We start from the raw sequence: 144179 nt of genomic DNA, 5'->3' as shown, positions 1-144179 counted from the left end.
CGGAGGATTCCAGACCTTTCACCTGGAGCAGAACCAGCCTTCCCTACTTGGGAGTCCATATTTGCCCGGCGGAGGAATCCTGGCCGCCGAACTGGCAAGAGCTGGATGCCAAGATCATCGTGTGGAACTTAAATTGTTCAGATTTTTAAAAATCATGCCTTCTCTGTAACAACTTGTGAGAATGTTATCAGTTGCAGACCTTCAAGGGAGCCTGTCTGCTTCAGATTAGGCCACATTCTGCTTTTTTGGCTTTCACCAGAGGGTGAACAAGACCAGATTTTTTCCATAACAAATACCAAAGGCGAGATATGTGGATATGCTATGCAAATGAAGGATTAGCAGAAGTCAATTTGTCATCGACTGAGGAAGGCTGAAAAGCCAGGATTTAATTGGCAAATGTGTATATCAATGAAACAGGTGAAAAATCTCTTGTTCCTGATTTGCTGTAATTGACTATAATTGAGTTGTTTATCTGTAATGACAGAACTACTGCAGCTATTTCGATGGAGGGAGGGGAGTTGTCCTTGTGCACAAGTAATTAAAGACCTTGCATTGGATGCATGGTGTCCAGCGCTGCTTGTATTAAGACTTAGTGTGCCTAAGGTTGTTGGTATCCAAGGATCTCTGCTCGCCTGAGACGCTGGACAGGACTGCTCTGAGTGCTGTCTTATAGGGTGCAAGTTCTTGTCATAAACCAATTGACTGCCTCCATATTTTGGTGACTTTGAGCCCTCCCCCTGACTTTGTCACAAACATCCAGAGAACGCTCGTGAAGTTCTTCTGGGACAAAAGACTGCACTGGGTCGCTGCTGAGATTCTGAGTTTCCTGCTTAGGGAGGGCGGTCAGGTGCTGGTGTGCCTTCCACTTTCAAAGCTGCAGTGATACCTCTGCATTCAGCCATCTCCTCGATGGTGTGCCCTGGCAACATATTTCTTCCATCAGGTCACAGTCTAGATTATAACAGTTGTGGTACTGTTAGATCTTAGGCTGGTGTTTGTAAACCTGAGGGCTCTCTGTAACCCCTTGCAGGTGTTGCCTGTCTTTTACCAGGATCTGATCAACATCTGGCGTGCGGTAACCTGCACCACATCTTTCTTCCGTCTGATGTCTTCAGGGAGCTACTGCTCAGGAATCTGCTCCTGCACCAATACCAATTCAGGTGGCTGGCAGAGGGATGGGCTGTGGCTGCCAGGGTGACCAGGATTGGGGATGTGCAGGGTAGTGGAGCAGTGGACTGGATGGCTCCCCAGAAGTTGGCATATTGCACGGCGGTGATGTCCAACTCACGGCCGATGCCACCCACGACTTTAGAATGGTTAGGATTGGCCTTAATTTGTGGTGTCGAGCATGCCCAGGTATGCAGGGAACTCCTGTCTGAATGCAGAACTGCAGTTCTGAGAACCAAAACTAGCATTTACTCAGCAATAACATGCCCACTGATGCTCAGTCTGAGTTCCACCAGGGTCACTCAGCTCTGACCTCATTACAGCCTTGGTTCAAACATAGAAACATAGAAGATAGGAGCAGGAGGAGGCCATTCAGCCCTTTGAGCCTGCTCCGCCTTCATCACGATCATGGCCTAATCCTGCTTTCTCCACACAACCTTTGATCCTGTTCGCCCCAAGTGCTATATCCAGCTGCCTCTTGAATACATTTAATGTTTTGGCATCAACTACTTCCTGTGGTAATGAATTCAACAGACTCACCACTCTTTGGGTGAAGAAATGTCTCCTCATAGAATCCCTACACTATAGAAGGAGGCTATTCGGCCCATCGAGTCTGTACTGATCACGATCCCACCCAGGCTCTATTTCGGTAATGCCACACATTTACCCTGCTAATCCCCCTAACACTAGGGTCAATTTAGCATAGCCAATCCACTTAACCCACACATCTTTGGACTGTGGGAGGAAACCGGAGCACCCGGAGGAAACGCACGCAGACACGGGGAGAAACGTGCAAAATCCACACAGACAGTGACCTGAGGCTGGAATTGAACCTGGGACCCTGGCGCTGTGAGGCAGCAGTGCTAACCACTTTGCCACCGTGCCGCCTGGTGTCATCTCTGTCCTAAATGTATCCTCAGACCGTGACTCCTGGTTCTGGACATCCCCACCATCGTGAACATCCTTCCTGCATCTACCCTGTCATGGACATATGAGCTCAACTCCAGAGGTGAAATGAGAGTGAGTGCCCTTGATATTAAGGCAGCACTTGACCGAGTGTGGCATCAAGGAGCCCCAGCAAAACTGGAGTCATCTAGTCCAGGATGTCATCCATTATTCCCAGAAGGCTAGTTTGTATTGACCAGGATATGGCGATCAACAGGGTGAACGATGAATATTTATGCAGAACTCTGCAGGTATTCAGGTTCCCGATGCATTTTGTCACTTTGAGAGAGCAGCGCATACACAAACTTTCTCAGATCACAAGGGAATAAGTTGCGGTACAGTTAGATCTTAGGCAGTATGCACAACTCTAAATGTAAAGTTATTTAAATCTGTGGCTAATTCCCACTGAAAGAACGTGTAAAGCAGAAACGGAACCTTGTAACAGCCTCTTTTCACTTCTATTTTTAAATCTGCACAAAAGCTCGTGATGCAATAAGTCGTTTGAAAGGAAAAGACTGAAGCAGTGCAAAACCGATTACAGCACCTTCATCAGAACATATTTCGTCCACCGTTAAATGGTGAGCAAGGTGTTTGAACAACAGCATTTCACAAGCTAGACAGTGTTTTTTTAAATTTCTTTCACAGAATGTGCGTATCACTGGCTAGGCCAACATTTATTGATGTGTGATGTTGTGTGGTAACTTTGCAAGCACAGAGGGCCCGATTTTAGCATCCTGTTGCGCCTGCTTTTGGACGCAAAACTTGCTAAAGTTGGGCGTGAGGCGAATAGCACAATCCCCGTCTGTCTCCTTGCCGGTTCCCAGTTTACCAAGGTCCGAAAATGGCTGTGATCGGGACCGCGCCCGAAGCGGGCACAACGGCCAGTTAAATGCACTTACATGCATTTAAAATGACTTAATCAACTGCACGTCCAACTTTACTGGCACTTCCCCTTTCACCACCGCGTTCGGCAATCAAGAATTGGCGTGAAACAGACATGCTCCATAGAAGTCTGATTCAGGTGCTTCAGTTAGTGAGGAGGTAGAAGACTAGCGTCCTACGGCTCTCTGCCTGTGATCAGTGGAGGGAAAGGGGGGTCTGCTGCCACTCTGCCTGAGATCAGTGGAGAAGAAGGAAGTGTCCGCTGCCACTCTGCCTGAGATCTGTGGGGCTCAGGGGGGAGGGGCCAGTCTGGTTGGCAGGGAAATGGGGTGATAAGGGGTCAGTAATGTTGTGGGGATGGGGAAATGTCTGTGGGGGCCAATCGGGAAGCATTATCCGGCCCGGGAGGAATGTGGCAGGGGAGCAGCATTTTATCTTTCTATTCTGCGCATGCGGAGTTAGAGATGCCGATCAGAGCTGCAGGATTTCGGGCATGTTAAGCCCCGCCCACAGCCTTGTGCAACGCGATTCGGAATCGCTGATATTTTTGCAGGCAGAGTGCGTATGGAGGCACCTGAGAACAGGTCTAAAAGTCGGATCTGAAACACTCCCAGTTTCAAGTCCACGCAGCACTTTGAATCAAAATGGCAAAATAGAGCCCAGAGAGTCCAGCTGGAAGTGGGCAAAGGAGTTGACGCTTTGCAGCAGGTGTACACTAGACAAAGCTTCTCTGAACAAACATCAAACACTGACTCCCAGGCCAGAATTTTACCACCCTGCCCACCACGAAATCGGAGCGGGCGAGGGACGAACAACGGAAATGTCCATTAACATCGGGCAGGATTTTACGGTTTCGGGATCAGCGAGCCTGTAAAATCCCGCCCCTAAAGTTCAAAGTGCAGCCCTTTGCATCCAATGATTTTATGAGACACTCTTCACAACTGGGTAGAGTGCTCTTTCGAAGGGTTGGTGCAGAGTCAATGGGCCGAATGGCTTCCTTCCACTCTGTAGGGATTCTATGAATTTTATGGACTCATTGCCATCTCCTCAATGTGCTACCGTCCGTTTTGTCCCTGAACCACCCACATACTTTCCATTCTTTCACTGTTCCAGTTTCACTGGCCCTGTCCTTAAAAGCTGTTTATCTGGAAACACTTTCCGGCTCTGATGAGCCGCTGTGGACCTGAACCTCTCTCCACAGAGATGATGTCTGACTTGCTGAGTGTTTCTACCACTTTCTGATGCCATTTCAGATTTACAGCCTCCACAGTATTTTGCCCTGTTTACTTTTTATTTGAAGACAGTGTATTGATTCCCCAACCACAAGAAATAAACCTTTTACCACTTAAACATTCCCACATTTCAGAGAGAGTAAATTGCAATTTAATTTAAATCGGTTTAATTTAATTTAACAATTTCATTGGTTGCCCTCAGACTGTTTCTACTTAACTTCCAGAACTCGTTAATGACAAAGTAGTAATACAGGGCATCCAGGACGCAGTTTACATTTGCTAAGCACAGGCATACTTGCAGAAAGTTACGTAGAGGCACCACATAACTGCTCAGTACCCTGCAATTCCGGGCTGAAAAGTACAGGAGGATCCCCACGTGGTACGGGGTGAAGCAAACAAGAAAGGTTAACAAGTTGGAAAGAACGATTTTGACGGATTTGTTGCTGTCTTTTTTCTCAGCGCTCAGGGTGCCACTTCTCTGCAGAGTCCGGATGATCTGGGCAGTGCAGAAGATCATGATGAGGGCGGTGACGAGAAATACACTTTGGAGGGCTGCCACGGTTGTCAGTTTCCAAACAGAAGAAGAATGATTGTAGAAACAGTTCTGCGAGCTCTTCTTCGAATAAATGTAGATGCAGCAAGACCAGATAATGATCCAAACCACGACGCAGCCGATCACCGTTTTCTTTGGGGACCTGAAGGTTCTGGCCAGGAAGGGATGTTTTATGGCGATGTAACGATCCACGCTGATCAAAGTTATGATCAGGATGCTTGTATACATGTTCACATAGTACAGAGATTCCAAAAGGTTACAGAATCCCGGCCCCAAAGGCCACTGTTCAGTCTGGTAGGCATAGGTTTTGAATGGCAGGGAGAAAAGCAACAAGATGTCTGAAATGATCAGGTTACTCGTGTAGATGGCAGAAACTGTCCACTTTTTAAATTTTAAGCACAGGCTCCACAATGCAGCCACGTTGAGGACCAATCCTAAAACAAACGTGATAAGGCTAACTATTACCTGAAATTGCTTCACAGAATCATTCAATGCAATTGTGTTGGCTTCTGTACAATTCGTTGCTGAAACAAACAGAATGTGAGTTGTTATCAAGTTAGAATCTTCATAGAATGTATTCATGATAGCTTCCTTGAACAGTATGTAATGGAACCTTATCAGTAAAGGAATTAAGGGTTATGGTGAGGGGGCGGGTAAGTGGAGCTGAGTCCACAAAAAGATTAGCCATGATCTTATTGAATGGCAGAGCAGGCTCGAGGGGCCAGATGGCCTACTCCTGCTCCCAGTTCTTATGTTTAACCGAGGAGGGAGCAACCTATCCTAGATCTGGTCCTGTGTAATGACAGTAAGAAGTCTCACAACACCAGGTTAAAGTCCAACAGGTTTATTTGCTACCAAATAAACCTGTTGGACTTTAACCTGGTGTTGTGAGACTTCTTATTGTGCTTACCCCAGTCCAACGCCGGCATCTCCACATCCTGTGTAATGAGACAGGAATAATTAATGACCTTACAGTTAGGGATCCTTTCGGAAGGAGCGATCACAGTCTGGTTGAATTTAAAATACAAATGGAGCGTGAGAAGGTAAATCCAATACCAGTGCCTTGTGCTTAAACAAAGGTAACCACAATGGGATGAGGGAGGAGTTGGCTGAGGTAGACTGGGAGCAAAAACTTTATGGTGGGACAACTGAGGGGCAGTGGAGGACTTTCAAAGTGATTTTTCACAGTGCTCAGCAGAAGTATATACAGTGATAAGGAAGGACTGCAGAAAAAGAGATAATCAGCCATGGATATCTAAGGAAATTAAGGAAGATATCAAATTGAAAGAAAATGCATACAAAGTGGCAAAGATTAGTGGGAAACTAGAGGATTGGGAAATCTTTAAAGGTAAACAGAAAGCCACAAAAAAAGCTATAAAGAAAAGTAAGATGGAATATGAGAGTAAACTAGCTAAGAATATAAAAACAGATAGCAAAAGTTTCTACAAATATATAAAAAGAAAAAGAGTGGCTAAAGTAAACATTGGTTCTTTAGAGGATGAGAAGCAGGACGTAATAAATGGAAATTAGGAAATGGCTGAGGCATTGACCAGGTATTTTATGTCAGTCTTCACAGTGGAAGACACAAATAACATGCCAAAAATTGATGACAAGGAGGCTATGGCTTTTAAGAGCATCAGCCCACTGAAAGCAAAGCTGTAAGACTTGTGAGTCCAGCAGGGAGTAAACCTCTGACCCTCCCACTTCACCATCTGTCTGAATTAACATATTTCAGTCCCGAATGTGATTAACAGAAGTAATAACAGCAAAATCCAATCCCTGTATTCACTTATGAGCTCGCTGGTGTCTCAGCAGATTGGACAACTGAGTGAATCTCTTCCCACATCCAGAAACTATCATTATCACTAAAGAAGTAGTGTTGGGCAAGCTAATGGGGCTGAAGGTAGACAAGTCTCCTGGCCCTGATAGAATGCATCCCAGGGTATTAAAAGAGATGGCCGGGGAAATAGCAAATGCACTAGTGGTAATTTACTAAAATTTGCTGGGCTCTGGGGTGGTTCCCGCAAATTGGAAAACAGCAAATATGACGCCACTGTTTAAAAAAAAGTTGGCCAAAAGGTGGGTAACTATTGGCTGGTTAGCTTAACTTCTGTAGTAGGGAAAATGCTTGAAACTATCATCAAGAAAGAAATAGGGAGACATCTGGATATAAATTGTCCCATTGGAAAGACGCAGCATGGGTTCATGAAGGGCAGGTCATGTTTGATTAATTTGATGGAATTCTTTGAGTACATTACATACGGGTGGAGAATGGAGGACCTGTGGATGTGGTGTATCTGGATTTCAAGAAGGCATTTGGCAAGGTGCCGCACTAAAGGATGCTGCATAAGATAAAGGTGCATGGTGTTACGGGTAATATATTAACATGGATAGAGGATTGGTTAACTAACAGAAAGCACTGGGGGGTGGGGGGGTAACTCGGTGTTTTGCGGGTTGGCAATCAGTGATTAGTGGTGAACCTCAGGGATCAGTGCTGGTGACCGCAATTGTTTATGATTTACATAGATGATTTGGAGTTGAGCATCAAGTGTAGTATGTCAAAGTTCGCAGATGACACTAAGATGGGTGGCAGAGGACGCTGAAAGTCTGCAAAGGATATAGATAGTCTAAATGAGTGGGCAAGGGTCTGACAGATGGAATACAATGTTGGTAAATATGAGGTCATCCATTTTGGTAGGAATAACAGCAAAATGGACTATTATTTAAATGGTAAAAAATTGCAGCATGCTGCTTTGCAGAGGGACTTGGCTGTCCTTGTGCATGAATCAAAAAAGTTGGTTTGCAGGTGCAGCAGGTAATTAAGAAGGCAAATGGAATTTTGTCCTTCATTGCCAGAGGGATGGAGTTTAAAAACAGCGAGGTTATGTTGCAGCTGTATAAGGTGCTGGTGAGGCCACACCTGGAGTATTGTGTACAGTTTTACATCCTTACTTGAGAAAGGATATACTGGCACTGGAGGGGGTGCAGAGGAGATTCACTGGGTTGATTCCAGAGTTGAGGGGGCTGTCTTACGGGGAGAGACTGAGTAGACTGGGGCTAAACTCATTGGAATTCAGAAGAATGAGGGGCGATCTTATGGAAACATATAAGATTATGAAGGGAATAGGTAAGATAGAAGCAGGGAAGTTGTTTCCACTGGCAGGTGAAACTAGAACTAGGGGGCATGGCCTCAAAATAAGGGGGAGCAGATTTAGGACTGAGTTGAGGAGGAACTTCTTCACACAAAGGGTTGTGAATCTGTGGAATTCCCTGCAAAGTGAAGCAGTTGAGGCTATCTCATTGAATGTTTTTAAGGCAAGGATAGATAATTTTTTGAACAATAAAGGGATTAAGGGTTATGGTGAGTGGGTGGGTAAGTGGAGCTGAGTCCACGATAAGATCAGCCATAAATATTGAATGGCGGAGCAGGCTCGATGGGCCAGATGGCCCACTCCTGCTCCCAGTTCTTATGGTTTTTTTTAAGAAACTTCCTAATCTTACTAATTAGAAATCATTACTTTTTATATTTTACTGAAGATGATTAAATGTCCTCATGCTTCAACATAAGCCCAGCTCATTCGATTTGTTTGAATATATTTAACATGTTATTATAAATTATGAGCAAATTTCATGCAAGTTGATGCAATGATACACAGTCGAGTTAGGAAAACATTGCTGAAAAAGACTTACCTCTCAACAGGCTCTGATTCATTGCTGCTGTCTGGTTCAGAGCTGACGTGATGTCTGCACATTTCACCAGCGTGTGCGTGCGAAATGCAAACTGAGATAAGCTTCCCCTTTCAACTTCCTGACATCACGACTGAAATTAGCAAGAATCAGAGCTGTTTTCATTGGCTTACATTTACACAAAACTGCAAATCACTCAGCAGACCGTTTGATCTGCTGTTGTTCAAACTGTCAAGGGCCCCAATCAGTTTCGCCTAAATTAACATTCAGTAAGTTCGGTTTTAAGTTGCCACATTCAGTGTTATTTCGGTTTAGCGCCACACATTTAATTGGTCCCATACGGATATTTAGAGCACGATTTTACTACCTGTCAAATTACCTGGGTAATTGGATGAGAATTTAAGCACAAAGACAGCTGGCGGGATTCTCTGGTCTCATCCATGGCGAGACCCATTGTGAGTGAGAGCGGAAAATTTGGCATTCCAGCCAAAACGCCATTCAATCTTAGCGGCGCTGGAAAATCCCAGCTGCCAACGAGGACAGAGAATTTTGGCTCACGTTTGTAATATTTCTTCAAGATAAGTCGTACATAAGATTCTTTAGACACACAATTGAAACAGTGAAGAAGTTGAGGCTACCTCATTGAATGTTTTTAAGGCAAGGATAGATAAATTTTTGAACAGTAAAGGAATGAAGGGTTATGGTGAGCGTGCGGGTAAGGAGCTGAGTCCACGAAAAGATCAGCCATGATCTTATTGAATGGCGGAGCAGGCCAGATGGCCTACACCTGCTCCTAGTTCTTATGTTCTTATGTTCATCCTTCTAAACTCTATTGAGTACAGACCCAGAGTCCTCAAATGTTCCTCATATGTCAAGTATTTCATTCTCACCATCTGCAAAGTACAAGTCAGGAGTGTGATGGAATACTCTACACTTGACTAGATCAGAGCAGCTCCAAAAACACTCAAGAATTTCAACACAGTCTTGGAGAAAGCAGCCTACTTAGTTAGAACTCCCTCCACCATCTTAAAACATTTATTCCCTCCAACACCAATGTCTAGCAGCAGTGAATGTGCCAGCCACAAGATGCACTGCAGTAACTTACCAAGGCTCCTTCAACAGCACTTTCCATCCGCCCCCCCCCCCCCCCCACCCCATCTCCTCTTCTCTCTCCACCTCACCCCCCTCCCCCCACCACTCAATGAACTCCACCACCTAGAAGAACAAGGGCAGCAGATACATGGGAACACTACCACATGCAAGTTCCCCCTCAAGGTTACACACCGTCCTGACTTGGAAATCTATGGTTATTGCTTCACTGGTCCAAAATCCTAGAACTTCCTTCCTAACAGCATCATGGGAACTGAAAATGAAAACGAAGCTAGTTCAAATCAGTAAGCAAAAAAAATAGAATAGCTCATATTTAGATTCAGTTCAATTATTTCTCTATCCACTTCCTCATACACACAACTACTCTATATAGGGGGGGGGGAAAAATAGCAGAACTCCAGACTTACATATTTCAAACTCTAATTTAAGATTCATTTCAGGTGTTGTTTTCACAGTGTTCAGTACCATTTGTGACTTCTTATACTGAAGCAGTCAGTGTCCATATGCAGCAAGACCTGGACAACATTTGGGCTTGGGTTGATGAGTGACAAGAAATATTCATGCACACAAAGTGCTGGAGAATGACCATTTCTAACCCAGATGGACTGCAGCAGTTCAAGACGGTGGTCATCACCACTTTCTCAAGGGCAAATAGGAATGAGAAAAATGTTTGCCTCGCCAGTGAAAGTCAACTCCCATGAAAAGTAAAGGAAGCACTCATATCCAGACACCACTTAATAATAAAAGGACAATTTAACCATAAATTCACTAAATTTGTTTAAAAATCCAATTGTAAAAATCTCAATGCTGATTTTAAGCAAGACTTATTCTCAAAAGTCTACAGTAAACACCCAGTCATTTAATCAAACACCTTCATAACTTCATTATAAATACATCGCAAGGGGAAGTGATGGTTTAGTTGTATTATCGCTAGACAATGAATCCAGAAACTCAGCTAATGTTTTGGGGACCCGGGTTTGAATCCCGCCATGGCAGCTGGTGGAATTTGACTTCAATAAAAAAAATCTGGAATTAAGAATCTACTAATGACCATGAAGCCATTGTCGATTGTTGGAAAAACCCGTCTGGTTCACTAATGTTAGGAAGGGAATTTGCCATCCATACCTGATCTGGCCTACATTTGACTCCAGAGCCACGGCAATGTGGTTGACTCTCAACTGCCCTCTGAACAAGGGCAACTAGGGATGGGCAATAAATGCTGGCCAGCCAGCAATGCCCGTATGCCAAAAATTAATTAAAGAGATGTTCTCTTGTCCCCACGAGAACTGACACTGAATGGTCTCCTAGATCTTTTGCCACTATGGCCCTTCCGCAGTGCTTCTTTTTGTATTGTTGCGCTTTCTTGTGTCTCAAAAGGTTTACCATAGGGATGACATCCAAATTGTGGTCAATTATATTATAAATCCTGCACAGCACCTGTTAGAACCTCAAGACATAGCAAATCAGCTGAGAGGGTAGATAGAGATATATTTTAATATATAATATAATATTTAACTTTAATATATCTCATCTGAAAGATAATATTCCAGATGGCACTGCACTCGAGCATTTGTCCAGACTTTGTGCACAGAGTGGGATTTCAATCAAAAGCGAGGTTGTGATCACTGAGTCACAGCTGACAGTGAAATAGCTCTAATATGGTACAATGTTCAGGAGAAAATTGTGAAGGGTCTTCTTATAAAACAGACAGACGTCAGACAAATAACAAACCATACCGGAACCAGATGGTATCAGAGAGGAATCTTCACCCAAGGCAAATTAACTTTGGTCTGGAGTTGTGCAAGCTATAAACCAGTTGTGTGAGAAGCGATTATGTTCTTTCTGATTGGAACTGTTGAGGTTCCATATTAAATTAAAATGCAGAAAATTAGAAAGATTATTAAGAAGAGTTTGGTGATTTTTATTGAACGTTGGTGATGTCAACAGGTAGTGGTTCTGACTTCAAGCTCTGCTGAATGTGCTCAGTGGCACAGACATAAGAACATAAGATCATAAGAACTCGGAGCAGCAATAGGCCATCTGGCCCCTCGAGCTTGCTCCGCCATTCAATAAGATCATGGCTGATCTTTTCGTGGACTCAGTTCCACTTACCCGCCCGCTCACCATAATCCTTAATTCCTTTGCTGATCAAAAATCTGTATATCTTTGCCTTAAAAACATTCAATGAGGTAGCCTCAACTGCTTCACTGGGCAGGGAATTCCACAGATTCACAACCCTTTGGATGAAGAAATTCCTCCTCAATTCAGTCCTAAATCTGCTTCCCGTTATTTTGAGGTTATGCCCCCTAGTTCTGGTTTCACCCGCCAGTGGAAACAACCTCCTTGCTTCTATCTTATCTGTTCTCTTCGTAATTTTATATGTTTCTATAAGATCCCCCTCATTCTTCAAATTCCAATGAATATAGCCCCAGTCTACTCATAAGCCAACCCTCTCAACTCCAGAATCAACCTAGTGAATCTCCTCTGCATTCCCTCCAGTGCCAGTATATCCTTTCTCAAGTAAGGAGACCAAAACTGTACACAGTACTCCAGGTGTGGCCTCACCAGCACCCTATACAGCTGCAACATAACAAAGAACAAAGAACAAAGAACAGTACAGCACAGGAAACAGGCCCTTCGGCCCTCCAAGCCTGTGCCGCTCCTTGGTCCAACTAGACCAATCGTTTGTATCCCTCCATTCCCAGGCTGCTCATGTGACTATCCAGGTAAGTCTTAAACGATATCACAAATAGCAGAGGTCCCAGTACAGAGCCCTGCGGAACACCACTGGTCACAGACCTCCAGCCGGAAAAAGACCCTTCGACCACTACCCTCTGTCTCCTATGGCCAAGTAAGAAGTTTAACAACACCAGGTTAAAGTCCAACAGGTTTATTTGGTAGCAAAGCCACACAAGCTTTCGGAGCTCTTAGCCCCTTCTTCAGGTGAGTGGGAATTCTGTTCACAAACAGAGCTTATAAAGACACAGACTCAATTTACATGAATAATGGTTGGAATGCGAATACTTACAACTAATCAAGTCTTTAAGAAACGAAACAATGTGAGTGGAGAGAGCATCAAGACAGGCTAAAAAGATGTGTATTGTCTCCAGACAAGACAGCCAGTGAAACTCTGCAGGTCCACGCAACTGTGGGAGTTACAAATAGTGTGACATGAACCCAATATCCCGGTTGAGGCCGTCCTCGTGTGTGCGGAACTTGGCTATCAGTTTCTGCTCAGCGACTCTGCGCTGTCGTGTGTCGCGAAGGCCGCCTTGGAGAACGCTTACCCGAATATCAGAGGCCGAATGCCCGTGACCGCTGAAGTGCTCCCCAACAGGAAGAGAACAGTCTTGCCTGGTGATTGTCGAGCGGTGTTCATTCATCCGTTGTCACAGCGTCTGCATAGATTCCCCAATGTACCATGCCTCGGGACATCCTTTCTTGCAACGTATCAGGTAGACAACGTTGGCCGAATTGCAAGAGTATGTACCGTGTACCTGGTGGATGGTGTTCTCACGTGAGATGATGGCATCTGTGTCGATGATCCGGCACGTCTTGCAGAGGTTGCTGTGGCAGGGTTGTGTGGTGTCATGGTCACTGTTCTCCTGAAGGCTGGGTAGTTTGCTGCGGACAATGGTCTGTTTGAGGTTGTGCGGTTGTTTGAAGGCAAGAAGTGGGGGTGTGGGGATGGCCTTGGCGAGATGTTCGTCTTCATCAATGACACGTTGAAGGCTCCGGGGGAGATGCCGTAGCTTTTCCGCTCCGGGGAAGTACTGGACAACGAAGGGTACTCTGTCTACTGTGTCCCGTGTTTGTCTTCTGAGGAGGTCGGTGCGGTTTTTCGCTGTGGCGCGTTGGAACTGTTGATCAATGAGTCTAGCGCCATATCCTGTTCTTATGAGGGCATCTTTCAGCGTCTGGAGGTGTCTGTTGCGATCCTCCTCATCCGAGCAGATCCTGTGTATACGGAGGGCTTCTCCGTAGGGGATGGCTTCTTTAACGTGTTAAGGGTGGAAGCTGGAGAAGTGGAGCATCGTGAGGTTATCCGTGGGCTTGCGGTACAGTGAGGTGCTGAGGTGACCGTCCTTAATGGAGATGCGTGTGTCCAAGAATGCAACCGATTCCGGAGAGTAGTCTATGGTGAGCCTGATGGTGGGATGGAACTTGTTGATGTCATCATAGAGTTGTTTCAGTGATTGTTCACCATGAGTCCAAAGGAAGAAAATGTCATCGATGTATCTAGTGTATAGCATCGGTTGAAGGTCCCGTGCGGTGAAGAAGTCTTGTTCGAACCTGTGCATGAAGATGTTGGCATATTGAGGTGCGAATTTGGTCCCCATGGCTGTTCCGTGTGTCTGGATGAAGAACTGGTTGTTGAAGGTGAAGATATTGTGGTCCAGGATGAAGCGGATGAGATGTAAAATTGCATCTGGAAACTGGCAGTTGTTGGCGCTGAGCACTGAGGCCGTTGCAGCAATGCCATCGTCCTGGGGGATGCTGGTGTAGAGTGCCGAGACATCCATTGTGACGAGGAGCGCTCCTGGTTCAACTGCTCCATGTGTGCCGAGTTTCTGTAGGAAGTCTGTCGTGTCGCGAGTCGGTATTCACGAAGGAGAGGGGCGTGTTAACCAGGAGTGTCTCGGAGGGAGGTGTTGACCCGTTAGAGAAAATCTCCATTACAAGAGAGGAAGTGTTAGGTTTTTTAGGGAACATTATGGCCAAGCCAGTTCTCCACCCATCTAGCCACTTCTCCTTGTATCCCATGAGCCTTAACCTTCTTAACCAACCTGCCATGTGGGACTTTGTCAAATGCCTTACTGAAATCCATATAGATGACATCCACGGCCCTTCCTTCATCAACCGTTTTTGTCACTTCCTCAAAAAACTCCACCAAATTTGTAAGGCACGACCTCCCTCTTACAAAACCATGCTGTCTGTCACTCATGAGATTGTTTCGTTCTAAATGCACATATATCCTGTCTCTAAGAATCCTCTCCAACAACTTCCCTACCACGGACGTCAAGCTCACTGACCTATAATTTCCTGGGTTATCCCTGCTACCCTTCTTAAACAACGGGACCACATTCGCTATCCTCCAATCCTCAGGGACCTCACCCGTGTCCAAAGAAGCGACAAAGATTTCCGTCAGAGGCCCAGCAATTTCATCTCTCGTCTCCCTGAGCAGTCGAGGATAGATGCCATCAGGCCCTGGGGCTTTGTCAGTTTTAATGTTCCCTAAAAAACCTAACACTTCCTCTCTTGTAATGGAGATTTTCTCTAACGGGTCAACACCTCCCTCCGAGACACTCCCGGTTAACACGCCCCTCTCCTTCGTGAATACCGATGCAAAGTATTCATTTAGGATCTCCCCTATTCCCTTGGGTTCTAAGCATAATTCCCCTCCTTTGTCCCTGAGAGGTCCGATTTTCTCTCTGACAACTCTTTTGTTCCTAACGTATGAATAGAATGCCTTAGGATTCTCCTTAATCCTGCCTGCCAAGAACATCTCGTGAGCTCTTTTTGCCCTTCTAACTCCCCGTTTGAGTTCTTTCCTACTCTCTCTGTATTCCTCCAGAGCTCCATCTGTTTTCAGTTGCCTGGACTTAACGTACGCCTCCCTTTTCATTTTAATCAGATCCTCAATTTCCCTGGTTATCTATGGCTCTCGAATCCTACCTTTCCTATCTTTCCTTTTTACAGGCACATGCCTATCCTGCAGCCTTATCAATAGTTCCTTAAAAGACTCCCACATGCCAGACGCGGACTTACCCTTGAACATCCTCTCCCAATCAACATCCACCAATTCCTGCCTAATCCGGCTATAGTCAGCCTTCCCCCAATTTAGCACCCTGCCCGTAGGACAGCACTCATCCTTGTCCATTACTATCCTAAAGTTAACAGAGTTGTGGTCACTATTTGCCACATGTTCCCCTACCGAAACTTTGACGACCTGACCGGGCTCATTTCCCAGAACTAGGTCCAGTATAGCCCCCTCTCTAGTCGGGCTATCTACATACTGTTCCAAAGAACCTTCCAGTACGCATTTTACAAATTCCTCCCCGTCCGGACCCCCAGCTCTAAGCACTTTCCAGTCTGTGCCAGGGAAATTAAAGTCCCCCACGACAACAACCCTATGTTTTCTGCACCTATCCAGAATCTCCTGACATATCCTTTCCTCCACTTCCCGTGGGCTGTTGGGTGGTCTGTAGTACAGACCACCCAACAGCCTCGCTGTTTTTAAACTCCATCCCCCTAGCAATGAAGGACAAAATTCCATTTGCCTTCTTAATTACCTGCTGCACTTGCAAACCAACTTTTTTGTGATTCAAGTGGAGATCTGCATGCATGGAGTGGATGGAGTCAGATATCCATTCCATATGACGAAGGAGCAGCGCTCCGAAAGCTAATGGCATTTGCTACCAAATAAACCTGTTGGACTTTAACCTGGTGTTGTTAAAACTCTTACTGTATTCTATGAAATGAGACAGTTCTGTATCCATCTTATCAGCTCACCATGGATCCCATGTGAATTCACCTTCAGTATCAGCCTGCCATGAGGGACCTTGTCAAAGGCCTTACTAAAGTCCATGTATACAACATCCACTGCCCTGCCCTCATCAATCATCTTTGTCACTTCCTCAAAAAACTCAATCAAGTTTGTGCGACACCACCTCCCCTGCACAAAGCTATGCTGCCTATCGCTAATAAGTCCTTACGTTTCCAATGTGAGTAAATCCTGCCCGAGAATCCTCACCAATAATTTCTTTACCACTGATGTAAGGCTCACCGGCCTGTAATATCCCGGATTATCTCTGTTGCCCTTCTTGAACAAAGGGTCTGTGACATTATCTGTAAGGTACGATTCTGTGAGTATGATATGTCAGGCTGTTGCTTGATTAGCCTGTGAGACAGCTCTCCCAAATTTGGCACAAGCCCCCAGATGTGCACTTAGGAGGACTTTACAGGGTTGACAGGCCTGAGTTTACCATTATGTTTCTGGTGTCTATATATATACTGGTCAATCCATCTGGTTTCACACCTTTTTGTAGGTTTTGTAGTGAATGGTTTGATCTAACAGACTGGCTAGCTAGGCCATTTCAGGGGGTAGTTAACAATCAAGCGTGTTGCTGTGGATCTGCAGTCACATGTAGGCCAGATGGGTAAGGACGGCAGGTTCCTTTCCCTAAAGCGGATCAGTGAACCAGGCAGGTTTTTACAACGATAGTTTCCAAGGCCACTTTTATTGAGTCAAGCTTCTTTAAAAAGCCTGATTTATAAACTGAATTTAAATTCCACCTCCTGCTGTGGTGAGATTTGAACACATGGCCTCATTATCTTGGACCGCTGGATTACTCGTCCAATGACATTACTACTGTGCCACCACATCCCCAAATGCGACAGAGCTATCATAGTTGACCGCCCGAGGTTCGTACGACTCTGCCCGAGGCCAACAGAGAATGCCGAGCCTCGCCCGCCCCCGTAATCAGGGCGGGCATGCCGGTAAAATTCCGGTCAAAGCTGAGAGCTGCTGCTGTGAGGTTTGCAATGGTGTTAAGTGTGAGATAGGAAGGTGAGGCTATGAATGCTAGTTATGCGTCATGGTTGATCGGTTCAAATCCCACCAGAGCAGTAGGCGGAATTTAAATTCAGTTCATAAATCTGACGATTGTTGGGTGAGTTAGAAGAAGATGTGATGCATTGAGCAGTGTGTGAGATTAGAAGCGTAGTTGTTAAGATATCAGGTGCAGTTTTCCCAAAATATTTTAAGTGTCCTAATAGTAAGAAAGTGGGAGTCCTCCGTGCCGGTATTTTCAGCGAGCTCAGTACTGCAATCTCCTGGCACTCTGTCAGTTCTTTTGACAGCTGGCAGCTTTGCACTGGTGACAGGGTGGGGCGGAGCCTAATTACGCAGGTGAAACAGGCTTCAGAACGCTTGGGGGCCGTTCTGCAGGGGACCCTGATCTGCTAGTGAACTGGGAGACATCTTCCCACCCCTCTCCCCATGGACATCGGACACCCCCCCACCCACTTCATCTGCAGCATTGTCGCCCTCCCATACCAACATGGCTCACTGGCATTAGAGCATCAAGACCCTCCCGATGGGTCTCCTGGTGGACCTCTGACATGCTCCCCCACCAGTCATGACCCACTCTGCAGCCCCCCTGCATGACCCCCCCTGCATGACACCTCCCAGCATGATCTCCCTACATGAACCCCCAAATGATCCCTTCTGCATGACCTCCATTTCCCCTGTGCATAGATCCCACCATTGTGCATAGAACCCCCAAGCATAGCCCCGTCAAACCCACCCATCATACACAGCCTGACCCCATTCAAGTCCCACCCCTACTCAGACCCTACCCTTTGCACTGCCCCAGCACACTTAGAACACCTAACCAGGCACTGCCAGAGTGCCAGGTTGGCATTGCCAGGAAGGCGATTCTCGATTGGCACTGGGAATGGCCAGCCATGCCCCTAAAAGGGGCTTCAATGGCCTCCAATACCATCAGCATGTCCTTTGTGCCCGCTATTGCAGAGAAGTAGTGATTCTCACTGATGTGACATCTTCCCAGCGAGGTTGGAAGCATTTTGGAGGGGGGAGGGGGTGGGGGGTGGGGGGGGGGGGGGGCGGCGGTGGAAAAGTAGCCGTGCTGAACTCTCTAATTATATGGAGATCCAGGCAATCTGATGGTAATAAGCTTTGCACCCTTTCTGGGCACAAAACTGTTCTCGTCTGTAAAACAGGGCGGGGAAGATGGCAATCACGCAAATCGAATTTCCTGGCCCGCCATGCTGATCAACGGGCATGGCGGACTGTGGCATTGGCTTTTGACGATGCATTCACAGATCTTCCTTGATCTGTGTATGATCATTGAAAATTTTGTGGCATTGCATCCAGGACCTTGGAGTTGGTATTGGTCTGAATGAATATCTGTTTCCCCTGTCTCCTGTATGCATGTCTGGAAGACCTCCTGGTCAGACGTGGATAGCGGACCTCCCTCCTCCTGTCCACTTTCAGCAGCAAGGTCTCCAGTACTGTGTTGGATAATGTTGGAAATATTGTTGTCTTGCCTGTGGCACCACTTCCACTCCTCTTTCCAGTTCCAGGAGCTGTTGCAAACAAAATACTCCTTCCCTGTAAGAGATACAAGTTGGCTGCGAGTAGTGTAGGCTAATTTTAAGTGGTACCCTACCCCAACACACAATCGGTCAGCAGTTGCCTTAGCACCGACTGCACACTGCAGTTAATTGTGTGTTGTGTTTCCAGTGCTTATTTTCAGGACTTGCTAAATTTTATAGCCAAGTGTCTCACTTGACCTTTTGCATTCTGGAGAAGAGGGAGGAAAAAGCCTAACACTCCAAAAACATCAAAACTGGGCCCTGGAGATCAGGATGTTGTCTGGGCTGGAGCCTTTCAGCTATGACAGGAGGCTGGTTAGGCTGGGGTTGTTTTCCTTAGAGTGGAGAAAGCTGAGGGGGGACCTCATCGAGGCATACAAAATTATGAGGGACATAAATAGAGTAGATAGGAAGAAACTTTTTTCCCCTTAGCAGAGGGGGTCAGTAACCAGGGGGCTTAGATTTAAGATGAGCAGGAGTTTTAGAGGGTACTTGAGGAAAAGGCTTTTCACCCAGAGCATGGTGGGAATCTGGAATTCACTGCCTGAAAGGGTGTTAGAGGCAGGAACCCTTACAACTTTTAAGAAGCATTTAGATGAACATTTGAAAGGCCATATCATACAAGGCTACGAACCACGTGCTGGAAAATGGGATTAGAATAGATGGCTGTTTGATGACTTGTACAGGCACGATGGGCCAAAGGGACTCTTTCTGTGCTGTAAAATTCTAAGGGGGGAATCTGACGGCCATTCACGCCAGCGGGATTTTCTGGTCCCTCTACAGAGAATGCAGATTTGGCTAGGTGCCAAATCTCTGTCCTCGCTGCAGCGGAAGTGGAGCCTGAACGGCCGATAAATTCGCGCCCAATGGGTGGAATTTTACAACCTCTTCGTGCCCATTTTGCGGCGGGAAAAAGTTGTAAAATCGGGCGTGATGCGACTAGCAGGGATAGCGCCTGTTTTCACGCCCATTTCCATTTTACTACAAAAAAATAGGCATGATTGGGACCCCGCCCAAAACACCAATTTGCATTTTTTTGTATTCATCACAATGACATTAGTGAGCTTCACTCCCAATTGTCCCAGCTCACCTGCCTTAACCACCTCATTCGGGCAGGAAAACACCTCAAGTATAAAAGTTGGCTTCAGTCGCTGGAGCAGTGAGGGTGAGTGAGTTTTCAAATGGCTCCGTGCTGCTCAGGGGGAGTTGCTTTGTGGTGGCCATGTTGTGTTTCGGGTTGGGGGGGCTGCGAGTGTGTTGGTGGGGGGGGGCGTTTGTTGCTGCTCATGGGGTCCGACTTTGGACTCTCAGCACGGACCCGGGTCTGAACACTGACCTTGGGTCTTCATGCTGACTCTGGATCCTCGTGCAGGCAGCAGCAAGCACAATTGCTGGCAGCAGCAAGCACTATTGCTGGCAGCAGCAAGCACTATTGCTGGTAGGGGATGGGCTGGAAACTCTCTGAAGTGGCAATGCTACAGCCTCAGGACTTGTCAAGCAGCACTGTCTATGGCCGCGACTGCATGGGTTCTGGATATGTGTTTGTGAGTGAGGGGTGGTTGTGTTGTCATTCTGGGGGGCTGTGGCGGGGAATGTGGGGAATGTGTCTTGCTGAGCTGGGGATGAGCTGGATTCTTTAACCTCTCCATCTCTCTCTCCCCTTTATTAATGCCCACCCACCCCGCCCCCCTCCTCAGATTGACGGGATGGCTTTTGCAATGCAATCAATTGCTTTTGCTGTTCTTTTGGTTGCTCCTGGAGCTGAGGAAGAGGAGCAGGAATTGTGGGCAGAGGACCCAAGCCTTCCTACTCACAGAAGTAGAGGGAGACGTCCGCCGGAGGCAGGACATGGCCTCCATTCACCCCGGGGGAGGGGAGGAGAAGGAGGGAGAGGAGACCCCAGCAGTTCCGCACACGAGTGTCCTTTGAGCAACTGTCGGACATCGCGTGCTGCCAACAGCTCTGGCCTTGAAAGGAGACAGTGCAACGCCTGTGCCATTTGTTGCAGGACCTGGCACCTCGGGAGGGGTGGGTGGGAGGGGGCACCCACTCCCGGTGACTGTGAAAGTGACGGCCACCGTAAACTTTTAAAGTTTCATATGGACAAGCTTCGATGTCCCGGAGATCTTTGAGGAGGAGCCCAGGGTGCAGGGATGGCTCGTGGGGTACCCGCTTCAGTCTTGGCTGATGATGCCTGTGTAGAGACCTGAGACTGAGGCAGAGACCTGGTATAATGAGGCCCACGTTGCCACTCAGTCAACAGGGCTGTATAGGGCTCCTCAAAATGCGGCTCAGGTGCCTGGACTGCTCTGGAAAGGCCCTTCAATATAGGCCCCTGATAACATCCCACATTGTGGTAATGTGCACAGCAGCGAGGAGACCTTTTGGAGGAGGAGGAGGATGTGAAGGCCGACCAGCTGGGCATTGCTGGTGAGGAGGCCGCCCAGCAGGAAGAGGAAGAGGATGATGAGCAACACCACCCAGGTGCTGGAGGGCTGGCAGCAGCAAAGGTCAGGCATGCGAGGGCGGTGAGGGAGGCCCCGATCACCATGCGCTTTTGTCACTTTTGTGTTGCCGCATGTGGGTATGTTGGTTCCATTCCCTCCCCCCGACCCTGTGCAGTCCTACAATCTCCTGCAACATTGCAACAGCAGAGTGGTGGGCCTGGGTACACTGTGTTAGCGAGTTTCTGTGTCAGGCAGGAGGGTGATTTCGACTCGCTATGCGCCATTGTGATGATGCCCTGGTGCAAACTAGTCTGACCCCTACCTGAGCTTTGCATGCACATTGGCCCCTGGGCCCACATCTGGGTGATGGGTAAGGGAGCACAAAACACCCATGCAGGGCCCCGGGGCGGGTGTGGTGGGGGAGACGGAATCTCTCCTGCGTTCTGGGGATGCAATGGCAGAGGTTGTAAGTCACTGTCAGCTCATACCACCCACTGTCGCCAGTGAATTATTTGAGTGCCTTGATTTTCACAGTAGCTGTGTGCTGAGAGGCCTCCCCCACTGACATCAATGAACAAGATCCCTCTGGTGACTGTCAGGGTAAGTCATCCCTGTTAGAGGCTAATTACAGATAAATTAGTCATAGCTGTGGGGTGAAATAACATTTATTGGTGCCAATAAAAGTGCCTTTAAAATAAGTGATAACATAAAAACATGTGAAAGTGAAACTTTAAAGTGTCTAAGTATTCTAACCAACTAGTGTTGCCCTTCACCCGTGCCATTCTAGTGTTGCTACAACTTCTTAGCTTTACGTGACATACCACGTCTTTGTGTCTCCCCAGGATGTATATTGGAAGTGGAGAGGGCAAGCTGCCTACCGTGCCCCCATTTGCCTGTAATGTGCAAGGCGGGTGTCCTCTAGAGGGCCTGGACCTTGAGGGCCCTGGCTGACTTCCACGTGTCTGGGACATTTCCATGACACCCTTATCATCCTGCTGCCCCTGACTTGCCCCAGTGTCAGGAAAGGGGGAGTCAGAAGGTGGAGCCACTGCCACAGTCTCCTGGCTGGAAGGCCCGGCAGGGGCGCGAGCCCTTCCTCCTCCTTCAGGGTTCCTGTGGGCCCCTGGGTCACTCCATGGGACGGCAGTGCTTCTGCAGCGAGCTCCAGTGTTGCCTGGCTCTGCCAATCCTGGAAGACCACCTGTGTTCTAGTCATGACCTCTGCAATGGCCACTTCAGTTGGCGGCCACCTGTCAATGACAACAGCACGTGCCTTCTGAGACTGGGCTATGCTCTGCAGCCCCTCAGCCATGACCCTCTGCAACTGGGCCATGTTCTCAAGGGCTGCTGCCATAGCCCGCTGTATCTCACCGCTGTCCCACTGGGTTTCCTGCAAGCTCTCGAGCCTCTCAACCATGACTCTGAGAGTGGGCCACATTCTCAAAGGCTGCAGCCATAGCCCGCTGTGTCTCAGCACTGTCCCGCTGGGTCTCCTGCCAGCTCTCGAGCCTCTCAGCCATGGGCCGCAGAATCTCGAGAAACCTGTTGAGGCCCTCAGCCGTGGCCCTCTAGGACACCGCTGTGGCCTGCTGTGACTCGGCCATCGCTTGGACCCTGCCACTCATGGTGAGGATTTCCTGCCCCAAACTTCCCACCGCAAACACCAACCTTGCAGTGTTGGCCTGGGAAGTACGCAAGACAGGCGATAGCTGGTTCACCTGGAAGCTTTGGGACTCCTCCCAACAATCTCGCAGTCAGTCCAGTGTTGCTGTCAGCCCCTCCTGCATTCCCTGGCTCTGTTGCTGCATCACCAGCAGCTGAGGGAGAAGTGACCGCAGAGGCCTCACATGTAGCCTGGGGCCAGCTGAGTCCTCGCCTCCGGCAGGTCGCTGTAATGCCTGAGGCCTCGGACATTCCTTCTTCCACTCGGTGTACATTATCAGATGTGTCATGTTCACCAGAGATTAACCCAGATGCCTCGCCACTAACTTGACCCACCGATGAGAGAGTCTCTGGGATGGTGAACTGCGAGGTGGAAGTTGATGCAAAACTGGTGCCGGCCTCAGAAGTCCCTTCATCCGCTTTTTCTGAGGGGTCTTCTGAGCTGTCAGCATGAGTGGGAGCAGCAGTGGGGGCCGCGACGCCAGATGGGCCCAGGAGCGTCCGGGTCCCTTCCTGCAACACAGGACACAAGGTTAAGTGCAAGGGAGAGAGAGGAATCTGGGCTGCATGCAACTTACTGGGGTGCGTTGCATGCTGGGGTAGGGGATCTGGGGGTGATTTACAGGGAAGATGCTAGATGAGGTTAAACACTCATCCTTGCTGCCTGGATGAGGTCATTCAGTTTTTTGTGCCACTGCCGTGGGTGGATTTGTGCCTCTGTGATGATCAGGGGCAGGGGGAGGGTGGGGGGGGGCAGGGGGGTCGTGTCACTCAGCAATTGGGAGCAGGGGGGTGATGAAGGGAGCATGTGCAAGGGGGTCCCAGGAGGAAGTGGGTCGATAATGTTGGGGGGTCCTCGATGTCCGTGGCGGAGAGGGAGAGGCTGAATTTGGCCCAGGAGTGTTCTGTCAGGAGACCTTTTTTTAATGTTTTTTCTGCACATGCGCAGTTTGTGGCTTCGATCTGAGCTGCAGGCTGTCTGGCAAATTATGACCCACCCACTGCCTTTAGTGGCTAGAAATGGTCTAGCCTACATTTTCAATGACTGAGTGCATAAGATTAGGCATGAAAACTCACCCAAAAAACAGATCAGGAACTCTTCCCTCGTTGTCCGAGCAGCCTTGCTAGCTCAACTCCCTGCCTGAGCACCCTAGGTACCTCATTCCATGGAGCCAATTCTCTCTGCCTCATCTCTTGCCTCGTCACTGGTACATGACCCCCCCTCACTTCTTACCCAGTTAACATCCCCTCCCTCACCTCTTGCCCAATTGCACCCACGGCTTGTGCTAGTTCTTCCACTCTGCACTTGAGGTTTTTTTGCAGGTTCCCCCTCAACCTTGCCAGTGTCCTCTCTTCCCTGATAAGCAGTGGTGGCCCATGGCAAGCTATGCATTCACCTCCAAACTCCCCTTGGAGGTGACCTCGCAAGGTTCCATCACTAAGGAGAAGGTTCTGGGGAAACTGAAAGGTCTGAAGGTGGATAAATCACCAGGACTGGATGGACTATATCCCAGGATTCTAAAAGAGATAGCTGAGGAAATTATGGAGGCATTGGTAGTGGTCTTTCAGGCATCACTGGAGGCAGGGAGGATGATGGAGATGCTGGTGTTGGACTGGGGTAAGCACAGTAAGAAGTCTCACAACACCAGGTGAAAGTCCAACAGGTTTATTTGGTAGCACAAGTCACAAGCTTTCGGAGCGCTGCCCCTTCATCAGGTGAGTGGGAGTTCTGTTCACAAACAGGACATATATAGACAAACTCAATTTACAAGATAGTGGTTGGAATGCGAGTCTTTACAGGTAATCAAGTCTTAAAAGGTACAGACAATGTGAGTGGAGAGAGGGCTAAGCACAGGTTAAAGAGATGTGTATTGTCTCCAGCCAGGACACTTAGTGAGATTTTGCAAGCCCAGGCAAGTCGTGGGGGTTACAGATAGTGTGACATGAACCCAAGATCCCGGTTAAGGCCGTCCTCATGTGTGCGGAACTTGGCTATCGGTTTCTGCTCAGCAATTCTGCTTTGTTGTGTGTTGTGAAGGCCGCCTTGGAGAATGCATACCCAAAGATCAGAGGCTGAATGCCCGTGACTGCTAAAGAGTTCCCCAACAGGAAGAGAACACTCTGCCTGGTGATTGTCGAGCGGTGTTCATTCATCCATTGTCGTAGCATCTGCACGGTCTCCCCAATGTACCATGCCTCGGGACATCCTTTCCTGCAGCGTATCAGGTAGACAATGTTGGCCGAGTTGCAAGAGTATGTACCGTGTACCTGGTGGTTGGTGTTCTCACGTGAGATGATGGCATCTGTGTCGATGATCCAGCACATCTTGCAGAGGTTGCTGTGGCAGGGTTATGTGGTGTCGTGGTCACTGTTCTCCTGAAGGCTGGTTAGTTTGCTGCGGACAATGGTCTATTTGAGGTTGTGTGGTTGTTTGAAAGCAAGAAGTGGGGGTGTGGGGATAGCCTTGGCGAGATGTTCGTCTTCATCAATGACATGTTGAAGGCTCCAGAGAAGATGTCGTAGCTTCTCTGCTCCGGGGAAGTATTGGACGACGAAGGGCAGACGGGAAATTATAGGTGTTTAGCCTGACTTCGGTCATTGGCAAGATTTTAGAGTCCATTATTAAAGAAGAGATCTTGGAGTACTTGGAAGTGCATGATAAAATAGGACCGAGTCAGCACGGCTTTGTCAAGGGGAGGTCATGTCTGAGAAATCTGTTAGAGTTCTTTGAGGAGGTAACACAAGTTAGATAAAGGAGAACCAATGGACGTGATTTATTTAAATTTCCAAAAGGCCTTTGACAAGGTGCCACATAGGAGACTGTTAAATAAGTTAAGGGTCCATGATGTTAAGGGTAAGATAGAGGATTGGCTGACTGGCAGAAGGCAGAGAGTGGAATAAAGGAGTCTTTTTCAGGATGGCAGCCGATGACTAGTGGTGTGCTTCCGGGGTCGGTGCTGGGACCACAATATACATTAGCGATTTGGAAGAAGGAATTGAAGGCATTGTTGCTACGTTTGCAGATGATACAAAGATATGTAGAGGGACAGGTAGTATTGAGGAAGTGGGGAGTCTGCAGAAGGAAATTCTTAGAGATAGGATGTATGCGCATTTAGAAAGGAATAAACTCATTAACGATAGTCAGCATGGTTTTGTGAGAGGGAGGTCATGTCTCACTAACCTGGTGGAGTTTTTTGAAGAAGTGACCAAAATGGTTGACGAGGGAAGGGCCGTGGATGTCGTCTATATGGACTTTAGTAAAGCGTTTGACAAAGTCCCTCATGGTAGGCTGGTGAAAAAGGTTGGATCTCATGGGATAAAAGGGGAGGTGGCTAGATGGGTGGAGAACTGGCTTGGTCACAGAAGACAGAGGGTGGTAGTGGAAGGGTCTTTTTCCAGCTGGAGGCCTGTGACTAGTGGTGTTCCGCAGGGCTCTGTATGGGACCTCTGCTGTTTGTGATTTATATAAATGATCTGGAAGAAGGTGTAACTGGGGTGATCAGTAAGTTTGCGGACGACACAAAATTGGCAGGACTTGCAGATAGTGAGGAGCATTGTCAGAAGCTACAGAAGGATATAGATAGGCTGGAAATTTGGGCAAAGAAATGGCAGATGGAGTTCAATCATGATAAATGCGAAGTGATGCATTTTGGTAGAAATAATGTAGGGAGGAGCTATATGATAAATGGCAGAACCATAAAGGGTGTAGATACGCAGAGGGACCTGGGTGTGCAAGTCCACAGATCCTTGAAAGTGACGTCACAGGTGGAAAAGGTGGTGAAGAAGGCATATGGCATGCTTGCCTTTATAGGACGGGGCATAGAGTATAAAAGTTGGGGTCTGATGTTGCAGATGTATAGAACGTTGGTTCGGCCGCATCTGGAATACTGCGTCCAGTTCTGGTCGCCACACTACCAGAAGGACGTGGAGGCTTTGGACAGAGTACAGAGGAGGTTTACCAGGATGTTACCTGGTATGGAGGGGCTTAGTTATGAGGAGAGATTGGGTAAACTGGGGTTGTTCTCCCTGGAAAGACGGAGGATGAGGGGAGACTTAATAGAGGTGTATAAAATTATGAAAGGCATAGATAGGGTGAACGGTGGGAAGCTTTTCCCCAGGTCGGTGGTGACGTTCACGAGGGGTCATAGGTTCAAGGTGAAGGGGGGGAGGTTTAACACAGATATCAGACGGACATATTTTACACAGAGGGTGGTGGGGGCCTGGAATGCGCTGCCAGGCAAGGTGGTGGAGGCGGACACACTGGGAACGTTTAAGACTTATCTAGACAGCCATATGAACGGAGTGGGAATGGAGGGATACAAAAGAATGGTCTAGTTTGGACCAGGGAGCGGCGCGGGCTTGGAGGGCCGAAGGGCCTGTTCCTGTGCTGTATTGTTCTTTGTTCTTTTGTTCTTTGGACAGGTTAGGAGAGTGGGCAAAGAAGTGGCCGATGGAATACAATGTGGAAAAGTGAGGTTATGCACTTTGGAAGGAGGAATGGAGGCACAGGACCCGATTTTACCACTTTGATTCTAAGTGCTGAAACTGGGAGTGTTTCAGATCAGACTTTTAGACCCGTTCTCAGGCCCCCGTACGCACTCTGCCTGAAAAAAAGCAGCAATTCTGAATTGTGCTGCAAAAGCCTGTGGGTGGGGCTCATCGTGCCCAAAACGCTGCAGTTCCGACCGGAGCCTTTAACTGCGCATGCGCAGTAAATATAGAAAAACGCTCCCCTGCCACATCGTTGCTGGGCCCGATAATGCCTCCCTCCTGGCCCCCACAGACATTGCCCCAACCCCACAACATAACTGTCCCCCTTATCCCCCACTCCCCCCCCACCACCGATCTGAGTCAGAAAGCCGCCGGAATCTCTGAATTTACCTCCTCAGAAGCTGGAGCGCCTGAATCAGATCTATGCAGACCATGTCTGTTTCGCGCTGGATGGGCGAATGCAGTGGAAAAGGGAGACATGCCAGAAAGTGTCCGGCCCATTAAGTCAATTTAAATGCATGCAAATACATTTAAATTGACGTCATGCCTGTTTTGGGCATGGTGCCAACGGTGGCCATTTTAGGCCCTTGGTAAAGGGGGAATGGGCGGAGGCGGTTGCAGATCGTGCTACTCGCCCCACGCCCGACTTTACCAAGTTTTCGCGCCTGAAAACGGGTGCAACTTGATGGTAAAATTGGGCCCATAGACTATTTTCTAAATGGGAAAATGCTTAGGAAATCAGAAACACAAAGGGACTTGGGAGTCATTGTTCTAGATTCCCTTACGTTTGGCATGCAGGTTCAGTCGGCAGTTAGGAAGGCAAATGCAACGTTAGCATTCATGTCGAAGGGGGTAGAATACAAGAGCAGGGATATACTTCTGAGGCTTTGTAAGGCTCTGGTCAGACCTCATTTGGAGTATTGTAAGCATATCTAAGGCCCCATATCTAAGGAAGGATGTGCTGGCCTTGGAAAGTGTCCAGAGGAGGTTCACAAGAATGATCCCTGGAATGAAGAGCTTGTCGTATGAGGAACAGTTGAGGACTCTGGGTCTGTACTCATTGGAGTTTAGAAGGATGTGGGGGGGGGGCGGGGGGGGGGATCTTATTGAAACTTGCAGGATACTGTAAGGCCTGTTTAGGGTGGACGTGGAGAGGATGTTTCCACCAGTAGGAAAAACTAGAACCAGAGGGCACAACCTCAGGCTAAAGGGACGATCCTTTAAAACAGATGGAGGAATTTCTTCAGCCAGAGAGTGGTGAATCTGTGGAACTCTTTGCAGCAGAAGGCTGTGTAGGACAGGTCATTGAGTGTCTTTAATAAGGGGATCGGGGGTTATGGGGAAAAGGCAGGAGAATGGGGATGAGAAAAATATCAGCCATGATTGAGTGGTGGAGCGGCCTAGTTCTGCTCCTATGTCTTATGGCCTTATAGTATTATGTTCCCGTTTTTATAAAGTTTTTGCACATGGCACCATCATGATATTCCGCTGCTGTGGGTGGACTTTTGAGCGAGGGAGATATTTGCTGTGGGGAAAGCCAATAACGAAATGTACATGTTGTTCAACGGTGGGAGCTCTATTGTGTCATTGGTAGGGGGACGGGGACAATCGCAATGGGAAATCCTGCTGATGTAAAACACTATTTGGGTCTCACGTGATATTTTGCACTCCCATTGCCATGTACGCCCATTGTGAATGGGAACGTAAAATCGAGACCAATATAAAATAAAGAGTAAAATTCTGAAGGCAAAGGCAGAGGGACCTGGGTGTATAAGTGCATAGATCATTCAAGGTGACAGGACAGGTACAAGAGCAGTTAATAAAACACATTGCTATGGGCTTCATGAGTTTAGAGTTTATTTATTAGTTTCACAAGTAGGCTTACATGAACATTGCAATGGAGTTACTCTGAAAATCCGCTTGTTGTCACGCTCCAGTGCCTGTTCGGGTACACCAAGGGAAAAATTTACATGGCCAATTCACCGAACCAGCACATCTTTCAGATTGAGAGGGGAAACTGGAGCACCTGGAGGAAACCCACGCAGATACGGAGAGAATGTGCAGATTCTGCGCAAACAGTGACCCAAACCAGGAATCAAACCCAGGTCCCTTGCGCTGTGAGGCAGCAGTGCTAACCACTGTGCCACCATGCACAGGGGCATAAAGTATAAGAGTAAGGAAGTTATGCTGAACTTATACATGACACCAGCTGGAGTATTGTGTACAATTCTGGGCACCACATGATAAGATGAATGTGAATGCATTGGAGAGAATGCAGAGGAAGATTACAAGAATGGTTCTGGGGATGAAAATTGCAATGGGAAATCCTACTGATATAAAACACCATTTGGATCTCTCATGATATTTTGCACTCCTTTGCCATTCATGCCCATTGTGAATGGAACGTAAAATAAGGAGCAAGATTCTTAAGGGGATGCAGCAGTCGAGGGCCCCGAATATAAAAGTGCATAGATCATTGAAGGTGACAGGACGGGTGGCAAGAGCAGTGAATAAAGCACATATTTGTTTCTTCAGAAGGAACTCTTCAAACATAGATAATGAAAATATAACAAAACTTACTCCAGCTTATCAAAAAAAGGGTTTAATAAAGAAACCTCATTACTCCAAACATGGGGCTTCGCCCTGGGCCACTCTAAGCTTCATACAATTCCACACAGGTTCTTTATAGTGACTCAGCTGACTATTACTTCATTCTGTAACTGGTTTCATGGTTTGCTAGGTAAGCTGACCCTTACACTTTACCATTGGTCACATTACATCCAATACAAAGTTGTCACCGGTGACATTCTAACAGAATCCCTTTATTTTTAATTGTTTTTTGAAAATAATTGAAGACAACCATCCTCCAGTATTCTTAACAACTTTCCAGTACCTGCACCCCTTTTTGTAAAAGTCAGATACCTGGAGATGTGCACCAACCCAGGTAAGTTTGGAAACTTCTTGGTCTCCATCATTTGTTTAACGCCGGCCAAATCAATTCTTAGTCGTTTTTCTGTTACACTTTTTGTTGAGTGAACATTGTCCACATAACACTCAGTTGGTACTTCCTTACCCGAGATGCCCATAAAAAATAATACTGTTAATGTGTCAGACAAATATATCCCTATATCCAACGCTTCCACTAACACTAGGCTTTCAGCCACCAATGTACTTTTGACTACCCTTTTTATTTTCTTTGCTTTCCAGGCCAAGGGCCAACATTTTCCTTTCTTACCTACCAGGAATATTATGAATCCAGCATCGCTTGAATGTCCATCTAGTAGATTGGCATGTGAGACATCACTAAACACAACCAACTTCATATCTTCCGGTTCTCCTAGTGCTGGGAAATTCCTCTAATTTTAGCTTTTTTGATGTTTCATTTGCCTGCAAGATCTCTGACTGTGGCTCGCTTCAACATATTACTAAGCTCCAGGACATTATAGCTCCCATCTGGTCTTGTCTGTGTGCACAACCAATATAGCTGTCCTATCATACTCCTCAACAATTCTGTTTCTTTTTCATTGGCCCATTCCTCTTTTTCCATTGACCTTTTTCTCGTGATGGGAATGGGATCAATATTGTTTAGATATCCCTGTTGACTTATCATTACACCAGAGGTACTTCATCAGATATCAAGACCAAGATATCGAAAAGCACCAACTGCTTGACTCCCTACTTTAAATTCTGTTTTCAGCTTCTCAATTATCCTTTTTACAAATTCTTCTGTTGCACCCCATAAGAAACCATCCACATGCATCACAAAAATTCCAGTTAATTTTCCTTCAGCCTTTCAGTAAAACATTGCTGGATCTGCTTTTAACTGGACATAGCCAGTCTTCAGCAAAACAGATCGTACAGAGAAATACGAAACCCTTGATGCATCACTTAACCCATATACGCATTTGTTCAATTTCCATAAATGTCCTTATTACCTGCTTCTTTGGGTGGCCTCAAAAAAACTGAAGTGTTTCACCCTGCAGAAACGCTGCTTTGATATCAATTGATTTACACATCCAATTATTAGATGCTAGAACGCCAAAAAACATTTTCAGTGTCACTTTCCTTTTGGAAGTGACAAAGCTAATGCCATACCTTTCTTTTCTTTCAGCATTGTGGTGACAAGGGTCCACATTTCCACCTCTGCCTTCCATTGCCAAGATGGTTCGGCATCTAAAAAGACAGGAGGACAATTAAACAACATTAGTTTACTTCTACCTTCTGCCATGGTTGTAGAACTTCTTCAGAAAAACACCAAGTTATGATGGGTTTCCCTCTGCTACCAATGTTTCTTCAAAAGGAACTCTTCAAATGCAAATAATGAAAATATAACAAAACTTACTCCAACTTATAAATCAAAGGAAGGGTTTAATAAAGAAACATCATTACTCGAAACTTGGGGCCTCGCCCTGGGCCAACCCAAGCTTCACACAAGTTTTTATTTATAGTGAGTCAGCTTACTATTACATCATTCTGTAATTGGTTCCATGGTTTACTGGGTCAGCTGGCCCTTAGTGTTACCATTGGTCACATTACATCCAATACAAAGTTGTCACCAGTTACATTCTAACAATATTGTTCTGGGTGTCATTAATAGGGGCATAGAGTACAAGAGCAAAGAGGTTATGTTGAACTTTTACAAGATATCAGTTAGACCTCAGCTGGAGTACTGTGTACAGTTCTGGGTACCACACTATAGGAAGAATGAATGCATTGGAGAGAGTGCAGAAGAGGTTTACGAAAATGGTTCCAGAGATGAAAATCTTCATGTATGAGGATTGATTGGAGAGATTAGGCCTGTTACCCTTGAGTGGAACAAGGCTAAGAGGAGATTTGATCGAGATGTTCAAAATCATGGAAGGGGTTGGACAGAGAAGATAGAGAGAAATTGTTGCCACTCAAACGGATCAAGAACGAAAGGTTACAGATTTAAAGTGATTTGCAAAAGAAGCAAATGTGATGAGAGAAAAATCTTTTTCATGCAGTGAGTGGTTCAAGTCTGGAATACATTGCCTGGAAGTGTGGTGGAGGTACTTCAGTCGAGGCATTCAAGAGGAAATTGGATGATTATTTGAAGAGAAACAATGAGCAGGGGTACAGGGAAAAGGCTGGGGAATGGCACCAAGTCATGATGCTCATTTCAGCCTTCTTTTCTTCAAGAAAATGGGAACCTCTCCCATCTATATTTATAGCTCCAGTTGTTTGTGCCCGGAATCTTTCTGAAAAATCTCCTCTGTACTCTCTCCAATGTCTTCGCATCCTTCCTCAAGTATGGCACCCAGAACTGGATGCAGTACTCCAGATGAGGCCTAACAAGTATATTATACAAAATCAACATAGCACCCTTACTGTCAATGCTGCTTTGCCATGTGTTTTTCTTCACAGGATGTAGATTTGGCTGGCTAGCCCAGCGTTTATTGCCCTTCCCTAATTTCCCTTGAGGTTGTGGTGAGCTGCACTCATGCATATTTGCTATTGTCCTGAGTAAAGAGCACTTTAATGTAGTTACCATAGTAAAGACGTTCAACACCATCTGGAATGAATGGTCATACCACGGATTAATGCAGCAAATGGTTTGAATCGAGCAGTTGACATCAGCTGTTGTGGGAAAATGTCTTTACCACATTGCTGGCTGTGCATACTGGAACTCATGTTGTAAATTCAATGATTCTTGTTGACTTCCCCACAGTGAATCACAAAGATGACTTTTTCCTAATAAAAAGCAGAACAACTGGCTTCTGGGTTGGTCAACTTCTCTGGGCTTTGGAGGAGAGGGAAAATACCACTTCTTTAATTTGTTCAAAAAATGCAGCTTAATTACCATGAACACTTGTGGGATAGTCAAGTATTTAGAGCAAACTTCTACGCAAAAGGTAGAGGGTTGATGAGTCCATGAGTAACACTTACATGGTTTGAAATCTGTGTGGGAGGGGCAACTGTTATCTTAAAACATGAAAAATATTTACCAATTACCGGCAAGCTACACCCTGCTTTCAGTCATCTAAGAAGGGGTAGCCATGGCTTAGAATTCTTCTTGGGTACAACGAGGATAAATCTATGCTCAATCACCATATTCCACTTTACAATTAAAGATTTATCTCATTGTTTATGTTAATTAGTGCCATTTTCTTCCATCGTCTGTTGCCTAACTGTTTAAGGGTGGTACATCAGCTAATGGCAGAGTTGCCAAATCGGAGACTGTTCCTATAAAACCCAAAACTAGCCAAAGAAAATTTTCATTTTTCCTTGTTTGATGCGATGTAGTGTGAAGTGTAATACAGATGATATGAAATAAGCACTTTAATTGTTGATTTATTTTTAAAAGAATAGCTTCCATGGAGACAGAAAACAATTAGTGTACACTAAAAATTTATTGAAACAAAAGCCATATAAAAATGTATACAATTTTTAGGTTATTTTAATGGTACAGAAAAGAATAAGCGTTTAACATTTTAAAATCCATAAAAATCACTCCCCTCATCTTCAGCATTAAAAAACTCTTCCTAATCTGCTTTATGAATTACATCAAATGGATTGTCAACATCAGCAGCAGCAATCATGTTGCCTTTAGCCACATCATTCCACAAATAATCTTCAGTACAATCAAGTACACTGAATATTCCACAATCTCCATTCCGATTTCATCCCGGCTCTCTAACATATCCACACAAGCTTGCTGATGTTGGAGCCCACATGCAGCCTCCCTCAATGAATGGCTTCTCGCCTTCAATCATCCAGTCATTCCTATTTTTTCTTCATGCTATCTTTGAATGGCTTGCTTAGAGACTAGTGGTTGAGCAGGGCTGGCTAGACCATTGGGAATCACTGCAATGTCACGGATCTAACCTCAGCAGTGACATCAACACGGTGTGTCCCCATCATGTCTCAGATGAGAAGAATTATTTTCTTTACATAAAATCATCCTGATCGGAAATGCCACTGTTCCTCAACCATATTTTCAAGCCACCTTTACCCATGTATCAGTTATGGTGAACGTGGTTAACTATTTCATTTGGGAATTGCTGTTTTGGGATGGTTTTCAGACTTATAGTCAGTACCAGTGCTTGAAAACAGAATACCCCATCATAGTGCTTACTTCATATTGAATATATCTGCTACAATTAACTGTGTTTAACTTCTTAGAAAGTTGACTCAGCTCTTTCCCCCAACACTGTAAATGAAAGGCTGTTTCCCTATTTTTAATCTAAAATCCCCCATTATTAACACAAGTTTCATTGTATACAATCATTCTTATGTTATTTGAAAATGAAGTGGAGAATTGGGACTTAGTTTCCAAACTGCTGATTTAAAGTTAATCATCATGAGTGAGCATTTGATTTTTTTTAGTTTCCTGCTGGATTAAGTGAGGTCATCAGGGGGTGCCAGGTGCATGTTTTATTGTACAAGATTCATGAACTTGTAAATATAAATAAAGTTCCCACTCAAGATTCTCCGATTTGATTTGGGTTGGAGCTTCGATATTGGCACTGACCTCACAGTGTTAGGTGCACCCATAAGACAGTGCTATAGGCTGATTTGCCCAATTAGAAACCAAGGGGCTTTACTATCCAATCAAGGACAGCGGCCAGGTATCCAATAGCCCATAGATACTCTCGCGATACTTTAAGCCTATCTGAAATAAAATGGCCATGGGTGCACCATGACAGGAGGAGAATCAGAGTAGGCCTTCCGGAAATAGCTCAGAAGTGGGTGGTGCCAGTAAACCATCATGACAGCTCCTGGCATGAAATTGTGGTCAAACTGCTGACCCACTTCAGTTCTTGTCACCATCACCTCCAAAGATCCTGCCCACTGTCACATTCTTTGGAAATTGTGGATGAATATCTTCCCCATTTTAATTATATTTTTTGCATCAGAAAACTTGTATTGTCCTAATAAATCAAAGCCTGTAAGTCGCTTCTTAAACTCAAGTAAAATGGGTGTTAAGAACCCCACAGATATCACGTGTGAGAATGTCTCAAAGCTCCAGAGGATAACTTGAAATATTGGTTATTAGTGCTGTATATTTGTTTGGAATAATGTGAGGTACAATGTACCAGTGAAGAACCCAGTCCAGTCAGTGTAAACAATAATGAGTATTTATTAAAGTAAAAGAAAAGAAAGTCACACAGAAAGAAAGACTAATATATACTATGACACTTAAGTACATCAATAACTAAATACACTATTTTGTCCAAAATTACGCCCACATTCCCAGAACGCACTGAGACACCCCTTTTCCCAAACATCCACTTTAGTAACGCTATAAGTCAAATCCAGCTCATAGTTACCACACAATACAGCATAGATGACAGTCCGAAAATGTCTTTTCCTGGTTCAATGAAGGCACAAAACGGTGTCTTTTAGAGGAAAATATCTGCAATTTGCCATGGCTCTGATCATAAATGGAACTGGTCTGTCTGCCTGTTGGATGGAAAACTAGCCGTCTTCCCCAATGAGGGTGTTAGCAGTTATATTGTTCAGTCACTGATATCCCACCACATAGATTTGGCTGTCCACATCTCTCAAATTCCTTGCCTTTATAAGTTTTATAGCCTCACTGATCTCTGGTAAACAATGTGTCTGATATGGCAATTTGTATCTCAATTTCTCTAGACACCTGTTAATCTTGTTACTGGGTGAATTTAATTTCAGTGTTGCTTTGGACACCTAATCATGTTATTTATTATTTTGTTTTAATTTCAAGCTCACTGTTAACCTCCACAATCCTAAAGTGTAATACACACAAACATTCAAAGAGATATTACTTTATGATATTCTAATTATAAAAACGATATCATTGCATATTTTCCTGACTTTCTTCTGAAAGCCCTTCACATGCATGATTTCTTTTCACTAACTTAAAACGCCTATGAATGCAAATAAACTTTATAACATAATAAAATATCAAACCTCTTCACGTTATTAAAAACAGCATTCTGACATTGGATATTAAAGTTGTCATTGTCTCTTTTAAACTGTTTTTATTGACAATGTATATTTGCCTTTCACAAGTGCTCAGCTGCTAGTGTCCATACTATAAATCCTAGAATATTTCAGGGCGCCCCATATCTTCACAGTCCTTTGTTATGATCCCAGTTGGTTTAATCAGCAAAATTGGACAGAAGATTTATTTAGAGTGAAACATTACAGGTATACATCTCCTGACTCCTCCTTACTTGTGTCAGTGTCTCTATATGTACTCAAATAACCTCTAATCAATGCCCTCTATCTTTATCTACTTAACCTCAATTGAAACAGATAACAGAGAACCGAGGTATTCTGTCAGTATCTTAGATTTGACTTTACTAGATGCTGCTGCCAATTGTACAGTAAAAAGGTAGTGGAGGTATTGAACAGGATTTTTTAAAATTACAAGTTTGTCAGTGCTCAAAGTAGAGAAGTTACCCAGTCTGAATGGGATGTATTTTCAGCTGCTGATGGTAATAAGACTAAGATTCTAAAATTACAATCAGGCCACATTCTTGCAATTTTCCTTAGTGCCACTAGTGGTTTCAGAGAAAAAGGAATATGATAAACTTACATTTCTCTACAGCCTGTCGCAGAATTGAAAATTCAAAAAACTCTACAACCAATCAGGTCATTTTGGAGTACAGTCACCATTGGAAATGTGACTGCCAGTGTGGGCCCAGCAAAATGATAACGTTGAGGGATAAATATTGAGCACCACTTGAGAAAAATACCCTGCTCTTCTTCACAACAGCACCACGGGGTCTTTTCTATCTTTGAGAGAGCAGACAGCACCTTGGTTTAACATCCCATCCAAAAGACAGAATCCCCTTTGTGATGCACAAGAGCTTCAGGCTACATTCTTGTACTCAATTTCTAGAATGGGACATGAGCCTATAACCTTCCAACGCAAAAGGAACACTGTTAGCAACTACATACCCGCAGATCTCGATTTAATATAGCAGAGTGGAATAAATTCAGCAGTTACAGGCTAGGGAACTTAACCACTGGTGAGGAAGGTCTGCGCAGAGTGCAAGCCGCACTTCTATCGGCCAGACAGAGCACACCTCATAAAAGCCACCCGCCCTTCCGAACAGCTAAGCGTCGACTTCAAAGGCCCCCACCCCTCTTCTGACCGCAACATATACTTCCTCAACGTCATTGACGAATATTCACGTTTCCCCTTTGCTATTCCCTGTCCGGATATGACCTCGGCCACGGTCGTCAGGGTCCTGCACAGCCTCTTCATCCTGTTCGGTTTCCCTAGCTATATCCATAGCGACCGGGGATCCTCCTTTATGAGTGATGAGCTACGACAGTACCTGCTCTCCAAAGGCATAGCCTCGAGTAGGACCACCAGCTACAACCCCAGGGGGAATGGACAGGTAGAGAGGGAGAACGCAATAGTCTGGAAGGCCGTTTTACTAGCTCTGAGATCTAAAGGTCTGCCAGTCTCCCGTTGGCAAGAGGCCCTCCTTGATGCACTACACTCGATTAGATTATTCCTTTGCACAGCTAGCAATGCTACCCCTCATGAAAGAATGTTTGTTTTCCCCAGGAAGTTCTCCTCGGGGACCTCACTACCATCGTAACTGACGTCCCCAGGCCCTCTCCTGCTCCGGAAGCATGTGAGGACCCATAAGTCGGACCCCCTGGTCAAAAGGGTCCAACTCCTCCACGCCAACCCCCAATACGCCTATGTGGCGTACCCCGACGAGCAGGAGGACACGGTCTCTATTCGAGACCTGGCACCAGCAGGTGCCCCAGGGACCACTACGACCCACAACCCCACACCCCCAACCCCCAACGTTGTCCATACAGCACCAGGGCCACAGCACGCTCCCCTAGCCCCCATATACAGCACGCCTGAGCCCCAGGAGCCGCCACCACGCACCCGACAATCTGAAGGGACTACAGACGACTCGAGCGACTACAACCTGGCGCCTGATCCAACACCGCGGTCACCTGAACCGACACCACAACCGGCACTACGGTGGTCGCAGCGGCAGATCAAGCCCCCAGAGAGACTAAATTTGTAATTCTGTAAATATCGTTCTACCCACCTCACCCCCGCCAGACTCTTTTTTAAAAACAGGGGGTGAATGTGGTAAAGCACTGTTAGCTTATTGCCTGTGTGTGTGTGACATGTCTGGACTCGTCCCTGCTGGCCCTGCCCGGGGCTCCTCCCCGCCCCCCCTGGTCCAGGTATAAAGGCGACTGCTCCCCACCCCCCTGCCTCAGTCTGTACCAGTTCATCGGCATGGGTGTGCTCCAAGTCTTTTGCTAATAAAAGCCTATTTGTTCTTGCATACAAACTAGTCTTTGCTAGATTGATGGTGCATTAGTGACTAAATTGTGAAATGCTTCAGGACAATTGCACAGCACAATAAGTTAACCATTATTGGTTTGAAAGGAACTGTAATATCTTACCGTGTGGGAGGGGTTGTAAGATCATAGAATCCCTACAGTGCAGAAGAAGGCCCTCTTGAGTCCGCATTGACTCCCTGACAGAATATATTACTCTCTCTCCCCCGCCAAAAAATGACCATCAGCAAAAACCTCACACATTATCATTGAGTGGGTAATTCAGCAGTGATTGACATTGTCTGTTCCCTTTAAAACATCCTTATATTTGTTTTCATGAATGACCCTAGGTATTTCTTTTGATACCAACCAAATAAATGAACTCAAATTAACTTAGGGACAAATTAAAAGGGGCAGCTCCCCAAAAGGAAGGGGGAACAGCCCGAACCAAAAACAAAGTTGAAAGGAAACTTAAAACATCAGGGTCGATAATACACCCCAGCCCCTGCGGTGCGCAGCGGTCACGGAAGGCGTCAACCGCGCCCGTGGACACCGCATGCTCCCTCTCTAGGGACACCTGGCCGCGAATGTAGCCGCGGTAGAGGGACAGACAGTCAGGATGGACGGCCCCGTCGATCGCCCGCTGCCTGGACCTATTGATGGCGCGTCTCGCCAGGCCCAGGAGCAGGTTCACGAGGAGGTCGGCATCCCGACCCGCCCTCTCCGCACCAGGTGCCCGTAGATTAGGAGCGTGGGACTGAAGTGCAAACAAAACATCAGTAAAAGGTGTTTGAGGAAACCAAAAAGGGTGTGCAGCCTAAAACACAGAACGTAGACATGGTCCACGGACTCAACAAGGCCACAGAAAGGGCAGTCTCGGGAGCCCGTGAACCGGAAAAACCTACGGTTGTACGGCACTGCTGCGTGCAACACCCTCCACCCCAGGTCCCCAAGATAATTGGGGGAGATCCCTCCATAGAGGGACCTCCACTGGGGACCTCCGCTGCCCGGCGGCAACAAGGCCCTCCAAGGTGTATCCGGGCGACAGGCAAGGACGCGGTAGTGAAAGGTGTGCAGCAGCAGCCCGTACAGGAAACGCCTCCGTGCGGTAGAAAAGGGCACGGAGGACATTTCCGCGAGGCGGCACATGCAGTGGGTCACCTGACCCGGGGGGGTGGTTTCTAGGCTTTGGGCCAATGTGAAATTTCGTCCGAGCAGGGGAATGCTCGGGCGGGTTCCCACCGCACGCCTGCACCACCTTGAGACCGCGTGCGCACTCGGGGCTGAGCACGACCGTCCTAAGGTCTTGGATGGCTTTGGCCGCGCGCCAGATGGCCACCCCCGCGCGCTCAGCCAGCACGTGGGGGCTCATCCAGCCTGCTCCTCCGCCATCCAGCACGTCCCCGATCCTGGTCACCCCGGTGTCCACGGCCCTCCTCTCCGCCAGCCACCTGAAGTTGTACGGCCGGAGGTGCGGATTCCTGAGCAGCGGCTCTCTCACGAGAGCCGCTACTCCTGACGAGGGAGAGCTGCGTCGAGAGGCGACCGCGTTCCAGACTGTAAGGAGGTCCTGGTAAAAGACAGGCAACTCCCGCAAGGAGGTCGGAATACGCCCCAGGGTGATATGCAGGAGCTGCACATCGTAATTGAGGCCGTGCAACTGGCGGAAGAAATACGTCGCCATCGCACGCCATCGTGGAGGAGGCTCGACGTAAAGGTATCTCTGCAGGGTCTGGAGGCGGAAGGTCACTACCTGTGTGCGGAGACACACCAGACCTTGTCCGCCCTCCTCAAGCGGGAGATGCAGAACCTCGGCAGAGACCCAGTGCAGTCGGTTGTCCCAGAAGAACCGCACGAGGGCTTCCTGCATATCGGTGACAAAGCCAGGGGGAGGGGTCAAAGTGACCAGCCGGTACCACAGCATGGAGGCGACCAGCTGGTTTATGATGAGAACTCGTGCCCTGTAGGACAGCACTCGGAGCAGTCCTGTCCAGCGACCCAGGCGGGCGGAGACTTTGGCCTCCAGCTCCCGCCAGTTCGCCGGCCAGGATTCCTCGGCTGGGCAGAGATGGACCCCCAGGTAGAGGAGGTTGGTCCTGCTCCAGGTGAAAGGTCTGAGCTCCTCCGGAAGGGGGTCCGACTCCCACGGACCAACCAGGAGTCCGGAGCACTTGGCCCAGTTGATCCTGGCGGAGGACGCGGCGGAGTACACCACCTGGCATTCTTGCATCCTCCGCAGGTCAGTCAGGTCCGTGAACATGAGGAGCACGTCATCGGCGTAAGCCGACAGGACCACCCCTACGTCCGGGCCGCGCAGAGTCAAACCCGACAACCTCCTCCGCAAGAGGCGCAGGAATGGCTCCACGCATATAGAATACAGTTGGCCGGACAAGGGGCAGCCCTGCCGTACTCCTCTCCCGAAGCGAAGGGGCGCCGTCAGGGACCCGTTAACCTTAATCAGACACTCTGCGACAGAGTACAGTAATCAGATCCGGGCGACAAAATGCGTCCCGAACCCGAATGCCCGCAGAGTTCCGAGTAAATACTCGTGTTCCACCCTGTCAAACGCCTTCTCCTGATCTAAAGACAAGAAGGCGCTCGACAGACCAGCCCTCTGGGAATGGTGGATCAGGTCCCGGACCAGATGGAGATTATCATGCATTGATCGGCCCAGGACTGTGTAGGACTGGTCAGGGTGGATCATGTGGTCCAACACGGACCCAAGGCGTGAAGCCAATGCCCTGGCAAAGATTTTATAATCCGTGCTGAGGAGGGAGACCGGGCGCCAGTTTTTAAGGCACCGGAGATCCCCCTTCTTTGGCAGCAGGGCAATGACGGCCCTGCGCCATGAAAGGGGCATCTCCCCGGTGGTACTGCTTTCCTCCAGGACCCCCGCGTAGTCGCTCCCCAGGACGTCCCAGAGTGCCCTGAAGAACTCCACGGTCAGCCCGTCCAGCCCTGGGGCCTTGCCCCGTTGGAGGCTGTTGAGGGTGCCGGTCAGCTCGGCCATGGTGATGGAGGCCTCAAGCCTGCTGATGCCCTCCGGGCTGACTTGCGGAAGGTCCTCCCACAGAACTCTGCGGGCATCCTCGCTGGGCGGATCCGGAGAGAAGAGGGAGGTCATGTCATTAAATTCTGCCTCAGAATGACAGATATCAACAGCAATCTTTTCTCCATTTAACCTTACCACAAACACTTTGTAGCTTTCCCCCATTGTACGATCACAGACTGTACAAGGTGCACCGTCCCCTCATTCGTTCTGCAACTTTACACCACTTTTCGCTTTAATTAGTTTGGAACTGGTGATACAACACTGAACAATCTCACTGTCATATGCTTAAACGCTCCACCCGGATTTGTGACTAAATTGTGAAATGCTTCAGGACAGCACAATAAGTTAACCATTGCACGGTTTGAAAGGAACTGTAATATCTTACCGTGTGGGAAAGGTTGTAAGATCATAGAATCCCTACAGTGCAGAAGAAGGCTATTCAGCCCCCTTGAGTCCGCATTGACTCCCTGACAGAATATATTACTCTCTCTCCCCCGCCAAAAAATGACCATCAGCCAAAACCTCACACATTATCATTGAGTGGGTAATTCAGCAGTGATGGACATTGTCTGTTCCCTTTAAAACATCCTCATATTTGTTTTCATGGATGACCCTCGGTGTTTGTAATAACTCAGCCCCTTCCCGGTATCTGCTTTACAAAGTTCTCAGGCAATGAAATCCACTTGGGCAGGCCACTGTTTGTTACCAAGGGCACTCGTATTCAATGAGCCCCACAAAGAGATCAATTAGTGATTCCCCATGGAATTCATTGGGGGGGTTGGCATGGTGTTATATTGAAACATAAAGTACTTTACGATGGCTGTAAACACTAATTAACTTGTGTATTATAACAGCATTGTGAGATTAACGAAAGACATAACGTGGGTTAGAAATATGTTTTCTTTTAGTTCTTCTTAATCTTTTAATGGAATGCAGACTTTGCCGCCGTGCATACACCTGTCTGGAATGTGTTTGCACAGTAAGAAGTCTCACGACGTTTCCACAATGTTTCAATGGGTCTTTCTGCTCATGGTCTTCCTCAGCTATAAAAAAGAAAGTTGCAGAAGCTTTGTGTTATTAAGTCTGGCACATAGAATCCAAGTCATTTTCGCCCTATTCCCGTAACCCCACACATTAGCCATGTCTAATCCCGCTAACCTATTCAATCTGGGACATTAAGGGGCAGTTTTTATCATGGCCAATCAAGCTAACCTGCACATCTTTGGACTGTGGGAGGACTGGGGTAATACTAGTCAATTGTCAATTGTCAGAAATTCCCATCTGGTTCAGTAATGTCCTTTAGGAAAGGAAATCTGCCATCCATACCTGGTCTGCCCTACATGTGACTCCAGGGCAGCAGCAGTTTTTGTAAACTCTGGTCCTATCTGCTGGCACACACCTAAGCTTGCAATCACTGTCCTTTCCTGCCATGTTCTCATTATCATTACCTTTATTACTACCTTGGTCTACTGCCTTGTCATTTATCTTTAATTCATTCAATCTTTTCCTATTTTTTTATTCATTCACGGGACATGGGTGTTACTGGCTGGCCAGCATTTATTGCCCATCCCTAGTTCCCCGAGGGCAGTTGAGAGTCAACCACATTGCTGCTGCTCTGGAGTCACATGTAGGGCAGACCAGGTATGGATGGCAGATTTCCTTTCTTAAAGGACATTAGTGAACCAGATGGGAATTTCTGACAATTGACAATGATTTCATCATGATCAGTAGATTCTTAATTCCAGATTTTTTTTATTGAATTCAAATTCCACCATCTCCCGTGGTGGGATTTGAACCTGGATTTCCAGAACATTAGCTGAGTTTCTGGATTAATAGTCTAGCAATAGTACAACTAGGCCATTCCCTCCCCTTCTCACTTCTAGTTAGTTTAAACCCCTCTTTATTTCCCGAGTTATATGACTTACTGGAACATTGGGCCCCGCACAGTTCAGGTGAAGACCATCCCAATAGTACAGATTCCATTTTCCCCTGTACTAGTATTAATGTCCCATCAATCAAAATCCATTCTCCCTCACCAATATTTGAGCCTTGCAGTCATCTCCCTGAACTTATTTACCCTGCAGCAATTTACACATGGCTCAGGTAATAATAATATCTATGTCATTGATACCTACAATGACCATAATTGGATCTTCCGAACTCCAGCTGCATATTGTTCCTCAGCCCTGAGCAGATATCCCAAACCCTGGTATCAGGCAGGCTGCATGGACTCACTTGCAAGGGCAGAGAACAGTATCAATCCTCCTGACTATACTGTCTCTTATCATTACCACATTGTTCTTTTATTCCCTCAGTTAACCAAAATCTTTCACCATGGTGGCATTCTCAGCCCATTCACCCATTTTGCAGCCCTCCTCATCCACATAGGTAACAGGAAACCTTGTACCTATTGGACAAGAGCAATATCAATACATTTGTTCCCTTCCTGATCCACAGTCACCTCATCCTGTCCTGACCATTGAAGTTCAGCCTAACCCAAGGGGAGTGACTGCCTCCTGGAACAAAGTGTCCAGGTAGCTCACCCTCTCCCTGATGCCCAGCAATGTCAACAACTCAAATTTCAGCTCAGTAATCCAGAGTTGAATCTGCATAAGCTTCAGACACTGTCTGCCCATAGGGGGTGTGATTTTCCCGCCCCATTATGCTGGTTGAGTAGTGTTGTGGGGCGCGAAATATAAGCGGCAGTGAAAAATCACATTCCTGCACAGCAGCCGCCACGTCGCAAATCTCCCAGGGAACAGTTCGAGGCTGATTTAAATATTCATGATCCAATTTCAATCTCTTTAGCGAGCTCTGGATGCAATTGTCTGGGCTCACTTGGCTCTCTGACCTTGCCAGTGAAGATTTCCAACAGCGGAGACACAGTTGGTCCCTAGCAACGGGAATCAAACTTAATGGCCTAGCTGGTGGGACCAGAGACCATTAAGGGGCTGGGAGGGTAGTGCCACTTGAGAAGTGCCAGCCTGGCACTGCTCACCAGACAGCCTGGCACTGCCATCCTGGCACATTGGCAGAGCCCAATGGGCATGGGGCAATGCCGAGGGGGCAGGGCCTGAGGGAGGGGGCGCTGGGCCTGTGGGGGCAGGGCCAGACAGGTGTTGAGCCAGGCTGGGGGGGTGATGTAGGAGGGGGGGTGGAGGGGAATCTGCATCGGCGTTGGGGACTAGACGTGCGGCCTATGGTCAGGGTTCGGGGCTGGCTATCCGAAGTTGGGACTGGCCATTTGGAGGCCAGCAATCAGTGTGGGGTGCGGGGGCAATGTCCATTGGTCCTCAGAGCGTTCTGCTACTGGCCGGTTCAGTGGGCGCGAAATATAAGCGGGAGTGAAAAAATCGCATTCCTGCACAGCAGCCGACACATCGCAAATCTCCCAGGGAACGGCGCGAGGCTGATTTAAACATTCATGAATTTCAATCTCTTTAGCGAGCTCCGGATGCAATTGTTTGGGTTCACTTGGCTCGCTGACCCCGCCAGTGAAGGTTTCCAACAGCAGGGATCACAGCTGGTCCCCAGCAACGTGGACCAAACTTCATGGCCTCGCTGGTGGGACCAGAAGCCACTGCGGCCCCATGAGAGGTCAGCATTGGCGGAGCAGTGCCGTTAGGGAACTGCCAGCCTGACACTGCTCACCAGACAACCTGGCACTGCCAGCCTGGCACACTGGCAGAGCCCACTGGGCATGGGGCAGTGCCGAGGGGCAGGACCTAAGGGGGTTGCTGGGCCTGTGAGGGCAGGGGCAGAGCCAGAAAGAGAGTTGAGGTAGCACCGGAGGGAAGGGGCAACTCTGCATTGGAGTTAGGAGCTAGTGGTGCAACCAATGATCAGGGATCAGGGCCGGCTATCGGAGCTCAGAACTGGTCATTGGGGGGGCGGGGGGAGGATGTCAACTGATCTCCCAGTATACTGGAATATTGGCGCATGCCATTTGGTCCCCAGAATGCTCTGCTGCCGGCTTGTCCAGCGGGTATAGGCTCCATCCCCCACCACTTCCATTTTCCTGCCCAATGGACATTTTGATATTTTTTGGAAAAATTGCCCCCATGGTTTTCTGAGATTGCAGAACATTGTAAAGATTTGTCAACTGCTTATGGTTTCTGCTATTGATGTTTTCATGAGTCTGGATGATGGACAATTTCATAGGGCTGTAGTGAAAACAACTTTTAAAAGGCAATATTTTATAAAGTTATGAATGAATGACTTTTAAACAATCTTGCATACAGTTACAGTAGGGTTCAGTGATTCTGTACAGAGTGTATGCTTAGTGAATGGGCATGTAAGTACTCTAGGTTATCTGAGGGATACGAGGAGCCATAGGTTTGGATGGAAGGGCAAAGATTGGCATAGAGGGTATGAGGGGTAATGGCGGGTGGGTGGATGGGCATAAGATGTCAAGGAAGCATGTGTAAGATCTATTGAATTCACATTTTAAAAGGTTCCCTCATCTATACTTTGCTTCATACCTCAGAGATCATGAACCATGATTCTTTGAAAGGCTGGCCCGACTCCATGAAGATTGTGGAGGCCATAATAAACCATAGAATCCCTACAGTGCAGAAAGAGGCCATTCAGCCCATTGAGTCTACACTGACTCTTTGAAAGAGCATCCCATCCAGCCCTCCCCTCAGCCCTATCCCCATAAACCCTTGCATTTACCATGGCTAATCCACCTAACCTACACAGGCCTAGGAGATGTCTATCCTCACATTAGAACTGACCGGTTTGGGAGCACAAGGATGAAGGCCCACGAGCTGCACCATTCTGCGCTCTTAACCTGTACCAATAAAATTGGGAATGCTGGGAATGGGCTGGGAATCCCAGAATCATGTCCAAGTTTTGCCATTTTTAAAGGTTCATGTAATCTTGTTGACTCTGAAAATGCAGTCCATTGAACACTTAAGCAAGCAAGTTAAGCCACACAGATACAAATCATCAGTCAGCCCCAGCTGGAGTATTGTGTCCAATTCTGGACATCTAGAGGGTGCAGAGGAGATTTACTGGAATGGGAAAAGAGATGTGGGCCTTTAGTAATGTGAGAGATTAGAGCAACTGGGGTTGCTGTCCTTTGGGAAGAAAGGTTTAAGCCAAATTTTGATAGATGTATTTGAAGGTTTGAATAGTTTGATAGGTGAAGTAACAGGGGTGATTTTCCCCCAAAAAAGTAAATGCCCAACGGGTGGGAATACGAGAGTTTTTGCTGTCTGATTTTTGGGTGAGCTGAGTGGGATTAATCTCCGGGACTCTGTGCTTCAGAGTCTGTGACGCAATTTACTCCGGATGGATGGGGTGGGGTGGGGGGGGGGGGGCGGGGGGGGGGGGGGGGGGGGGGGGGCGCTTGATCCCACCCAAGAGGCCAGAAGCAAACGTGCTGAGCAGGCCATTGTGCATGCACAATCTGTTAGTGGGGAGACCGGCACATGCGCACTGCCCTCTTGCCCCATCACCAACCTCCCAAACAGCTGGCTTCCCAGTGTCATTCCCAACCCCCTCTCCCCCCTGATTGCCAGCCTCCGTGAACCCCCCATAATCTCTGGCCTCTGTAGCCCCCCCACCCCCATATCCAGCCCGACATCCCTCCTAATGGCCAGCCTGACCACCCACCCCCCCCCCTCCACCCGACCCCTTCCTCTCATTTGCCAGTCCCGATCACCTCCTCCCAACCCCACTGACCCCTAATGCAAATTGCACAGCAGGTGTTCACTCCCACCACCACTGATTGGCTCTGCACCCCCCCCCCCACCAATAGGCCCTGCCCCCCCTGTAGGCCCTGCTCCCTTGGCACTGCCAGGGTGCCTGGTGCGCACAGCCAGGCTGGCAGCGCCAAGGGGCACCCTCCTGCCCTCAACCTCCCGGGGGGCCCAGTCCCCACCACAGTGTGATCACACCTGGTCCCGTTCTTGAGGACCAGTTTTAATCCCTGCCCATGGGAACCTCTCCCAACGGGGTGGGAAACATTGGCGAGCTCGGAGGATACTGTCCTGGGCTAACTGATGATCTGAAAATGTCAATTTGCACATTGTAATCAGCCTCACGCTGATTTCCGGGCTGAGGCTGATTACATGAAAGAAACGGCCTGGGAGAGTTGCGATCGGCTAGATGCCAGTCGTGACTCCTGCTACAGACCTCCCCCCCCACCCCCCACCCCCCCCCCCCACACACACACACACACACACATAAGTTTCAAAGAGATCTCTTTGTGGAGGTTCAGTATTAAAGTCTATGTAGCCATTTGACAAAGGAAGAAACCAGAGCCAGTCTTTACTTGGAATATATTTATTCTCAGAGTGAAACAATACAGGCATCTATCTCCTGACTCCTTCCTACTCCTGTGTCAATGTCTCTATATGTGTTCAAATAACCATCTAATCAATGCCCTCCACCTATATTTACTTACCCTCAATAGAAACAATTAACACAGAGAACTGAGGTACTCTGTCAGTATTTTATATCTGACTTTACTAGATGCTGCTGTCAATGTTACAGTAAAGATAGTGGAGGTATTGGATAGGATAAAAAATGAAAAGGTCAAGGCTTTTACAAGTTTGTCAGTGCTCAGTGTTCGAAGTAGAAAAGTTACCCAGTCTGAATGGGATGTATTTTTAGTTGCTGTGGGTAATAGGATTAAGACTGGAAATTACTATCAGGCCACATTCTTGCAATTTTACTTAGTGCCAGTAGTGGTTTCAAAGAAAAGGAATAAGGTAAACTTACATTTCTCTACAGCCTTTCACAACAATTGGAAATTCAAAAGACTTTACAAGCAATCCAGTCAAGAGCAGTCATCATTGGAAATGTGACTGCCGATGTGGGCCCAGCAAGTTCCCACAGCCATAAAATGACAACATTGAGGGATAAATATTGAGCATGACTTTGGGGACAAATACCCTGCTCTTCTTCACAACAGCACCATGGGGTCTTTTCTATCTTCCCAAGAGAGCAGTCAGGACCTTGGTTTAACATGCCATCCAAAAGGCAGAACCCCCTCTGTACTGCACGAGAGCCTCAGCCTAGATTCTTCATAGAAACCCTACAGTGCAGAAAGAGGCCATTTGGCCCATCGAGTCTGCACCGATCACAATCCCACCCAGTCCCCACCCCCATATCCCTACATATTTACCTGCTAATCCCTCTAACCTACCTAGGACTCTAAGGGGCAATTTTAGCATGGCCAATCAACCTAACCCACACATCTTTGGACTGTGGGAGGAAACCGGAGCACCCGGAGTAAACCCACGCAGACACGAGGAGAATGTGCAAACTCCACACAGACAGTGACCCAAGCCGGGAATCGAACCCAGGTCTCTGGAGCTGTGAAGCAGCAGTGCTAACCACTGTGCTACCGTGTCGCCCATTCTTGTACTCAATTTCTAGAGTGGGACTTGAACCTATAACCTTCCAACTCAGAAGCAACACTTATCAACTGCATCACGCTTCTTTCCTGCTTCTATCAGACTTTTGAATGGACCGACCTTATATTAAGTTGATCTTTCTCTACACCCAAGCTATGACTGTAACACTACATTCTGCACCCTCTCCTTTCCTTCTCCCCTACGTACTCTATGAACAAAGAACAAAGAACAGTACAGCACAGGAAACAGGCCCTTCGGCCCTCCAAGCCAGTGCCGCTCCTTGGTCCAACTAGACCAATCGTTTGTATCCCTCCATTCCCAGGCTGCTCATGTGACTATCCAGGTAAGTCTTAAACGATGTCAGCGTGCCTGCCTCCACCACCCTACTTGGCAGCGCATTCCAGGCCCCCACCACCCTCTGTGTAAAAAACATCCCTCTAATATCTGAGTTATACTTCGCCCCTCTCACCTTGAGCCCGTGACCCCTCGTGAACGTCACTTCTGATCTGGGAAAAAGCTTCCCACCGTTCACCCTATCTATCCCCTTCATAATCTTGTACATTATCTATCCCCTTCATAATCATGAATGGTATGCTTTGTCCATATAGCGCACAAGAGAAAATAGTTTTCATTGCATACCAATACTTGTAACAACAATAAATCAAATCAAAAACAGCAGATCCTGATTTAGTATAGGGGATGGAATAAATTCAGCTATTACAGGGAGCTTAATTACCGCTGAAGAAACTTTTACAAATAATGAAACAGGAAAAAATTAATTGGAACTTGGAAAAATTAGAGTTTTAATACACAAAAACTAACAAATTTGTTGAAGGAAAATTATGTAAAGTTTAAAGTTTTATTTATTAGTCACAAGTAGGCTTACATTAAGACTGCAATGAAGCTGCTGTGAAATTCCCCTAGTCACCACACTCCGGCACTAATTTGGGTCAATGCACCTAACCAGCACGTCTTTCAGATTGTAGGAGGAAACTGGAGCACACGAAGAAAACCCATGCACACATGGGGAAAACATGCAAACTCCACATAGACAGTGACCCAAGCCAGGAATCGAACCTGGGTTCCTGGCACTGAGGCAGCACTGTGCCACCATGCGTTTGATTACTTTGATTGAATTATTTGATGAAGAAATGGAGATGGTTTGTGAGGACAGCGCATGATGTTGTGAAAGAAGAATTTGAAAAGGAAGTACCACATAATAAATGTACAAACAAAATTAAAACCCATAAGATTAAAGGTGCAATAGCAGCAAGAGTACAAATTGTCTAGCGGACAGAAGCAGAGTGCAGTGGTCAATAGTTGACTTTCAGACTGGAGGGAAGTGTACATTGGTGTACCCCAGAGGTCAGGGTCGAGATAACTGTTAATTTTGATATATATAAAATAATGACTCGGATATATAGGGAATAATTTCAAAGTTTGCAGATGGCACAAAACTCAAACATACAGTAAACAGTGAGAAGAAATAGTAACCAACTTCAGGGGACATAGAGAAAAATGGACGGAAATATGAGAGGCAGATGATATTTAATGCAGAGAATTGTGAAGCAACTCATTTTAGTGCTGAGGATAAGAAGGCTCGATAAAGCTACTGAGACAATTTCAAAGAGGCTGCAAGAACAGAAAGACTCGGATGAACATAGGCAAGTGTTTGAATTAGCAAGGGCAAGTTGAGAAGGCTTTGGTTTTATAAATAGAGATACCGGACGTCATTTCAACCCTAGAGGCAGGAAGTTGCCTAACTCAGCGTGACTACTTTGTGAGAAAGTGTCTGTAATTGTGGGATTATTATTCAGTCTGAGAGTGTGGTGGAGTTACACCTGATGCGCCAGAAGGAGTTTGAAGAAGTCCAGTGCTAAGGTGGACCGGTTAAAAAAAACTTACCTTGGTGCTCTGGGATTTCATTTCAGCTACAATAAAATCAATCAAACAAAAAACAGCCCCCTAGTTCTCATGCTTCACACCCATGTCTCAGCCATGCCAACTTATGCCCCACACCCATCCCCTCCATGCCAATCGATTTCTGCCACCCCCCCTCCCCATGGCCTCTCACACCATTCATGCTAATCTACGGCACTTCTGTACCCATTCACTCAATATATGTATTCTGCACAGGATCACTGAACTGTGTACTGGTTGAGAACGCAAGACATTTGTTAAATATTTAAATATAAAACAATTGTGTCTGAGGGAAAAAAGTAATTAATTGTGCAGTTGACAGACTGAGAATGTGAGAAAGTGCTATAAATACTTACACCAGATAAGAAGTGTCAAGTTCTTTCAGTTTCTGCTGTTAATACTTTAAATGTTCTGGATGATCAACACTTTTATAGGGCTTTATAGTAAAATCACTTTTTTCTAAAGTAGAAAGCTATGAATAAATGACTTTTTAAAACATTTTTCACAAATACTATTATTATAATGTTCAGTGGCTCTGTATAGTCTGTATACCAGGTGAAAGGCATATATATGTCATAGCTTGGCATGGAGGAGGGTTTTAGCTTGGCCCGGAGGGTTTGAAGGGCCTGGAAATGGGGATAGACATAAATTAAGGGCAGGGGGAATCCTGGGAACAGTCACAGTTGCCATTTTTAAAGAATCTCTCGTACTCCACGGAAATCCAGCTCATGGATTACATAAGCAAGTAAATTAAGGCAAATTGCTATAAAATCATGGGAGAGGACCCAACTGGAACATTGTGTCCAATTTTGGACACAACATTTTCAAAAAATTATCAATGTCATAGAGAGGCTGCAGAGGAGATTTACTAAAATGGGAGAAAGAATGCGGGCCTTCCATAATGTGGAGTGATTAGAGAAACTGGGGTTACTCTCCTTCAGAAAGGAACGTTTCAGCCACGATTTTGACTCGCAAGTTCAAGGAGAAATTTGATCGATGTGTTTGAAATCATGAACTGATTTCATTGGCTGAATATAATGTTTTCCAATAGAAATAGGATCATTAAGCACAGTGCCAGGAACCCAGGTTCGATTCCTGGCTTGGGTCACTGTCTATGTGGAGTTTGCATGTTCTCCCCATGTGTGCATGGGTTTTCTTCGTGTGCTCCAGTTTCCTCCTACAATCTGAAAGACGTGCTGGTTAGATTTGTCCGAAAGCAAATTCAATAGTACCTTTCAAAAAGGAATTTGATGATTATTTTGCAAAGCAATGGGAGAAAGAGGAGAATGGGAATAATTGGATAGATCTACTTATGGCTTCCTGCTGTGCTGTATCATTCTATGATGGATATAACAAAAAGTCACCTCACAACGTCAACATACATATGGTGCTATATAGCAATGCTGATATATTAGTGTATGAAAAACATGAAACAATCTCAGTGTCTCAATAGAATCAATCATTTTCTCACCTCCTTCTTTGTACCACTTTTGGAACACCTCTGATATATCGTTGAAATATTCAGCAGTAACCACTTCGAGATTTTGAACTCTTAAATTATTTCTCAATCAGCAAAGCCATTCTAAGTACTTCTTGGCAGATTACACCATTCTACATTTTCCAGCTTTGGTTGCCAGACAAGTGAATCTATCGTTTCCTCAAAATGAAGTTTAGAAGAGTAAGAGGCAACTTGACGGAAACCTTTAAGATCCTAAGTGGTCTTGACAAGGGCGGGCGGGGGGAGGGGGGGGTGGAGTCGGTGCAAGGGGGAGGATGTTTCCTCTTGTGGGAGAATCTAGAACTACCGTCACTGTTTAAAAATAAAGGGTTACCCATTTAAAACAGATAAGGAGAGATTTTTTTCACTCAGAGGATCATGAAGCTTTGGAACTCTCTTCCTGAAAAGGTCACGGAAGCAGAGTCTATGAGTATTTTTAGGGCCGAGCTAGATAGATTCTTGGTAAGCAAAGGGGTGAAAGATTATTGGGAGTAGGCGATACGTAGATTTGGGGTTACTATCAGATCAGTGATCACCCTACAAACAAGGAGCAGCAGTAGGCCATTCAGCCCCTCAAACCTGCCCTACTGCTGCTCCTTGTTTGTATAAGGATAAACAGATCATGAATAACCATGATCAGATCCCAACAAGGCTGACACTTAAAAATCAGAAAAAGATTATGCATAAGGATGCAGAGATCTATCTATCCCTTACCAAACTGGCCATTAGCATAAACCTCACACATTATCACTGAATTGGTAATTCAGCAGGGATTGGCATTGTCTATACCTTTAAAACATCGTTATACTTGTTTTTATGGATGACCCTAGGTGTTTGTAATCACTCAGGAAGCCCAACTAGAAAGGAACAGTAATTATTGCCAAACATAAAATAAAGCCACTACTCTGTGGCGTACATATATAGCTCCCAACTGGGCCAATAGTTGTGTAGCCCCTTCCCAGTGTCTGCTTTATAAAGGGCTTAGGCAATAAGATCCACCTGGGCAGGCCATTGGTCCTGTTACCAAGAGCACTCGTATTCAACGAGTCCCACAGGAAGATCAATTCTTGATTCCCCATGGCGTTCATGGGGGTTAGCATAGTGTTATATTGAAACATAAAGTACTTTACAATGGCTGTACACACTAATTAATGCACACTCTCTAACAGCATTTTAGGATTAGCAAAAGACATAACATGGATTCAAAGTATGTTTTCTTTAGTTCTTCTTAATCTTCTGATGGAATGCAGGCTTTGCAGCCGTGCATATCACCGTCTGGAGTGTGTTCCCACAATGGTCCAATGGTTCTTTCTGCTCATGGTCTTCCTCAGCTATAAAAAAGAAATTTGCAGCAGTTTCATGTTATAAAGTCTGGCACATAGAATTCAATCACTTTTTAAGCTTTTGGCCAAGCTGCAGCAAACATCTGTATTCTTATAGGTAGGAGTTGGAAATTTGAGGGACTTTTCAATTTCCCTTCATCCCAGTTCTCAACTTCCCCATTCCTTCATGGAATCTTGAGACTTGACACACGGATGCCAGACTAAAAAATGGGCAGAAATACTATAGAACAGGAGACTTAGCATTTTATAAAGTAACTACAGTGACATTTGGAGAGGTCATGTGATCTGGTGTCAAATGGTCAGAATGTCATGTGATCCTGGGATCTGGGTGTTGGCTGGCTGGGCCAGCATTTACTGTCCATCACTAGTGAAGAGTCACATTCAGGGCAGACCAGGTAAGGACAGCAGATTTCCTTCCCTAAAGGACATTCATGAGTCAGATGGATTTTTGCAACAATTGACTATGATTTCATGGCCATCATTAGATTTTGAATTCCAGATTTTTATTGAATTTAAATTTCACCATCTGCATTTGAACCTGGAACTCCAGAGCATAGCCCTGGGTCTCTGGATTACTAGTCCAGTGACAATACCACGATGCCACCATCTCCCCACCTCATTCAAGGAGGCAAATTAAATCACAATGACATTTCAAAACTAGGAAGAAATCAGATAGTGGCTAGCACTGCAGTCATTTTAAGGTGGATGGGCCCAATCAGAGGTGGAATGGGAAAACAGGGAATTGGGAAGTCCAAGCTATCAGGAGTCGCAAGAATGTAGATCAGAATTTGCTGTGGGAGATCAGAGTATGGAGGTTGGAAGTTGACGACTATGGGGCCAAGGCAATGGACAGAAGGCAGCAACAATTGGAAATGTTCTTTAAACTGGGACCGGGAGGAACATTCCTCTTTCAAATTCAAATAACCTTCTTAACATCTTGCTTACAGGTGTTCGGTGAGATTGCCTATGACGAGGCTGGCTGCCTCAGGGCAAACAAATACTGAAACGTGGACTTTAAGCATTTGGCCCTTTATTTGAATATGCTAAGGGCATAATGCCTGCTGTAGTCAGAAGTAAAAGATATTTCTGTTTACCGTTGCCCCATAAGGCGGACAACAAACCCTTGGCTGGAAGTGTGTTTTTCCTGCCTGAGATTTCTGGACACCACTAGCACATGCAACACCTGAAAAATAAGCAGAAGAAAGCTCACATTCTAATCCCATGATTCATCAACTTGTTCCAGTCGCTATTTATTTTCTGTGAGTCTAAGCAAAAAGTGCTTGCTAGATATTCAACTGAAAGGCTACCAAAGTCAAGCTTGATCCTGTTCTTATCTGATAGCTAGGTGCCCATCCACACACAAACATTGAGTTGTGATATTTCTCACTCTCCCTCCTGAGGGCAGCTCAATCAACACAGACATCAGGTCAGAGGCTATACAGAATTCAATATTTAAATTCATATTAAATCAGCCTGAATTTTGCAGTAAGTAGCCAAGATGATGACACTCACTGTTGATCTGGAAGAATTAAAGCTTCCGTGAAGATTTCACGAGCTTTTTATGAATTTTACCTTTCACAATGTTCATTCCATTCTGGTGCCAGTATTTAGAAACCTCTGGCATCCAGCATCAGTGATGTCATCAAGCTGGCTTAACGGCCAATCACATTCAAGTATTCTCATAGACAGCGAAACTGGTAGTAATATTAATTGATTACTCTTCATTATTCAATAATTATAGAGAATGAAATAAAGACTGGGGCAAGCACACAGGATTGGGAAAAATACATTTGCTGGAATTCTATCACCTCGTCTGACACAGAATTGGAGCATGTGAGAGGCGGACAACAGAAATATCCATTGACCTCAGGTGGGAATTTCCAGTCTCGCATGAGTGAGGCCGTAAAATCCCACCCCTTATCTTTGCAGTTTCCTCAAAATCCTCCCTATTCCTTGGCAAGAGCAGTCTTGATAATGCATCGGCGTTGGCCTATTGGTCCAACTGGCGATACAAGATCTCATACTCATGTCCTGCAGCTTCACCATCATGCCTACTGCAGAGACCAGACATCGGCCTAAGATTCTGTGATACTAGTAATCGTGAAACTACTAATGTTTGTCATCACTACTCCACAGAAGATGACGACACATGCACAATTAAATGTCGATTGAAGGTGAATATCTGGTTGAAACTGGAAGTTTGCCCTAGAAGCATGCAAGCTCGTGAAGTTCCAATATGGAATTAACCCCAAAAGGAGGCCGACCTGGAGACATTGGTAGAATTGGGGATATTGAAATCAGTGGCCACAAGAGAGTGGGCCACGCCCGTAGTCCTGTTCATGAAGACCGATGGATCAGTGATGTCATGTGGAGGCTTTAAGATCACAGTGAACCTGAACTAATGCATGGAACAATATCCGTTATTCCTCACCGAGGATCTCTTTAATGGCCTGGCTTGGGGAACAAAATTTACAAAAATGGACTTTCCCAAATGTATCTTCAAGTGGATGTGGCCAAGGAGTCACAAGCGCTATTAACAGTTATCTCCTAAAAAGGGTTGTTTCATTACAAGTGACTGCCCTTTGGAATTAGATCGGCTTTGGCCATTTTCCAAAGAGCAATGGACCAAATTCTAAGTGGTCTTCCAGGGGTCCAATGCTAATTAAATGATATAGTGCCCCTGATGATGAACATTTACAGAACCTGGAAAAGACAGTAAAGAGGCTGCAGGAACATGGTCTGCAGATTAGGAAAGACAAATGCAAATCTTTCAAGGACTCAGTTGAGTACCTTGGTCATGTCATCAACGGTGAAGGGTTCAATAAAGGCACTGAAGAAACTTGCAGCTATTATGAAGGCACCTAGAGTGGCAAATATGTCCCAATTGAGGTCTTTTCTGGGACTTACCAATTATTATAGCAAATTTGTACTGGATTTGGCAATGGTTCTGAAGCCTTTGCATTGACGACTGATAAAAGTTCAGACATGACAGTGGATGCCAGAATGTGAGAAGGCCTACCAAGCAGCAAAGGAGGCATTAAAGGAGCCTGGGATTTTGGTACTTTAACCCAAAATTATCTTTTTAGCTAGCCTGTGATGTGTCACCATATGGTGTGGGGGAGCAGTTGTATCCCATGTGATAGCCAATGAGGAAGATCGACCCATCGCTTTTGCACCTCGGTCACTCTCTAAGGCAGAGGAAAATTACACACAAATAGAGGAAGTGGCACTTGGAGTTGCGAAGTTTCACCAATTCCACTCTGGCAGGGAATTTGTCCTGCTAACGGACCATGGGCCACTCACAAAGATTTGGGCCCCTATTTGGGCATTCTGTCGATGGCTGCAACGAGGTTGCAAAGGTGGGCATTAATCGTGTCAAGACATGAGTATGAGATCCAGTATCGCCAGTCAGACCAACACGCCAAAGCAGATGCATTATCGAGACTGCCCTTGCCAGTGAACAGGGAGGATTTTGAGGAGACTGTAAAGATAAGGGACGGGATTTTACGGCCACGCTCGAGCAAGACTGGAAATTCCCACCCGATGTCAATGCACATTTCCGTTGTCCGCCTCTCACACGCTCCGATTCTGTGGCGGGCAAGGCAGTAGAATTCCGGCGAATGTATTTTTCCCAAGAGAATACAGTTCCGACTACAGTTGCGAATAAACAAGCCACAAGAAAAGACCCCATACTGAGTCGAGTGATAGACCTTGTCCGGAAGGGAATGATTTATCACCGAAAGGACCCAGAAGTGAGGCCCTATTTAAGCCAGTGGTGGGAAATTTCGGTATAGGACGGCTGCTTGTTGTGGGGTATGTAAGTCGTTATCCTGACCGCATTGAAGAGGAAGGTGCTGGACCAGCTGCACCAAGGGCACCCAGGGGTGGTGCAGATAAATGAGGTGGCCAGGAGTTATATCTGGTTGCCAAACATTGATGCTAGCATAGAAGGGAAAGCAGGAACATGTGTAGCGTACTCCCAAATTTGGAAAGCCCCACCGTCACCTTTATTTCCATTGGTATGGCCAAAAGGACCTTGGCAACACGTCCATATCAATTTGGCTGGGCCAGTGGAAAACCACATGTTATTGATGGCTGTGGATGCAAACTTCAAATGGCCTGAGGTGATATGCATGAAATCCGGCGACGAATGGTCTAGCGGGGCATTTTATGCAGTCGGTTCAGCACTCCTTGGAGGTTTCAGGAGAGGATGGTCATTGAGGCGAAGAGTGAACCAGTTTCCAAATGTGTATAGGAACACCCCGCATGCAATGACAAAATGTCCCCTGGTGACGTTGATGCTGGGAAGACAGTTTCGGACAATGTTTAATTTACTGAGACTGGAGGAGTCCAGGCGAGTGGCGGAAAGGAATCAAGAGGCCCACATGGACCAGCAGCAGAACATGCAAAACTGAGAACCTTTCAAAAGGACGAAGTAGTTCCAACTAGGAACTATACTCCGGGGGAGAAGTGGATTCCAACAGTAATATTAGCCAATACTGGGCCATTGTCCTATACCATTGGAAACTCGAGACGATTCTGGTTCGGCATAGACATGCCGATCAATTACTGGCGGCACCATATTAAGAGGTGGGAACAGCAGCTTGGGAGGTGGAGACTTTGTGGTTGGATCCGGCAGAGGTACCAAAAAACGGGAGCATGGAGCCCATAGCTGTACCTTCTGCTGATGAGCCGGGAGCACCGGTAGTGGTGACTAATGATGTGCAGATGGAAGAATTTCTGAGGGCGGATTCACCAGAGCCACAATTGTTGGAAAGGGACCCAAGGCTGGTTCCAGCTCCCAGGAGACAACCTCTATGGAACCATCATCCTCCGGACCGACTGATCATGTTGATATAACATGAACATTTGTGTGGGAGGCCAAATGAATGTTTATTGCTGTTCGTAATGTGTAAATTCATGACCATGTATGTAAATAGTTCACTGTTATTTCTGAATGGGGGATTGCAATGTAGAAGGGAGGAGTGTTATATATGCGGGGCATAGCCCCTTTAAGCGGATGGGTCAGGTGACTGGGGAGTTGGGAGTGTGGTGTGACCTGCCTGGGAATCCACCTTACAGTCAGCTGAGGGCTGGAGTGTGAGTAGAACTGCTCATTAAATAAACACTGTTTGTTCCATGTGAGTTCTTCAGTTCTTCTACTTCGGAAGGAAGTAGAAGTGGGTTATTTGTCCTGGGAACTGACATCATGAACCCGAAGGGGATAGCTCTCCAGAGGACATAGGTCAGTGATGAGCTGTGAATGTTGGTTTGACATATGGGGCCCGATTTTACCATCGCATTGCACCTGTTTTCAAGCGTGAAAACTTGGTAAAGTCAGGTGTGAGGTGAGTAGCGCGATTTGCGCCCGCCTCCATGCCGGTTCCCCCATACCAAGGCTGAAAATGGCCGTGATCGGGACCACGACCGAAATGGGCGCGACGGCCATTTAAATGTATTTTCGTGCATTTAAATTGACTTAATGGGCTGCATGCCCTGACACAAGGGCAGCATGGTGTTACAATGGTTAGCACTGCTGCTTCACAGCGCCAGGGACCCAGGTTCGATTCCTGGCTTGGGTCACTGTCTGTGTGGAGTCTGCATGTTCTCCCTGTGTCTGCATGGGTTTCCTCCGGGTGCTCCGGTTTCCTCCCACAGTCCGAAAGATGCGCTGGTTAGGTGAAATGGCCATGCTAAATTCTCCCTCAGTGTACCCGAACAGGCGCCGGTGTGTGGTGACTAGGGGATTTTCACAGTAACTTCATTTCAGTGTTAATGTAAGTCTATTTGTAACTAATAAATAAACTTTAACTTTACTTCGCCCTTTACCACCGCGTTCACCCATCCAGAATCGGCGTAAAACAGACATGCTCCCTCGAAGTCTGATTCAGGTGCTCCATCAGTGAGGGTCAGTGGGGAGGTAAGTGCCGAGCGTCCGACGGCTCTCTGCTTGAGATCAGTGGGAGAGGGGGAGGGTGTGTGGGGGGGGGAGGGGGGGGGGCGGTGGGCAGGTGTGGGGAGGTGGGTCTGACGGCGGTCTGCTTGAGATCGGTGGGGGGGGGGAAGGGGGTCTGCTGCCTCTCTGCCTGTGATCAGTGGGGGGGGGGGGTGGGAGGGGAGTCTGCTGCCATTCAGCCTGTGATCAGTGGGGTGGGAGGCAGGTCCGCTGCCACTCTGCCTGAGATCGGTGTGGGGGGGAGGGGGGATAGGCCCGCAATCGGTCTGGGTGGTGAGGGTGGGGGACAACGGGGTCAGTAATGTTGTGAGGGTGGGGCAATATCTGGGGAGGTCAGAGGCAGGCATTATTTAGCCCGGGAGGGATGTGGCAGGGAGCCACATTCTATCTTTTTTTTTCTGCGCATGCGCAGTTGGAGGCGCCGATCGGAGCTGCAGGATTTTGGGTGCATTAAGCCCCGCCCACAGGCTTGTGCAGCGCGATTCAGAATCGCTGATATTTTTGCAGGCAGAATGGGTCTAAAAGACAGATCTCAAACAATCCCAGTTTCAAGTCCACCCAGCACTTAGAATCAAAATGGTAAAATAGGGCCCATGATGCGTTGCCATTGTCAAGGTGGAGGTTGGAGGAGGTCCCAGAGAATTAATAGCCAGAGTGGAATCTGAAGAAATTTAGTATCAACTACCTGATTGGGTTCACTTTCTGCTTGGGTGGAATTAGTGATTCCAGAGCAAATGGCACCCGTTTTAAAGTTAAAGTTTATTTATTAGTCACAAGTAAGGTTTACATTAACACTGCAATGAAGTGACTGTGAAATTCCCTTAGTGGCCACAATCCGGCACCTGTTCGGGTCAATGCACCTATCCCTGAGTGTCTACTCAGACATATTTACATGTTGCCATAGCAACATCTGTCAAAACTGCTTTAAAAAGCTCAGATTATTTTACATCTGTCAGCCTACCATATATTAGTTTCCTCATCTCAAATTACTTTTAAAAATTTTCAAAACCATTTTCTCATTAAATTGTCACTTCCTTAGCAAACTTAAAAAGAAAATCAGTTTAAATCATTATCAACCCACAACCTATGAACAATTTAATTTTAAATTACCGAAGATTACTTTAAAAATAACACAGAATAATGTTCTAGTTAGATTTGTGCACATTGGTTAACATTATTTCTAAATGCAGATCGAGTGGGAAAATAGGAGATAACTCCTTTTTTTTGGGTGAGCTGCGAATCACAATCTTATGGCAGTTAGTGTAAAGAATGAGCCAGTCTGCGATTCTCACCAGTGGAGCCGGTTGGGAAGGGGATTGGTGGGGGTGGGGGGGGGGGGGGGGGGGGGGGTGGGGCTGGTGGTTGGAGAGAGAGAGGAGACTAATCTTGCCTCTGAAGCTGGTGAGATCTCCTGCTTCCCGCTACAAACCTCAACCCCCACAGACATGCCCTTCCCCTCCAATCACCCCCTTTGCAGAGCTCCCTTCCTTCCCTGATCGCTCCCTTATCAAAGTTCCTCCAACCCCTCCAATCACCCACTTTGCAGAGTTTCTCCTTTTCCCACCACCCCCAACTCCCCAGTATGGTTCTCCCCTACCGCCATCTCCCCACCCCCTTGGCACTGCCCTTGCACTGCCAAGGTGACTGGTGGGCAGTGTCATGGTACCCAGCGGGCATTACCAGGCTCGCACTGCTCAAGGGACACTGTCCGGCGCTGCTCCCAATGGCCTCTGATCCCACTGGTGAGGTCATCCCATCTAGTCTCCGCTGATGGAGACTAGCTGTGATTATTGCTGGTGAGAAGCAGGGAGCCTCCCGGATTCATTAATGACATTTAAATGATGGAAGTAATATTGAAATCAGCATCCACCCAGAAAGGGCATGAACCGGATTTCACCGGCAAAACAGTACGATCAGGAGAGGTGAGAAACTGGGCGTAAACCCGATTTTATGCCTCTCGGTCTATCTTACCGGCTAGCCATGCCGATCAACCTGTGTGGCAAGCCAGTAAGATCATGCCCAAAATGTTTCAAAATGTGCTGATTAGTGTCCCGACATCTAAGAGGCTCAGCTTCATTTATGGAATTGCTCCAAAAGGCCTGCAAATATTGTACAAGTGAATAGACATGCACAATTGTGATGGGCATGATCTTATGGCCTTGTTGCACCCAATAATCTATATGGTGAGGTCGTAAGATCACGTGAGATCCCGTTTTCCTGCTGGCTCCCGTCTTACCAGACACTTTTTCCGGGCATGATGAGGATTGCATCTGAAATGGACGAGACGTCAATTTGCGTGCATCTCAGTATGATTACCGGGTTTGGCATGCAATTGTCCCCACGCACTTACTTTAACAATCTCGTTGCCGAGTCATCATGCCAGCAAGACAATCACCTGCTCTACAGAGGTCTGTTTCAGGTGCAGTGGTGAGAAAGGCGAGTGAAGAGGTGAGTACCACTGGGCACAACCTCCGGGTGCAGGGCGGGCACCTTTACCATGGCCATCGTGCATGGTGGGCCTTGCATGGGTGCATGGTTATGGGAGAGGGGGGGAATCCTGTGCCATTCTGGAGGTCCTGAACTCGGGGGTTGGTGCTGGCTGGGGCCTTGTGTTGTGTGCATTCCTCCTGGCTGCTGAGCGAACCCCTGAGGGGTTGCTTATGAGGGTGGCTGCCAACCTTACTGATGTTGCCATGGCATCCTTCCGTCTGTCAGCTGCACAGATTCTCTGGCTGACTGCAAATTCCATCCCAGACCCCACTAACAGCAACAGGCAGCAGGCCTGTCAGCTGCTGCTCCAAGCAAGGGAGTTCTGCAGAAGTTAAAACGGCTTCTCACACATCATGGACTCTGCAGGGCTGCTGTCGATGGGAACCCATCCCGTGATAGTCATGAGGGTGCCCCTCCCCTGCCTGTCTGAACTGCAAGCCATTCCTGCAAAGCACTGCAGCAGACATCCAGATGGGTGCGCCCATGTATATGCTTCAAGTGTTCTCAATGGGAACCCCTGCACAGTCACTTGTAAGCTTTCCGTGCCCCCCCATGGCGAGGGTGCAGTGACGGTCACCAACCCGGTGAGGTGGCACATGGCACAGGGGATAGTGTCGGATTGCCATCATCCAAACTCATTTGGGACATGGGTTGCTGGGAGGGAGTGCGGGTCCCAGGAGGATAAGTTCATGCAATCTCTCTCTGGATTTTGACATGGAGCCAATAGAGGCAGTCATTCTTGAGGCTGTGGAGGAGGAGGGAGACGTCCATGCACTGCAAGGCCAGCCCAGGCTGCAGCAGGATGACAGGGAGTCACCGGTCAAGGGGCAGGAGGCAGGTGCGCATCAGCCCAAGGAGGCTCCAAGGCAGAAGAGACGGAGACCCCAGCAGTTTGAGACACGCGTGTCCTTCGAAGAGCTACCGGACAGTGTATGCCATTGCAGGCTCCAGCTCAGCAAGAAGATGGTGCAGTAGCTGTGTCAGGTCCATGCAGACCTGGCACCTCATGGTACAGGGCTTCACTGCCACCCTGCTCCTGGTGGCAGTGAAGGTTACAGTGGCCCTCAACCTTTACGCAACTGGGTTCCTCCACACCGCCAGTGGGAACCTCTGTGGTATTTCCCAGTTCTCAATCGACAAGTGTGTCTGTGACGAGGTGAGAGATGCCCTGTTCGCCCGAGCCAGCCAGTACATCCATTTCATTATGGGCCAGGCCCAGCAGGGAGCCTGGGCCGGAGACTTTGCCACTATCGCCGGGATGCCGAATGTGCAGTGCGCAATCGATTGCATACACATCACCCTGCAGTCCCCAAAAACACCAGGCACCGCAGTTCGTGAACAATAAGGGGTTCCACTCCAAATGTTCAGATGGTCTGTGACCACAATATGAATTTCATGCACGTGTGTGCATACCGACCGGGGAGTGTGCGTGATAACTTCATTTCGCGGAGCTCTGACATCCCCAACCTCTTTGAGTTACTGGTCCAGGCAGGAGAGTGATGACGACTCGCTACGTGGCACACTGTGATGCTGCCCTGTTGTGAAACAAGTTTTGACTCCTACCTGCTCTCTGAATGCACACTGGCATCTGGGCTCAGACCACCACCATCTGCTGCATTACCCTAGAGGTTGGGGGGTGGCAGCTGTTTGGGGGTGTAGAGGGGGGTGCAGAGGGTGTTGGGGATGCCATGCCAGGTTGTGAGACACGGTGGACCTGCAGGGCACCCACTGTTGGTGCAGTTTGTGTGGGCGTGTAGAATACCATGCCAGTCAGGGATATTTCACAGACGCTGGGATATGGGGATCGCATATTTGGTGGGCCAAAGGATCTCTCCCCGCACAGCAATGCTTTGAGCATCCACCTGTTTTATAGCACTGTTAATATCAGCACTGACATAGAAAATAGAAGCAGGAGTCGGCAATTCAGCCCTTCGAACCTGCTCTGCCATTCATTTTGATCATGGCTGATCATCAAGTTCAATATTCTGATTCCCCCCTACTCCCCATATCCCTTGATCGCTTTAGCCCCAAGAGCTTTTTCTAATTTCTTCTTGAAATCACACAATCTTTTGGCCTGAGTTACTTTCTGTGTAGTGAATTCCATATATTCACCACCCTCTGGGTGAAAGAATTTCTCCTCACTAGCTCCTAAAAGGTTTACTCCTTATCCTCAAACTATGGCCTCTAGTTCTGGACTCATCCACCATCAGGAACATTCTTTTTGAATCTGCCCTGTTAGAATTTTATAAGTTTCTATGAGATCCCCTCTCACTCTTCTAAACTCCAGTGAATATAATCCCAACTGACCTAGTCTCTCCTCATATGACAGACCTGCTATCCCAGGAATCAGCCTGGTAAACCTTCACTGCATCCCTCTATAGCAAGGACATTCTTCCTCAGATAAGGACACCAAAACTGCACGCAATACTCCAGGTGTGACCTCACCACACCCTATACAATTGCAGTAAAACATCCCTATTCCTATACCCATCTTCTCACTATGAAGGCCAATGAACCATTTGCCTTCTTTACTGCCTGGGGAGTGAGGATTCACAGTTGGTTACACCACCCACTGTTCTCCGGCTCACGGCGATTATGGGCCATCTTCTCCTGTAGGGACAGAAGGGAGGGATTGAAAGCCTGAAGGCTGGAAAGGTGCGGGGTCTCAGGGTGTCAGGGGACTGTCAGGGCTGTGCCTCGGCCAGAAGGGGTTGTGACGGAGGGTGCCAGAGGGGTTGGAGGCAGGTACTAGTGGGTCAGGTGCTGGAAGGCTACAGGGTGGATGGACATTGCATACGTGACATATGGGACTGATGCCAGGAGAGGATGGTTACTCTCTCATGCTGTCTGAATGAGGTCATTCAGTTGCTTCTGGCACTGGTGGCCAGTGCTACGGGCCAGTGCACGGTACTGATGGCCACTGCCACTGCCACCCAGGCCACATTGCTGTTCCGACCCTGGCTACTCGCCCTTCTGGGGGGGAAGAATGTGTCTATCCACCCCTCCAGCAGGCGGCCCAGCTTACCCTTGGAGCAATTCTTTGAGGTGCCATCTTCCTGGCATGGCTACCTGTGTTTCCATCGTTAGAATTTATATAGCGCTCTCCCTTCTTAAGTGAGTTCAGCTGCAGGCAGTTTGGGCGAGTCATGCGCCTGGGGGGGTGCATTTGACACAAATCACTAGAGGCTGTTTTGCTGCAATAAAGGGGGAGGCAAGGGCAACACTGCAGGGGTGGCATTCGGGGTGGTGACTGGGGAGGGGGGAACGCTGCAGGGGAGGCAATCGGGGAGAAGGGAACTCTGCAGGAGAGGCAATGGGGGGGGGAACTCTGCAGGGGAATCAATCGGGGCAGGGATAACTGCAGGGGAGTCAATCGGGGAAGGGGGAATGCTGCAGGGGAGGCAATCAGGGAGGGGATAACTCTACAGGGGAGTCAATTGGGGCAGGGATAACTCTGCAGGGGAGGCAATCGGGGCGGAGTAACTGCAGGGGAGGCAATTGGGAAAGTGGTAATCGTGCAGGGAAGGCCATTGGGGAGGCAGTAATCATGCAGCGGAGGCAATTGGAGAGGGAGAACTGTGCAGGGGAGGTAATGGGGGAGGGGGAACTGTGCAGGGGAGGTAATGGGGGAGGGGGAACTGTGCAGGGGAGGTAATGGGGGAGGGGGAACTCTGCAGGGGAGGTAATGGGGGGACGTGAGGGCGGTGAGATGTCCGTATTAATAATCATTCTTCATGGTCCTGTTTTGAATCAGGGCCTGCAAATTTCCCATTTTAATTTGAATAATTATTGCAATGATATAGAAAGCTAATATTATTGCCCAGAAGTAAAAAATTATAATATTTGCTTATATCAGTGAAAGTTTAAATAATCACATTTACTTCCGGTTATTGGCCCTCCTCCTCTCAGGCGCAATATCAACAAGATTGTGGATTCATGCTGGATCCGATAATCTGAGAATTTCTTTTCATCCTCCAATTGCACATTGCCAAAACAAAGGCGCAAATCATCAGCAGCATCTAAACCATAGGGAAAAAGAGCAAAAATCAAATCCAAACAAACCAGCCAGCACCTCCCAAACATCAGCATTAATAATTATTCTGATTTTAAGATCGAGATCAAGAATCACTTTCAAATCAGCTGCTTGTAAATCTGGTGAAAACTCAAAGTATAGACTCGCCATCGGTAGCGCTGTAACTAATCATTAGAGAGACAAGATAGAAGTGAAATTAAAGCTTTTCACTGTTAGTGCATTCCGGAGAACGGAAATGTCTCTGTTTTTTCCAATGTTGAGTGTTTTTCATTGGCTACTTTCCTCAAACTGGACCTCCCGGTAGTTCTAACTGGGATCCGCTGTCCTTACTAGACCCAGGGTATAAAGTAGTCTGGTCATTTTAGTATCGTCGGAATCATGCAGTCTTTGGATTTTAAAAAAAATCAATACTTTATAATGATTTGTCACTATTTTCTTTCAGGTACATATTTATGCCTGGTTCACAGACTTGTGGTTAAACATTACAATGTCATTTTATAATGTAGGAAGTCCAGAAATCCAGAATGTCTTGGGCCAAAGCATTCCGGACTGGAGAGGTTATAATGTATCAACACAATGTTGTAATACCATTCAGTTGCTTTTCCATTAGGTGTAGAGAACGTCGTGATGGTCATTTTTAACCTCTAACACCTGGCGAAATAGATTACCCAGCCAATTGTTATCGCATTCATTTCAAAAGATCACTCGTTGCTCTCATTACCCACGTACATGGTTCATCTCGTAGTCTCTCCAGCAGTTTTTCCTTGAACTCGGAGATCTTCATCTCATTAAATTCTGTCTCAGAATGGGAAATATCAATAATAATCCTTTTTCCTTTTAAATCTATCACAAATACGCTGTAGCTGTCCCCCATTATACAATCACAGAAACTGTGCAAGCTGCACCGTCCCCTCCTTAGTTCTGTAAGTTTAAACACGTTTGTGCTTAACTTTCAGTTTGGAACCAGTTGTACAACATTGAGCAATCTCACTGTCACATGACTAAAGAGCTGCCTTAAACGCTCCACCTGCACAGCACAATAAAATAACCATTGCCGTTTGGAAGGAACTGTAAAGTCTTACCGTGTGGGAGGAATGGTAAAGTCATCGAAGCATAGAATCCCTACAGCGCAGAATGAGACTATTCCACACATCAAGTCTGCACTGACTCTCTGCCAGAGTATCTTACCCAGGCTCTCTCCTCCTCTCCCTTTCCCCTAACCCCACACATTAACCATGTCTAATCCCCCTAACCTACACATCTTGGGACACTAAGGGGCAATTTTTACCATGGCCAACCCACCTAACCTGCACATCTTTGGACTGTGGGAGGAAACTGGGGCACCCGGAGGAAACCCATGCAGACTTGGGGAGAATGCGAACTCAGGTGTGAGGCAGCAGTGCTAACCATTGTGCCACAGTGAACATGATTTCCCTTTCTTAAATCCATGTTACTCTACCTAATTCTACCATTATTTTCTAACTATCCTATTGTCTTGTCCTATTTTATGGATTCCAGCATTTTCCCTATCACTATTGTCAGACCAACAGGTCTGTAGTTCCTTGTTTTCTCTCTCTCTCTCATTTCTTAAATAGCAGCGTTACTTTTGCCATTTTCTGAACTGAAGGAACTGTTCCAAAGTTCATCACTTTTGAAAGATGTTCACCAATGATGTATCTCCAGAGCTACCTCTTCCAGCATTCTGGGACATAGGTCATTCAGTCCAGGAGATTTATTTAATTTTACTAGCATTAATTTCTTTAGTACTATTATTGTACTAGCACTAATATTTTGCATTTCTTCACTTCCACTGGTGCTTTAATTCTCCATTACTTCCTGGAAGTAGTTAGTACTTTCCTCCATGAAGACAGGATGAAGCATTTGTTTAGCTTCTCTGCAATTTCCTTATTCCCTATGATAAATTCTCAAGGTACTGCTGCAGAAAACCAGCTTGCACACATCTTATTAACAGAGTGGCTTTCCTACCTGAGTGTCACACACCCTGATATATTCAGGCCCCAGCACTGGTTTCCCCCAGTTGTAGGCATGTCTCTGTGAAGGTGATCAACTCATAGACATGCATTTTTATATGAGCTGACAATTCATCTGTTTTATTGCCAATGCTGTGGGTATGCACAGAGCACTTAATTCCTTTCTTTGCTGTTTTCGTAAACTCTGGCCCTATCTACTGGCACACACCTAAGTTTGCAATCACTGTGCTTTCCTGCCATATTCTGATTGCTTAAATTGATCGATTGTCATTTATCTTTAATTTATTCAATCTTCACCTACATTTTTTTACTTCATTCATGGGACATGGGCATTGCTGGCTGGCCAACATTTATTGCCCCTCCCTCATTGCTCAAGGGCAGTTGAGAGGCAACCACATTGCTGTGGCTCTGGAGTCACATGGAGGCCAGGTCAAGTAAGGATGGCAGATTTCCTTCCCAAAAGGACCTGAGTGAACCAGATGGGTTTTTCCAACAATCAACAATGGTTTCATGGTCATCAGTAGATTTTTAATTCCAGATATTATGTATTGAATTCAAATTCCACCATTCCCATGGCAGAATTCAAACCCAGGTTCCCAGAACATTAGCTGCGTTTCTGGATTAATAGTCTAGTGAAAATGTCACTAGGCCATTGCCTCTGTGCAGAGAACAGTATCAATCCTCCTGACTATACTATCTCCTACCGCTATCACATTGCTCGTTGCTCTCCCCCAGATAACAAACATCTTTTAACCTGGTGCCATTCTCAGCCCATTCACTCATTTTGCAGCTGTTCTCCTCATTCACATACGTAACAGGAAACCTTGTACCTGTTGGACAAGAGCTATATTAACACAAGCTAGTTCCCCTTTCCTGCCTGACTCACGTCACCTCTTCCTGTCCTGACCTAACCCAAGGAGAGTGGCTGACTCCTGGCACAACGTGTCCAGGTAACTCTCCTTCTCCCTGATGCCTGACAATGTCCACAATTCAAATTCCAGCTCAGCAACCCTAACCCAGAGCCCAATCTGCATAAGCTGCAGACACTTTCTGTACATATGGTTTTCTGGGATTGCAGAGCATTGTAAAGAGGTGTCAAGTGCTTATGGTTTCTGCTATTGATATTTTAACGGGTGTGGTGATTGACACTTTTATAGGACTGTAATGAAAACATTTTTTAAAAGGAACATTTTATAAAGTTATGAATGAATGACTTTTTAAAAATCTTGCATATAGTAGGGTTCAGTGGTTCTGAACAGAGTGTATACTGAGTGAATGTGTGTGGAAGTTCCATAGGTCCATTAATAGTCTAGTGAAAATGTGACTAGGCCAATGTGGTTCTGCACAGAGTGTATACTGAGTGAATGGGTGTGGAAGTTCCATAGGTTATCCTGAAAGATATGAGGAGCCATTGGGGTGGATGGAGGTGCAAAGGTTGGCATGGAGAGTGTGAGGAGCATGGAGAGTATGAGGGGAATGGAGGATTGGTGGATGGGGATAAGATGATAAGGAAGCATGCATAATATCTATTCAATTCACATTCAAAAGGCTCTCTCATCTACACTATACGCCATGATACCTCTGAGAGGACACAAACCACGATTCCTAGAAAGGCTGGTCTGACTCCATGAAGATTGTGGAGATCATAGAAGAATCATAGAATCCACGCTGTGCAAAAAGAGGCCAGGCCTTGCCCTCCACCCTATCCCCATAAACCCGTGCATTTACCATGGCTAATCCACCCAACCTGCACAGCCCTGGGAGATATCTATCCTCACAATGGAACTGGTCAGTTCGGGAGCACATGGATGAAGGCCTATGAGCTGCACCAATCTGCCCTCTTATCCTGTACCGATAAAATTGGAAATGCTGGGAATGGGCTGGGAATCCAGAATCAGACCAAGTTGCCATTTTTAAAGGTTCATGTAATCTCACTGACTCTGTGAAAATGCACCCCATTGAACACTTAAGCAAGCAAGTTAAACTAAACAGTTACAAATCATCGGTCAGCCCCTAGTTGGTGTATTGTGTTCATTTCTGGGCACTATATTTTTGGAAAGATGTCAATGCCATCAAGAGGGTGCAGAGGAGATTTACTGGAATGGGAAAAGGATGTGGCCTTCAGTAATGTGCAGAGATTAGAGCAACTGGGGTTGCTTTCCTTTGGGAAGAAAAGTTAAAGCCAAATTTTGATAGATGTGCTTGAAGTTATGAATAGTTTTAATAGGGGCGGCACGGTAGCACAGTGGTTAGCACTGCTGCTTCACAGCTCCAGGGACCTGGGTTCGATTCCTGGCTTGGGTCACTGTCTGTGTGGAGTTTGCACTTTCTCCTCGTGTCTGCGTGGGTTTCCTCCGGGTGCTCCGGTTTCCTCCCACAGTCCAAAGATGTGCGGGTTAGGTTGATTGGCCATGCTAAAAAATTGCCCCTTAGTGTCCTGATATGTGTAGGTTAGAGGGATTAGTGGGTAAAATATGTAGGGATATGGGGGTAGGGCCTGGGTGGGATTGTGGTCGGTGCAGACTCGATGGGCCGAATGGCCTCTTTCTGTACTGTAGGGTTTCTATGATTTCTATGAGATGAAAGAGCATTTTTTGTGAGAGAAAGATCTCGGGGGAAGTTTTCCCATTCTGCCCACCATGGGAATGGTAGCAGGCAGGGGACGGACTATGGAAAGGTCCGTTGACCTTGGGCAGGATTTTCCGGTTTCGGGGTGAGCGCGGCCACCCCTAATGTTACAAGCATCCATGCATGTTAAACAAACAGTCAGAAGAAAGAAGCAGAGAGTTTTGCCAGGAAACAGAAGTGTTTGCAGTACAAGCGGTGTCCTGCTCCAACTGCAATGGCCAGCACCCTCTGAACAGATAGCTTGTTTTGCATATGGTAAAAGATACAACAAGTGTGGGAAATGGGATCAATTTGCTAAATGCTGCCAATCAAAACCATAGCATCTTTCCTCTGCCATCAGCAATGTGGCAGTTAGTTGGTCCTCCAGGGGAAGGAGGTGAATGAACTGGAGCTCAGCTAAAGCAGCTAAGCTACTGAGCCTCCAGCAGCACTCTATTCCGAGAGTGTAGACACTGTCACAGAAAAGGGTGAGATCTTCACCACCCTCAACGTAGTTAACAGCAACGAAAGACTGAAGATAAAGATTGACACCGGAGCAAACTACAACATATTGTCCAGCTGAATGTGACAGGAACTAGACCGTTAGTCAACACCAGACCCCAGTACCCAGGTGAACCTTGTGGCTTATGCTGGACAAACCATCCGCCCCGAAGGTGTAGCTACCCGCTCAGGGCTGTTGACCAGAAAGTAAGGCCAATATTAGGTCTTTAGGACAGCATTACATTGGAGCTCATTCAACTTGATCCAGAAGTGCTTGCTTTACAACACCAAGCCCCAAAGATGATACCTTACAAAGAGCTCTTCAACTGTGGCATTGGTAAGCTATTAATTGTATATCACATGGGAATAAGTAAGTCAATATCACCATGAAGCAGAGAGTAGCCAATGAACTCTATCAGATGACAGCACCAGGTGTCATAACTCCCATAGATGTGGCCACGGAATGGGTTTCAGTAATGGTGACCACAGTTAAAAAAAAGATGGCTTAGTCAAGATATGCATTGACCCAGTGCTTGTGAACATAGTACTGCTCAGACCGCATCACCCAATGAGGACGTGGAACAGATGATTGCAGACATGCTAAATGCTAAGGTGTTCAGCATACTCGATGTGAAATGTGGGTTCTGGCAGATCCCGTTAGATGAAGAATCCTCAAAACTAACCACATTCATGTCTCCCATAGGCAGATACTGTTTTCTTCATATGCCTATGGGATCTCCACAGGGACTGAGGTTTTCCAGCGATGTATGAAGCAACTCTTAGCAGGCCAAGCTTGTGAGATCATTGTTGATAATATCCTAGTTTGGGGTTGTACATGATGCACATTTTCATCTTGTCCTTGACAGAATCAGGACCATACAGCTGTAGCCTAACCCTGCAAAATGCAGATTCAGGGTCAACCAGGTTCCTTGCAGGAGCGATTTACTTATAGTCAATGGTGTAAAGCCTATTCCAGACAAGACAATGGCTACATTTCACATGGCCATTCCTGTGGGCAGGAATGCCCCACAGTGCTTCCTTGATATGACAATATATTTCGAAGTTCATTCCATGCAATAGTGAGGTCACTGGCCCTCTTCACCAACTTCTCTTCAAGACCACCCAAACTGTGGTCTTAAAAAGTGACTTGCAGCAGCGTTACCATATTTTGGCATTTGATTACCCGTACTTATCCCAGCTGACACCTGCCAGCACAGACTTGGTGCAATCTGCATCCAGAATTGGAGACTAATAAGCCTTTGCTTCAAGGGCTCTCACTGATACAGAGATTTGTTGTGCACAGATTGAAAAGGAACTCCTTGCTTTAATTTTTGCCTGTCAGAAATTTCATCACTGGTCATCCTGTAACTGTTGAAACAGATCATCAGCTATTCATAACTAGCTTATAATAGCCTCTCCACACTGTATCTGCATGGCTGCAATGCATGATGCTAGAGCTGTAAATTACAATCTCGATGTTGTCTACAAACATGGAGAGCTGTACTTGGCTCATGCCCTTCTCACCCACTGCAGACCAATCAGGTCATGAGTACGACATAGACATCATGATAATAGAGGTATGGTCCTTGTCGAATTCAGGAACTCCAAGATGCCTTGCGTCCAGACATCACATGCAGACAATTGCATAACATCATAATGTGGGGCTGGCCAGATCCTCAGGTGAGCTTCCTCATGAGCTCCGCACAGTTCTTCACTATCATAGATGAACTAACCATACAGGATGGACTGATACTGCATGGCTGGCGATTCGTTCTCCCCACGTTGCTTCAGAGATACAACACAAACAGTTTCACCAGGCCACCCTGGGTTGGAAGCAGCCAGATACAGGGCCAAAGAATTATTGCACTGGTCCTCTATGTGTGCAGACATGGGAGGGTAAGTCTCCAGATGTGCACCATGCAATGCACTCAAACTGCATCAAGCACAAGACTGAGCCATCTGAAGTGACCTGGGATATAATAAAGAAGCAGTGGCAGACCTTTAAGGAGACATTTCAGAACACTCAGAATAAGTATGATCCTACTACAATGAAAAAATCCAAGGGGAAGACATTCCAATTGCTGTTAGTTAAAAGTTAAGGAAAGCATCAAACTTAAGGAAAAAGCAAATAACTATGCAAAGACGTGTAGCAGATTGGTTGGTTGGTCAGAATATAGAGAATGGCACAGAATGACTGAAAGATTAATTGGGAGAAAGAAAATTAAGGAAGCTAGCTAGAAATATAAAAACAGAACAAGAGTTTCTACAGGTATTTAAAAAAGAAAAAAGTAAAGTGAGTGTCGGTCCTTTAGACAGTGACAATGGGGAATTAATAGTCGATAATAAGAAAATGGCCAATGAAATGAACAAACATTTTGCTTCTGTCTTCATTATAGAAGATATGCAGTAATAACTGTAATCACTAAGGAAGTGATACTAAGCAAGCTGATGGAGTTGCAAGCTGATGAGTCTTCAGGTCCTGATGGACTTCATCTTGGGGTCTTAAAAGAGGTGGCTATTGAGATAGTAGATGAGTTGGTGTTAATTTTTGAAAATTCTCAGGAGTTCAGAGAGGTTCCATCAGGCTGGAAAGTAGCAAATGTAACCCCATTACTCAAGAAGGGAGGGATGCAGAAAACCAAAACCTATAGGTCAATTAGTTTGACGCCTGTCATGGGTAAGGTGTTAGGATCGATCATTAAGGAGGTTATAGCTGGAATCTTAGAGAAATTCAAGGTAATCAGAAAGAGTCGGCATGGTTCTGTGAAAAGGAAATAGCGAATTTCCCCCCAAAAATACTAGTGTCGTAATGGTGAGAATGATGGAGCGATTGTGTTGGTCTCCTGGGCGCGCTCCGCACCGTAATCCTCCCACACTCCAACAGTTTTTTGGAGAGTTGGGTGTTTTGCGCCAGTACTGGGGGAGTGGCGGGGGTGGGGGGGGCGGGGACGTGGTGAGGGGGTAAACACGCCGATGAGCCCAGCTTCTGGGCATTCAGATGCTATTCCGCAGGGCATTGGGAGAACCCTCTCTCCCCCCATGGACATCAGGTCTCTCCCCATCGATGGCATGTTCCCCCACCCCCTCCCGACATGGGTCATTGACTTTGGGGCCCTCTAGATGGTTGCCCATGCCTGACCCCGACATGCTCCCCCATCATGACCCCCAACATGTTCCACCACTGCATAGCAACCCCATCATAGTCTGCCATCATAGCCCAAAATCAGGCCCCACCCTCTTGGCACTGCCCCTGGCACACAGGCACTGCCTGACTGGTGCTGCCAGGATGCCTGGTGGCCACTGCCAGTGTGCCAGGTGCCCACAGCCTGGTGGGCACTACCCGGACACACCCCAACCACCCAGGGGCTTCAATGGCCTCTGAGCCCCTCAGTTTGACCATACACCAGGTCTCCGCTGGTGGAGACCAGTAGTGATTCTCACCGTAATTGCACCGTGCCCAAAGGCCTTTGAATTCCATGCGCTGGGATTTGAACGGGCTATGCCCATTTAAATACTACTTTAAATATGCTAATCGACCTTGCGCCCTTTCTGGGTGCGATCCGATTTGCGCCCTTAGGAAGGGGCTGGGAGAATCACAAACTGTTTGGCGCCAGAGGCGAAACCGAATTTTGAGGCCGCATGCTAGCTTCCCGGATCAGCACAATCTGTGCCAGGCGCAGCGAGATGGAAAAATCACCCCCCAAGTTGAACCAATTTATTGCAGTTCTTTGAATGAGTAACATGAACTGGGCATAAAGAGGAGCCTGTAGACTCTTACCAGAAACTGGGAAAGCATCTGACTGAAAACCAGTGTGTTTCTCTCCAGAGAAGCAGGCAGCTTTTCTCTCCAGATTTTATGACACTTTGTATAAAATAACCAGGGGCGGGGGTGGTGGTGTGGTGGGGGGGTGGGGGGGGGGGTGGGGGGGGCGGGGGTGCGCGGGGAGGGGGGTAGCGAAGGGTGAGGGTATGTTACGCTGAGTCAATAAATATGCAGGCAAATTTAAGTCTTTTGGAATAAGATTGCTGAGTGATTTATTTTAAGGGGTGCATGTAGATTTAAAACAGACCATTGTAATCATTATTGTCAGCACCAATATTGAAAATACAACAGATTACTCTGTATATTATGGTGCTTATTTCATACTGAATATCTCTGCTACAATTAACTGTGGTTTCACCAAACCAGTGATTATTTTTTAGTTGAAGCCTCTGTCTGAGAAGGTTGACATGATGTGGAGATGCCGGCGTTGGACTGGGGTAAACACAATAAGAAGTTTAACAACACCAGGTTAAAGTCCAACAGGTCTGTTGGACTTTAACCTGGTGTGGTTAAACTTCTTACTGTGTTTATCCCAGTCCAACGCCGGCATCTCCACATCATGACTACCATCGACACCGCAAACTGCCGGCTCCAAGTGGAGAGGATCTCCAAGAAGATAGAAGGGGCTTAAGGCTCCGAAAGCTTGTGGCTTTTGCTACCAAATAAACCTGTTGGACTTTAACCTGGTGTTGTTAAACTTTTTACTGAGAAGGTTGATTCAGCTCTTTCCCACGTACTGTGAATGGAAAGCATTTTCCCTATTTTTATCTAAAATCACCTATTATTTGAAAAGATTTCCTCATATGGAACGGTCATTCTAATGTGATTTGAATCTGAATTTAAGAATGAAGGATTTAATTTTCAAATCTTTGGATTAAGTACCCCGAAACCGGAAAATCCTGCCCAAGGCCAATGGACCTTTCCATAGTCCGTCCCCTGCCTGCTACCATTCCTGTGGTGGGCAGAATGGGAAAACTCCCCCCTAGATCTTTCTCTCACAAAAAGTGCTCTTTCATCTATTAAAACTATTCATAACTTCAAGCACATCTATCAAAATTTGGCTTAAATTTTGCTGCTGGATTAACTGAGGTCACAAGGGGGTGCCAAATGCACACTTTACTCTACGAGATTCAGTTTTATTCATTAGTCACAAACAAGACTTACATTAACACTGCAATGAAGTTACTGTGAAATTCCCCTAGTCACAACACTCTGGCGCTTGTTCGAGTCAATGCACCTAACCAGCACGTCTTTCAAACTGTGGGAGGAAACCGGAGCACCCGGAGGAAACCCACGCAGACACATTGATATTGGCTAGTTAGGCCAATTATAGAATTATAGAATCATAGAATTCCTGCAGTGCAGAAGGAGGCTATTCGGCCCATTGAACCTGCACCGATAACAATCCCACCCAGGCCCTATCCCCGTAACCTCATGTATTTATCCTGCTAATCCCCTTGACACTAAGGGTCAATTTAGCATGGCCAATCAACCTAACCCGCACCTCTTTGGACTGTGGGAGGAAACCAAAGCACCCAGAAGAAACCCACGCAGACACGGGGAGAACGTGCAAACTCCACACAGACAGTGACACAAGGCCAAAATTGAACCTAGGTCCCTGGTGCTGTGAAGCTGCAATGCTAACCACTGTGTCACCGTGCTGGGACATTAGTGTCCAATTAAGGACAATGGTCAAGCTATTGAAGTCATTAGGCACCCTCTCAGCACTTCTAAAATATTTGAAATAAAAAATAGCCACAGGTGCTGAAACACTATTGTGCAGGGAGAATCTGTTCAAACGTTCCTGAAAATGGCTCAGAGATGGGATGGTGTCAGGAAACCATCAAGTCGACCCATGGCTCAAACTGACCACACCCCTCAGTTCTTGCTGCCACCACCTCCAAAGATCGTGTCTTCTATGTCACATTTTTTATAATGAGGGTATATCTTCCCCATCTTAAACATTATTCAATTTCTGCATTAGACCAGATTTCCCAAACTGGGTTCCAGGCCAGGCTCATATGTAACATTTGAAAATGGCTATGGAGCTGCTTGTCCAAACAGACTGGATGAGCTGGGAAAAGCACAAAACTCAAATCTCCATATCGGACCAAGCATGCATAGCGGAGTGATGGGGAGCGTGGCCTCGGGGCTAGATGGGAGCGGAACCCGGAGAGCAGTGAGTATGTGTGTGTCTGAGAGAGAGAGGTGAGTGTGTGTGTGTCTGAGAGAGAGAGGTGAGTGTGTGTGTCTGAGAGAGAGAGGTGAGTGTGTGTGTGTGTGTGTGTGTCTGAGAGAGGTAAGTGTGTGTGTCTGAGAGAGAGAGGTGAGTGTGTGTGTGTCTGAGAGAGAGAGGTGAGTGTGTGTGTGTCTGAGAGAGAGAGGTGAGTGAGTGTGTGTGTCTGAGAGAGAAAGGTAAGTGTGTATGTCTGAGAGATAGGTGAGTGTGTGAGTGTCTGAGAGAGGTGAGTGTGTGTGTGTCTGAGAGAGAGAGGTGAGTGTGTGTGTGTCTGAGAGAGAGAGGTAAGTGTGTGTGTGTCTGAGAGAGAAGTGAATATGTGTATGTGTTTGAGAGAGGTGAATGTGTGTGTATGTTGTGAGAGAGAGGTGAGTGTGTGTGTGTGTGTTGTGAGAGAGAGGTAAGTGTATGTGTCTGAGAGAGAGAGGTGATTATGTGTGTGTCTGAGAGAGAGAGTTGTGTGTATGCGTGTTTGTGTGTCTGAGAGAGAGAGGTGAATGTGTGTGTGTCCAAGAGAGAGAGGTAAGTGTGTGTGTGTCTGAGAGAGAAGTGAATATGTGTGTGTGTCTGAGAGAGAAGTGAATATGTGTATGTGTCTGAGAGAGAGAGGTGAATGTGTGTGTGTGTGTTGTGAGAGAGGTGAGTGTGTGTGTGTGTGTTGTGAGAGAGAGGTGAGTGTACGTGTCTGAGAGAGAGGTGAATGTGTGTGTGTGCGTGTCTGAGAGAGAGAGATGAGTGTGTGTGTGTCTGAGAGAGGTGAGTATGTGTGTGTGTCTGAGAGAGAAGTGGTTGTGTGTGTGTCTGAGAGAGAGAGGTGGGTGTGTGTCTGAGAGAGAGAGGTGGGTGTGTGTCTGAGGGAAAGAGGTGATGTGTGTGTCTGAGAGAGAGGTGAGTGTGTGTGTGTCTGAGAGAGAGAGAGGTGAGTGTGTGTGTGTCTGAGAGAGAGAGGTGGGTGTGTGTCTGAGGGAAAGAGGTGATGTGTGTGTCTGAGAGAGAGGTGAGTGTGTGTGTGTCTGAGAGAGAGAGAGGTGAGTGTGTGTGTGTCTGAGAGAGAGAGGTGAGTGTGTGTGTGTCTGAGAGAGAAAGGTAAGTGTGTGTGTCTGAGAGAGAGGTGAATGTGTGTGTGTCCAAGAGAGAGCGGTGAGTGTATGTGTGATTGAGAGAGAAGTGAATATGTGTATGTGTCTGAGAGAGAGAGGTGAATGTGTGTGTGTGTGTTGTGAGAGAGAGGTGAATGTGTGTGTGTGTTGTGAGAGAGAGGTGAGTGTACGTGTCTGAGAGGTGAGTGTGTGTGCGTGTCTGAGAGAGAGAGATGAGTGTGTGTGTGTCTGAGAGAGGTATGTGTGTGTGTCTGAGAGAGAAGTGGTTGTGTGTGTGTCTGAGAGAGAGAGGTGGGTGTGTGTCTGAGGGAAAGAGGTGATGTGTGTGTCTGAGAGAGGGGTGTTTGTGTGCATGTGTGAGAAAGGGAGGTAAGTGTGCATGTGTGAGAGAGAGGTGTGTCTGTGTGTGTCTGAGAGAGGTGAATGTGGGTGAGAGAGAGAGGTAATTGTGTGTGAGAAAGAGAGGTAAGTGTGTGTGGGGGAGAGTGTGTGTGTGAGAGAGAGAAAGGTTAGTGTGTGTATGTATGAGAGAGAGAGACAGGTTAGTGTGTGGGACAGTAAGAGAGCTGAATGTCTGTGTTAGAAACAGGTGAGTGTATGCGTGAGGGAGTGATAAGTGTGTGTGTGCACATGAGAGAGGTGAGCATATGTATGTGCGTGAGAGATAGAGAGGTGTGTGTGTGAGAGAGAGAGAGGTGAATGTGTGTGTTTGAATGTGAGAGAGGTGAGTGTATGTATGTGTGTGTGAGAGGTGAATGTGTGTGTGTGTGAGAGACAGAGGTGAATGCATGTGCATACTTCTAATATAAGAATCCAGCTTTCCAGCATCACTCCTCCCATTAAAAATGACAAAGGCAAGAGAAACTTCTAATTATTATAAACGTGTACATATAAGAAATTGAAAAGCCTTCTTTAAGTTAGGTCTTTGTATGTTTGTACCTATTGCATAAAAATAATCATTTTTTGTGGTTGAAATCTTCATGACAATAAGCATCTTTCTCAGAGGTTCCTTCATTTCTCTTGGGAGGTCAAAAGGGTTCTGTGGCTGGAAAAGTTTGGGAAACACAGCATTAGACTACTTATTTTTGTAATAACTTAATTTAATAAAATTTAAAGTAAAATGTGTAACACGTGTCACAAAACATTCAAACAGATATGTTACTTTATACATGATTTTCTTGATTATAGAAGTGATATCATTGCATGTTTTCCTTTCTATCATTTTTCCAAAATCCCTTCATGAATCATTTTCTTCACACTAACTCAAAACATCTAAGAATGTAAATAAACTGTATTGTGCAATAAAATATCAAACTGCTTCACATTATTAAAAACAGCATCGTGGCATTGGATATTAAAGTTGTCATTATCCCTCATTTAAACTGCTTTTATTGACAATGTGTGTTTGCCTTTCGCAAATGCTCAGCTGCTAGTGTCTAATCCATACCACAAATCTGAGAATATTTCATTGTTCCCCATCGCTTCATAGTCCTTTAATTTTGTACAAATTTTAAATAATCTCCTGTGATGTTGCTCAAATAAGTCGGAGGATTCACTGATCTATAACAATGTGGATGTGGTTCCCCCATAAAGGACAGCATCAGGACCACTGCTTTACACTGACTGAATAATCAAACTTTATTTTTGTAGATGTTTTGGGAATGGAATTTACAGCTCTACTGATTGCCCTGTGAAAACTGAAAATTGGATGCCTTATTTACATAAACATCTAATTCCTTCACCTATGTTTAAAATACATTCCATTTTCATCCCTCATCACTCTTAGGGTGGCACAGTGGTTGGCACTGCTGCCTCTCAGTGCCAGGGACCCGGGTTCAATTCCGACCTTGGGAGACTGTGTGGAGTTTGCATGTTCTGCCCATGTATGTGTTGGTTTCCTCTCTGGATGCTCCGGTTTCCTCCCACAAACCAAAGATGTGCGGGTTAGGTTGATTGACCATGCTAAATTGCCCCTTCATGTCAGAGGGATTAGCAGGGTAAATAGATGGGATTACAAGGATAGGACCTGGGTGGGATTGTTGTCAATGCAGGTCCTTAATGCAGGCTTGATGAGCCAAATGGCCTCCTTCTGCACTGTAGAGATTCAATGAAAAGGCTGAGAATGTGCAGCAAAATGCATCAAATGCAGCTGAATATTTCTGTCTGAAAACTTCTCTGTGAGCTGCTGTCAATGCGACAGAATGGAATCCCCATTCATCCCAACTCCAGGCCAGGAGCATCATCACCAATCTTTACTCCATTATTTTGGTTTCAAACAAAACTATTAACCCTCCTAGCAAGGTCACGACTTCCTTTTGGGATCAATTATATTAGCCTTCTGAACATGAGAAAAGCCCCAGGAATTTCTGAAATGTGTTATTTAACAGTGTGGTGAAAGGGAAATAGGGATAGTCAGGGTTGAGTTTACTAAGGTTCAAAGAGGAGATCATCTTGTGGTGATGAGTATTATACTCCCGGTAGCCATTTGACAAAGGAAGGAACCAGAGCCAGTCTTCACTTGGAATATATTTATTTACAGAGTGAAAATTACAGGTAAGTATCTCTTGACTCCCCTGACTCCTGTGTCAGTAAATGACTCTTTATACTCTTTCAATAAAACAAAAATCAACAAATTAAACAAAATGAGAGCAAGTGGCAACCCTTAGTGGGGCATTGTAACTAAAACAAAACATCAAAGGAAGCTTAACTAATTAAACCAAAGCATAATGCACTCCAGCCCCCGCAGCACCCACCAGTTGTGAAAGTGTCTCTTTATATGTGCTCAAGTAACCATCTAATCAATGCCCTCAATTTGTATGTACTGTACCTCAATTGATACCATGAACACAGAGGCTGAGGTACTAGATCAGAATTTTATATCTGCTTTACCAAGCACTGTTGTTGCCAATGTTACAGTGAAGGTAGTGGAGGAATTAGAGATACTAAATATAGAGGAGGCATTTTAATGTTTGTTGGTGTTCAGTGTTCAAATAGAAAAGTCACCAAATTGATCAGGATGTATTTTCAGTTGCTGAGTTTCCTTAGTTTCAGGAGTGGTTTCAGAGAAAAGGAGGAAGAACATCCTGCTTTTTCTAAGGTCTTTCATGGCGATTGGAAATTTAAAAGTATTTACAAGGTTGTTTGAAGTGCAGTCACCATTGGAAATGTTGCAGCTAAGTTGGGCACAGCAAACTCCCACAAACAGCAATGTGATACTGCCCAAATAATCTGCTTTTGTGGAGTTGATTGAGCGATAAATATTGACCACTAAGAATAACACCCCTACTCTTCTTCACAACAGCACCATGGGATCTTTTCTATCTTTTGAAAGCAGATAGGACTTTGGTTTAACATCTCAGCCAAAAGACAGACCCCCCTCTGTAGAGCGTCAGCATAGATTCTTGTACTCAATTTCTAGAGTCGGACTTCAACTTACAATGTTCCAATTCAGCAGTAAGAGAGTTCCAATCGCATCACAGCAAATATTCTGGATCAACAAAGGTGATAAATTCAGCAATTACATGCAAGACAGCCTAACTACTGGTGAGGAAACTTTGACAAATAATAAAGTAGGATAAAGTGAATTGGAATTTGGAAAAATATGAGTTAATAAACAAAATGGATTTGTTAAAGGCAAATTGAGTTTGATTACTTTGATTCAACTAGTTGATGACAAAATGGAGATGGTTGGTGAAGACAGCACAAGATGTTGTGAAAGAGGACTTTGTAAAGGCAGATGAGAAAGTCCCACATAAAAATGTACAAACAAAATTAAAACCCATAGGATGAAAGGTGTAATAGCAGCAAAAATACAAAATTGTCTAAGGGACAGAAGCAGAACATAGTTTCTTTGACTAGCTTCGGGATTTTAAAAAAAGGCGGCATGGACAAGTTGGGCTGAAGGGCCTGTTTCCATGCTGTAAACCTCTATGACTCTATAGTGGTCAATGATCGATTTTCAGACTGGTGGTCAGTGTACAATGGTGTACCCCAGGGCTCAGGGTCAAAATAGTTGTAACTTTTGATATATATAATAATGACCAGGGAATAATTTCAAAGTTTGCACATGACACAAAACTGGTACTAGAATAGACAGTGAAAAAGACAGTAACCAACTTCAGGGCGACATTGATAGCCAAATGAAATAGGCAGAAACATGGGAGATGAAATTTAATGCAGAGTAGCGTGAAATAACTCATTTTTGTAGGATGGATAAGGAGGGGATATAAACATAATGATTCGATTTCAAAGGGGGTGCAGGAACAGAGAGACCCAGCGATCAATGTTTGCATTAGCAGGGAGGCCTCCTCCGGGTATAATTCCTCCCTTTGTTACATGCCCTATTCACGTGGGTCCCAGATTCCTCGTGGACAGTAACACGGAGAAATTGATTGATTACAGTACATCGCGGTACTCAAGCCTATAAAACATCTGTGGGCACTTTAAGTCATGATGTGGAGATGCCGGCGTTGGACTGGGGTGAACACAGTAAGAAGTCTCACAACACCAGGTTAAAGTCCCAGGGCACTCGCTTCACCGTTTCTCCAGAGATCAGAAACCTGATCAGAGAGACACTTTCCGGAGCGGAATAACTCATTGTAAATAAGGACTTTAACCTGGTGTTGTGGCACTTTAAGTGTCATGAACAATGGGTGCCAGGTGCAGGATTCATCCCTGAGTTCAAGCCCCTGGCAGATTGATTCTAGATTAACATAAATTTACTAGAAAGTGATTTTTTTCCCCATTTAAGCTTAATATCAAGGTAAAAGATGTTTTCTATAATTAAAGGGAAGGTAGATGCAGCAGCATTTGAGAAGAAAACTATACTGTTTTAATATTGCTGCATATGTAGGAACGAAACTGAAACTTGATGCCGTTCCGAATCGGAATGAATGTGGGGAGGTGCCGAGTGAGTGATAAATAAGGAGTGAGTAGAATCTTAGTGCAGAGAGCTGGAATCATCCTCTGGCTCTGAAACACTGTGGCATTCGCTTCACCGTTTCTCCAGAGAAGAGAGATCAGAAACCTGATCAGCGAGACACTTTCCGGAGCGGAATAACTCATTGTAAATAAGGAATGCGTGAATTTAATTATAAACACGGCAGGGAATAATTAAAATAAATTTGTTGAGTGACGCCGTTCGTTTACTTACAGATTAACAAGAGAGGAAGAACTGAGAGAAAACACAGCAGAGAGAAATGGGGAAAAGTTCGAGGCAACCACCCGGGGACAGTCCTGAAAGTAAGGGATAAAATTGTTATTGAGTGAATTAATAATGAACGAATGTCATTAACCTGCTTTGGAGGGAATAAAAAATCATCTGTGGCGACGGTAGCCTTTATTTTGCTGCATCTCCAACTGCACATATGTACTATCAGAAAAATAGGTAATTGATGAAATAAGCCTTTTCTGAAGGCTACCAACGATGCGTTACACAATTTACAACAAAATATAACATCAGTAATGTACTGAAACAGCCCCAGGCCGTTAGACCCATGCACTTTCTATTAGTCTTTTTGGTTTCTGTAATATTGATTTCTCAGAGTCTGACATTAGCTTTCTTTTTCTGCCTTATCATACCCTCTATGTTCCTTGAGGTAGAAGTCTCCAGATTTGGCCGATCCACCTTTTTACTTTGTGGGAATATGTTTACACTGAACCATTTCAATCTCCCCTTTGAATGCGTCCCACTGCTCTGACACGAGTTTACCTTCAAGTAGCTGTTTTCATTCCACGTTTGCGAATCACTCCATAGCTTATTAAAATTGGCCTTGCCATAGTTTAGAACTTTTAACTCCTGTTTTCTGTTTGCCCTGTTCGGTAATCATACTAAAACTATCTCGATAACAACCACTACCCTTAAAATGTTCCCTCACTGCCACTCCTACCTTCCCAGCTTCATTTCCAAAAACTAAGTTGGACTTGATACAAGCTGGCCCCCAAAGTACTCCTGAATGCACCTCAAGAATGCTGTTCTCTCCATTCCTTTCACACTGAAGCTATCTCAGTTAATATTGAGTAGTTAAAATCCCTATTATTACTGTCCTATTATTTTTGCACTTCTCAGAGATATCTACATTGTGGCTCTTCTATCTCTCCCTAATTTTTGTTCCTTAGCTCAATCCATACGGTCTCATTGTTCACCCTATCTATACCCTTCATAATTTTGCACACCTCTATTAGGTCTCCCCTCATTCTCCGTCTTTCCAGGAAGAACAAGCCCAGTTTACCCAATCTCTCCTCATAGCTAAGACCCTCCATACCAGGCAACATCCTGGTAAACCTTCTCTGCACTCTCTCTAAAGCCTCCATGCCCTTCTGGTAGTGCGGCGACCAGAACTGGATGCAGTACTCCAAATGTGGCCTAACCAGCGTTCCATACAGCTGCAACATCAGACTCCAGCTTTTATACTCTATACCCCGTCCTATACCATATGCCTTCTTCACCACCTTCTCCACCTGTGCTGCCAACTTCAAGGATTTGTGGACTTGCACACCTAGGTCCCTCTGTGTTTCTATACTCTTGATGGCTCTGCCATTTATTGTATAACTCCCCCTTACATTAGTTCTTCCAAAATGCATCACTTCGCATTTATCTGGATTAAATTCCATCTGCCATTTCTCCGCCCAATTTTCCAGCCTATCTATATCCTGCTGTATTGTCTGACAATGTTCATCGCTATCCGCAAGTCCAGCCATCTTCGTGTCATCCGCAAACTTGCTGATAACACCAATTACACCTTCTTCCAAATCATTTATATATATCACAAATAGCAGAGGTCCCAGTACAGAGCCCTGCGGAACACCACTGGTCACAGACCTCCAGCCGGAAAAAGACCCTTCGACTGTTACCCTCTGTCTCCTGTGGCCAAGCCAGTTTTCTACCTATCTAGCCACCTCTCCTTGTATCCCATGAGCTTTAACCTTCTTAACCAACCTGCCATGAGGGACTTTGTCAAATGCCTTACTGAAATCCATATAGACGACATCCACGGCCCTTCCTTCGTCAACCGTTTTTGACACTTCCTCAAAAAACTCCACCAAATTTGTAAGGCACGACCTCCCTCTTACAAAACCATGCTGTCTGTCACTAATGAGATTGTTCCGTTCTAAATGCGCATACATCCTGTCTCTAAGAATCCTCTCGAACAACTTCTCTACCATGGACGTCAAGCTCACTGGCCTATAATTACCCGGTTTATCCCTGCTACCTTTCTTAAATAACGGTACCACATTCGCTATCCTCCAATCCTCAGGGACCTCACCTGTGTCCAATGAAGAGACAAAGATTTCCGTCAGAGGCCCAGCAATTACATCTCTTGTCTCCCTGAGCAGTCTAGGATAGATGCCATCAGGCCCTGGGGATTTGTCAGTTTTAATGTTCCCTAAAAAACCTAACACTTCCTCCCTTGTAATGGAGATTCTCTCTAACGGGTCAACACCTCCCTCTGAGACATTCCCAGTCAACAAGTCCCTCCCCTTTGTGAATACCGATGCAAAGTATTCATTTAGGATCTCCCCTATTCCCTTGGGTTCTAAGCATAATTCCCCTCCTTTGTCCCTGAGAGGTCCAATTTTTTCCCTGACAACTTTTTTGTTCCTAACATATGAATAAAATGCCTTAGGATTCTCCTTAATCCTATCTGCCAAGAACATTTTGTGACCTCTTTTTTCCCTTCTAACTCCCCGTTTGAGTTCTTTCCTACTCTCTCTGTATTCCTCCAGAGCTCCATCTGTTTTCAGTTGCCTGGACCTAACGTATGCCTCTCTTTTCTTTTTGATCAGATCCTCAATTTCCCCGGTTATCCACGGCTCTCGAATCCTACCTTTCCTATCCTTCCTTTTTACAGGCACATGCCTGTCCTGCAGCATTACCAACTGTTCCTTAAAAGACTCCCACATGCCAGACGTGGACTTACCCCCGAACAGCCTCTCCCAATCAACGGCCACCAATGCCTGCCTAATCCGGCTATAGTTAGCCTTCCCCCAATTTAGCACCCTACCCTTAGGACAACACTCGTCCTTGTCCATTACTATCCTAAAGTTAACAGAGTTGTGGTCACTATTTGCCACATGTTCCCCTACCGAAACTTTGACGACCTGACCGGGCTCATTTCCCAGAACTAGATCCAGTATGGCCCCCTCTCTAGTCGGGCTATCTACATACTGTTCCAAAGAACCTTCCAGTACGCATTTTACAAATTCCTCCCCGTCCAGACCCCCAGCCCTAAGCACTTTCCAGTCTATACCAGGGAAATTGAAGTCTCCCACTACAACAACCCTATTTTTTCTGCACATATCCAGAATCTCCTGACATATCCGTTCCTCCACTTCCTGTGGGCTGTTGGGTGGCCTGTTTCCTGTTTCTGAGCTCCACCCACAGCGACTCATTACATGACCCCTCTAAATTGTCCACCCTCTGTACCGCTGTAATATGCTCCCTAACTAATACCGCTACTCCCCCACCTTTTTTAGCCCCTCCTCTGTCTCCCCTAAAACACTTATAGCCCGGAATATTCAGCTGCCAGTCCTGTCCTTTTAACCATGTCTCCGTCACCGCAACCACATCCAAATTCCGCGTAAGCATTAAGGCCCTAAGTTCGTCTGTCTTACCCGTTACGCTCCTCGCATTGAAGCAGATGCACTCCAGACCTCCAGGCCCACTTGCAAATCTCCCTGCAAGGATATTTACCCAATCCCTGTTGAGCTGCAAACCTTCCACCTTGTACAGTTCCTACCTCCCCCTACAACCCAGTCCCAATGCCAAGGAATCTTAAGGCCTCTCACTGCACCATCTCTCCAGCCGCACATTCATTTTCTCTAATACCAATTTTGACACTTCACTTGTGCGTGGCACTGGGAGTCATCTGGAAATTATTACTTTTGAGATAATTCCTACTTAACTCCCTTAATTCTGACTGCAGGACTACATCCTGCTTTCTGCCTATGTTGTTGATATTAATGCAGGCTGTTCACCATGCACACTACTTCTTTCCTCCAACCCATCCCAGGGTGCTCTGAAACCATTCAGTGTCATCCTTGACTCTGGCACCAGGGAGATAATACACCATCCTGGATTCACATCTGCAGCCATGAAAACACCAATCTCTTACTCTAACTATTGAATCACCTATCATAATGGCTCTTCATATCTTCCTTGTACCCCTCTGTACAGCCGAGCCACCCATTGTGCCATGGACTTGGCTCTGGCTGCCCAGATGAAGAATCACTCTCAGCAGTTTTCAGAACTAAGCACTTTTTGGAAAAGAGACTAAATACTGGTTGCAGTCTGGTGACCCATTTTGTCCTGCTCCTGTGAACTGCTGCTAATTTCACCAGCTACTCTAATATAGCTGTCTGATTGTGATTGGAAAGGTAAGTGAGGGAGAATTAACAGGAGGTCTGCAATCAGCACAACAAGATAACATCATGACAATGCTTTTGGAGAATGTCCAAGTGTCATCCAATCACACATACCAGAAGGTTTGGTATGAGAAGGGCTGGTATTGGTATGTGGTTGGACTGGTTTAAGAGATTTAACAAGGTTATAACCTATTATTTTCTGAAGCCCTCCAGCTGATAAAATTCAGCATAACCAAAGACCCCACGCACCCCAGACATACTCTCTTCCACCTTCCGTCAGGAAAAGGATACAAATTCTGAGGTCACGTACCAACCAACTCAACAACAGCTTCTTTCCTGCTGCCATCAGACTTTTGAATGGACCTATCATATACTAAGCAAGTGTCAGCAAAGTGCAATCACAGATCACTTTACACTTTCAACTTTGAATTGCAATATTAGACCTTTACAGGTTTAAATTCCTAGACTGAGGAAGAGTAAAGTTCAGGCAGCTAAATTGCTACAAGATCCTAAACCCACCAGGTCTCTATCCCATTGAAGATGTGCTGCAAAATCCCCATTGACTAGATCGAGCACATTTTCTGCCTACTTCCTTGATTAGATTCATCATTGTCACATGTATTGGCATACAGTGAAAAGTCTTGTTTCTTGCGTGCTATGCAGACAAAGCATACCGTTCATGGAGTAAATAGATGAGAAGGAGAGGGTGCTGTAGTGTTACAGTCATAGCTAGGATGTAGAGAAAGATCAACTCAATGCAAGGTAGGTCCATTCAAAAGTCTGATGGCAGCAGGAAGAAGCTGTTGTTGAGTCGGTTGGTATGTGACCTCAGACTTTTGTATCCTTTTCCCAACGGAAGGTGGAAGAGAGAATGTCCGGGGTGCGTGGGGTCTTTGATTATGCTGTCTGCTTCTCCAAGGCAGCATGAAGTGTAGATGGAGTCAATGGATGGGAAGTTGGTTTGCATGATGGACTGGGCTTCGTTCACAATCCTTTCATCTATCAAAGTTTTGTCTGAGTTCATTTTCTACCTACTCTGGGACTTCTGTCTATTTTTCCCTCCTTCAGACCTGTGAGATTTTCAGGCAGCTAATTAATGACCAATTTATTTCTCTATGTAGCGATTGCACTATGGTAGCTAATGCAAGTTCCAAATACTGAATCCGCCAGCCCAAGATTAGCATCATCTTAAATTTATCTGATGTCCTTTTTTCCTGACAGGAAGTTTTATGCAACATAAAGTAATAGGAATTGGTTCAGTCCATGGATAAGAATTCTATCAAAGGAGCAGTTTTAAATCAGGATTTTTTAAAATGTAGAAGTAATGGACATTAAAGCCATTGACAAAGTTTACTTATAGCAGAAATCACCTTGTTCTTTGTATATAGTGATTGTGCAGAACTAGAAAAGCATATGAATTGCATTCTTCGGAGTATTTAACTTTAATAAAATAGAAACTACTTAAGAAAAACCTCAATCCCAAATTTACACGAGAAAACAGAAAGACTTGCTAATCCCCAAGAAATGAAGATTGGTTAATAAAGGAAAATATTTGCACTGATTTATTCTGATTATATCCTCTTGTGAAGTTCCTTGGGGTTTCTTTCTTTGTACCTTTTGGTACTTTATTTCTAATCAAAAAAGCCAATTCAAATTAAGTCCAATCATGGTTCTCACATGAGGGACAAACCAGATCCAAGACAAGGATATTGCATCCCATCTCAGGCTCAAAGATCCAAGCTGACAGGATGAAGCATTGCACCCCCTTCTGGGCTTGATCTAATGCTTATTCTTAGCCAAAAAACCGAGATGGCTTTGAAAAATTGCACCAAAGCCTCATTGGCTGCCTTGATCCTTTACTCTGTCCTAGTTTAGGAAAACCACGATTGCAGATGTCAGCACACCCCTAGTGCAAATGGGGTAGCCTCATCCTCTGCCCGGTCATGGTTTCACCCCTGCCAGGTATTGTTGCTTATATTTCTAATTTCTGGTTATCAATCAATTGTATCAAGGCCTATTTATCCATGCTTAATAGGCAATTATCAATTACATACTCAATTCTAATGGGCACATAGCCACATTACTAAATTTCCTGATAATTTGGCAACAGGTTGTTAATCTCATTCAAATGAATGTAAGGTTCCTGATTGTCAAAAATTCAGTCACAGTTTCATCTGAAATTGCATAAAGGCAGAGTATTGGAGTGATGATGTCAGAGTTTGAACACAAATTACTACAATATTCCTGATTGGTGTTGATGTTGGGATTGACTGCAGAAAGTAATAAAATGCTTGATAAACATCTTCATCTTGATTCCAATATATTCAATCCTGTGACATGGATAAACATAAAGTTGCTTATTAATATTTATTTAAAATTATCACAGTAAAACATTTGGTCTGTGTAGTATGTATTGCAACTTTTTAATCAGCAGAATTCTACAGCTATAAGAAATCCTGTGGGATACACACATGTAGCATTTGTTTGTTTATTGTCTGTTAGGAGACCTTGCTTTTTCTACATTATGATGAGTGTTGACAAAACTTTTATTTATGATTAGCGTTTATTGGATTAAAAAACCAAGGAGCCACTTGCTACCTGAACACATTGCTTCAAACTCTCTACATGACTCCTGAAGTGAAAGAAGCTATCATCAGGTTTGTACAGTTAATATAGTAATGAGTTTCTGAATATATGTTAAAGTTAAAGTTTATTTATTAGTCACAAGTGGGTTTACATTAACACTGCAATGGAGTTACTGTGAAATTCTCCGAGTCGCCACATTCCAGCACCTGTTCAGGTCAACGCACCTAACTCGCACATCTTTCAGACTGTGGGAGGAAACTGGAGTGCCCGGAGGAAACCCACGCAGACATGGGGAGAACGAGCAAACTCCACACAGACAGCGAGCCGAGCTGGGAATCAAACCCATTGTGAGGCAGAAGTGCTAACCACTGCGCCACCGTGCCGCTCCCATGTCAGTCACATGTACTCTAACTACTTTGAAGTGTAAAATGTTTTTGCCGTGGTTCCCCGTGGACGGCAAGAAGAGTTCGTCAATTAGAATAGAGAGTCTGAGTCTTGATCTTCCATGCAGCAAGGCTTTATTTTCTAATACAAGTCAACAAAGCCGGGATTTCTGGATGAATCCAAAGAACCAGCGCGCTGACAGTCATTTTTATACACATTTTAGCTTCATACTTCATCATTCTTATCTTACAGTCAAGGCTATTTTTGCAGACCCCAAGGCCACTTTTCGTTAGCCACCATGGTTTACTAGACCTACGTTATCTGCCTTCTTTCTGATTGGTCACTAATGAATGTGCTATGATATCATTGTGGTTGCATCTTGCCTTCTTATCTGAAGTTTATTGTCTAATCAGCCAAGGTTGTTGTTTGTTCAACCATTGTGGGGCATCCTGCTATGCCAAGTCTTTTTTTTTAAAGATGTGTGTTTGTAAATTACTTTCAGCTTCTGTGTGTTTGCTTGACTTCTTTTAGCCTTTATGTTCATTTATGTGAGTATCCATGTGTACTGACCTGGTAAGGTATTGTGCACTTAAAAGGGTACAAGTGTATGCTTAATAAGATATGTGATATATAAGAGCTTCTTAAGTAGTGATTATCTCTTCTATGTTAATTATTATCTCCTACTTGGCCTAATAATTATTCCTTCCAATATATGTTGTCTTAATGATTATTCTCTTCCAATATATGTTGTCTTAATGATTATTCCTTACAATATTTATATATGAAAAGTGAATAATGTATTATGGAAAAGTTATACTCTGTACTGGAAAGGTATTCAATTGTTAAACAAATAATCCTCCCATTAGATTTGTGGAAAAAACAGATGAAAAGATTGATAAGGACACCAGCATTTGCTACCAGCTGAAAGTTCTGTTTGCAGCATTAGATGCCAATCATACAGCAAATACATATGGGATTACAAGGAACTTGGGAATGAATGAGCAAGATGGTAAGTCACAACTTGCGGGAAAAGCCAATGTATATCAAACTGGCATAAGTCGTGAAAATTATCTAAAACAGCACGTACTTATCAGTAGTTCCCCAAAAACATTCTATGTGTTCTAAATTAAAGCTACCATTAAGTGCAAATTATTAGCTGTGAAATCATGTGATATGATAAATTTATTCTGCAGATGTTGATATGTACTCACAATGACAGGCCTGCTATAATTTTACGCTCATTTTAGTGTTGAATGACTACAGGTGGGACTTGGATGGAAGTCCAGTTTTGGAGAGCTGTTGGCTAATCAAATTAGCTGACAGCAATCCAGCTCCTCCAGGCACAGCGCTGCAGTGACCGGAAGAGGTACTGCACTACTTTGCCTGAGACTAAGTCCTGGGACTGCACTTTGGCAAGTTTGAGGGGTGTCGGGGAAGGGAAAGTAGGAAGCAGCCTAGATGGGCCGGGGGTGGGGGAGGGAAGGAGAGGACTGGAGTTTTCTGGTCCCTGAGGGGATGGCACCAGTCTGAAGGGGCTTTCTGATTGAGACATCCTACCCCCGTCCCACCCGAGATCAATGGTGAAAACTTTTCAGTTCCCCACCTTCAGTCATCAGGGGTGCCTGTTGGCCTAAAAATTGAGGCTGAGAAGGAAAATACCTTAAATAGTCACTTAAGAGCCTTAATGGGGGCTTGGACAGACTTCCCATCTGAGGCCCTGCTCACCTTACTGTAAAATCGCATCTAGATCAGAACTGGTGGGATCCTGGAGGGAATCCATGCAATCCTGTCCTATTATTCTCCCCCTGCCTTTGAATTGGCCAAGAGTGGAGAGTAAAATTCTGGCCCACATTTTTAGAAAAACTGTTCTGAAAGCCATATTTAAAAAATGGAGATGAAGTTTAAAAACTGTTTTCAAAATGGCTTCTGGCTACAAGACAGAATTTTGGATTTCAATCACCTTTCTTTGACCTCTCAAGGAAACAAGGATCCATTCCTCAGACATGTACATTTAACATTCAATGAGTGTTCCCAAAGATTAAACAGAAACTCATTGAATTGGTGGCTTTTCCTCCAAACTCAAAGACACGAAGAAGCCCCTGAAATCTGTGAACAACCATGACCGTTTTGACCACTACAGGACAGAAGGAGATATTGTTTAACTATAATACAATTATATGGAGAGTGACTCAGCATTCTGGTACAGGTCACATGACAATGGTGACCATCTTGCCCTAGCTGCAAATATGAATTAAAAATGGCAGGTATCTGTAGATTCATAGAGAACCATCTTGAAGAAAAAGCTTCAACCTAGGGTAACACAGAGAAAGACATCAAAAACCAGCCACTGGTCTGCTGTAAGGTAATTAGACAGTTAAAGGTGGCATGACTACAGAACAGGAGTAAAAACCTTCTCCTCGCTCTGTAAATCTGATTCCACCTACTAAGCTTACCTGTAAAATCAACATCTGGCAGTTTGACAATGGAAGCCATTGCAGTTGAGGAGACAACTCGATAAACTCAGGACTTTTACTTCAGATATTGCAGCATCTTCAACTCCAAAATGTAGCAGGCCTGCACCGAATTTGGTCTTGTCTTGATTTACGTTTATAAATATCGTGTCACTTAAATTTTAATTAATCCTTTTGTGTATATATTTTAGTAACTTTATATTTTCTTGCGTAACTTCCAGAGCAGAAACTAACTTTTTTTAAAGAAATAAAGATCTGTTGCTGAGCTATTTTAAATTGAATTTCTCGCTCGATGGGTAAGAAATTGCACATGCATGCCCACACGCCCACATGTATGCGCACAGACACACACACACATTTGGAAAAAGGCAATAAAATTATACACTGGGCGTACGCCTAAACATGTCTTTAATGGGCTTTGCATGCATTTCGATAAAGTTTAATATCATTAACTCTCTCCCGCGCCAAATATTGACACCTTGGTTTGCAATAGGTTCACCTAGATGTGAACCTGTTGTGGGGGTCTCCCCAGGGGTGTAAAAGTAGCTCCCAGGGAGAAGGACACAGTGCCCCTTTGCACTGCCCCTTGGCACAGGATGGGATGCCTGTAATGGCTGTTTGGGGATGGGGGAGGATGAGTGCCAGCTCTGACTGTTGTGGGGGACGAACTGATGATCAGGGCAGCAGAGAAGTGCTGACTTCGATTGGAGGTGGGGAGGAGAGTCCCTGAGACCTCCATGGTGAGCTGTGGGAGGAGATTTATACATGTTCTGATCAAAGTGTCCTTTAAAGATGGCACCCAATCTCCGTGCAGCTGAGTTTTGCCAGCTTGTTGAAACCCCGGCCCTTGCATGATGGCGTGAAACACGTCCTCTTGATTTTTTTTTGACAGAGTGCCTTTCTTTCAGCCTTTTGGCTAAGATCAAGCATCAAATGAAGCCCAAGATGGGGTGTAATGCCTCGTCTCATCAGCTTGGATCTTGTTTGTCCATTTTATGGGACAATGAATTGGATTCAATTAGATTTTGAATTTGGTTTTTGGTGCAAGCAAGGAATGGATTTGGATTTGCCTGGTCCACTTTGAGCATTGGCTTTGTAACTTCAAGAATGGAGCAAAAAACACTCTGCCATTTTTTGGTAAGGTTCCCCCCACAGTACCTGAAACTGGTAAATCAGCGACAAAATGAAATGCATAAAGCATTTGGATGGAAGTGTGCCACAACATTAGTTGGAGGCCATTAAAATATATGCCGGAAAACACATTGTAAACTTTGCAGACATGACACAAATCATTCACTGGAGAGTACATTTTCCTGTAGTGCACTTAGAAACATTGACACTAGGAGCAGGAATGGCCTGCTGCCATTCAATATGATCATGACTGATCCTCTATTTCAATGCCATATTCCTGCTTTCTCCCCATGCCCCTTGATGCCATTAAAATCTAAAAACAATCTATCTCTTTCCTGAATACATTCAGTGACTTGGCTTTCATTGCCTTCTGTGGCAGAGCATTCTACACGTTCACTACGCTTTGAGTGAAGAAATGTTTCCCCATCTCAGTCCTAAATGGTCCAACCTGTATCATGAGACTGTGTCCCTGGTTCTAGATTCCCAACATCCTCTCTGCAGCTTAGTCTGCCCAGCCCTGGTAGAATTTTATACATTTCAGTCAGATCTCTTCTCATCTTTCTAAATTCCAGTGAATACAGGCCTAGTCTAACCAATCTCTCCTCATAGGATAGTTCCGCCAACCCTGGTATCAGCCTAGTGAACCTCCACTGCACTCCCTCTATGGCAAATATATCCTTCCTTAGGGAGTCCAAAACTGCATGCAATACCCCAGGCATGGTCTCACCAAGACCCTGTATAACTGCAGTAAGGTATCTCGACTTCTGGACTCAAATCCTCTTGCAATGAAGGCCAACATACCATTTGCCTTCCTAATTATTTGCTGCACCTGCCTCTCCACTTTCATAGACTGGTATATAAGGACACCCAGATCCCTTTGTACATTCCCAACATATCACCATTTAAATAATATCCCTTTCTGTTCTTCCCACAAGTGTATAACTTCACATTTAGCCATGTTGTACTGCATCTGCTATGTGTTTACACACTCACTTAGCTTGTCTAAATCACTTTGAAGCTTCCTTGTATCCTTCTCACAATTCACAACTCCATTCAGTTTTGTGTCATCAGCAAACTTGGAAATGTTACATTTGGTTCCCTCATCCAGGTCATTTATATATATCATGAACAGCTGAGACCCAAGCACTGATCCCTGCGGTACCACACTAGTCACTGTCTGCCACTCAGAAAAAGACCCATTTATTCCCACTCTCTGTTTCCTGTCTGTCAACCAATTCTCGATCCATGCCAATACATTACCCCCTATCCCATGTGCATTAATTTTATTCACTAACCTTTTAATGAGGAACCTTATCAAAAGCCTTCTCTAAGTGCAAATACACTATATCCACTGGTTCTTTCTTATCTATTCTACTAGTAGCATACTAAAAAGCTCCAGTAGATTTATTAAGCATGATTTGCCTTTCATAAACTTATGTTGGCTTTATCCAATCCCGTTAATGCTTTCCAAATGTTCTGTTGTCATGTCTTTTATAATAGATTCGAGCTGACTGGTCTGTGATTCTCCTTTTATTCTCTCCCTCCCTTTCTAAATACATTGGTGAATTAGCATTCAGGTCAGTGCTTTGTTTTCCCATTAGTGAGAGTCAGCTTGTCGGAAATTATGGTCGGTGGGTTTTTTGTTAATGTGATTTTCATTCATTCTTTTATGATCAAACTGACAATTCATTCATAATGTAAGCATTGGCCCCTGAGAAGTATCAAGTTATTATTGTAATGCTCTGATGTCTTTCTCTATGCTGCCATTGTACTTTCAACAATACTGTTGCTTCCTGATTTTTTAATAAATAAATATAACTTTTATTCCAAGTTCCAATTAGTGAAGAAAAACCTATAATGACTGATTTGCCTTTTTACCAAGTATTCAAACAACAGGATGTAGAAGAATATTTCCGACGATTACTGAACAAAGTTGCTACAGAAAGTGATGGGTCTTGCAATGTATTGCAGGTGAGCTGAGAATGGAGGGGAGATTTTCAAATCAATTCTTCCATGTCTATAGAGTTGATTTAAGAACAATTTGATCATGAACTTCCTTGGGTTTCGTATCTTGCAGACAAATATCTCTGGATTAATTGCATGAAAGTGACCACATCTCATCTTTCACATTGTCATTTTTGTACTGCCATAATAATAATTGATAGTTTGTTGATTGTTGCTGTCATTCAGTGTAAAATTTGAGGTATTAATGGGGCACTGGGTAATTTATTAAATGCTGTTCAGACATTGCTCACCATCCATTTTTGAAATGATGTAAAGATGCTATTAACTGAATGTTGGTTCTGACATTCACCACAAGTAAGTGCATTAGAGATATTAATTGTCATTATTGGCATAATCCATTGCTAAGAATACCGAGCACAATAGAACAAATTTAGCAATCACACCCTCCCATTGAGAGTTGTATTTTAATAGAGAACACTTTGGAGATTTGGTGCTACAGTTATCCAGCCCCATTTCCACCTCAAATTCCCTTTGAGCATAACTATCCCCTGGCTCTGTGACAGAGCTGTACAAATCCATTTCCGGGTATCTCCAGGCAGCCCTTAACATAAATACAGTGACGGGCAATTCAACTGGTCTTTAATGTCTCTGGGTGAAGCCTGGATGAAATGAAACTAGTCATGGGTCCCAGTTCTGATTGCGGGCGAGTGCACATGAGAGGATTTTGGGTGAAAAGAGAACCAGGCTGCACTCTGATGACTCCTTGATGAGCAAATAACTGTCTGGGCTCACATGAAAAAATAGTGCTTATTCAAAATACCGCAGGGATGTTGATTGCCGTGCAACCATATCATGCCATGCATCATCATCTAGGAGAAGTACGGGGAAAAAATTTAAAAATTGAAAAAAATAAAATATAGGTTTGTTTGTTTCTTTTGTCATTGAAAAAATGTAAAGAGCCACAGAAGGATGGAAGGTAGAAGGGACGGGAATGTTGAGGTGTGTGGAATAGGTTTGCTGTGTGGGGGGTGGGGATGGGGAGGAAAACATTCTTACATAATCTTTTACTTCAGATCTACCAGAGTAAAGTGATTAATTCTCTGAAGTGTTTGAAATGCAAGACTGAAACCCCAGAGGAATGCATTCTTTTGGATGTCCCTTTGTCCATTCGCTCATTTGATCATTCTAATTGTTTCAACAGTGTGGTAAGTAACACATAATTGTTCTTATTTACAATTCCAGCAAATCCTGATTAATAATAGGACAACATTGAGGTACAGCATCAAACTATAAATAGTGAATGCTGTACCAGGCTGGAAATATAGGCTACAACTCCCTGTGCTGGCCTTTTAGTGTTAGATCTGAGGAGGAGTTAGATCTTTTTAGCTTCCCTTTGTCTCTGCTCCTGACACAAGACCATGTCCTGGAATTTAAACATGTAGGACAATTTAAACATGTAGACATGTATGTACCCCTGTACATATGGGACACGTACTTCAGAGTTTGGAGCAGGGGAATTTACTGCAGCACCTTGCCACTCTGTAAATGGACACATCCCAGCAAGTGTTATACATTTTTAAAAACACATATGGCTTCATTCACCTATTTCCTGAAAAATGTCAATTTCTCTGTGATTTTCTTTCAGAAATTTGTTTTCTTTTAACTTTCAATTTCCATTACTGCAAGGTCCTTAGTGGTGGATTCCATTGTGTTTGATGTTGCAAGAGAACAAATGATAGGAAATGCAGGATGCCCTAGAGTTACCTGTGTAAGATTTTGTCATCATATGATTTGCCCCTTTTTGAATGGTAATTACCCAGACTTTCAGCTGCACTTCCACTTGCAGGGGGATTTATAGATCAGAAAAGGAAGACATTTTAGTGTAATCAGGCTTCTGTGTCTCAAGACTAGTTTGCAGTATTTCATCCTGATGTTACCAAAGAACTTCAAGCCAAATTTATAGTTCCAATTTTCAGATAAAATTGGAAAGCTATTGTACTGAACCCCAGGATACAGGATTCCACAGCTGCACCCAACCAACTACACTTCCACCTACACCCCCCCCCCCCCCCCCACCCCCCATCACCCCTCCGACCAGGTAATTACGAGTGGAGTGGCAATCTGATTCAGTTGCCATTCTGCTGGAAGTTATAGGCTTGAGTTTTCTACAGTGAAGACAGCCACAAAATATCTGTTCAATATTTTGCCATTTTCCTATTTTTCCATTATCAATTCCACAGACTCACATTCTAGAGCCAACATTGGCTTTAGTTACTCTTTCCTATTGAAATTCTTGTAGAAACTCTTGCTATCTGCTTTCCTATTACTAGCCATCTTTCTCTCATACATTACTTTCTTCCTTTGCATTGTGTTTAGGCATTGTTTGCTGGTTATTAAAATCTGAACAATCTTCTGACTGACCATTAATCTTTGCAGATTTGTACAGTGTTTCTTTCAATTTGATATTATCTTTAGCCTGCTCCCTAATTGGCTTTAGAACATGCTATTCTAAGAAATTGCTCCACATATACTCTATGGACTCATATTCCTAGCCACCTTTGGGTGATTCTAGATGGCAATCTACATGTAAATTAAAGTCATCCATGATTATTACATTACCTTTCCCGTACATTCAATCTATTACTTCCTATATACTCTGCAATGTAGCTACTGTTAAGCGCTCATAAACTGCTCCCGCAAGTGACCTATTACTTTTTTATTTCTTATCGCTACCCAGAATGATTCTACATCTTGCTCTTTTTGAGTTAAGGTAATCTCTGACAATGGTATTAATTACATCCTTAATTAACAGAGTTAACCCACATTTTCCTCGTTTCTATATTTTTGTAAGGTCAAATACCCTTCAATATTGATGTCCCAGCCTTGGTCACTGTGCAAACATACCTCTGTATTGGCTATCAGGTCATACATATTTATTTCTATCCGTGCTAACAATTCATCCATTTTGTTAAGAATGCTGCATGCATTCAGTAAGGAGTCTAACAACACCAGGTTAAAGTCCAACAGGTTTAATTGGTAGCAAACGCCACTAGCTTTCGGAGCGCTGCTCCTTCGTCAGGTGGGTGGGAGATCTGCTCATAAACAGCAAACAGCAGATCTCCCACCCACCTGACGAAGGGGCAGCGCTCTGAAAGCTAGTGGCGTTTGCTACCAAATAAACCTGTTGGACTTTAACCTGGTGTTGTTAGACTCCTTACTGTGTTTACCCCAGTCCAACGCCGGCATCTCCACAGCATGCATTCAGATACAGAGCTGTTAACTCCTTTTTACTATTTTTGCAAGTTGTGGCTTTATCTCCAGGTGCATTCTTAAGTTTGTAGTCTGTTCCTTCCTGCTACACTCTGGTTATCATCACCTAAAACACTACCCTGTTCCATTACCTCATTGTTACCCATTGACTTATTAAATTTCCTCTCACATGATCTCTTCTCCACTATTTAGTTTAAAGCCCTATCTATCACCCTAGTTATATGCCTCGCCAGAAGACTTGTCCCAGAATAGCACAGGTGAAGCCAGTCCCGGCGGAGTACTGATACCACTGCCCCATAAATGAAAAACCCATTTCTCCAACACATTCACCTCTATCCGATTTGCCCTTCAACAATTTGTGCATGGCGCAGATAATGCAGAGATGATTACTTTTGTAGTTCAGCCTTTTAGTTCCATCCTTAACTGCTCATAATCCCAAAGTATCTCTTTCCTAATCCCATCAGTGTCACTGGTGCCCACCTGTACTCAACAACTAAATCCTCTTTCTCCCACTGCAAGTTCCTCCCCAGTTACCAGAAGATGTCCCGAACCCTGGCACTGGGCAGCAACACAGCCGTCTGAACTCATGTTCTCAGCTGCAGAGTTGTATCTATCCCCTCTACAATACTGTCCCCTACTATCACTCAATTGAATAGTTTCTGGTGCCACACTTCAGTTCACTTATCCACCTTGCAGTCCCCACTCTCATCCATACAAGTTGTAAGAATCTTGAACCTATTGCACAATTGTAGAAGCTGTGGATCTTCCACTTTTACCTTCTTGGTCCTCATACCTGCCCCACTCAGATTGCAGAATGCAGTTTCTGTCGCTTGGTCTGCAGTTCATTGATGTTGAGCTGAGGTTCCTTCAGTGGCAAATATTTACCACAGATATGTTTGTGCTGGATAACACTGACAACGAGGAACTCCCAAATTCTGCAATTACAACACATCACCTGTCCAGAACTTAGTCTAAAGGGCTTTCTTGAGTTCAAACAAGTAAGGGGTTGGTTTTTATGGTGCTAAAACCTCAGCTAGATAAAAATATTGAAAAAGATAAACACATATCTTTACCATCACAACACACACACATGCATGAAAAGTAAGTTACAAAGTAAAGAAGGCTAACTTTCAGCCAAATTGAGATTTAGTGATAACAGGCAAAGATATAAAGAATTCACTGATTATGAGTCCTTCATTGCTGAGGCCATTCTTAAAGCTGCAGTTCTCATTATTTTTCTAGAATACGTAGTCTTCCTTAAAATTCCTCTGTCTGCTGTCCACGGTATGATATGAGCAGGTAGTGTCTGTTCAGTTGGAAGAGAGAGAAGCAAGCAGCTTTTTTGCTGCCTTCAGATGTTCCTTCTCCAGACTATTGTTTTTGATATGCAATAGAAAATAATCTATTGCCCGTTGTGTTAACAAAGGAGTTTTCACCTCCCGTGAACAAAACAATCAACAAATAATTGAGGCAGATAAGTGTCCGTAGCATTTTCTTTGCGCATAATACATTTCATGTGTTCTCCTTTGTTACTGACTAGTCCTGGAGACAGAGGCCAGAATTTTTCCGCCTCGCCCGCCCCAGGGGGTGAGGCTCGAAGAATGGAATTCTCCATTGGCCTTGGGTGGGATATTATGATCTCACCCGAGCAAGTCGTGAAACCCCACACACAAAGTCTGAGGCCTTGCTGTTTTGGGGTAATTCCTGATAAAGATAGAAACAAAATCCACAAGGTTGTGGACGAGGCATGTTCACTGTAATCCGTCTTTTAAAGACTTTTAGACACTTGGTCAACTTGCAAATGTCAGGTGACCTGAGGCAGCCAATTTAAGTCAGTCTTTGTTTTAAATGGTTGAAAATACTAGTTTAAAAAGATCAAATGTCCAACAGGTTTAATATTTGACATCAGCTCATTTCTGTGACAAAGCAGTCACCAACTGATATGAAACTCCACTCCAGCTCCTTTCTGTATATCTTCCTCCCCAGTTGCAAGAGTCCCTCATTCCTGGTTCAGAGGCTTGATAATAGTGTTCCCAAGGAATATTTTTTGACCCTTTTGCCAGTTGCTATCCTATTAACTAAATAACCTCCCAAATGTGTGTTTTTGCTGTGGATAATTGTTATCACTCACCCTGGCTCAATGGACAAAATCACTTATTCTTTCGTGGCACTGGCAGCCTTGTCTGTCAGAGGACCCTGTGACTGGTTATCTCCTTTACCATCTCCAAACAGACCTGTCTTTGAGTTCTCCTTTTCCATTCTGTGGCATTGGCACATCATGTTGGTTGTTGACAAACTGGAGGAAGGTACCCAGGGAGTCAACATTAAGCCATGAACCTCCCATGTTCTGGAGTCCCCCCTAGTGCCTGGATGCTGTGTGTGTGAAACTGGCTACATGTTAACTGATGGGTGGAGTTGGGGTGTCCTGGTGGATCCATTCCTTTCACCCTTCAATTCATTGGGAGAGGAGAGAAGCTGATGAGGAATTTTCAATGTTGAATGATCAATCACCTGCACAGCTTGTGATCTCAGTGCGATTTTAAAACTGTTTTTAGCTTAACTGCAGTCTCTGCCCACTGGACTGCATGAATGACGTTACCACCTCTTTCAGTGGAACTCTGGATCCTTAATCTGGGTCATGATCCAATCCTGGTGCTGGATGTCCTGCCGGGGGGGATAGAATTCTCTGTGATTGGTGACTCCACAGTATTGATTATCCAGCGGTGTCACCAGCTGGGCTTCTATTGGCTGCCTGGCTCTCAATGGGACCAGGATGAGAGTGACGGCTGCGAGCTTGTGGGTCGGGTTCCTCCCCTTCAGCCAATCCAGCCTGTTATCTGCAATCCTGAATGAGATTGGAGACTTGTCATTCACTCCCAACAATTTACACTGGAAATCCGTCACTGATACTTCCATCGAATGAAACATATTTATTTTACTGGTTACTGAAATGAAAAAGCGAATACAATTACAATGCCACATTTGCAATATGACTAAATTGATGTGAATGTAACACACAAGAATAGCCATTATCTTCCAGTTTTCCATTTTTCATGAAAATCTGTTGTATAAAATCATCACTTATTTTCCAATTGTCTTTTTAGAATGAATCACTTGAAGAATTTTTGAGAGTTACAACTTTGAGTGGAGATAATTTGTGTTACTGTGAAACCTGTGATGAAAAAACAGAGACTGAGACGGTGAGTTAATTTTCTATTTTTTTAGCTCAAACAGCCACTCTGTAATTTTGTTGTAAAAATTAATTGGGACAGGCAACATGTTCCAAAGGATGGATACAGTGTTACTGGGGGTGTGCAAAAAGCATAACCGAGACTTTACCACTAACAGGTGTTCAAGCAAGATCCTATGTAAAATTGTTAGAAACTGATACTTACATAAGTTTTATAGATGGAGGGTGGTGGCGGGTAGTGTTCCTGGGATCCGGAGATCAGAGGGATTAGTGGGTAAAATATGTAAGGATGTGGGGGTAGGGCCTGGGTGGGATTGTGGTCGGTGCAGACTCGATGGGCCGAATGGCCTCTTTCTGTACTGTAGGGTTTCTATGATTTCTATGATAGAAATCAGTCCTCTAGCTGCAGTGGAGCCTTTCCCACTGGACAGAATGGCAGGATCCCGTGTCAGATGGAACCTTATTAATTATGCACTGGCGAGTTCTCCTGGTGGGCTGGCAATTGATTCATTTGCCGGTTGGTTCAAATGTCCTGGCATCGTGTTTAAACACCAGTCCAGCACACTCATACCATTCTCTCCAGCCCACTTGTCTTCACCAGACTGTGACAGCAATCCAGAAGGAAGAAGCGAGCAGCCTCAAGAAGTAGACAGCATCAGCTTTCAGCCTCAGACCCCTCAAGGCTCTTATTTGAGGGGTCCAGGCTCACCGACATGTGCTCAATAAACAGGGTGTCTCAAGGAAGCACACAAATCTCACCACTCTGGCGTGGGAGGCTGCTGCCAGGAGATGAGTGCAGCTACCACCTGCTTAAGAAGCACCATCCAGTGCAGGAAGGGGATGAATGATCTCATCCGCTCTGCCAGGGTAAGTCCTCTTTCAACTATCAAACTCTCAGCATGGCATCATGTACCCAAACAGCTACTCTCTTCACAGATTTCACATGTTCAGCTACAGGAGACATATATCAAAACTCACCCTCGCAATGAGTTGTTCACAACATCCCATCTGCCTGTTGCTCAGACTCCATTCTCTGTTCCCTCTGGCTAGGGGACATACCTTTCACCCAACCCCTGCTTCATCCCCTCTGATCACATCTCTTTCTTTTGTCTCCATCCAGGTCAAACTTGCACACAACAAGTGACCGCGAGTGATGGGGAGGGATGGCAGAAATCATTGGTCTCAGCAGGTTAAAGAGGCTGCTGCAAAGCTTGTCAATGAGGACAAGAATCAATCCCATGGTGACACGGGCCTTGGCCTCAAACCACAACCTAGTACAAATCCCTGCTCCATCACTTTACCCAATCCTGCAATTTACACAGAGTGTAATATACTCTGAATTAGCTTCAGCTCATCCACCGACATTGTCCTTCTATATTTTGCAGGTACCAGCACACTGCGGCCTCATAGCCGGCCAAGCAGCTCTCCCAGCACCTGGAGCAAGTCTGAGAATGAGGGGCCCCACGAAGAACCTTCACAGCACTCCCAGGCACTGCATCTTCACTGCCCAGCCATGTTCCTGACCACCCAGGGGCATCAATGACCTCCAAGCCACCATGCCTAGCCTCCATTGGTGAAGACCAATAGTGATTGATGTTGGCTTCTCATGGCACCGGAGGGTTGGTAGATTCCGGGAACTGGGTGAATCCAGCTTTCACTGACCTTGCATATTTAATTTGCAATTTAAATATTCTAATGTGATTCACACCCTCATGTGAGATTCTCTGGCGATAACACGATTTAATCCTGAGTGTGCAGGGCCGGAGATTTACCCCATAGTTCCCATTTCCAAAGAGGACAATGGACAACAGTGATCTTCACAAAGCACTGCAGCTCCGACCTGTTTAGTGTTTATGTAAACCATCCCTATTGTGCCAAGTTAAAAGGTCCCCACCCTATAGTCTGTCACCTGCATGTTTCCCCTTCCAGTAATACAAGTGGTATCCTTTAAACCTTTAAACCTTTTTGTTTGTCTGAGTTTCATGCAGCCTCGTCAAATTCCAGCTTCCCTCCCCTTGATCTTCTCTCTGTCTTCCATTGTTCGTTGTCTCCATCCACCTCCTTGCCTCTCTGCCTGCCATTGTGAGCCCTTGCCTCCATCCACCTCCTTGCCTGCCATTGTGAGCCCTTGCCTATACCCCGCACCTTGCACAGCCCTCCTTCCACATTGCCCCCTCTTGCCTTTCCCAAGTCAGCCCCCACACCTCCCCCCACACCCAGTTGAACTTTGGACTTTTGTGGCTGTATGAGTCCTGCAGCTCAGTTGTCAAGATAGACACTGGTGTGTGGCACCACGAGGAGGGAGACCCCAGTACTCCCAACCCCAGGCACAGTACTATCTGACTTGGTGTCACAGGAGAGTCCATGACTCCAGCAGCACGTTGCTGAAGACCAGCTTAGCATGGAGATGGAGGGCAGGAACTGGCCTGCCCTGGAAGAATGGTGCACAGAACATCAGGAGAGGTGCAGCAGTATAGCAAAATGTTGTTGCACTCACTGTAAAGTCTCTTGTAAACTGAGGACTGTTTTTAGCAATTGAGTTTTAGACCAATGTAATTTCACATTGGTGTGATGCAAGGTTGAAAGGTCTGATGGGATTTGCCTGTGGGCCGCTGTTTTATTAAGCATTCATGAGATGCAAATGAATGCAAATGGCATTGACCCGCCATTGGGAGACCTGCAATGTAATTTTACACCAACAGATTTCTGAATTTTTGGCTCCCACCAGATTCTCCGCTCCCACTCGCTACTAAACCCACCACAGGCTGGATTGGAGAATTGTCTGGGTGTTTTTCTTTGTTTCTAAGTCTGGGACCTGTTATATGGAACCGCATAGAAAACAATTATCAATGATCCAGTAAACACAGCAAACTAACACTGCGAGGTCACTTAGACACAGATCAGAGATTGAGGGGGGAATGAAAGATCAGAGGTGGTATGATTCTGTATATCATGGACCCAGAATGGAGCAGTAAAACACCCAGCAGCAGTTATTCCAACTGGCTTCAAAAAGTTTCATGTTTGTCCTTGACCATTCAAAGTTGGTGTCAGTATATATCTGGTTGTGAGGTCAGATCTGTGTCGGATATGTGGTTGAGTTCTTTAAAATTTGATTTGATTTATTATTGTCACATGTATTAGCATACAGCGAAAAGTATTGTTTCTTGCACGCTGTACAGGCAAAGCATACCGTTCATAGAGAAGGAAACGAGAGAGTGCAGAATGTACTGTTACAGTTATAGCTAGGGTGTAGAGAAAGATCAACTTAATGCAATATCTTCTAAATGATCTAGTAGGTGTAATGGAATGTTAAAGTGCTGATATTACTTGAATTTTGTCTAAGTTCTATAATTATTCAAAACTCCAATTGCAGTTTCAGGTGAGGAGTGTAGGTGGTATATTTTCCGGGTCACAGTGGTGAGTGGCTTGGAGTGGAGCCTCCAGGTTCTGGTGTTCCCATACATCTGCTGCCTTTGTCCTAGGTGAAAGAAGTCAAGGTGCTGTCTAAGGAACATTGGTGAATTCCTGCAGGGAATCTTGTAGATGGTACACACTGCTGCCACTGTGTGTGTATCAATGGTGGAGGGTGTGAATGTTTCTGAATGGGGCCAGTCAAGTGGACTGCTCTGTCCTGGATGCAGTCAAACATCTTGAATGTTGTGGGAGCTGCACTCATTCGGGCAGTGGAAAGTATTCCATCACAGTCCTGACTTGTGTCCTGCAGATGGTAGACAGGCTTAGGGGAGTCAAGAGGTGAGTTACTCACCACATGACTCCTAGCGTCTGACCTACTCTTGTAGCCACAGTATCTATATGGCTGGTCCAGTTCAGATTTTGATTAATGGGAACCCCCAGGATGTTACTAGTGGGTATTCAAAAATGGTGTCGGCCTATATCTGGTTGTAAGGCAGAAGGATACATGGTCAATGCTTTGTAGAATATTTGGCTGAGTTCTTTACATTGCTGCTAATATCTTATAAATGATCTAAGAGGAATATTAGAATGATAAAGTATGATTTTAACTTGAATTTTGTTGATGTTGGATAATTATTCAGAAATCCAGTTGTAGATTTAGGTGGGGAGTATAGGTGATGTATTTCTAAGTCAGAATGGTGAGTGGCTTGGAGTGGAATATGGAAAGCAGTCCACTTGATTGGCCCCATTCAGAAATATTCACTCCCTTTACCATCAATGTACGGTAGCAGCAGTGTGTACCATCTACAAGAAACACTGCAGGAGCTCACCAAAGCTCCGTAGATGGTAATGCCATTGAATGTCAAGGGGATTCTCACTATTGCAGGTCATCAATAGATGACCTACTTGTGTGGCGCGAATATTACTTGCCACATGTTAGCCCAAACCTGGATATTGTCCAGATCTTGCTGCATTTGGACATGAACTGCTTCAATATTTGGGGAGTCGCAAATGGTGCTGAACATTGTGCAGACATCAGCGAACATTCCCAGATGTTTATGATGAAAGGAAGGTCATTGATGAAGCCACTTAAGGGCCTTGTCCTGCCCAGCTTTAATTTTTTAGGCTGGTGGGAGTGGGTGTGAGTAGGGTGGGGAAACAATGGAAAAAATGTTTCCCTATCTTGGGTGCGAAAGGAGGATCGGGAGGTGCCTTACTCTGAAGGCCGATCCCCTCCACTACCTTGGAGCTCTGCCCCCCAACCCCCCACCCCCACCCTCCGGGCAAACTCCCCTGATCCTGCAAAGGTAGAAGATGCTTGGGAACATCACCACCTGGTGGTTTCACTCAAGTGAGCGTTAAATGGCAGTGGGCTTCCGAGAGTTGTTAGAATTGCATTACGTGCCAAGTCTCAGGATAGCGAGTACCAAGCACTATCATCCTTTAAATTTTTCCCATAAAAGGTTCTGAAGGGTCTTGACAGGTTAATTTGGGGGCATAATCTTAGTGTAAGGGGCTAATCATTTAGGACAGAGATGAGGAGAATTTTTTTCACTCAAAAGGGTTGTAAGTCTTTGGAATTCTCTACTTCAGAAGGTTGTGAATGTTACATTGTTGAATATATTTAAGGATTGGATAAACAGATTTTTGGTGTCTCTGGCAAACAAGGGACATCAGGAATAGGTGGGAAAATGAAGCTGACTCAAAAAATCAAAACTGATCATATTGAATAGTGGAGCAGGTTCGATGGTGCATATTCTATAATCCCTGAATTATTTGAATATTAACCTTCTCTAAAATGTTTGATTCCTTTGACAATTGTGAATGTGTGCCATTGACAACAAGAAAACAAGTGCACAAGATCTCTGCCACTATTCCTGCTCTAAAACATTCAGTCTGCTCCAGTCTTTTGGATATTACAGACACAGAAATCAGTCCTGAATACTACTGCACGAATATAAATTGACATCTACATAACTGCTTGTCTGTCTCCTTTTTAATTTCAGAGATATTACTTTGAAAGTCTGCCAAAGATACTGGTTCTGCAGCTGAAAAGATTTGAATTTGACTATACTGTGATGCGTTTCACAAAGCTGCATGACTTTCTGGAGATTCCAATGAAGTTAACATTTCAGAAGAAGAAGGTACAGATTTATTTTATTTTTCTATTTTTTATATTTTACTTTTTATAGATTACTTGCTTCTTGGAGTAGGAACAAAGGCAAAATGGCATGGGCTTCATTTAAATTTTAAAATTAAAGAGCAGTTAGTGCCTTCCTGTTATTTTAAGAACTTACTGAATTTGCAAATTAATCGTCCATTAAAGTTTCCAAAGAAAGTTATGCCTGGTAATCAACAGCATAAGTAACCATTTAATTTAAATTTTTGATGCAATGCATCAAACTCTCTGGCACAGAAAAGAAACAACTGGAACTGTGGAGTATCATTCTTTCAGGTAGTGAATTGTTATTAAAGATTCTTAAATTGTCAGGCTTTAAACTTTTTATGACATTGTGTTAGTCTCTTTTCTGTGTCTCCCTTGATCCAATTTTTCCATTCCTCTTAGGGAGTAATATTAACTTGAAGCTGCATAGAAAGCAAGACGTGATGGCAAGGGTGGTTTGTTAGTGTGCATACAACCCAGAAATAAGTGTAGTTACGTTTTCATTTTATAATTGAACTGCATAAATATTATTTGCTTCCACCACTTTCCTGTATTCTCTATTTTGGCAGTGAGTTTTTCACTCGTTTTGAATAGTAAGATAGGACTTAATAGTTGCACTGTGAAAGAGAAGCTCGGTTGATGGTAGGATTGCTTTGTGCTGAGGAAGCAGCTTTTGCATATGGCTACAAGATGTGATCAATAGAGGAATCTAATTGAACCTCTCCAATAAGGGAAATCTCCAGCAGAAATGTACATTGCTCTTGATGCTTTACCAGCATCATATTCCTGTTCCTCCTCCTCTGAAGAGGTTCTGCGCTCTGTGTCTTGCTCAGCTGGAAGTCCAAACCTTGTTGCTCTGCAATGTTGTGCAGAGAGGAGCTCACCATGACCATTCTGGAGACTTTAGCTGTTGAATATTGAAGGATGTCTCCAGATCTGTTGAGACGTCTGAAGCACATTTTCAGCACGGTGATCGCTGGTCCAGTGACAACTCTGGATTTCATTCAGCTTTCATTATATTATTCCTGGGACTTATTGAGTGGGTTCCTCAGAGGCATCAGCAGCAAAACTTTATGTGGTATCTCTTGTTTCAGAGCAGGCAGGTAGTAATTCTGCTTTGAGGTGTGAATCGGTTAGGGAGGGTGGACTGAAATCTTCATGGCAGCTACCAGAAATCTTGCACAGACCTGCAATAAGCACCTTTTTGTGGTTAATTGAGAGTGGAAGCCCTTGTAGTTATGAACATGTGAGCATATGAAATAGGAGCAGAAGTAGGCCATTTGACCCCTTGAGCTTATCCTACCATTCAATAAAATCATAGCAGATCTTTATGTTTCGAATGCCACATTCCCATCTACTGCTCCTAAATCTTTGATTCCTTTTCCTAACTAGAACCCATCTACTTCCACCTTAACAATATTCAACGGACCATCTCCATTGCCTTCTGAGGCAGAGTTCCAACGTTGCACAACCCTCAGAGGGAAAAAATTCCTCCTCCTCTCTGCTCTGAAAGGACGGCCCCTAATTGTTTCCAAGTCCACTTAATGAATACACCTGGGTAATATGGGAGCACCTAAGTTGTCACCTGTGCTCAGTTGACGCTACTGTCTGTACACCTGTGGCTAACCAGCCAGAGCTTTCTGATTGGCAGTTGCAATGTGTACATTATTTCCTACCCAGGTAAATATGGCATTAGTTATCTGTGTGGTTTATTTGTGGGCAGCTGACTGCAAAATTACCCCCAAATATTGCAACAGATCTCTGGGAGAAACTGGAGACAAAGAAGTTGAGGGGGAGGGTGACTTTAATAGTCACTGATAAAGCATAGCAACCAGGTTCAGGTGGTTTATCATTCAGGAAGATGTAGATATTATCATGGCCTGACAGGAGACTCAGAGCCTCCTGAGATACTGATGTTCTGACATATTGAGGTAGCTTATTCTTTCTCTTTGCTCAGGGTATAGTCTGCTGTGATCTTCAACTCACTGCTCATTACCTCTCTGATAAGTCTATAAGGAGAAGGTTGAAATTGTGTCTGTTCATACATTTGCTGGGGTTTCTGCTCTGCTCAGTCATGTTGGTGCTATGGCTCGTGCTGGTTATCTTGGTGCTCACCTGAGAAACAATAATGGCAGCACAGCAGCACCCATGCCAATCTGATTGATCACTGTTGTAAATTGGAGATTAGACATAAAACATCTGATGTGAAATTCACCTGTAAAGTCATGAAGTTTAAAGTTTATTTATTAATGTCACAAGTAGGCTTACATTAACACTACAGTGAAGCCACTGTGAAAATCCCCTCGTCACCACACTCTGGCAATTGGGTGTGGAAGGACTACAGAGCTTCAACCTGATTCATTGGTTGTAGCTTTGCTTAGCTGTGTTTATCACTTGCTACTTATAATATGTGGTATGCAAGTAGTTGACACCTGGAAAACAAACGGAATCACATTAGAAACCATCAGTATGAGGACTGCACATTTCACTATGTGCCCATTTACCAACACCCAGGATAGTTGCCTCATCATCCTTACTCCTGGCCAGTTCAACCTCTCTATCTCCAATGGATAAACTCCCTCCTCTTCAGTGATTGCCATCGCCTCTTTCTCAGCTGGCATGCGGACCATTCTGACATAGCTGTCCACTTGCACATATAAAAGGTAAAGTCACCATAGTCCCAGACGACCACAGGCTGTGACTGGTGGCGATTTAACCTGAGAATGGCAAGATTGAGAAAGCAGGGCTTTCCATGAACAACCTCAGCTGGTATAGGAATATGAACCCGTGCTGTTGGCATCACTCTGCATTGCTAACAAGCTGCTCAGCCAATTAAGCTAAACCAGCTCTGTAATAGGCCACATGTAGATGCAACATTGTCAGCTGAATGTTTCATCAATGGGAAGCTACCCCACTGCTAAATCGTATGTGTTTTGTGTGAACATTTCTGGCACTTAGAGTTTTAATTATAGTAGAGTGGGAAAAAGCAAAAAGACAGACCGGAATTTTACTGTCCTGCCTACCCCGGGAATTGGAGTGGGCGAGGAGTGGACCATGGAAAGGTCTGTTGGCCTCGGTCGGGATTTTATGATTCCATATGAGCGAGGCCATAAAATCCCATCCAGAGAGTGGAGATTGCGCTTAGTTCCGGTTATAAAAATGGAAATTACACTGTTGACAATATCTTGGCCAACGAATCCATGCCAGCATGTACAGTAATCTAATAAGTAAAAAAATATATTTACAGTATAGGTTTCTTTTCTCATGAGCGTGCTATTAAAATCCAGCAAACTTGATTTACACAAAAGTTTCAACTTTTTATTTCTTTTCACAGATTAAAGACACTGATATAACAGAGTGGTATCTGCTCCCCATGGTAAGACTTTTTCACCTTTTCTAATATTCTAACCACAATAGTTAGCACTGCAGCCTCACAACGCCAGGGGCCTGGGTTCAATTCCAGCGTTGGGTAATTGTCTGTGTGGAGTTTGTACATTCTCCCTGTGTCTGCGTGGGTTTCCTCCGGGTGTTCTGGTTTCCTCCCTCAGTCCATGATGTGCCGGTTAAGTGGATTGGCTCAGCTAAATTGTCCCTTAGTGTCCCAAGATATGTAGGTTAGCAGGGGATTTAGCAGGGTAAATGCATTCGGTTACCGGGATAGGACAGGGAAATGGGCCTGGATAAGATGCTCTGTTGGAGAATTGGTGCAGATTCCAGCTCTGAATCGCTTCCTTCTGCACTAGAGATCCTATGGCACCATGATTCATTACAATGTATCTATTGTTTTGATAGTTGGGGATTGGTTAATCATTTGCAGGGGGATCTCACAATTCAAGGCACATTACACCAATAGTACACACTGTCATATGATACCAACAATATTCATTCTAAGCCCACCCAAGGTAGTTAACCTTGAGTACAGCTCCTCACATCCTGCTTCCTGTAAGGTCTCCATCCCATTCATCCAGTATCTCTGCCTCTGTCGCATTTGTTCTGATGATGCCACCTTCACAAATGGTGCTTCTGACACATTGACTGAAGCTTATATAGTTTATGTAGGTAGGATAGAAAGTGGGGCTTCCTGAGTTTTCTGGATGAGCTGATCTTTAGCAGAGGTTGGAAGGTGGGGTGCCAATCAGAAGAATATTTAAATAATCAAATCTGGAGGTAAGAAAAGCATTAGTGCGGATTTCAGCATCAGATGGTTTGAATAAGGGAGCGGAATGCATAATATTATGGATTGGAAAAAGGCATTCTTAGCCATGGAGAGGATTTATCAACCAGAAACTCATTTCAGAATCAAATGGTGCAATGGTCTGGTTCAGTCTCAGATGTTTGGTGGGAGAGTAGCTAGGGAACAGATGGTTTTGTGGTGGAAAGTGAAGTCGATAGCAAATTTGACTGCTTACCATCCAGATTTTTGGCATTTTGGCTGCCATTTTGGATTCCAGCATCTACAGTATTTTGTTTATTTTACGACTGTGTAATGGTTCAACACACCATGAATATATGATGCTGTAGCATAGAGGATGCAGATTTAATTCTATTTGTGTTACTGAATCTTTGCTCTCACAGCCAGATTGAATCAGTAGTGAGTTGTGGATATTGTCCGAGATTGAATATAAGCAGCATTCCACAGACCTTTGTCATTTATATGTGGAGCTAATCAATAATAAATGTGGCTATTGGGAAAATAGCTCTATAAATAGTGATATAAATTGATCCCCTGTGTTACAATCCACTGGATTCTCACTATTCCTTTTGTGTTCAGTTCCACTTATTCTGAAATGGAAAGTGGGAATTGGTTGAATTATGTTTTCGTATCATTGGCGTTTTTTGAAGAAGTGACCAAAATGGTTGACGAAGGAAGGGCCGTGGATGTTGTCCATATGGACTTTAGTAAAGCATTTGACAAAGTCCCTCATGGTAGGCTAGTGAAAAAGGTTGGATCCCATGGGATAAAGGGGGAGGTGGCTAGATGGGTGGAGAACTGGCTTGGTCATAGAAGACAGAGGGTGGTAGTGGAAGGGTCTTTTTCCAGCTGGAGGCCTGTGACTAGTGGTGTACCGCAGGGCTCTGTATTGGGACCTCTGCTGTTTGTGATTTATATAAATGATCTGGAAGAAGGAGTAACGGGTGATCAGTAAGTTTGCGGACGACACAAAACTGGCAGGACTTGCAGATAGTGAGGAACATTGTCAGAGGCTACAGAAGGATATAGATAGGCTGGAAATTTGGGCAAGGAAATGGCAGATGGAGTTCAATCCTGATAAATGCGAAGTGATGCATTTTGGTGGGAATAATGTAGGGAGGAGCTACACGATAAATGGAAGAACCATAAAGGGTGTAGAGACGCAGAGGGACCTGGGTGTGCAAGTCCACAGATCTTTGAAGGTGACGTCACAGGTGGAGAAGGTGGTGAAGAAGGCATATGGCATGCTTGCCTTTATAGGACGGGGCATAGAGTATAAAAGTTGGGGTCTGATGTTGCAGATGTATAGAACGTTGGTTCGGCCGCATTTGGAATACTGCGTCCAGTTCTGGTCGCCACACTACCAGAAGGACGTGGAGGCTTTGGAGAGAGTACAGAGGAGGTTTACCAGGATGTTGCCTGGTATGGAGGGGCTTGGTTATGAGGAGAGATTGGGGAAACTGGGGATGTTTTCCTTGGAAAGACGGAGGATGAGGGGAGACTTAATAGAGGTGTATAAAATTATGAAAGGCATAGATAGGGTGAACGGTGGGAAGCTTTTCCCCGGGTCGGTGGTGACGTTCACGAGGGGTCATAGGTTCAAGGTGAAGGGGGGGAGGTTTAACACAGATATCAGAAGGACATATTTCACACAGAGGGTCGTGGGGGCCTGGAATGTGTTGCCGGGCAAGGTGGTGGAGGCGGACACACTGGGAACGTTTAAGACTTATCTAGACAGCTATATGAACGGAGTGGGAATGGAGGGATACAAAAGAGTGGTCTAGTTTGGACCAGGGAGCGGCGCGGGCTAATTGTTCCTGGTTTCTCGTTTCAAGGCTTCATTCTATGATCATCTTGCTGGTGCCAGTACAGAGTGAGACTGCGGATAGTTGGGAACCTGTCTCGGGGGCAGGGAATTCATATGGTGTTCGTGGAAGTGGAAATGACTAGGGTTGGGAAGCATTTTCCGATCAGGGCCATTGTGATCTCCTGGACTCGTTTCGATCGCCTCAGGGGGTCGGAGAGGAATTTCCCAGATTTTCTTTTCCCCATATTGGCCCTGGGGTTTTTCACTCTGGGTTTTCGCCTCTCCCTGGAGATCACATGGTCTGGAATGGGGGGGTGGGGGTGAGTTAATAGGTTGTAATGAACAAAGCATCGTAGCTGTGAGGGACAGCTCGGTGGATAGGATATTGGTATGTAGATAGGCTGGAAAATTGGGCGGGGATCCTGGATTCAGGATTCAATCCTGGACTGGGGAGCGGCGCGGGCTTGGAGGGCCGAAGGGCCTGTTCCTGTGCTGTATTGTTCTTTGTTCTTTGTTCATTGCCTCAGTGGCCTCTCTCAGAAATTATTCTGCAGTACATAAATTGAATGGTGGTACATTGGAGTTTTCAGTTTGTGGTGAGCCAAATTTACCATTAAAGTAAAAAGTGAGATTAATGGCACTCATTGTAATTTATGCACCAATTTCCCTATAAGCTTTGTAAAAATAGTATCGTCCTCTCTGGCTTTCCAGTCAAACATATTGAGCAGTGTGAAATTGTTGCATTAGCATCATAGCTATGGACTAAACTCACCACAGATAGGTCAGTTCATTTATTTTGCCTGCATTCAGAAACGGTCTCCCAAAGCACAGGCTTGGTGCAACATTGGCGGGTTTATACTGACAGGCTAGAGAGAAGATAAGTGTCCAAGGTGTGGGAAGGGGGTCGAGAGCAGGGGATGTCAAGTCAGGCGTGGGGGTCAGGGGATCAAGTAAGCAAGGGATTTGCTTTGGGGGATGTTGGAGCAGGGGGAGGTTGGTCTAGGTGAGAGAGGTTGATATGACATTAAAGCTATCCAGTGCATTCAAAATTATATTCAGTGCACTCAAAGCTATGCACATCATACTCAAAGCTATCCACTGCATGCTCAAAACTATCTCCATCATGATCAAAGCTATCCATAGTGCACTCAAAGTTATCTGCAATATGCTCAAAGCTATCTGACGTGTTCAAAGATATCCGCATCACAAAATCTATCACGCATTCAAAGCTATTCACAGCATGCTCAAAGCTATCCTTTGCACACTCAAAGTTATCAAATGTGCTCAAAGCTATCCAGCATGCTTAAAATTATCCACAGTACATTCAAAGCTACCTGACATGCTGAAAGCTCTCCAGCACTCTTAAAGTTATCCACAGCACGCTCAAAGCTATCCGATACGCTCAAAATGATGAAACAAGGTAAGTGACCGGAATTGGAAAATACAAGGAAATTAATTGGCTGGGATGAGGCCATAAGGTGGCCACTAATTGACCTCCTAAAGTAGTTATTGGCCCCATAAAATTAGAGGTAGGTCAGGAAGGTAGGCAGCGGGCAGGACATCACTTCATTTCATGACTCTCGCCACCTTGAAACTAGCCAATGGGGAATAAAACCTGGCAAAACAACACGACCACCAGAATAAAAAACAAACTTAACTACTGTGCAATCCCAGGTATTTTCCAGAACGTTTAGTAGACCGAATGTTCCAGTGTTGTATTGCAATCAGAAATATTTCAGTGTGATGTTTTTCTAACAGGAGTAGAACGTATAGTAATGTCACTGTGCACTGAACAGATTTCAATTGACATTTTCCATAGGAATCCAGAAAAGCGGCAAGAACAAATTTAACAGACCTGCAACCAAGTCCATCAAAAAGATCCAAAAATGCTGAGTCTGAAGAAAGGCAGGAACAACTAAAAGATGAGAGGCAGGAGGTAAGGAGTACATTACAGGGAGAGAGTGCAGATAAACATGTGGCTGCAGGGATGGTGTAGGAGGGAGGGTTTCAGTTACATGGATAATTGGAGCACATTCTGGGGAAGGTGGGACCTGTACAAACCAGAAGGGCACCAATATCCTGGGAGGGAAATTTGCTACGGCTCTTCGGGGGGGTTTAAACTAATTTGTCAGGGGGATGGAAAAACGAGCTGTAGTCCAGAAGCCAATGTTGAGTGTAGTGAAGTACTGAGGAGGGTATCAAGGTCGCAGGAGTGTACCGGCAGACAGGAAGGTGGGTTGAAGTGTGTCTACTCCAATGCAAGGAGCATCCGGAATAAGGTAGGTGAACTTGGAGCGTGGATTGGTACTTGGGACTACGATGTTGTGGCCATTACGGAGACATGGTTAGAACAGGGACAGGAATGGTTGTTGGAAGTTCCGGGGTATAGATGTTTCAGTAAGAGTAGGGAAGGTGGTAAAAGAGGTGGGGGAGTAGCATTGTTAATCAAGGATAATTTAACGGCTGCAGAAAGGCAGTTCAAGGGTGATCTGCCTACTGAGGTAATATGGGCTGAAGTTAGAAATAGGAAAGGAGCGGTCACATTGTTAGGAGTTTTCTATAGGCCCCCAAATAGTAATAGAGATATGGAGGAAGAAATTGCAAAGCAGATTATGGATAGCTGTGGAGGTCACAAAGTAGTTGTCATGGGTGACTTTAACTTTCCAAATATTGATTGGAACCTTTGTAGGTCGAATAGTTCGGATGGGGCAGTTTTTGTACAGTGTGTGCAGGAGGGTTTCCTGACACAATATGTGGATAGGCCGACAAGAGGTGGGGCCACATTGGACTTGGTACTGGGTAATGAACCGGGCCAAGTGTTAGATTTGTTTGTGGGAGAGCACTTTGGAGATAGTGACCACAATTCGGTGTCTTTTGTTATTGCAATGGAGAGGGATAGGGCCATACGGCAGGACAAGGTTTATAATTGGGGTAGGGGTAATTATGATGCGATTAGGCAAGAATTAGGGAACATAAGATGGGAACAGAAACTGTCAGGGAAGGGCACAAATGAAAAGTGGAGCTTGTTCAAGGAACAAATACTGCGTGTCCTTGATAGGTATGTCCCTGTCAGGCAGGGAGGAAATAGCCGAGTGAGGGAACCATGGTTCACGAAAGAGGTTGAATGTCTTGTCAAGAGGAAAAAGGAAGCGTATGTAAGGATGAGAAAACAAGGTTCAGTTGGGTCGCTTGAGGGTTACAAGGTAGCAAGGAATGAGCTAAAAAAAAGGGCTTAGGAGAGCTAGGAGAGCTCGGCGGGTCGGATCAAGGAAAACCCCAAGGCTTTTTACTCTTATGTGAGGAATAAAATTTTATAAATAAAATTAATTTTATTTATAAAATAAGGAATAAAATTTTATAAATAAAACCAATTTTCCACATGCTACATTGCCCCTTAGTGTCAGGGAGACTAGCTGGGGTAAATGCATGGTGTTATGGGGTAAGCCCTGGGTGGGATTGCAGTCAGTGTAGACTCGATGGGCTGAATGGCCTCCTTCTGCACTGTAGGATTCTATGATTGCCCTATAACCCCACGTATTTACTTGATAATCCCCCTAACCTATAAATCTTGGGACAGTATGGCCAATCCATCTAACCTACACACCTTTGAACTGTGGGAAGAACCCACAGATACCTAGAGGAAACCCATGCAGACATGGGGAGAATGTGTGCAAACTCCACACAGACAGTCACGCAAGGCCAGAATTGAACCCGGGTACCTGGCGCTGTGAGGCAGCAGTGCCAACCAATGTGCCACACCTGTAGGTGGTGGCATTCCCATGTGTCACCTGCCCTCGTCTTTCTAGCTGGTAGAGGTTGTGGATTTGGGAAATGTTGTTGAAAGAAGCTTGGTGAGTTGCTGCAGTTCATCTTGTATATGGTACACACTGCTACCACTGTGTGTGGAGGAAGTGAATGTTTAAGTCAGTGGATGGGGGCGCCAAACAAAAAGGTTGCTTTGCCTTGGGTGGTGTGAACCTTCTTGAGTGTTGTTGAAGTTACGGTCATAGAGGCAAGTGGAGAGTATTCCATCACACTCCTGATTTGTGCCTTGTAGATGGCTTTAGGGAGTGAGGAATTACTTGCCACAGGATTCCTAGCCTCTGACCTGTCCTTATAGCCACAGTATCTATGTGGCTAGTCCAGTTCAGTTTCTGGTCAATGGTAACCCTCAGGATGTTAATAGTGAGGAATTCTGTGATGGTAATGTCATTGAATGTCAAGGAAGATGATCATTGCCAGGCATTTGTGTGGTGCAAATATTACTTGCCAGTTGTCAGTCCAAGCTTGAATATTTTCCAACATTAAATCAAGGTTAAGAACAACTTGCGTTAGAGACATCAGTTAAATTGCTGTCATATTCCAAAGTCTTTGAAGTTTAAAGTGTGATGTACCTTCCTTTACATTGTGTTTCAATCTCTCTCTAGGAATACACCACATACGAGCTGTTGGCAATCTGTGATCATTCGGGAGGATATGGCAGTGGCCATTATATTGCTTACATTAAACCAGGTTCTTCCAGTAATTGGTACAGTTTTAATGATATAAATGTCAAAGAGGTAAATATTTTCTTCACTGAGACAAATATTCCGACTATAGATTCATAGATGTTTACAGCACAGAAGGAGGCCATTCAGCCCATCGCGTCCACACCAGTCAACAAAGATCTGACTACACGAATCCCATTTCCCTGCACATGGCCTATAGCCATAAAAGAACATCTGAGCATAAAAGCAAGCATATAATATTCCAGACAATTTTTCAATTACGTTAAGGAATCCAGATATATTTTGGAAGTTTAAAGCTCATTATTTAAATAGATTTCTATGTATTTTGCTGTGCATAAAATAATTTCATAAAAGATCAATTAATTTTACTTGTTCAATGAAGAGATGGATTTTGCCTCCACATTCGCCACAAGTGCAAATGGCGATGCATCTCAAAATTCCGTCAGAGCTGGAAAATGAAAATCTCAATGGTGAGATCTCACTTTCAGATTATCCCCGACCCCTGCCAGTGATACAGTGAGGATCCTGCCCAGGAAAGTCAGGAACCTTATTTTAATATATTTAAATATAATTAGTGGGCTTCCCCACTGTATCATTCCTCCCATTAGGGGTTCCCCCCTCGCCGATATCACGTCACAACAACCAGGTTTACAACTGATTTTTAAAACCGGTAACTAGGTGAAGGGAACCGGGGCACACAGGTAAATACAGCCCCCTGGGGGGGGACACATTGCTGGGAAGTACGCTGGCAATGACAAGGTGCCAGAGGTGGTGCGGGAGAGGTTGGGGGGGGGAAAGGGGGCCTTCAGTTAGGGATGTCCGTACCCTATGTCCGTGATGGTGAGGGGATGTCAGTGATGGTGGGGGGATGTCAGTGATGGGGGGGGAGGGGGGGGGGCGGTGGCTTGTGGCAGGAAGGCTTCCTGAGGAGTGGGGGGGATGGGGGAGGCCAGGGCAGTAGCAGTTTCCCAACAAAGGGGCACTTACTCAGCATCAGCAACTCTCTGACCTGCACAGGCAAAATTTAGAGATCCGTAGAAGGTCAAGAATGTCTGGCCGAGAACTCGAGGCATTGAAAAAAAGCAGAAAATAAAGTTACTGAGGGAGGGAAGGAGGGGTGGGAAGAGTATATGCAAGGGGACAGGTCTCCGTCTGCTTGGGAAGGAGGAGTCTATTTTAAATTTAAATTTTATTAAGATCAGTGCATCCTTTAGAAGTGGCAACTTGATCTCTGGAGAGTCGACATTGCTGGCCCCTCACCTTGCCTCCCCCCCCCCCCCTCCCTCCCCCCCACCCCGGATCTCCTCCCCATAGTGTGATGGTGTCAGACACACCCCGTATTTTTTATAATCAAGTGCTGGAAAGTATAGAGAGAAAACCCGACTGTGTAGTGGGCAAACCGCACACCTGTTTTCTCACCTGATCCAGCACCTCGAAAAAAAAATGAAAAATTCCACTCATTATTTCAGGAGAGTATTTTGAGGTTAAAAAAATCCACCAATCTTTCCACACTGCTGTCAGTGTAACAGGGCTGCCTGTTGCTTTCGTTTGCCACTGGCCCTGTTTCAAAATCCAAGCAGAGTCCAGCTGGCAGCGCCACTCTGCAGAGGCAATGTAATCTTGGAATGGCATCCTTTTGAGACATACGCAGGAGTTGCAGACCAGATAGGCCCAAGATGAAAAGGATCATGGAGCGGACTTCCCCCAAGCTCCCCTGGGCATGATCAATGGTGGGTGGAGGAGTAGAATTCAGCGGGAGGCTCAAAAACCTGTTTGAAGCTGGTGTGACATTACAATGGGTTCTTCTGATGCTGCTAGCCATGGCTGATTGGGAATCTCACTGGAGGCCTTCGTGAAACCAATTTGCATCCCACTAATGGGACTGACCAGTTTCTTGCCCCCTTGCCCAATTCTCTGTGACACCAGTAGGAAAACCAATGCAGAACATGTCTGGATCGTTGTGGTGTGCAAAAGTCCAGACAAACCTTAAGAAAGCCTGTGGGTGCCTCCGGAGCTTGAGATGGAGGCAGCCAATGACACTGGACCCGAGAAAACCACAGCAGCAAGTGGAGGGGTAGCTCTACTATCACTTCAGCTTAAGTGACTTTGAGGAGGTCCACCTTCCAGCCTCAGAGTTTTCCTGAAGGTCCGTCTTTTTTTTTCAGGAAATCCATCTTCTTCCTTTAATGGTGGGTCAGTGATATTGGGAACCTTTTCAATATGGTACCTGGGTATGACAGCAGGATGCACGCCATCAAGCCTATCCCATCAAGGAAGATGGCACAGAATTCCCAGATGCATAGATAATTACACCTGGGACAGAAGATATGGCTTGGTTTTCCGTTGGTCTCCTGCTGGTCTCCAAAGTGGAAAACACTCCCCGTCTCTACCATGGGACTCATTCCTTTTGGGAGAATTCCGCCCATGGTTTCCTGAAATGTTCTTCAGCATTGGGTCACTGTTCTAATTACAGGTGACCACCCTAAGATCGATTATCGAGTGCCTATTTAACTCTGCAACCTGAATTCAACTGAGCAGAAAGCTGCCGCCTGCTTTTGGCAACTACAGATGCCGCTAGACCAATCGAAAATGCATATGGCAGGTTGTGTAGGAATGTCCCATCAGATAGACTCCCAGATTACTGCCAAAAACTAAAGGGTTTGTTCAGTAAAAATGTCCTAAACCCTGGATCCAGTTTTGTCAAGATGTTGAAAAGGGGCAGAAATCTTGAAATTGCCACATCTCCTGCATCAATGTTCCTTCTAAATTCTGTTGGTTGTGCATGACTAGCTTGTTGCACTATGCAATACCTTAAAATTTAATATGTGGTCACTCATGGCCACATGATACATTGCCTGTACACGACCTGATTGTTCCCCATGCAGCACATTTTCACACACTAAGCTACTCCAAGGGAACATTGTTCCATATATTATTCCCCACTGCTGCAGCACCACCACCAAATAATCCTGTAATTATGCAGCAGAATATTTGTGCAATATTTACACTATAATCATAAACAAGAGTTTTGCACTCTTTGAGGGTAGCCAGGAAGAGGGTTGGCCCACTCAAGGACAAGGGGGGGAATCTATGCGTGGAGCCAGAGGAAATGGGGGTGAGGTATTAAATGAGTACTTTGCATCAGTATTCACCAAAGAGAAGGACTTGGTGGATGATGAGTCTGGGAAAGGATGTATAGATAGTTTGAGTCACGTTGAGATCAAAAGGAGGAGGTATTGGGGTTCTTGAGAAACATTAAGGTAGACAAGTCCCCAGAGCCTGATGGGATACACCCCAGAATACTGAGAGAGGCAAGGGAGGAAATTGCTGGGGCCTTGAGAGAAATCTTTGTATCCTCACTGGCTACAGGGGAGGTCCCAGAGGATTGGAGAATAGCCAATGTTGTTCCTTTGTTTAAGAAGGGTAGCAAGAATAATCCAGGTAATTACAGGCCGGTGAGCCTTACATCAGTGGTAGGGAAATTATTGGAGAGGATTCTTCAAGACAGGATTTATTCCCACTTGGAAATAAGTGGACGTATTAGTGAGAGGCAACATGGTTTTGTGAAGGGGAGGTAGTGTCTCACAAACTTGATTAAGTTTTTTGAGGAAGTGACGAAGATAATTGATGAGCATAGAGTAGTGGATGTTGTCTATATGGACTTCAGTAAGGCCTTTGACAAGGTCCCTCATGGCAGACTGGTGCAGAAAGTGAAGTCGCATGGGACAGAGGTGAGCTGGCAAGGTGGATACAAAACTGGCTCGGTCAAATAAGACAGAGGGTAGCAGTGGAAGGGTGCGTTTCTGAATGGAGGGCTGTGACAAGTGGTGTTCCTCAGGGATCAGTGCTGGGACCTTTGCTGTTTGTAATATATGTAAATGATTTGGAGGAAAATGTAACTGGATTGATTAGTAAGTTTGCGGACAACACAAAGGTTGGTGGATTTGTGGATAGCGATGAAGACCATCAGAGGATACAGCAGGATATAGATCAGTTGGAGACTTGGGTGGAGAGATGGCAGATGGTGTTTAATCCGGACAAATGTGAGGTAATGCATTTTGGAAGGTCTAATACAGATAGGAAATATACAGTAAATGATAGAACCCTTAAGAGTATTGATCGGCAAAGGGATCTGGGTGTACAGGTACACAGGTCACTGACAGTGGCAATGCAGGTGGAGAAGGTAGTCAAGAAGGCATACGGCATGCTTGCCTTCATCAGCCAGGGTACTGAGTTTAAAAATTGGCAAGTCATGTTGCAGCTTTATAGAACCTTAGTTAGGCCACACTTGGAATATAGTGTTCAATTCTGGTCGCCACACTACCAGAAGGATGTGGAGGCTTTGGAGAGGGTACAGAAAAGATTTACCAGGATGTTGCCTGGTATGGAGGGCATTAGCTATGAGGAGAGGATGGAGAAATTTGGTTTGTTCTCAATGGAGCGAGGGAGGTTGAGGGGAAACCTGATAGAAGTCAACAAGATTATGAGAGGCATGGACAGAGTGGATAGTCAGAAGCTTTTTCCCAGGGTGGAAGAGTCAATTATTCGGGGGCATAGGTTTAAGGTGCAAGGGGCAAGGTTTAAAGGAGATGTACGAGGCAGATTTTTTACATAGTAGTGGGTGTTTGGAACCCGTTGTCGGAGGAAGTAGTGGAAGCGGATACGATAGTGACTTTTAAGGGGTGTCTTGACAAGTACATGAATAGGATGGGAATAGAGGGATATGATCCCCGGAAGGGTAGGAGGTTTTAGTTAAGTCAGGCAGCATGGTCGGTGCAGGCTTGGAGGGCCGAAGGGCCTGTTCCTGTGCTGTAATTTTATTTGTTCTTTGTTCTTTGAATGAAGAAACTAAAATCCTTTAATGTTTTTTAACCATAGGGTTATTACTTTTACAGATCAAAGATTTCATTCCTGGAGAATGTACTGACAGTACAGGTGACACAGCTTATATAAGGTATAAGTGTTACTAAACGGTGTTTCTGATTAAGTGCTCTTGATTATCCCTTAGTTTGTCTGCTACATTAACTCCCCCAAAGGCTTTGAATGTAAATCGTAAGATAAGAACTAATTTTTAACAATGTATTTATTTTAAACTACAGATCAGATACAGCATACATGCTAATGTACAGGAAGGCAAATGTAAACAACTATCTTGGTAAATATAACCTTCCATTCTGATATGGGATTGATCAATTTGTATTCAGCAACTTATATCTGTCTCAAGTTCTCATGCAGGGTCTTTCAAATTTAAAGAAGTGTTTTGTTCAAATTCATACAGCAGTAAAGCTCTTGTCTTGAGTTACTGAGAATAATAACTTGAATGCAGCAACATTTCACTAGAGATATATATATATAATATATATAAAATTTAGTCTGGTATGTTTCAATAGTAATATACTGAACAACTTACTTGAATCAGGTTTTCAGCCATTTATTAATATTTTATTCTGTGCATGGATTATTTTATTTTTAAAAATGTTAAATTCCAAATGAGGTCACAACATGAGTTAGTGCAATTTATATATTTTGCACCTCAACTTTCTTCCATCCAAATATTGACTTGAAAGTACAGATAAGAGAGAACAGGTTAAATCAAAAATACCTTTAAAAACTTGTTGTTTGATTGCATTCTGGAAAGTAAAATAATAGATAGACTTCACAAGGAGTCAGACTTCTCAAACTTTCACTGCTCTTAGAAAGAAGATTATACCAGGTTTAGAGTAATGCAAGTTACTTCAATTATTTTAACTTTTTCCTTCACAATGAAATACTTTGGGTTTGAAAGAAATGTATAAGCACTGAGATATCATTAATGGATTGTCTCAGTTGCTCAGCATCACAGACAGACATGTCCAACTACCATTTAGTGAGGTAAATATTTCCATACATCACGGTTTGTGTAGCAGCCAATGAATTTTGGAAACATTTACAATTGTACGGTGAGATTTAGTGCTTGCTTAGATATTCTGCTCATCTCGTGATCCAGTGTCTGGGGTTAGTTTGAACCCACAATGGGTTTTGGATGGAGGGCAAGTGCAAAATGCACTCATTGCCCTCAGTTTGAGGCCTAGGATATTTTAACTGGACTTCACCTACATTTCATCCATCAGCTACCCAGCCATAATGATGTAAAGTGACTGCTGGACTGAAGGTTGTAGAGTACATTCAGGTTGCCAGAATCCACCGACCAACATATAAGATTCTTAGGGGGGGTTAGTCAGGGTAAATATTGGGAGGATGTTTCCACTCATGGGAGAGTATAGGACTAGAGGGTATAGTTGCAGATTAAGGGGGTGCTCATTTAAGATGGATTTAAGGAAGAATTTCCTCTCTCAGAGTGGTGAATCTTTGGATTCTTTACCCCAGGAAGCTATGGAGGCCAAGTCCTTGAACATTTCAAGGCTGAAATCAATAGGTTTTTAATCAGATGGGGAATTAAAGATTACAGAGATGAGGCAGGATAGTGGACTTTGTGAGTGTTAGATCAGCCATGATCTTGTTAAATGGCACAGCAGGCTCAAAGGGCTGAATGGTCTAGTCCTGTTCCTATTTCTTATGGTCTTAAAGGAAGGCTCATTCAGCAAGCAGTTATCTTGCAGAGAGATGGATTTCAGAGGGTGTGAGGAAGGTTTTCTGCTTCTCTTCGCTGTACACAAGTGAGTATTTTGATTACCTTGGAGGACTTCTTCAAGGTCACCAGTAGAGGTAAAGGAGCAAATTGCCCAGTTTCTGCTGGGTTTTTGAACCCAGTGGGAACCTGTGGCCAGCCATGGTACCAAAATGGCAAAAGCAGCCGTGAAGTAGGAAAGAATTCCAGTCACCCACAGAACAAACAGATACAGAGAAGGCAAACAGAAATAATCCTTAAGATGCTTGGGTAGCCGCACTTCTGAATTATATAGAATTAAGGAGACTAATGTTATTGTTGGCACAAAAAAGGATATTTGATAAAACAGTGCAGAGCTAAGTCAAGACTGCCAATTAATCAATCAGCCAAGATGTTACAAGGATACGATATGAAAGAGCCTGACACCATTGATTTTGAAATTTACTCTCTTTTTAATCTTAAACCAATTAAGTCAGACCTTATTATTGTAAATGGGAAACCAATAAGTATGAAAATGGTTACAGGGGCATCAGCCATTGTGATGGATGAGAATATATTTCAGTACCTGAGAGAGGGTGCCTGACCACTGAATTTGGAGAGCACTCCTGCCAAATTAATGATGAACACAGGAGAATCAATAAAAGTAAAAGGCACCCCATTCGTACCTGTGAGCTCTGGGCAACTCCCGGTAATAATATGGATGGGTGAAGGATCAAGCCTTTTGGGCCATGATGGGCTTAAAGAAATCAAGTTGAATTGGTCTGAGACCTCTCAAGTGCAGGCAGGGGTACATCCCAGCAATATCTCCTGTGAGAACTCAGGCAAAATCAAAAGCCTTCAAGCTAAGATTTACGTTGATCCACAGGCAACTCTGCAACCTTTTAGGGCAAGACTGATATTATGCGCCTTATGAGGACAAGTGGATGCTGACTTAATGACTTAGAGTGCCCCTTAGTGTCCCACGATGTGTAGGTTAGCTGGATTAGCCATAGTAAATGTGGGGGGTTATGGGAAAGGGCTTTGGTAAGATACTCTGTTAGGGAGTTGTTACAGACTCTATGGGCCAAATGGCCTCCTTCTGAAGTGTAGGGATTCTATGACTTAAACAGGCTGAAGAACTCGGCATTATCCAGCTGGTTCAGTTTTTGGAATGGGCAGCACCTATAGTCCCTATATTGAAACCAGACAAAGTCATCCGTATTTGCGATGATTATAAGCTAACAGTTAATCAGGCAGCCAAGCTTGATAAATGTCCAATTCCGGGAATTGAAAACCTGTATGCAAAACTGGCAATAGGTCAATATTACACAAAGCTGGATATGAGTCACATGTACCAGCAACTCGAATTAGTTCCCATGGATAATAAATACACACACAGGCCTATTCCAATATTCATGCCTGCCTTTTAGCATGTCTTCAGCATGTGCAATATTTTAAAAGATGATGGAGAGATGGGCTACCGCAGCACACTTTGACAATGTCCCTATAGCTGGGTCGAGAGAGGCTGAGCATCAGGCAGACTTAGAATAGGTGATGGGAGGCAGGAGTCCACCTCAAAAAAGAGAAATGGATGTTTCACGTCACCAAGGTGACCTACCTGGGGCACTGTGCAGATACACAAGGATTACACCCCATGGAAGAAAAGATCGAGATGATAAAAAAGGTGCCTTCCCCCACAAACATAACAAAATTCAAATCATTTTTGGGGATGGTAAACGACTACGGATGGGTTTCATCCAAATCATCGATTGTATTGACCTCTTGCATATTCTGTTAAAGAAACAGTATTATAACTGGTTTTGAAAGGATAGTAAGAAGTCTCACAACACCAGGTTAAAGTCCAACAGGTTTATTTGGCAGCACTAGCTTTTGGAGCCTCAAGCTCCTTCTTCAGGTGAGTGAGGACTTGTGTTCACAAATAGGGCATATACAGACACAAACTCAATTTACAAGATAATGGTTGGAATGCGAGTCTTTACAGGTAATCAAGTTTTAAAGGTACAGACAATGTGAGTGGAGAGAGGGTTAAGCACAGGTTAAAGAGATGTGTATTGTCTCCAGCCAGGACAGTTAGTGAGATTTTGCAAGCCTGGTGATTGTTGCGCGGTGTTCATTCATTCGTTGTCATAGCGTCTGCAGGAGTGTTCCCTTCCAGTTGGGGAACATTTCAGCAGTCACGGGCATTCAGCCTCTGATCTTCGGGTAAGCATTCTCCAAGGCGGCCTTTACGACACACAACAACGCAGAATCGCTGAGCAGAAACTGATAGTCAAGTTCCGCACACATGAGGACGGCCTCAACCAGGATGTTGAGTTCATGTCACACTATCTGTAACCACCATGACTTGCCTGGGCTTGCAAAATCTCACTCACTGTCCTGGTTGGAGGCAATACACATCTCTTTAACCTGTGCTTAACCCTCTCTCCACTCACATTGTCTGTACCTTTAAAACTTGATTACCTGTAAAGACTCGGATTCCAACCATTATCTTATAAATTGAGTTTGTGTCTGTATATGCCCTGTTTGTGAACACAAGTCCTCACTCACCTGAAGAAGGAGCTTGAGGCTCCGAAAGCTAGTGCTGCCAAATAAACCTGTTGGACTTTAACCTGGTGTTGTGAGACTTCTTATTGTGCTTACCCCAGTCCAACGCTGGCATCTCCACATCTTGAAAGGATACCCAGATAAAGGCTTTCAAAAGAGTGAAGCAATTGCTGCATTCCTCAAACAATTAATGCACTACTAAAGGACTGATATTGTCCTGCGAAGTCTCTCCATATGGTGTTGGTGCTGTCTTGTCCCATGGGATGAATGATGGCTCTGAAAGGCTGATAGGATGTATGTCAGGAACCTTCTCAATGGCTGGAAGAGGGTATTCACAAATTGAGAATGAGGGACTATCCACAGTCTTTGGTGTTGTGAAATTCCGCCACTACTTGGTAGACACTTTACCATCGTTTCTGGCCACAAACCACTTTTGGGATTCTTCAAAGAGGACAAAGCTATCCCGCTGATAACCTCGGCAAAAATTCAGTGATGGGCACCCCTCTCACCGCCCAACATCAGAGTATAAAACTTGTCTTCAGCTCTGACGGAGGGTCATCCTGAGTTTAAACATTGGCTCTACTTTCCACAGAAGCTATCAGACCTGCTGAGATTTTTCCAGCATTTTCTGTTCTTCGTTTCAGATTCGAGCATCTGCAGTATTTTGCTTTTATCATAATAAACAATGTTTGCTATTTTGATGACCATCTTAAAATGATATCATGTTTTGAATTAAATTGTATCATTATGTATTATGTTATATTGTATTACATTGTTTATCATTGTCATTTTTCTAATATGTCTCAAAGGAGAGAATGCAGATGAAGAGAAACAATCAAACAAACCAATGGCACTGGGAAATAGAAATGGAAATGATGAACTAGGAAGAATGGGTGATGGAGCACATAATAACTCTCTTAGACAAAGCCAACAAATTGCCGACCGAAATACAGAAAATGCTTCAAAAAGGAATACCTCGAGAGTGACCAGGAGCAACGAGAAAATGGGACAAACAAAACCTTGTGAAACAAAGGAAATTAAAAGACAGACACAAGAAGTAGATATGAGAGTTGAAAAAGAAAAGAGCACTGAAGAAGGCGAGATGGCGACAGGTGAGAAAATACCAGCAGAGCAGCGGCAGGTAGATAGGAAAGAAAGCATTAGGATTGAAAAGGACACTGAGAGACAGCAAAGGGACAGTAAGAGGGAAGTAGAAAATGAAATTGGTATGGAAAAGGCAAACAAAAATTTCACTCGAAGAATCAGTGGACCAAAGAAAAATAAACTGCCTTCAGTAAGTGAGGAGAAGCTGATTATAAGTGAAAAAGGAAGCCAGGAGGAAGTTTTGTTAGAGACGACAAAGGAAAAGGAAAAACTGCGAGAACAAACATGCAGGGAAATGGGTCCAAAGGGGAAGAATGAATTTGAGTCGAGAAAGACAGAAACTAGAATTACAAAACCCATAGGCTGTCTTTCTTACTTCATGATGATTTTTTCATCGAGGAAAAAATAAACAAGTCAAATGGAGGAACTATCCTTGTTGGAGAGGGGTGAATAAAAGGTAAAAGGAGAATCAGCATTAAAAACATTAAAGCTGTATGCACAGCCTAGTTGTTAAAATTAATTATTATAATCACTGATAACTTCATTTTATGTGGATTTACACAAGAATTTGGAAATAATTGGCCCAAATCTTCCTTTCTGACCCAGATCAGATTTTTTAAAAGTACACAGTTAGCTTCCTCTGATTTTTCTGAGCAGTCTTACAATGGAGGTGCCTGTAGAAGTGACTCAGCACAGGAGTAGGGGAGAGTAAGGTGAGTGAATAAGGAGTTGGGTAGGTGAGATAAATGGGTTAGGTGGTAGGGAGCTTGTAAATGGGGAAGGGGATAGGATGTCTAAGGTAAGTGGGTGAGGGAGTAGGACAGTGAGATCAGGTCAGGGCATGTTGAGGGTGGTGAGTCGGGGGGGCGGAGGTGATGTGGCATTAAGAAAGGTAGGAGGAGGAGGGTGAGTTGCTGGTGAGGTATGGTCAGGTTGGGTCTCTGGTGCAGTGGCTGGGGGCAACTCGTGGCATTGGGGGTGGTGGAGAACCAGGCAGGAGTCGGGTGGTGAGATCAGGTTAAATCAAGTCAGTGGGGAGAATGGGGGTGAGGGCAAGAGTCAGGAAGTGAAGTCCAGTCAAGTCGGGTCAGATTGGGGTGGGAGTTGGAGTATAAGGGGAGAGTGTGTTGGTGCATTTCGGCTGGGGAGTAATGGGGGAGGATCAAGACGGGTGTTGGGGGGTGGGGGGACTGGGTCAGTGTGAGAGATTGGGTGGATCAGTTCTATAGTTACCCAGGAGTAATGCGAGGATTTTTCTAACATTTCCTGGGTAACTGCTCGGGTAAGCAAGTCAGAACTGGCTGCATTGTCGAACTCTAACTCAGAGTTGGAGACTTTTTCAGAAGGTTTTAGGGATCAGGGGTTTTGCCTATTGGAAGTTTAAACTTCCTGAGCAACTTCCACAGAGTCTTTGCATTGGGATCTCTGAGAGGTTCTGTACCATATTTTCTGGGGTACATCTGGTCTCTGACTATCCAAAGACTGGAAGATCTGGGCAATAATTTACAATTGATCTGGATGAACTATTTTTCTTTTAAACTTCTAAGTCATACCAGCATCAATAATTCTTTTGGGTGGTTCAGGTTCATTTATTCAGATCCTAATCTCTCATGTCTAATTAGTTGGTCTGGCAGAATAAATCATTTGCTTAGAGAAATGCCAATGTGATTTTTAAAAAATCTCGAGTAAGCTTTTGCTTTTATTTTGTATGTTTTGTATGACAATCTTTGGTGAATTGAAATCATTTTTGCTGCAGGGGATATTCAACATTACAGAATACTATTATGATTGTAACAAAGAAACTAAAATTAAAGAAACTAAGGGACAAATCAAGAGAGCAGTCCTTCAAAGGGATACTGCATCAATCATAAAACAAATCATAAAGGAAACCAAAGTCATTAAACCAAAATGTGATTATTTGCGTTGATAAATCACCCCAGACTGCATGGTGCCCACAGAAGGCCTCAGTAATGCTGGCTGACACCACATGTTCCCACTCTTTAGGGACATCTGGCTGTGAATACAGCTGCAGTGGAGCGGCAGACAGTAGGATGGTCAACCCCCTCAATCTCCCGCTGCCTGAATCTGTTGATGGCAAATTTAACATAACAATATCAATCTTATGAAAAAATATGAGCATCAACTTGAAAGTAAATCGCCAATGTCATCTGTAGCCTAGATCCTAAACAGTATTTGTTTTACAATCAACAAGAATACATTAGAAATTATTGTGAACTGGAATATTACCGCACCATTTTAATAGAAGTAGTTTCTACCTACAAGCTAGGTGACCCATGTTGAAGACAAGCCATGATATTAAACTGTGTGTGTGTGAGAGAGTTGGACCATTGTTGTTCTTTCAACCTTGTGGCCTGGAATTGCAGATTCCAGTACAATGTAACAGGACAACAAATCAATGGGGGAAGGTGGAGGTTAAATGATTACAACGTTTTATACAATTTCAGCCATTGGATAATATGAATTAATGATGTTGCTTTGGTTGCATGGGATGTAATAACTGAGTAGAGGATTTTGAGGACAAAATAATGACGAGAATGTTAAAATCTTTTCTGAAACAGTAGTGAAACACATTTATAAAAACTACATCAATGAGTTTGTTTTTCTCACTGTTATTGAAGCATTTTGTCTCACGTCTGCTATATTAATTCAGTAAATTTGCTACATTATAACCATGGACTATCCATTGCCACATTAGGCAGCAATGAGACAACGGTAAATGCAGAAATCACACTGCAAGGACAGGATTTTTAGCCCCCCAAACCCCCCCCCCCTTTAGCCCCCCAAACCCCCCCCCACCCTTTAGCCCCCCACCCCCTTTAGCCCCCCAAACCCCCCCCCCCCCCCCCCCCCCCCGCAATACCTCCTGTAATCTTAGTGCAGTTCCCCTTTAAGAGGAACAGGCTGCCTTTCAGAGGTGCAGGGTAGTTGTATTAACTGTGCACACATTTGGGCCCTGCTAAGTGTGCAGCCAGAACAGCAGCACATTTCATGTTGGGCTGCACAGTACATTCATATAAATGAGAAGGCAGCACAGAATTTAAATGCTGTCTCCCTCAATGGGACTGGGCACTGGATCTTTGTGGGGTATTCATGATGTGGAGATGCTGGCGCTGGACTGGGGTGAACACAGTAAGAAGTCTCACAACACCAGGTTAAAGTCCAACAGGTTTATTTGGTAGCAAATACCATAAGCTTTCGGAGCACTGCTCCTTCGTCAGATGGAGTGGAAATGTGCTCTCAAACCGTGCAAACAGACACAAAATCAAGTTGCAGAATACTGATTAGAATGCGAATCCTACAACCAGCCAGGTCTTAAAGGTACAGACAATGTGGGTAGAGAGAACATTAAACACAGGTTAAAGAGATGTGTATTGTCTCCAGACAGAACAGCTAGTGAGATTCTGCAAGTCCAGGAGGCAAGCTGTGGGGTTACTGATAATGTGACATAAATCCAACATCCCGGTTTAGGCCGTCCTCATGTGTGCGGAACTTGGCTATCAGTTTCTGCTCAGCGACTCTGCGCTGTCGTGTGTCATGAAGGCCGCCTTGGAGAACGCTTACCTGAAGATCCAAGGCTGAATGCCCATGACTGCTGAAGTGCTCCCCCACAGGAAGAGAACAGTCTTGCCTGGTGATTGTCGAGCGGTGTTCATTCATCCGTTGTCGTAGCGTCTGCATGGTTTCCCCAATGTACCATGCCTCGGGACATCCTTTCCTGCAGCGTATCAGGTAGACAATGTTGGCCGAGTTGCAAGAGTAGGTACTGTGTACCTGGTAGATGGTGTTCTCGTATTGCCAGCCCATCCCCTGTGCCTGCTCTGCTAAGGGCCCTGATTGAATTTGTTCCCCATGTTCAATCATCCAGTCACTAATGCACACTTATGTTTGGATATTGGTGCCGCGATTCTCCCATTGTGACCGACAACTTTTCTATCGGGTCACGGTGGGAGGCGCGCACGTCTGCGGCCTTAGAAATCATAGAATCATAGAAACCCTACAGTGCGGAAGGAGGCCATTCGGCCCATCGAGTCTGCACCAACCACAATCCCACCCAGGCCCTACCCCCACATATTTACCCGCTAATCCCTCTAACCTACGCATCTCAGGACTCTAAAGGGCAATTTTTAACCTGGCCAATCAACCTAACCTGCACATCTTTGGACTGTGGGAGGAAACCGGAGCACCCGGAGGAAACCCACGCAGACACGAGGAGAATGTGCAAACTCCACACAGACAGTGACCCAAGCCGGGAATCGAACCCAGGTCCCTGGAGCTGTGAAGCAGCAGTGCTAACCACTGTGCTACCGTGCCGCCCCTTGAACAGGGATTTGCGCATGCGCCGGGAATGCATACACATCTCCCAGAGTCGCCGGCCAGATTGCGCTGGAAACTGGCGGGAAGGCAGGTAAGTCATTTAAATCTGTTTTTAATCTGTTTTAAATATGCATATTAGGTCATTATCGGGAATTTGCCGGTCCCAATTGAATCTCCCACCCCGCTAGGAATACTTCATTCTGGCGGGGTTTAGAGTAGCTCTCCACATTCGGGGAACTACCGGGAGACCCCGTCGGAATGAAGGGGGGCAATTGAGGCCCTCCAGGGGGTCGGGCAGCGGGGGGTAGTGCCCCCTGGGCATGGGCACCCTGGCAGTGCAAGCCTGTGCCCCCTGCCACTGCCCAAACGGCAAAGTGCCCATGCCCAGGGGACACCTTGGCACTGCCCATTGGGCATCGGGCAGTGCCAAGGGGGTGGGGCCTTTTGTGGGCAGGGCCTAGGGGCGATCACTGTGGGTGGGGGGGTGGGTGGGGGGGGGGGGCGGTCCTGCTGCCTCTCTGCAGACAGGATCGGTCTGGGATGGAGGGAGGGCAGCGATTGGGGCGGGCTGGGGGGGATACATCTGCCAGGGATGACCTGCCCCTGGGGGTGTCTGAACCCACAGGGGGCAGGGGGCGGGGGGGGGGGGTCTGCCGGGGTGTGGGGATGGGGGGATCGCCACTGCTGGGAGGTGGGGCCTGGACATCGGGGCGCTCCAGGACGGGTGGTCAGGGCTTGCCCAGGAATTGTTGTGGGGGCCATGATCGGGTCGTGGGGGGGGCTGGAGGGGCAGCACTGCGGGGGCCTCGGGCTGGCCAGCAAACGGGAGTTTGACAGTTTGGGGCCACTGTGCATGGGCAGAGCTCCAGAACTGTCAAACTCTGGAGCGAAGTTCCTGAGTTTTTAATGATATTCACGACTGGGCCCTCTGCAGTGCACAGAGTGCGGAGATTCAGATGAGAAGCTGAAGTGTCAGAACAGTCGGGATTTAGAACAGTTATCCTGCCAATTCAGCACTTCTGGGAGAATCGCCCCCTGGATTTCCAATCTTGAGTGTTCAAGTCTGGGACATTCCCACCCCTATCCAATGTTCCGATAAAAGCGTTGGGCGAGATTCCCCAGCCTCCCAGCCGTGGTTTCCCGCCAGTGGGAGGTGGCGCATTGTTTTCTAGCGATGGTCCTGCTGCTATCAATGGGAATTCTTACTGACGTCACCCCATGCCGGTGGGAAAGCCACAGGCGGGGGTGCACTGCCAGCGGGAACAGAAAATCTCGCCAGCCTGAATGGCCAGGAATTTCGGCCGTTATGTTTTATTTGACATTAGCTACCAATGGGGGGGCATCTTCCATATCCTTTGTGGCTTGTTTCCCAAGGGGCGGAGATGACCCACTGTTGGCTGGCAGTGGAATCTTCTGGCCCCTCCAGTGGTGTCACACTGTTGTCCCACAATGATGTCAGTGGGATTTCCAATTGAACGGATCCTCCACTGCTGGGAAACCACCCAGCGGGGGTGCATTGTCAGGGGACCAGCCAGAAAATGACAGGCAAAGTGGCTGCTTAACTCTATTGATAACACGTTCATCTCTAAATCAGAAATAATCGGTTTCACTTTGCTCCATTATTCCACTACAAAATTGATTTATTATATGTAAAGGCCTTTGGGATGATAGTGGAAGAAGTAGTAGACTGCTTTATAAATTCCCATTCCTCCCATTATCTCTTTAATTATTTGGTAACCATGTAGAGTGCAAACCCTTCGAGATAACTGTATAACTACAATAACCCTTTATTGCTCCATTGTGCCTAATATAAAGACTGGAGATGAAGCTCTGGTTTAATTTAGCAATTAGCAGAGAAAAGGAAAGCTCAAATAGAGACCTGGAATTTAGAGGCAGAAAAGGGGAGTGGGAGCAATTCCAGCTTGGCCCGTCTGTCTCAAAAGAAAATGCCCACAAAAGGGAGGATTTTCATTGCTGGGGCGGGGCAGCCTGGAGTTGGGTCAGCCAATTCAGGAAGTACTGCAGAGGCAGTCACAGGGGAGGCTTGCCTTGGTGCTGTGGGAATCTAACCCAGTTAAATAGTACAAAGGCCTTTGAGATGATATTGAAAGAAGTAACAAATCCCTTACCCCACATACCACCTCATCCCGCCTCACCCTCCAAATGCTTCCCATGTCTCAGCCATGCCTCCTCATGTCCTCACCCAGCACTTCAGGCTCATTTTACCCCCATGTTAAACTCTGCCCTTCCACCCACCCCCTGAGGTCCTTAATGCCCCCATGCCAATCTCTGTCCTTCCGCTGATCCCCATCAGGCTCTTCATGCTCCCTGTGCCAATCTTTGGCACATCCATGCTTATTGATCCACTGTACTTTCTGGAACCAATGACTACCACAATGTCAAGTGCTATGTGCATAAAAAACTATCTGGAAGATGTAATCTTTTGGCCACTTTTCCCTATGCTTGAAAGAAAGCTAATAAAAATGTCAATCATGCATGCCCTTTGAAGTTTCTGAAACCACAGGCACTTTGGGGAACAAGTGTTCTTTTATTCTTATAAGTGTCTGAGTTTTCAATAAAGCTTAATTATGGATGATGAAGAACTTAAAGGAATGTCACATCTCTGAGCTTTGCGACAGCCATTGTATAGGAACAGCGAGGATATGTGAACCCAGTGTCAACCCTCAACATCCTGACTGGTATATCTTTACACAAGTCCGATCATTGCATTGCCTTGCCATACCATTCACTGGTCATCATTGAAATCCTCATCCTCTGATGAGGCAGCTTGCTATTTCTCTTGGTTCACTTCCAGGCCCACTCTTCACCGAATAGCCATGTTGTGCAGAGCACAGCAGACCACACCAATATAGGAAACCCTCAATGAATTGTAATGGAGGGTGTCCCTGAACCAGTCAAGGCACTGTTATTTTTCAGGAGGCCAATGGCCTGTTCAGTAATGTAAGAAGTCTCACAACACTAAGTTAAAGTCCAACAGGTTTATTTGGGATCACGAGCTTTCGGAGTGCTGCTCCTTCATCAGGTGACTGACTGGATGTGTAAACCACTAATCTCATAGGTGCACTTCACATCATCGTGACAACAGCCAGATGTGGGCCAATTTGTCAGAGGTTACATCTTTTCCCCTGGTTATTTGCTCAGTGCTCCAAGTGTTCTTTAAAGTTTATTTATTAGTGTTAAAAGTAGGCTTACATTAACACTCCTATGAAGTTACTGTGAAAATTCCCTAGTCACCACACTCCTGTCCCTGTTTGGGTACACTGAGGGATAATTTAGCATGGCCAATGAATCCACGCAGACACGGGGAGAATGTGCTGAAGGAACCGAACCCAGGTCCCTGGCTCCGTGAGGCAGCAGTGCAGCCACTGTGCCACCGGAATGTGGACTAGGGTATTGTGAGTATTTCTCTGTAACCTTTAGACAATTGATTGAGTTAAAGCAGAAAGCTGGAGGTGATGTGCAGGTGCTGGCATTGGACTGGGATGGGCATAGTAAGAAGTCTCACAACACCAGGTTAAAGTCCAACAAGTTTATCTGGTAGCACGAGAAGGGGGCAGTGCTCCAAAAGCTTGTGCTACCAAATAAACTTGTTGGAATTTCACCTAGAGTTACGAAAGCTAGAGGGGAAATGCCAATTTGCCATGGTTGAATTAAAGACAGAAGGCATCAGTGAAAGAGACCAGTTTATTTTTCATGGATTAATGGAAAGGTTGAGGGGACTGTGTGGTTGATTCAGTTTTGTCTGTATCATCCAGACAACTGGATGTGTAAACTTCTAATCTCATAGGTGTAAAGTAAGCCAAGGTGTTCCAGTACAGTTACAACACTATAGCAACACCTAGCAATGTGGAAAAGTGCCCAGGTATGTCCCGTACATTGAAACAGCACAAATCCAACCCGGCCAATTGCCACTCCATCAGTCTGCTCTCAATCATCAGTAAAGTGATGGCAGGGATCATCAACAGTGCTATCAGGCAGTAATTACTCACCAATAACCTGCTCATGGATACTCAGTTTGGGTTCTGCCAAGGTCACTCAGCTGCTGACTTCATTACAGCATTGATTCAAACAAATGAGCTTAACACCAGAGGTGAGATGAGAATAACTGCCCTTGACATAAGGCAGCATTTGATCAAGTATGGCATCAAGGGGTGGCGCAGTGGCACAGTGGTTAGCATTGCTGCCTCACAGCACCAGGGACCTGGGTTCGATTCCCAACTTGGGTCACTGTCTATGCGGAGTTTGCACGTTCTCCCCGTGCCTGCATGGGTTTGCTCCGGTTTCCTCCCACAGTCTGAAAGACGTGCTGGTTAGGTGCGTTGACCTGAACAGGTGCTATAGTATGGCGACTAGGTGAATTTCATGGTAACTTCATTGCAGTGTTAAGGTAAGCCTTACTTGTGACTAATAAATAAACTTTTAAACTTTTTCTTAAGGAACCCTAGCAAAACTGGAGTCAATGGGAATCAGTGGAGAATGCTTCACTGATTGGAGTCACAGCTGGCACAAAGAAAGATGGTTGTAGTCATTCTAAATCAGTCATCTCATCTCCAGGACATCACTGCAGGAGTTCCTCAGGGTAGTATCCTAGGCCCAAACATCTTCAGCTGCTTCACCAATGACCTTCCTTCCATCATAAGGTCAGAAGTGAGGATGTTCATTCATGACTGCACAATGATCAACACCATTTGCGATTTGTCCCTCATTCCCGCCTGAGATCACAGATCCCTACAGTGCAGAAGGAAGCCATTCAGTCCATTGAGTCTGCACTGACAAAAATCCTACCAAGGACATATCCCCGTAACCCTACACATTTAGCCCATTTAAGGGGCAATTTAGCATGGCCAATCAACCTACCCAAATATCTTTGGACTGTGGGAAGAAACTGGAGCACTCAGAGAAAACCTATGCAGGTGCGAGGAGAATGTGCAAATTCCACACAGACAGTGACCCGAGGCTGGAATTGAACCTAGTTCCCTGGCACTGTGAGGCAGCAGTGCTAACCACTGTGCCACTCGAAATAGGAAAAGTGTTTTGGTTAGTTCCCCACCCTACCTGCACTCACTCCCACCAGCTACAAAATTGAGACTGAGCGGAAGAAGTCCAGTGACCTCTCAACAATATTAATAGGTGAAAAGGTGGAATTCCAACACGAGGTCCTGCCCACTCAAGTGGGTTTGGGCTGACAGGTTGTGGGAGTGGGGGTTGGAAGAATCCCGTTGATTCAATTTTATGCTCACCACCTACCACACTGCCCCCTGCCCCAGAACCCACCTTGGAGGGTGCATAAAATTCTGCCCATGGATATTTACATTTGTATCATGAATGTGATATAAACCAGTTCAAATATGAAGGGTGTGATTTCCACATGCACCAACGCCTCTATCCCCCCACTCCCCTCCTCGTCCCATGACATGTGTTGAGGCAGCAGCAGGATCTTCTGGTGCTGCTGCTGTCAACAGGATTTTCCAGTTGTTTGCACCTTCCATTGCCGGGGAACCTGTAGCAAGATATCACAGCTGGCAGGTCTGGATGATCCAGCCAAGAGAGCGCTGGAAAATTTTGGCTGAAGTTTTTTTTGCTTGGAGCTGGAAATCTGGGGATACATAGGCACTTATTTCTAGGGTGCATGGAAATACAAATATGAGGATGTGATTATTGATTGTGATTATTGTCAAATTAATATCATGTAAAATTAAATTGTGGATCTGTGAGAAGTTGATCTAAAATTAACTGTGAGAATTTTAAGTGTGAGGAGGCATTTGAGATTTTGTGTCAGTAGAGAATGGTAAAGCAGATAAAGGGGACGGTTGTCCAAATTCACTGTGCCAATAGTAGATTGTGCCAGTCCCAGAAGGTCGCGTGCAGACCTAAAAACCTGTTTTGCAAGCGGCACCAAACAGTTTATATTTCTCCCGTCCTCAAACCGGACTGCACCCAATTAGCATATTTAAAGTAGTATTCCGTTCAAATCCCAGTGCGTGGAGTTCTCCAGCCTTCGGGCATGGCATGATAACAGCAAGAATCAGTACTGATCTCCATTAGCAGAGACCTGGCGTGATAGTCACATCAAAGGGTTCAAAGGCCACTGAAGCCCTTGTGTGATCGGGGGCATGGCTGGGTGGTGCCCATCGGCTAGTGCCCATCTGACACACCGGTGGTGCCCAGCATCGGCCAATGGACAGCCCAGCAGTGCCAGTTGGGAACGCCAGTGTGCCAGGAGCAGTGCCTAAGTGGGGCCTAAGTGGGGGCTATGACGGAGGGGGGGCCTATGTAGGGGGCGGTACGGTCATGCAGGGGTGGACCATGAATGCGATCTTGATGGGGGGTGCATTTTGGGGTCAGGCAGGAGGACCCATTGGGAGGGCCCCAATGCCCGTGACATGTGTCGGGGAGGGGGAGCATGCCACTGATGAGGGGGAGGTCCTGACATTTGTGGGATGAGGAAGGGGGTCTGCCAGTGCATTATGTGATCAGGGCCCTCTACAAAATGGAGTTCTCGCACTCTGACACCACACTCACCAGCATGTTTAGGCCCTGCTCCCCTGAACCAGCGTGAAACTCCCAACCGTCCAAAAAAGTGACTGAGGATTGCATTGTGGAGTGGACGGGAGAGACCGGCGCAGATCACTCCATTATTCTCACCATTATGACACTTAGAAATTTTCTAAGTTTCATAACAGCAAGAAAACAGGTGTTTTCCACGCCAGTCTTTCAGGCATCACAATCTTTTGACATAAAGTGCAATGAAAGAGCTTTCATGTGAATCCCACATTATGGAGGCTCCAGGTACATGACTCACCCAAAGGCACTGCAGCTATGCACTGTTAACCAGGGGGTGCTTCATTTAAACAATAACAATGCACTCACAGTCAGTCACACCAGCAAGATGGCATCACGTGGAGCAGCTCCACAATTTACAAAGGGAGAGCTCGGATGGTTATTACCGAGACAGTTGGCGGTCCAGGGATTAGGCCAGCAATTCAGCCTGGGAAGCGGTGGCTACAGCAATGAGTGCCCGCACACTGGCACAGAGGACCAGTGCCCAGTGAAGCAACAAAATGAATGATCTCTTTCGGGCAGCAAGGGCGAGTGTCCCTCTTTTCCTGGCATCAGTCCCGCCTCCACACCAGGAATGTCCACGTCAATCCCTGATGCCCTGTGGCCTTCCCGCACCCGACCCCCTAGCACCTGTCTTCAACCCATCTGGCACTCCCCATCAGAACCCCTGCCTGCCACGGCACAATGCCGACATATGCCACCCGACTGCACTCACCCCAACACCTGCCCCCTTCCAACCATAAGACTTTCAATCCCACATTTTTGGCCGTACAGAAGAAAACGGCCTATAAACACTGGCAGCGGGAGACGGGGTCTCTGAGCTGTGTCTCCTCACTCTTTTTGAGGAGCGTGCGATGGAGCTGTCAGGGGAGTTTGAGGAGAGAGCTGTGACCGACAGCCAGGTTGGTGTGCGCCACAGAAGTGAGGAGCCACAAAACTATCATTCATATGAACTATCTCAGGTAGGTTGCAATCTGTCCAGATACTTGTCCCTTCCTTGCATTGAACCATGCGTCGTGTTTTGCAGAAGAGGAACCTGATGAAGGAGTCGGTGCCCACCCCCCGCAGCCCCCGCTGAAATCCTCATCGACATCTCCGAGGAAAGCATCCACAGTTGACACAAGCTTTCACCACACCAGCGCAGATACAGTCACCTTGGTGGGATATGTTAGCAGTGAGGCTTCTGGGCCATTTCCTGCTGAGCACCACACAGCCACTGTTGCACATTCTTTTATATCCCAATGACTATCAGAAGGTCCCAAAAAATCCTCAAGCAAAAAATAGGAAATCTATGGTCAGGAAACACAAAAGAGCAATAAATCAAATATTTAGAAAACACAAATCCAAGCAGCAAAGAAAGGCCCTAGCTGACAATCACCAAGGCGATGCATTTTGAAGATGTTTTAGGCCCATACAATGCTTCAGGGGTGCCTGTGTGCATATTTATTGATGCAGCCCGAATAACTGCAGTTCCCTGCTCTACAAAACAAAACCATACAAGTTTGGTCAATATAGCATCTACATGTAGGTGAAGACCAGCATAATTAATATTCTCCTGGGTAAAGAGCACTTTGATGTAGTTACCACAGTAAAAATGTTTTAAAATATTTGGAATGAATATCAATACAACCGATTAATGTAATTAATGACATGAATCGAGCATCTGTTGATGTTAGCTGCTGAGGCAGAACTTCCCTCGTTGCACTATTGGTTGTTAACATTGAATATTATGATCTAAGTTCAAAGATATTGCAATTACTTCCCCCAAATCATCACAAAGATGGCTTTACCAAATAAAATGCAGAACAACTGGCTTTGGCTCTGGGTTGCTAGATTCCTCGAGGTTTTTTGTGGTGGCTGAGGGGAATGCCAGCATCCCTATTTCATTTAAAATTGCAGCTAAGCCAGTCCAACAACAGGCACATGAACTACCGGAAAATGAGTCAATATGCAGGTAAATTCAGAATATCCTGATTCCTTTACAGGGTGCAGGTAGTTTTAAAATAGGCTTTGTAGTTATTATAGTCATAAATGATGTTAGACAACAAAACAGAGTATCTACCATACTGCTGATTTCATACTGAATATGTCTGCTATAAATTTTTTAACGCTTAACCCATTTTAGCTGAAGCCTCTTCAATGGTGAAGCACTGCATTCCCATTTTTATCTAAATTCATCTGTTATTAAAAGGCTTCTTTAAACAGAGCAAATCATTCTTACGTACTTTTGGAGCTGAAGTGAAGAACTGGGGCTGAGATTTTACAGTCTCACTTGTTCTAAAACCATAAAATCTCACCAAAGATCAATGGACCTTTCCACTGCCCACTCCTCGATTCCCGTGGCGGGCGGGGAGATAAAATTCCGGTGTCAGTGTTTTGGCACTGACTTTTTCTCCCCCTCACCAACACCCCCACACGCATGCACAAACACACACACTACCCACGCCCAATCCCTGCAATGGCATCTCATGCTCTCTACCCACCTCCCTCATGATCTCTCATCCCCTCCATGCCAACCTATGGTTCTTCCACCCATTTCCGTGGCCCTCCATAATCCCTATACCAACTTAGTTACAACTCATGCCCCAATGTACCACCCTTTTCCCTTACACCTACCATGTCAACTCACCTAGTATTTTCATGGGAGGAGGGAGGGCGGAGAGACCTCATATCCCATGCATGAATGAATAAAATAAAGCACTACTAAGCAAAGTTCTAAATGTCTATTTCAAATTTCACTGTAATGAAAAAGAACCTCTCATTCATAAAACACCATTTACTTTCCTTCACCTAAATAAAGCCTTATAACAACAAACAATACATTATAACAAGCATTGGAAATAATCCCACATGAAAGAGCCTATAACCACTTGTAGCTGTCAATCAAATTGTGAAATAGCAGGCATCCTACTGTGATAATGAATAGTTATGAAATCAGTCATGCATCACAAATCCTGTAAGGGAAACCTTCAGCCTTATGTCAACAGAATAAAATAACAAGTGACCATTTTTTTAAACCCTCCAGACATTTTCCAAAGATTGAAAAGGCGGCACTTTTAAATGCTTTTGGAACTTTCTTTGACAAGTGTCTACAGCTGACATATCTGACAGTTTTGACTGGTCCCTGTAACAGGGCTTATGAAAACCCAGATAGTTCATTTTGACAGGTCTTTTGATAGTTTATCTTGATTTTTTAAACCTTTACAGTCAGTTTTTATGTTCCCCACAAGTTTACTCTCATTCTTTATTTTCCCTTTCTTAATCAATCCCATGGTCCTCCTTTGCTAAATTCTAAACTGCTCCCAATCCTCAGGTCTGTTGTTTCATCCGGACAATTTGTATGCCTCTTCTTTGGATCTAATACTATCCCTAATTTCCCTTGTAAGCCATGGTTTGGCCACCTTTCCCACTTCATCTTTGCTCCAGATAGGAATGAACAAGAAACACATGACTGAGAACCTTGACATTAAGTCAGATTACAGATGTGAAGTTGCTTTACTTACTCACCAGATACCCAGTAAACATGTAAGAATTTTAAAAATGGAGTGGTGTTTCTACCAAACATCTTATATAGCACTGAAAATTTAATTTTACATGTGATTTTCTTCCTGCAAATTTTAATTACTTCTTAAAAAATAAAAATGTCTTATCTAAAACTTTGATTTTCTGTCCTTTTTATTTCATCTTTCTTTGTTTTCCTCTTTATTTTCCCCCTTCTGTGCCTTAATACAAATATTCTAATTTGCATTTTGTAGTTTGGACTCTACATGTTTCACTAGGGGTTGTTCAAATGAATTGGTTGAGGAGACACTGATGCTGGAATTTTACCGCCTCACCCTCCTGAGGCTTGTAAGATCCCGTCTGAGGCCAACGCAGAATGCCATTCTGTGAGCTTCGCCCACCCCTATTCCGGAGCAGATATGCCAGTAAAATTCTGGAATATGGGTGGAATTGTTTTGACATTGGGAGCAGGCTGGATGCTAAGGGCATAAAAATGGGCACAATGGCAGCATGGGCAGCTGGAGATCGGGGTGCTCCAGGATGGGGGCAAGGCGGGGCTAGCCTGGGAATG

General features: G+C 45.2%; 3 protein-coding genes across 3 annotated transcripts; 1 reads left to right on the top strand and 2 right to left on the bottom strand.

Annotated features, from left to right (window-relative positions):
- Positions 1-4379: 4379 nt before the first annotated feature.
- LOC144483780 (lysophosphatidic acid receptor 4-like) lies at positions 4380-8517 on the bottom strand. The gene is made up of 2 exons (XM_078202329.1): positions 8470-8517; positions 4380-5303 (listed from the first exon to the last, which is right to left on the bottom strand). Exons 1-2 carry the CDS (start codon positions 8489-8491, stop codon positions 4393-4395), a joined length of 933 nt encoding a protein of 310 aa, XP_078058455.1. The 5' UTR covers positions 8492-8517; the 3' UTR covers positions 4380-4392.
- A 44979-nt stretch (positions 8518-53496) lies between these two features.
- Positions 53497-67138, bottom strand: LOC144483772 (uncharacterized). Its single transcript, XM_078202324.1, has 3 exons — positions 66959-67138; positions 66072-66215; positions 53497-53738 (listed from the first exon to the last, which is right to left on the bottom strand). The coding sequence occupies exons 1-3, from the start codon at positions 67101-67103 to the stop codon at positions 53626-53628; spliced, it is 402 nt and encodes a 133-aa protein (XP_078058450.1). The 5' UTR covers positions 67104-67138; the 3' UTR covers positions 53497-53625.
- A 15903-nt stretch (positions 67139-83041) lies between these two features.
- Positions 83042-129898, top strand: LOC144483766 (ubiquitin carboxyl-terminal hydrolase 47-like). The gene is made up of 14 exons (XM_078202314.1): positions 83042-83088; positions 83645-83731; positions 90414-90510; positions 91690-91832; positions 96308-96396; positions 97464-97595; positions 102765-102860; positions 108271-108408; positions 111763-111804; positions 116247-116363; positions 118855-118986; positions 123831-123889; positions 124035-124090; positions 128896-129898. Exons 2-14 carry the CDS (start codon positions 83689-83691, stop codon positions 129597-129599), a joined length of 1848 nt encoding a protein of 615 aa, XP_078058440.1. The 5' UTR covers positions 83042-83088; positions 83645-83688; the 3' UTR covers positions 129600-129898.
- Positions 129899-144179: the final 14281 nt, after the last annotated feature.

This window comes from Mustelus asterias, chromosome 3 (assembly GCF_964213995.1).
Source record: "Mustelus asterias chromosome 3, sMusAst1.hap1.1, whole genome shotgun sequence".
NCBI classification, from domain to species: Eukaryota; Metazoa; Chordata; class Chondrichthyes; order Carcharhiniformes; family Triakidae; genus Mustelus; species Mustelus asterias.
The sequence above is the reverse complement of the archived record's forward strand: the minus strand, read 5'-3'. Positions and strand labels throughout refer to the sequence as shown.

Coding starts and splice junctions, on each gene's coding strand:
- LOC144483766 (XM_078202314.1), top strand. CDS start 83,689: ATGGGGAAAAGTTCGAGGCAACCACCCGGGGACAGTCCTGAAA. Junction 91,833..96,307: donor GGGAATGAATGAGCAAGATG/GTAAGTCACAAC, acceptor CTTTTTACCAAG/TATTCAAACAACAGGATGTA. Junction 116,364..118,854: donor TAAAAGATGAGAGGCAGGAG/GTAAGGAGTACA, acceptor ATCTCTCTCTAG/GAATACACCACATACGAGCT.
- LOC144483772 (XM_078202324.1), bottom strand. CDS start 67,103: ATGGGGGACAGCTACAGCGTATTTGTGATAGATTTAAAAGGAAAAAGG. Junction 66,216..66,958: donor GAGACTACGAGATGAACCAT/GTACGTGGGTAA, acceptor CCTATGGTTTAG/ATGCTGCTGATGATTTGCGC. Junction 53,739..66,071: donor GCCAATAACCGGAAGTAAAT/GTGATTATTTAA, acceptor TCTTTTTTATAG/CTGAGGAAGACCATGAGCAG.
- LOC144483780 (XM_078202329.1), bottom strand. CDS start 8,491: ATGAATCAGAGCCTGTTGAGAG. Junction 5,304..8,469: donor GAATCAGAGCCTGTTGAGAG/GTAAGTCTTTTT, acceptor TGTTTGTTTCAG/CAACGAATTGTACAGAAGCC.